The sequence below is a fragment of the Rhinolophus sinicus genome, chromosome 14, assembly GCF_057876585.1.
Source record: "Rhinolophus sinicus isolate RSI-liver-muscle chromosome 14, RSI-T2T, whole genome shotgun sequence".
Lineage (NCBI taxonomy): Eukaryota > Metazoa > Chordata > Mammalia > Chiroptera > Rhinolophidae > Rhinolophus > Rhinolophus sinicus.
This window is the reverse complement of record NC_142514.1, coordinates 83,950,887-84,092,192: the sequence shown is the minus strand read 5'-3', so window position 1 is coordinate 84,092,192 and position 141,306 is coordinate 83,950,887. Positions and strand designations below refer to the sequence as shown.

At 40.6% G+C, this 141,306-nt stretch overlaps 1 protein-coding gene across 1 annotated transcript; it reads right to left on the bottom strand.

The window, feature by feature from the left end:
• Positions 1–38,552: 38,552 nt before the first annotated feature.
• ADTRP (androgen dependent TFPI regulating protein) lies at positions 38,553–98,380 on the bottom strand. The gene is made up of 6 exons (XM_019743014.3): positions 98,094–98,380; positions 87,527–87,661; positions 85,902–86,003; positions 58,327–58,442; positions 46,792–46,943; positions 38,553–39,796 (listed from the first exon to the last, which is right to left on the bottom strand). The coding sequence occupies exons 1-6, from the start codon at positions 98,244–98,246 to the stop codon at positions 39,762–39,764; spliced, it is 693 nt and encodes a 230-aa protein (XP_019598573.3). The 5' UTR covers positions 98,247–98,380; the 3' UTR covers positions 38,553–39,761.
• Positions 98,381–141,306: the final 42,926 nt, after the last annotated feature.

Here is a 141,306-nt window from a genome sequence, read left to right as displayed (position 1 = left end):
CTTTTGCTGCCTATTACACATAAGTTGAATAAGAATACTTTTACGGTTGTCATAAAATATTTTTATATCAATGTGTTTGCATCTGTATAACCCATATTACCAATTCAAATCTGGGAATAATGCTATCACTTCCATTCTAATTTGTGTGTTCTACATCATCCTACTGCATTATTTTGCATCTTCACCCCCCAAAAAAAAAAAACCCCACAAAGTTTGATGATACCAATTGAACTGACTCGACAGTTTAATGCCACGTGTCACTCCTATGACTTAGCCTTGCTTTTAGTTTGTACTACAGGGGTCAACATTGAAAATAAAAGCATCTATTCTATAGGGACACATAGATAAAGAACTTACAACTGCATTTAGAGGGTTCTATATAACAGCACCTGCAATATAATGATAAAGTAACATTAATTACTTCAGGTAATTATTTGCTATGTTTTTTAAATAAACTTAATTTAGAACAGTTTTAGAATTACAGGGAAATTGTGAAGACAAAGCAGAGTGCTCATGTATTCTATACCTAGTTTCTCCTATTGTTAACATCTGACATTATTAATAGTATGGTATAAGCATAGTATTAGTATTATATGCTAAAATTAACGAATCAGTATTGATACATTATTATCAACTAAGATCCATACTTTATTTAGATTGCCTTACTTTTTACCGAATATCCCTTTCTGTGCCAGGATACTACATTGCATTTAGTAATCATGTCTCTTTAGGCGCCTTTTAGCTATGACAGTTTCTCAGACTTTTCTTGTTTTGATGACTTTCACAGTTTTAAGGTTTGCTTGTCAGGTCTTTTGTAGATGGTACCTTAATTGAGATTTGTCTGATTTTTTTTTTTTTCATGATTAGACTGGGGTTATCTGTTTGTGGGAGGAAAATCAGAGATAAAAGTGCCATTCTCATCACCTCAAGGACACGTGCTATCAACATGACTTATCATAGCTGATGCTGACCTTGGTCACCTGAGTTAGATGTGCTCTGTAATGTGTGCTGTTTATGTTGTAGCCACTCAGCACAATTATTTTTTCATTTCCCCCCCATATTTTATTATGAGAATTTAAAAACACACAGTAAATTTGAAATTTAAATTTTGATAATAATATTTTATATATACCTCAACATAGACACTACAATTGGTGTTTTACTACTCTCACTTTATCACATACTGTCTTTCTATCCATTTTGCCATTCATCACATCAATCCATGTTTTCCTTTCTTTCTTTTTTTATTCTGTCATTTATTTTAGATTCTGCCAATTTTGTCCCCACATATATGAGAAAATAGAAATGGATTTGCTGCAATGAAACAAGGAAGAGAATCATACTGGATTGTAAAATCCGAGTTTTATAGATGTGGGGGAAGGGGCACATTTAAGATTATAGTGGAGGGTAAAAATTAGCCTGCAATTTAGGAACTGGTGGAAGTCCTTTAACATTATGAAGTGAGTCAAAAATATCACTGCAACACCAAAGATTTCCAAACAATTGCATGGAAAAAAAGCTAAAGAAAACTATGGACTGGGCCATGCATACTCGTACACGACTTCAGGGCATTTGAAAAGAACAGAAGAATGTTTGCCAATTTTGGATACCAGGAAAATGTCTCCAAAGGGATTATGTCAGAAAGATCTGGAACCCATAGCCAGCACTAAACAGGGAATGCTGGGATACTACATTTTAATTAATTACTCTAATGTTAGGAACAAGGCAATGAATGTCCTTTTCTTTCTTGTCTACAAGTGTGAGAGTTTCTTCAGGAGAACGGTCTTTGTGTTAGTTTGCTAGGACTGCCGTAAGAAACTACCAAAGGCTGGTGGCTTAAACACCAGAAATTTATTTCTCACAGTTCTGGAGGCTGGGGGTCTGAGAACAAGGTGTTAGGAGGGATGGTTCCTTTTGAGGCTGTGAGGCAGAATCCCTGCCAACTCTCTCTTTTGTGGCTGGTAGATGGCCGTCTTCTCCCTATATCTCTTCATATTGTCTTTTCTCTGTCTGTCTCTGTGTCCAAATTTCCCTTTTTATAAGGACACCAATCATACTGCATTAAGGCACACCCTAATGACCTCATTTTAATTTGATGACCTCTGTAAATGCACTATCACTAAATAAGGTCACATCCTGAGGTGCTGGGATTAGGACTTTAACACATGAATTTTGGGGACACACAATTCAACCTGTAAATCATCAGCTTTATTTCTTGTGTAATCCTTAATAGAATTTGAAAAAATCTGTGTCCCCTTCACACAGTTTAACCTTAACATTTAACAATTTAAATCATAAATTAAAACAGTTATAAAACATAAGATTTCTGGTGTTTTATAAATACTGACACTTTAAAATAAAATGGTTACTCTTTTAAGTGTATCCAAAGGAATCTAAATACCATAAAAATTTGATTCAGTAATCATAATCCATTAGAAAATGCATACATAATTTCCCATGGAAATTTTATATCTTTCCTTTTTCTCCTTTCCATTTCAATTCTCCCACAGAATTTTATCTTCATATAATATAGTTTTATGCCAGAAAGTTCGTATTTTGAACACCCTGTTATACTTTTCTTTGGCAAATTGTGGATGAATTTTAAATTTTAAAATATGTTTTCTCTCCTGGGATCATAGGGCTATGAGTATTTAAACTTTCTTTTACACTGAGTTGTTGCAACTGTTATTGTTACACAATTGATCAAGACAATAAAACTATAAATTTATTAAACAGGAAAATAAAATTTCATTGAAAATGCTTCTCTTTAAATGATATAAATAGTGCTTCTCCCTCCAATTAGTTCATGTTATCCATTGATGAATGGCTGAATGCTAGAACAATACAGATCCCTGCATTGATTTTATTCCTGTTTCCCACCTTTAGGTAGAAGTAACTGCTGAGAAAACTTATTTATGGTAATAAATAAATAGGAATTAAAGGTATTTGTTATAACAGTTTCACTCAATTTTTTAAATTGCATTCAAAATATATGCCAAATACCACCTAGTTTATCATCAAAAATTACTTTTAGCTCTCTCGCTGCTAAAATTTTTATAAAAGTCTTCAAATTGGTGAACATTGAAAACCACCTGACGTGCAAAAAAGTCTATTAACCAAATATGAGAGTTTTTCACAGTCTCAAGTTCGAGAGGTATCCCTAGACTTACCAAATAACTCTTTCACTTAAGCACCTTGGGTAGATCAGATTGGTGTCTTAGTTTGGGTTCTCCCAACAGCAAACTCTAAGATGAGGTGGGTCTTAGGTTCAAGGAGTTTATCTGAGAGTTGAACCCAGAAACTGTCTCCCAATGGGAACTTTCTGAGCATAATATAGAATGCACCTCAGAACTATCCCACCAAAGGACAAGGAAGCTGGGAATTTATACACTTTCATTGCCTGCCCCTGTACATGGCCGAGCACCAGAGAGAGAGCCCTCTTTAGGCAGAGAAGCACAAAGAAAGACTTGGGCCCTTAAGACTGAAAGGTGCCATGAACTCAGAGGTCGGCCATTTAGGTTATGCAGTGGGACATCAATAGTGTTTGTGATAGCTGAAAAAGAGAAACGTTGTTAATTTTATTACAGATAAAAAATATTTATCTTATGATGTTTTAAAATATATTTTTACCAAAACCTTGAAGCTGCAGATTTATTTCATTTAGTTTATAAAATTGTCCTCCCCATATTGACAAAACGAATACCCTTTGTTAAACCTATCAGCAAAATAAGACTTATTTTCTGACATAAATAGTTTAACTTCATTTTTAATTAAAATGAATGGTAAAAAAAAAAAAAAAAAGAGTGGGAAGGCAGTCTTTGTGACAGGGAATCCACTGTCTTCCCTTAATGCTGGCATTTTGGAATAAACCAGCTTTTCTTTTCACCAAAAAATGAATGAATAAATAAATAAATAAATAAATAAATAAATAAAATGGTAATATAGGAGTAAAAAAATCTCATTAAGTATTCCTTGAATTCAATCTGAATTTGAAATTGGATAAATATTAAATACTATTAAAACTGACAAGTAAATTTCAGAATGCATATTATAAAGACATTTAAATGATGTAGATATAATTTATTCACTTTATAATAAATTATACAAGCAAGAAAATGAATTGAGATGTTGCTCATTATTTAATTTATAATAATATAGTGCACTACTTAGCTAAAATTGTAAATGATCTTTGAAGGGAGTGAGATATGTGATAAAAGCATGGTATTTCTTTGGCACATGTGTTTGTGTGCATATATTAATTGTCGCTTTACTGCTACAGGGAATAATTAAATTAGAACCAAGTAGAAATATCATAAATAATGCCATTAGTTTCTAGACCTGGGGATAAAATTTTCCTAGTATTTAAAATATTTACCTACTGCTAAAACTCATTGGTCTAGAAACAAGCATATAATTTTTATTGTTTTTAACATGAATAGAAAGCATTAAGTGTTTCATAAATAAAATTAGATGAGAAATTAATTTCAACTGGAATAGATTTTTAATAATAGGATTTTATAATGTGCATTTTAACTGCTTTATTGAAAAGCACACCTCAAATCAGAAAGAAATAATGAACAGATTTTATTTGTGGATTTTATCCAACTTACTTTGGGCAGGTTGGTAGTTCCAGAAAAACATTTCAAGTGCATTTAAAAAACTCAAGCGTCACTAACACATACTCCTCTATATTCAAAGGTGCTTTTCTTTGCTGCTAATGATACATTTTAAGCATAAATATTGAGGATAGCCTGATAGAATTGCCTATACCTACATACATGAAAAACATTTTTTAGCCTCATAGAGGCTAAAAAAATATTTTACCTACTATTGTTTTCATGAACTCCTCCCCGACCACCACCAATAACAACAGAGTTGCAGTTTTTAACATTAGTCTGGAAATAATAGAGGCAAAACGGTTAAATGAACGTTGTTTTCACTTCCACTCTGCTCTACCATGTAACTGAATATTCTATTTTAACACAAAGCTTCATTCTTAACAGAAACGTGTGTAATACAGGAAAGATTAGAAAGTTAAAGGCTTTATGACGCCCTAAGTAATCACGAAAGGAGGCTTCCATTTTTTTGGTTGCCAAAGGTTTTGAACTCAGGAGCAACGCCCCTAAGTAAGATCTGGAATGGATGTGAAAAGGGCTTTCAGGAACACAAGCACGAGCTTAGGTCAGTCTGCTAAAACTCTCTATGCTTTTGAACCCCTTGAACAACCCTGGTGTGAAAACCACCAGGGTCTTGGATAGGCACATATTTAATTTAATCAATATTGTCAAATTGCCCCCCAAGGTATTTGTGCCAATTTACATTTCCACTACCTGTGTGTGAGGGTTCTCATCATTCTAGATACTCGATAATATTGGATACCATCAGACTGAAATTTCTGCCAACTTGGTAGGGAAGAAACGTTATTTCATCAATTTTATTTTGTATTTTCCAAATTATTAATGAGTTTGGGCTTGTGTGTTGGTTAGCTAAGTTTCTACTACAGTGAATTGCCTTTTGTTTCTTTTCCTCGTTTTAGTGTTATTTTCTGAAATGGAATTTTGAAGTTTTTTATATATTTCGTATGCTAATTATTTGTCTATTTCATATGCTACAAATATTGTATTTTAGTCCGTGGTCACTGTCTTATAAGTTGAATTACAGTCGTTGTCATCATCATTACGTCATTTTAATACTGCTACGAATAACAATATAATTAAAATATGTTGAGTGCTTGCCCTTGTGCCAGACCTATTTAAATACCTTGTGTGTATTACCTCATTTAATTCTCACAATAGCCCTATGAAGTAGATGCTTTTTATAGATACGGAAATTGAGGTAGAGAAAGGCCTAAGGAAACTAATCAAGACCATTCACCCAGTGGCACTGAGGCCGGCTGCTTCTGGAGCCCTCATCCTTAATCACTGCACCATCTCACATAACTTTATCTTAACACAATGCAAATACTATTGCAGTCTTCAAATAAGTTCATTTCGGCATAATATAAATGGTATTTAGTTTTATAGTTAAAAGCTATACTCCCTTCCTTTTGATGGTTGACGTTAAGTTCCCACAATAGGTTATATATCGTGTTTGAATTATGGATTAAGAGAGAGAGAGAGACAAAGACAGACTGACAAGGGAGACAATCTCTGCCCTCAGAGAGCTTACGATGCAGTAGGGACGATGAATAGGCCCAGTAGTGTGTGATGAGCATTGTAACAGGGTTCAGCAAAGGTGCTAAAGGAACATACAGCAGGGTCCCTACCATGCAATCATGTGTGATCACGTAAATAACCGTGTCGTAGGAATGATTTGTACTGAATCTTCAATCCATAAAACCGCTTCATCTGTAGCACTTGTGCCAACCTTCGCTTTCCTTAGACGTTAGTTTGGAGCTAAATGTCCTGACTCCCCTCATTGGTCTGCTTGTTGAGATCGTTTTGGACTCTGATTTGCCCACGGGAAGTTTTAGCTAGCACTCCTCCCAACATGCCGTTTGCAGTTTGCTTAGAACATTACTTACATCCTTATCGAAGTCACTTACCCTTAAAAAAATTGGTGAGAGCCCTCAGATAGGTCTTGCCAGCAACTCTCGGAGTCATAGCAGCCTGAAGGTTGTGCATGCAGTTCCCGTCTTCTTCTAGAGCATAGAAGGATGGGGCGGGGGGGGGGGGGGGGGGGGGGCGGGCGGGGGGCAGTGCAACGCAGAACGGGAGCCGGGGGCGGGGGTAAGCCGCTCTGGCGACCGAGGTGGGGGTGCAGCAGCGGCACTTTCTGTGGCTGCTGTTCCTTTCCTTTTTCACCCTCCCTTCCCCACTAAAAGCTGCATCATCTCTTCAAGAAGTTAATGAAGCTTTAACTTTTCAGTTGAGCTGAAAATTGTGAAATATTACTAAAACTGCTGGCACCTCAGTTTATTCCTCTTTAAAATGGAAAAACTAATACCGGACACGAAATGAAAAAAATTAATTCTTTAGTATGTTTTGAAGGGAAGAAAGATTAAGGAATGCAGGAGATTATTTTTGCTTTTAAACATTTGTGGTACCAAAGGGAAAAAGTACATCAAACAGTAAAGCCATTTGTGACTTCATACCAGGGCAAATGTTGGTTTATCTGGGCTTTTCTTATTATGTCATTCCAGATTGGTTATTTTTAAGCATGTAAGCACAAATATTTATTTCTTGGCTGCTCGTATTCGGTTCTCACCTCTATTGCTATTTTAGCAATTGTCCTATAAACGGACAGTGCTGTGATCTCACAGGGTGCTGTAAAAGAGAGAATGAAGGGGAAAGGCAAGCACGATGACACGACTAGAAGGAAGGCAGAGAGTCTGCCATGGGCACTGTTAGCGAGCAGAAGTGAGAGAGAAAGAGAGCAGAAACAAACTCGATGAAAATGCTGCCCCACAGACATGGCCTCTTTGCTGTTTATGGGAGAAGAGTGAGGTTGTTTAAAATTATCAAGACGTGAAGCTGGGTGACGCTGACAACAATGGCAAGTAACAAGGAGCAAGTCCATTCTTCCCCCATAACCCCCTTTTGATAGAGCCGAACATGGAGGGAACTGGCAAAGCAGAAATGGAGTTTGCAGATTCCGTGCCAGAATTACAAAGCTGACTATGGAAGGATGAGCTTGGAGCTGAGACCAAGAGAATAACTTAATATCTGGCTCACTAATAAAGTGCACTAGTGTAAGGTCGTAGCCACTTTATCATTTAGTACACTTATGAGATGTGGCCAGAATCAGGACAGGAGAGGAATACACTTACCCTAGGAAAGAAAATATTATTAGTTTCCCCATGAAAATGTTTTTTTTTTTTAATGTAACCTCTGTAGGGTTATTCATTTATATTATGAGCATTATATATTAGTACATGCATTTAACACCTGCCAGGATGTATCTTCTAGGTGCACGGTGTTTGCCGCCTGGGAGATTCTGTAGATGGAAAAGAGGGCTTATTTAAAGCTGATCTTTCCGCTGTGGCAGTAGCAAATTTAAGTCAGCCAGGGCCTTAGGCCCCATGTTTTCCCGAATAAGACCTAGCCGGACAATCAGCTCTAATACGTCTTTTGGAGCAAAAATTACTATAAGACCCGGTATTATATTATATTATATTATATTATATTATATTATATTATATTATATTATATTATACCCGGTCTTATATTATAATAAAATAAGAGAGGGTCTTATATTAAGTTTTGCTCCAAAAGACTCGCTAGAGCTGATTGTCTAGCCTGGTCTTATTTTTGGGGAAACATGGCGATTTTCTTTTCGTGGCCCATTTTTTATCACCAGGAGGGCTGTGTGTGTGTGTGTGTGTGTGTGTGTGTGTGTGTGTGTGTGTGAGAAAGAGAGAGAGACAGAGAGAGACAGAGAGAGACAGAGAGAGAGAGAGAGAGACAGGTTTGTAAATTTTTAAATATTAAAAGAATATAATAAATACCACCTCATCTCTGCTACTTAATCCATTTTTGCTATTTCTTAAGATATTTAGGAGAAGGAAGGAAATTTAGTTTCTCTCTTTAGGCACTGATTATATAAGGTAAGATTAATTTTCCTGTGTGATGCATGGAATCCATCTCACTGCTTTGCAGTCATACTTCTGCCTCACTTAAGTCTATTTGCATCTAGCTAAGCACACAGAATAGGGTGTAGCTTAGAACAGAAAAAAGAGATGGGAAGGTAACAAAGAGAAACAAAATGTAGAGGGCAAAGAGGGAGACAAGATAATTTATTTCTAAGCTCATTCTTCGGAAGGATTCAAACCTATTAGGGTCTAGTCATTCATTCAGTGATGTAACATTTATTGAACATTTCCCTGTGAAGTGTTGCAGGATACAAAGTTTCTAGGAACCAGGCATACAAAAACTAATAAAACATGATCCTTACCTTCAAGAAGCTTTCAGTGGAGAAGCTGCAAGAGGGAAATCGGCCACACTGTCAGGAGCCCTACCGAAGTGCCCAGGGTGCTATGGGGAAAGAAACGGAGGGCATCAAAGTCACCCTAGTGATCTGAAAGGTTTCCTGGAAGAGATAGTGCTTGCAGCTGGTTGAAAACAAAGGAAATAAGATTTTGGGAAGAGAGACGAGCATCTTTAAAGGCACAGGGGTGGGAAACAGTTCAGTACTACAAGAGCATTGATAAGAGATAGAACAAGAGATAGGAGGAGATGGGGCTACCAAAAACTATGAAGGGTATGGAATTATCTCCTATTTGTAAGCTAATGAGTTACTGTGGCACTGTTTCATGGATGCTGGCAGATGACATGAGACTCCTGGGTCAGAGACAAAGGACTGTATTATCAATGGAATAGCAAGCAGCATGAACATCAGCATATTTACATTGGTTCCCTTTTCCCCCAAGTCCCACGTGGGTGATGTAATGGACCCAGTTGGATGCTACACAGTCAGTGGATTTGCATCGCAGCTAAGGAACCCAGAGCCAAGGATACAGTACTTTTTAAGCAAGCAGCCAACTATCAGTCCGCCTCTCCAAGGGACCAAGTAGTTACACAGCAGTCATGCGGCGGTCACCTTGATCTATTTAGGTATCTATGTAAGTATCTAAAAGAACTGTTCAGTATCAGGCGATGAATGAGTCTTGCAGTCTGGCACACTCAGGAAGAAAAGTGCAGAGATACCTAGCACCCATGGTGAACTGCCTCTCCCAACAGGGGCTAGAGTATTCAGCAGGGGCTCTACCACGAAAGGCATTTTAGGCAATGCTAAGGGATTTGAACATTGTCTGAAAGCAGGAGGGGCCACTGAAAACTTTTGACCAGAGAAATGTGATGATGACAACTAGAAAAGATCACTCACATACCTGTGTGGAAAGGATTCGACAGATGGCTGAGAGAATGCAGAAAAACTAGTTAGGGGGCAGTTCCAATATTGTATGCCTAACTGGGAACTGGGAGGCTACTGTCGAGGTCCTCTGCATCTGTTGTCTCATCTGTAAATAAGAATATTAATAGTATCTACAGAGATGAGATTGAATGAGTTAATACATGTAAAATGCTACAGGACACAAAGTAAGTTATTGGTAATATTACCCATTAAATTTTTTCTTTTTAATAACTGCACAAAAATCTCTTAGATCCACCTTAAATAGTATCCTTGGACTTGCCAATGTTTTACACCCTATCTCTACTTCACACATTATCTAATTTTCAGGTGTACAAGATATAATTTGTCATCTGTGTACTTAGTTGCATGCTTCCCACCCAAAGTCTAGTTTCGTTTTATTACCATATTAAATTTCTGTTTTTTAGCCAACCATTCTGCGTCTTTTGTTATGGAAGACCAAGCCCAGTTGAGGGTGACATATCTGGGGAACATCTATCTTACTGGTGTTTCTAGTAGGTATTTCAGTACATAAATTTGGACTCCAGAAGGGAGGTCTTTGCTGGAGAAATAAATTTGGGAGTTGTCATTGAGTGGGTGGTGAGTGAATCCATGAACTTGGATGAAATCATTCTGAAAACTATAAAAAATGAAAGGAGTGAAGCACTGTGGGATGAAGCTATGAAGAACACCTATATTTTAGGGGCAGGTAGAGGAGGAGAGCCCTGGAGGGGACAGAAAAGGGGTGATCAGAGTGGTAGGATGGAGACAAGGGAAGAAGGCACAGAAGCCAAAGAAGGAGCAGATTTCACCAAGGAAGGAGTGTTTAACAATAAATAACCTGACCTCCAATAGATTGAGTAATAAAAGCACCATGCCCACTGAATAAGGCAATTTGTAGTAATTTCTGAGTGTAAAGAGAATAGTTTAAGTAGAAGGTAGTGGACAAGTAGGGAATCACTTAAGTTTGAATTATGGATGACGAAGTTGAGATACTATGTGTGAAGTGAGGAAGTACCTCTATGATAAAGTCTTTATAGGATGTTCAGTCTGTGTTGATTGAAGGAGTATGTGAAGCAGAAATGAAGTGGAAAGTCTTTTTTTCATTTCCTAAAAAAAAAAAGTGATTCCATATCTCTCTGGAAGAGACTATAGTTGGCTTTTAAAGTCATAGCAAGAATACGCTTTCTTCTTGTATATTGGAAAAGTGAAACGGGCATGTGGCCCAGATATTTCACTTGCATTTCAGGTAAGGTCTGGACTCTGTTCTAGCCTTCCCATGTCTTGCTCTTCTGCAATAAAAATTGAAAACAACAGGTGAAGAGAAGAGAAGAGAGCTGGCTATCTTAGTGGTCATGGCAAAATGTACTGCTGTTTTTAAAAGTGTTGGGAGTATTTTAAAATAGTCAGGAGCAGGGGCAGGCCATAAAGACCACATAACGGAGACCTCTCTTATCTTTCACTGTGTACTAACAACTTGGGAGAAAATTATTGAAAAAATAAATACTAAAAAAATTGATAAAACATGGGTATAGGGTAAAGCAGTGTGCTCATTGTAGAAGATGATTATTATAATTAATATGGATGATGTCAAGTTGTGAAAGCTATGAGAGTCTATTTCTTCTCTCCTACTACAGGCTGATCCTTTCTTCCTTTCTGTTAACCTTGTCACTATGTTTGGCTTTCTGGGGTGTGTGTGTGTGTAATTCTAGACAGCTAGATATATGGCTATGGTAAGCAGTTCCATAATAGACAAATATCCCAAAATAATATTCTTAGTTGAACGTAATCCAAAATGTAAGTAAAATTATGGTCGCCTGTGATTAACGTGAACTAACACCCTCCCACTTAAAGATGAGAGAGAATGGTCTTGCCTTAATGTTGACTGTTGCACATTATCTAGCCTGTTGAAGAATTACTGAATTTTCAAGTTGGAAGGGCTTTTATAGATCAACTTTTATAGATCAAGTTATTTTTACCAATGAGAAAATTGAGGCCTAGATAGGCTGAGTGATATCTCTAAGGTGACATAATTGGATGGTGGCAGGGCCAAGGTCAGCACAAAGGTTTTCCAGTAACTTCATTGTTACTTGTTACATGTGGCATGCATGTGAGGAAGAGGTTAAAGACATTATTATGTTTGAATATATTTTGTAAAACTCTGCTCTCTCTATTGCACACTTATGTTTTTCGTGCACAGACATGGGTTCAAAGACCTATTAAGTGTTTACTTATATATTCTTAGACAAAATTTTGTTATTTGTAGAATATCAAACTGTATCGTTGAGAACCGTGCCCCTTTACTCTTTCTATATTCTGCCTTTCAGAAACTTCTTTGAGAACATTTCAAGATGATGATGAAGGAAATAATAAACTCAAGTTCTCTATGATAACGCTACTGAAGGAAAGATTCCTTGGGAGGTAGGGTGGTGTCTGAACTGTGAAGGGGAGAACAGGATGCAACAAACACACAGAAGGGGGTAGATAGAGAAAACTGCAGGGACTTGGTGGCAACTCTCTAGCTCCTTCTTGGTCTTTTCTAGAGACTTTTGTCACCTTGAATATTCACCTTTGGAACTTGCTCTGAATTGCTCATTTTAAAAATAGCAGTCATGTCACAGATGTGCGTCCTTCCCTCTAACATCAGACAGCAGGTGTTCTTTGTTGGCTTTGTTTTCTGTGGCTCATGAACGGCCTCTAGTACAGGCTGTGGGCTCGTTAGTCATCATTCCCCATCTTTCCTTTTCCTGTCTTCTTTCCATCAGAACCTGTAGCATAGATTGTCAAATCATTTATTTTCATGAATGTTTACATTTACTACTATATATTTCCATTTGCCTTTGGAAAGAGCACTGTTAAAAGTTCTGATGTCGTTTCAACTCAGCCACTTCTTAGCCCTGTGGCTGACTTTTCAGAGATGTATCTTTTTCCTCTATAAAGCTGGAAAATTTATACCTGGTCTGCCACTCAAATGAGATAAAGTGGGAAGTGCTTGTCATTCTCTGGTAAGTGTAATAAGCAGAATTCAAAGGTGGGCCCCAAGATGCCCATTGCCTGCTATACTCACCCGGTGTGATTCCCTCTCCTTGATGTAGGTGTGACCTATGATTGTGATGGGAGTTCATGCTTATGATTGGATTACTGTGACAATTGACTATGAGTTAATTAAAAGGGGGGATTTCCCGGGGTGGGCCTGAACTAATCAAGTGAGCCCTTAAAAGAGAAACCAGAGCCTTCCTGACGGGAGATAAGAAGCTGCAGAGCTTCTCCTGCTGACTCTGAAGAAGCCAACAGCCTTGTTACCAATAGCCAATGGAGGGGTGGGCCCATGGACGTGACAAGGACTCGAGTGTGGCCTCTGGGAGCTGTGAATGGTTCCCAGCTGACCGCTAGCAAGAGTGGGGACCTCAGACATACAGCTATATATGAGTAAATTCTGCCACCATCTGAGGGAACTTGGAAACAGAGTCTTCCCCAGATGCGCTTCCAGATGAAAATGCAGCCAGTCACCACCTTGATCTCAGCCTTGTGAGACCCTGAGCAGAAAGCCCAGCTGAGGCTGTGTTGGAATTCTGGCCCACAGAAACTGTGAGATAACATAGTTGTATCATTTTAAACTGCTAAGTCTGTGGTCATTTATTATGCAGCAGTAGAAACGAATATAGTTACTCAGTAACGAACACCAAGAGGTGAGGGGTGACAGAAGTGATTATTGTCTCTTATTACCCCCACCCCCAACACTAGGGCATAGGCATTGCCGGTCAGATGTGCCCACCTGGAACTTTGGATCTCCAGGGAGGAACACAAAGACTCAGGGACTATTAGAGGTCAACCTCAGAAGACAGTGGTAACGGTGGCAGATTCCCAGTGGTGGCAGAGCCTGGCACTGCTTTCAGAGCAGATGTGGCTCTGTGGCATGACTGGTTGTGTCACATGGAACCAGGTACCCTTAGCGTCTGACTATTTTCCATGCTTTTGTGTTTATAGAAGTTATGTGAACTATCCATTGTCCTTCTAATACACTTACACGTATTTCTTTGCTTCCGTTATTTGCCACTAAGAACTTGGATTATTATAGATCATATATATTAAAGTGCCTTATAAACTGTGAGAAATACTATAAGTTTAATATACTATTTTAATTGTTTCTCTGCTTTCACTTCAGGCTCATTATGTATGACCTTAGGTCCTCTCTGTGCTGTTATAATTCTTGGTATCATTCTGCATGCTGATATTCCAATAAATAAACGTACCTTTATTTGAATAAATAAATGGGAATAATATGTAAGTTTGTGAAAATGAAAAGACTGTTATCAAAAAAACAAACAAACTGAGTGAGAACATGTAGGGACTCAGAGAAGGACCATTTCCTGGGAGTATGAAGGGCTTTAAAGGACTTGCTTTCAGTCGAACTCAAATGTCGAACAGCAATCTCTGCCTGTCTTAAAACACTTAGAAAATAAGTGTCTGTTTCTGTGAGGGTCTCCAGGGAAGCTGTTTCCTTGTCCATTCTTCAGAATGGGCTCAAGTCTTGGAAACATATGTTCCAGTTGGTTTAAATTCACATCTAGTGTTCACATTTTCCCATACAGTGAACCAGAAGTCTGTACATATCCTTCACAGACTCCCAGCTTTCCTGTCACTGTCAGAATGGGAAATAAGTAAAATGAGAAGCACCATCTTTGAAAATAAATGATTGAAAAGCACAGATTAAACACACACACACACACACACACACACACACACACACACACACACACCGCTGCATTATCAGAGCTATCTCAGGGGCCTTGGAGTTCAGGTGGGAAAGAAGGGTAGAGTTTGGACAGCTAAACATACTCAGCTCTTGCAGTTATGCTCTTAGAATTACATGTTGGGGTTTTGAGACTATAAAAAGATTGAGAACACCTGATAGCAGATCTGTTTGTTTTGATTATCTAAACCCAAGACCATTGGGTCAATTTACATATGGCCAATGGGGCTCCGGGGACCCTTGTGCAGAACGAACTTTTAAGAGAACAGTCTATGACCATGAATTTCTCCACTCACCACATTTGCATCTAGTCTCCAGCAAGGGGAAGTGAAGTTCTTTTCTGTGCTCCTTGGCAAGAGAGCTCTGGTGAAGCAGAAAGCTAACTTGGGGGTGGAAGCAGTTAGAGAACAAGTGTTCTCTTTAGAGCGCAGAGAAGATGGTAGGAGGAAAAGGACTTGGGCTGCTGTGTGGTGATTTGCTGAATAGCTTTCCCAGTATAACCATCTGAGGACTTCATTTGAAGTTTCCAAATAGAGGAAAAGCTGCCACCACGACCTCAATAGAGAAAGCTGTAAAAGTGAATAAATATAGGAAGTGGATCCAAGATGGTGGCATAGGAGGATGCTGAGCTGGCCCCTCCCAAGAACACACTGAATGTACGCCTATATTTAGAGCCATTCTTTCTGAGAAACATCTGAGAACCAACTGAACAGGTTCTGCACAACGGACAGTAGACAGAGATTGCATCAAGACAGTTGGGAACCACGAGGGCTCTCCCAGAGCTGAGGGAACTATCCAGGACTAAAGGGATTGGTGAGAGCCATTGTTTATGTTTCTCCTCCACTTGGATAGCAGGTGGGAGCTCTATTCAGGTTCTGTGGCCAACCTACAGAGATGCTGTAGCATATCCCCAACCACCCCTCCCAGAGCTAGCTCCAACAAGAACAAGAGGGCACCACAGTGAACAAGAGTCTCCTCCAGCCAGAGATTGATCCAGTGGGTATGGCAGGGTACTGCTGCATGCACACATGGGGCTGTGTGCACATGTAGTATGTGCACATGTAGGGCTCTCCTACCTGGAGATTGTACAGAGTTAGCCAAGTGTCATGTTATACACATGCAGGTCTGCCTTGTGCAGTTAGTGAGGCACTACTATGTGCATGCAGGACTGCCCCATCCAAAAATGTGTGGAACTAACACAGTGTTGAGGTGCCTGCACACAAGGCTGCCCCATGTGGAGATAGTGGGGTGCTACTAGCATGCACAAGGATGGGACTGCCCACCAGGAGAGGGTGTGGAGCTAGCAAAGTACAGCAGTGTGTGCACAGAGGGCTGTCCTGTGGGGAGAATTTTGTAGAACTAGTAGGTTATGGTGACACACACACTTAGAGCAGCCCCACCCAAGCCCTGCTCAAGCTATAGATAAAGCAACAGGGCACTCCATGCACATATTGGGCAGCCCCCCACACACTAGATAGCCCTGCAGGGATCAGAAGGTCAAGGAAGTTCACCCACAGCAGGCTGCCTTACCCAGAACCCAGTCCTTCTGGCCAGGCTGCACATCAGACACAGCATGCGCAAGTACCCTAACTACAACCCAACTGCAAAAACCATCTGGCACACAGTCTACGCAGAGGACTTTTTCAAGATTGGGAGATAGAGTTACTTCATCTAAGTCATAGGAACAAACACAGAAAGTCAAACAAAATGGGAAGACAGAAAAATATGCCACAAATGAAGAAGCAAGAAAAAAAATCCTCAAAAGGACTTTAATTTGCTTGATAAAGAATTCAAAGAAACTGTCATAAGGATGCATTTGGTCAATACACATGAGAGTAGAATAGATGAACTCAGAGAGCACTTCAACAAAAAGCTAGAAAATGTGATTAAAGAACCAATCAGAGATGAAGAATACTTTAGAAGGAATCAACAGCAGATTAGTTCATATAGACTGAATTAACGACATGGAAGACAGAATAGTGGAAATCAACAGATCAGAGCAGCAAAATGAGAAAAGAATTTTTAAAATGAGGGTAGTATAAGGGAGCTCTGAGATAACATCAAGTACTCTACCATTCACATTATAGGGATTCCAGAAGGAGGAGAGAGAAAGAGAGGGGCAGAAGGTGCATTTGAAGAAATAACGGCTGAAAATATTCCTAATGTGGGAAGGGAAACAGACATCCAGTTCTAGGAAGCAGAGCTTTCCAAATAAGTTAAACCTAAAGAGGCCCACACCAAAACGTATCATAATTAAAATTGCAAAAATTAAGGTTAAAGAAAGAAGTTAAAGGTAGCAAGAAAAAATTCACATGTAAGGACAACCTCATAGGCTCTCAGCTGATTTCTCAGCAGCAAATTTACAGGCCAGAAGGGAGTGGCAGTACACATTTAAAGCAATGAAAGAAAGGAGCCTACAACCTAGAATACTCTATCTAGCAAGGTTATCGTTCAGACTTGAAGGAGAAAGAAAGAGCTTGAAAAAGTTCAACACCACTAAACTGGTTTTACAGGAATGTTAAAGGGCCTTCTTTATGCAGAAAAGAAAAGTCAATGACCAGAAATAAGAAAATCAGGAAAGAAAAAAATCTCACTGGTAAAGACAAATATATAATAAACATAGTAAATTAACTACTTAAGAAATTAATGTGAAGGTTGAAAGACAAAAGTAGCAAAATTAACTATAATTATAATAGACAGGGGATATGCAAAACAAAAAAGTATAAAACATGACATCAAAAATGTAGAGGGGGGAATAAAATATAGTGTTGTTAGAATGCATTTGAACTTATATGCCTATCAGCTTAAAATAGACTGCTGTAGATATAGATGGATATATGTAAACTTCATGGTAACCATAAACCAAAAGCCTAAAAAAAAAAAAAATACACAGAAAATAATGATAAAGGAACCCAATAAAAACACTAATGAAAACCAGCAATTCAAAAAGAAGAAGATCAAGAGAAGAAAGGAACACAGAAAAACAACAAAAACTACCCCAAAAAACAATTAACAAAATGGCAATAACCACATACCAACAGTAATTACTTTAAATGTAAATGGACTAAATGTTTTAATCAAAAGACATAGGATGGCAGAATGTATAGAAAACAAGACCCATCTATATGCTGCCTTTCAGAGATTCATTTTAGATTGAAAGACACACACAGATTGAAAGTGAAGGGATGGAAAAACATATTCCATGCAAATAGAAATAAAAGGAAAGCAGGGATAGCAATCTCATATCAGACAAAATAGATTTTAAAACACAGAATGTAAAAAAAAAAAAAGACAAAGAAGGACATGAAATAATGATAAAGGGTCAATCCAAGCAGAAGATAAAACAATTCTATATATCTACTCACCCAACATGGGAGCACCCAAGTATATAAAGCAAATATTAATGGACATAAATGCAGATATTAACAGTAATACAAGAATAGTTGGGGACTTTAATACCCCACTTACCTTAATGCATCATTGAGGCAGAAAATTAATAAGGAAATAATGGCCTTAAATGCCACATCAGACCAGATTAACTTAGACATTTATAGAACATTTCATCCCCATACTTCAGATTACACATTTTTCTCAAGTGCACATGGAACATTTTCCTGGATAGAACACATATTAGGCCACAAAACAAGCCTCAATAAATTCAAGAAGATTGAAATTATAGGAAGCATATTTTCTGACCATGATGACATAAAACTAAAAATCAACTACAGGAAGGAAACTGGAAAAAGAAAAAAAAAAGCTACAAATACATGATGATTAAACAGTATGCTTCTAAACAATCAATGAATCAAAGAGGAAATCAAAAATTATCTTGAGACAAATGAAAATGAAAACTCAACTTTACAAAATTAATGGGATGCAGCAAAAGTAGTTAAAAGAGGAAAGTCCATAGCTATACAGGCCTACCTCAAGAAGCAGAAAAAATCCCAACTAAATGATATAACTGTACACCTGAAGGAACTAGAAAAGGAAGAAGAAACAAAACCCAAAGTAAGTAGAAGGAAGGAAATAATAATGATCAGAGCAGAAATAAACAGAATAGAGACTAAAAAACAATAGAAAAGATCAAAGAAACTAAGAGCTGATTCTTTGAAAAGATAAATAAAATTGACAAATCTATAGTAAGACTCATCAAGAAAAAAAGAGAGCCCAAATAAATAAAATCATAAATGAAAGAGGAGAGATTACAATTGACACCACAGAAATAAAAGGGATCATTAAAGAATACTATGAACAATTATATGCCAGGAAATTGGACAATCTAGAAGAAATGGATAAATTTGTAGAATGATACATCCTTCTAAGAGTAAACCAGGAAGAAACAGAATCTGAACAGATCAATTACTAGCAATGAAATTGAAGCAGTAACAAAAACAAAACAAAACAAGACAAAACAATCTCCCGATAAACAAAAGCCCAGGGCCAGAAGGCTTCATAGGTGAATTCTATCGCAAACTTAATGAAGAATTAATACCTATCCTTCTCAAACTATTCCAAAAAGTTGAATAGGAAGGAACAGTTTCCACACTTATTCTATGAAGTCTGCATTACCCTGATACCAAAACCAGACAAAGACACTATAAAAAACAAAAACAAAAACGAAAAAGGAATTATAGGCCAATATCCCTGATGAACATAGATGCAAAAATTCTCAACAAAGTGCTAGCAAAATGAATTCAACAGCACATTAAAAGTATTATACACTATAATCAAGTGGGATTTATACCAGGGATACAAGTGTCAGTCAACATCTGCAAAACAATTAATGTGATTCATCACATCAACAAAACCAAGGATAAACATCATATGATCACCTCAATAGATTCAGAAAAAACATTTGACAAAATTCAACATTCATTTATGATAAAAACTCTTGACAAAGTGAGCTTAGAAGGAACTTATCTCAACATGATAAAGAGAAGCTATATATAACAAGTCCATAGCTAACAACATACTTAAGCTAAAACTTTTTCCTCTAAGATCAGGGATAAGACAAAGCTGCCTACTCTCACCACTGTTATTCACTATAGTATTGGAAGTTCTAGCCACAGCAATCAGACAAGAAAAAGAAATAAAAGGTATCCAAATTGGAAAAGAAGTGAAACTGTCACTATTTGCAGATGACATGATACTATATATATAAGAAAACCGTACAGAATCTACCAAAAAATTAATAGAATTAATAAATGAGTTCAGTAAAGTAACAAGATACAAAATTAATATACAGAAGTCTATTGCATTCCTATACACTAATAACAAATGATCAGAAGAAGTTAAGAAAACAATCCAATTTACAATTGTTCAAAAACAAAAATTCTTAGAAATAAATTTCACCAAGGAAATGAAAGACCTATACTCCTGAAAACTATAAGACATTGAAGAAAGAAATTGAAGAGGATACAGATAAATGGAAGGATATACCACACTCATGAACTGGAAGGATTAATGTAATTAAAATAACCATACTACCCAAAGCAATCTAAAGATTCAGTGCAATCCCTATCAAAATACTAATGACATTTTCCTCAGAACTAGAATAAATAATCCTAAAATTTATATGGAATCAAAAAAGACTACTAATAGCCAAAGCAGGCTTGAGACAAATACAAAATTAGAGGTATCATGCTCCCTGATTTCAAACTACACTACAAGGCTATACTAATCAAAACAGCGTGGTGTTGGCACAAAAACAGACACACAGATCAATGGAATAGAATAGAAATCTCAGAAATAAAACCCATGCTTATATGGTCAGTTAATCTATGACAAAGAAGGCAAGAATATATAATGAAGAAATGACAGTCTCTTCAAAAAGTGGCGTTGGGAAAACTGGGCAGATTCATGCAAAAAAAAAAAAAAAATGAAACTACCACTTTAGTACACCATATACAAAAATAAACTCACAATGAATTAAATACTTAAATGTAACACCTGAAACCATAAAAACTCCTAAAATAAAACATAGGTAGCAAACTATTTAACATCAATCTTAGTAATATCATTTGGGATGTATCCCATTTGCAAGAGAAACAAAAGCAAAAATAAACAAATGGGACTTCATCAAACTAAAAAGCTTATGCACAATGAAGGAAACCAGCAACAAAACAAAAAGACAACCCACTGAATGGGAGACTATATTTGCAAATGATATGTCTAATAAGGGGTCATATCCAAAACATATAAAAACTTGTACAATAAAATACCAAAAAAAATAAACTAGCTAATCATACAAAATGGGTAGAAAACATGAAAAGACATTTTTCTAAAGAAGACATACAGACATGAAAAGATGCTCAACATCACTAATCATCAGGGAAATGCAAATCAAAACCACAATGAGATAACACCTCACATCAGTGAAGATGGCTTTAATGAAAAAGTCAACAAACCAGTGTTGGCAAAGATGTGGAGAAAAGGGAACCCTCGCACACTGTTAGTAGGACCTCAAGTTGGTGCAACCACTATGGAAAACAGTATGGAGATTCCTCAAAAAAACTAAAAATAGACTGAACATACGACCCAGCAATTCCACTTCTAGGTATTTATCCAAAGAAAATGAAAACAATAATTCAAAAAGATTATGCACTCCTATGTTCATTGCAGCGTTATTTACAATAGCTAAGATATGGAAGCAATCTGGGTGTCCATGGACAGATGGATGGATAAAGAAAATGTGATACACACACACACACACACACACACACTGGAGTATTCCTAAGCAATAAAAAAGAATGAAATCTTACCATTTGTTACAACATGGATGGACCTAGGGGGTATTATGCTAAATGAAATAAGAAAAACTGAGAGACAAATATCATATGGTTTCACTTATGTATAGAAGCTAAGAAACCCAAACAACGAACAAACAAAACCAGATTCATAGAAACATAGATCAAACCGATGGTTGCCAGAAGGGAGAGGGTGGGGCCTGGGGGAAAAAGGTGAAGGGGAATATAGTCAATAATACTGTCAGTTTGCAAGGTGACAGATGATTACTGGACTTACTGAGGTAATCATATTGCAAGGTACAGAAGTGTTGAATCACTATATTGTACACCTGAAACTAATATAATATTGTATACCAACTATACTTAAATTTTGAAAAAGGGAAACTATATAGCAACCTCAGGTAGAAGTTTAGCTGTACACTTGGAACAGAAATGGTGAGCACACTAGAAAGCCAGTGGCCAAATGACAACAGGACAAGAAGAGTGCACTGGTGGTAAAAGCAGCCACCTCAGGAGAAGCAGCGCAATGACAGGAAGCAGGTCCCTGAGCTCACTGGCATCACCCAAACCGGGGTTTGGTACCTAGAGAGGATGAGTCTGGGGGCCACCCCAGGCCTGGCAGGGCCACATCTGTCCTGGAAGATCCTGTTGCCCTGAGGTTTGTTTTGTTGACTCAGTACATCCCTCAGCATAGAAGGCAGAGTGTGGCCAGGGAGCCCGGCAGTATTTGGAGGACCATGGCATTGCTGTGGTCACTTTCTTTCACAGGAATAGTCTTGGCTGGGAATAGGGGCTGTGTGCCATTTGATGCGGCAGAAGCAACCTGGCCGTCCACCCCTTTTGGTTGATATGATGTCAGAAGTGCTGTACCTCTGTGCCTTCAGTTTGATTTATGAGCACAGCCTGTAATTTAGTGAGGCCTTGCAGCTTTGAAATTACCTATGAACATGATGCTTTCACTTAAGGATAATATGATTTCAGTGTTTTAGGGCTCAGATGCATGAAAAGTAGCTAAACAAAGCTTAAATTGTACCCCCTGGCTTATAGAGAAATGACTATGGCTGTAAATGAGGCATTTTATGTTTAGAACCATTGATCGCTGATTTACACACATGGCTCACTTTGCTCACATTCCTGAAAAGTCAGACGCGCAGCTTAAACTAAAGACTTGAAAGGTTCCCTGAGAGAGCAAGGAATGCTCGGGTTTGCAACTACTTGGACTTATTGCTGGAATCTCTTGTGATTGACACCGGGCACTTCGCTAGTGCACATTGTGATTGGTTGTTTTGGTCATAGCTTTGGTATGGCTGAGACAGGGAGAATCATAAAGCCTGGTTAGGAGACCTCTTACCTACCAGGGAGAGACACGTGGGCCAGAAATAAGAAACCATGGTGTGAACATGCCAAGTGCAGTGGCAGCTGCAGCTCTGTGCTGGGCATATATTCAGTGCCGACTGGTGTGCTGGGCTTCATGTACATGGTACCTTCTAATCAGGTAGTGGGTATTATCCCCTTTTACAAATGAGCAGTGACGTATCTAAGGACGCACAGTACGTGGTCAAATTCTATGATGGTGACAATGAGGTGAGATCTTACCCACTTATCATGCTTTTCTGTTGATGGAATGAATTGTTCAATAAGTGATCTCATTTGATTCCTATAGTTTTATTATCATCATTTTTTTGTGTAGGAAAATTTGGACTGGAACTGCTTTTTCAAAAAAACAAAAATTGAAATAGATACTTATTTAAAAAATAAGCCAAATATTCCTCTTCATTACAGGTCCACCAATTTTTCACTGTGTGATATTAAGCAAATTGCTTAACTTCTGTCAGCCTTAGTTCCTTGCATGGACTTTTTGGAGTACAAAGAATGACGGTGAAGATCATTGTAAGTTGTTTAGTATTGTTAGGGTTCAATAAATATTAACCATTTAAAAATAGTTATCACTAGAGATTCAAACTTCCTTGGGTCTTTTTCATGCAATTTATTTTACAAAATTGTCAATTTATTAAGGTGTGTATAACATTGCAATGAAAACAGTACCAAGGTATAACAAACACAAGCTGAATGGAAGATATATTGTGTGCGTATATAATGTGTTTTTGATATTTTCTCCTCAATATATTGACTCAGTTAATACGTGGTTAATGCCTCCTGTGTGCCCTTTACTGTGCCAGGCACCTGAGATAAGCCAGTGAACCAACCTTGCCCTGCTTTCAAAGAGCTTACAGTCCAGTGGGTCAGCCATTTATGGGGATAACTCTAATACATAAGTGTATTTTGACTCAGCAGTCCCACTTCTAAGTGTTTCCCCAAGAGAAAAGAGGAAATATGTTCTACATTTGTTCATAAAAGTACTTGGACAGGACTGTTCATAGCAACCTTATTTATAATAGCTCAAACAGAAATTGACCCAAATGTCTAAATGTAGGAAAATGGATAAACAGACTGATATAGCCATATATAATAAAAGCAATAAAAGGGGTGAAACATTGATGCATAGGCATGGAAAACCTTAAGAATATGATACAACCTTAGATACAATGCTAAGGGAAAGAAGCCATACACAAAAGAGTATATCCTGTATGATACAATTTATATGGAATTCTATAATAGACAACAATGATGTATAGTAAAGGAATCAGAAAAGTGGCTGCCTGGGGTTGAAGGTGGAACAGGTATTGACTGGGAGCAGCATAAGGGAGCTTTCTGTAGTGATGAAAATGTTTTGTATCTTGATGAGGGGGAGGAGGCGTGGAATAGGATATACAGGTGTATGCATTTGTCAGAACTCATCAAACTGAACACATACGGTGTGTGCATTTCACTATTTATAAAGTTTCCCTTAATAAAAACCCCTAAATATTTTATGTTTTTATACTATTGATTATAAATGGTATTTTTGAAAATCTTATTTCCAAATGCTTGCTATTACATATAGCAAGGCAATTGATTTTTGTATATTGACTTTGTATCTTCTGACATTGATAAATTCAGTAATTAGTTCTGGTAGTTGGTTTTTAAATATAATTTTCTTTGGCGTCCTCATATGGCTTTCATTCAATCTTTCCCTTTCTTTTAACTACCCCCGTATGTTTCCCATTTTTGTCTCTTTATGTTACAGTTGGGATAATTTCTTTCGCTCTGTCTTCTCGTTCTCTCTAGCTTTGTTGACTCTTCTCTTAAACCCATCTACTGAGTTTTTAATTTACGTTTTTGTATTTTTTAATTTGTAGATGTTCCATTTGGTTCTTAAAGTCTGCTAGGTCACTTTCCCCCCAAGTTCCTATTTATTACAGATATTATAAATCTTTGTTTCTTTAAACATAGTTATTTTATAATTTGCCTCTGATTATTCCAGGACCTGAAGACTTTCAGGATCTGTTTACAGTGTTCTGTTTGTTTGTTTTGTTGTTGTTTTGCTGCTTTTTCCTTCTCATTATAACTTATGTCCTTGTGGCTAGGTGACCATTTACTTCAGTACTGTCATTGTCCAAGAGACATGGCTTTTGGTGATTCTTGTGACTTGGGTGAAGGAAGTTTTCTCTAGATAGTTTTGCATTGCCCCTGCCAGGCAGTTAGGAACACTATCTCTCTGTAACCAATTTAAACTAATGTCGTGGCTTGATGTTTTCTGAACCACTCCTGGGTTTTGAATTTAGGCTGTAATTTCTCATGGCGCTAATCTCTGGGTAGAACTACTCAGGGACAGATAACTTATGCGCTTTTCCTCCTTTGGTCTATTCAGGATTAAGACATCTCTATCTTGGGACTGTTTTTTTGAGGGGAAGGGCAGGTAGTTTTACTTCTCCTTTATCTTTATTCCTGAGGGTTCTTCCTTTGGGATTCTAAGTTAGCATAAGATGGGGTGACTAATATTAACCTTTCAACCTGGTGGACCCTGACCTTTGTCCTTATTCTATGAGGTCTCCAAAATAGTAACACACGTTCTCCCATCATATGTCCTCAGGGCAAAAGGCTTTGGTGGCCGTTCTTGTCTTTATGGGTTCTTAGAGACTTTTAGACCTTGGTCTGGTAACTTGTTATTATCTTGTCATTTCTTTGATGATTTTAAGAAGATTAGAAAATTATTTTGTCCATTATTTTTAGTTGATTTTAGTGGGATGGTTGGTTCAAAAGCCTAGCTTTATTATTGGAAATGGAGGAAAACAAAACATGAATAATGTTTAATACAGGAATACCTCAAAGATATTCTGGTTCAGTTACAGAACTGCAATAAACTGAATATTAAAGTGAGTCACGTGAATTTTTTGGCTTCTCAGTGCATATAAAAGTTACGTTTACACTATACTGTAGTCTATAAAGTGTGCAATAGCATTATGTCTAAAAAACAATGTACATACTTTAATTGAAAACACTTTATTGCTAAAAATTGTTAACCATCCACGGAGCCCTCAGTGAGTCGTAATCTTTTTGCTGGTGGAGGGTCTTGCCTCGAGGTTGATGAAAATGCAACACTGTAAAGTGCAATAAAATAAGGTATCATTTTTTTCATCATTTCTCTAGTCTCTTTTTCATCATTTCTAAGTAGTAAAAGTAATTCCCTAAATTGGTAGGTTTCATTATGTAAAAATTAAAAATTTTGTGTGGCAAGAAAGAAAGGAAATAATAAAGAAAAAAGTCATGAAGACCGATAGACATTCAACAAATAGAGTGAAGTATTTGAAACTCGTATAAAGAAGCTCAAACTCAAGAGGAAGAAGTTATTTTTTTAATGTATTTACAGCTCTATATTATTATTGATTGATGCATAATAAATTACTCCCAAATTTAGCAGCTTCGAATACAAACATTTACTATCTCTCTGTTTCAGAGGGTCAGGAATCTGGAAGTAGCGTTGTTGAGTGGTTTGGCTCAGAGTCTCTTGTGAGATTGTTGTTAAGATGCCGGCTCTCACTGCAGTCTCATCTGAAGGCTCACGTGGGGCTCGATGACCCACTTTGAAGGTCATTCATTTAACTCTTGGCAGGAAACCTCAGTTCCTCACTGGCATTTGCTGGAGGCCTCAGTTCCTCACCACATGGCCTTCCCCAGCAGCAGCTGGCTGACATGGCAACTGTTTTCCCCCAGAGCAAGTGACTCAAGAAAGAGAGCCACCAAGAGAGAAGTCAAATGTCTTTTACAAGCTACTCTTGAAAATGATGTACCAATACTTCTGCCATATAATGCTTGTTACTCAGACCAACCCTGGTACAATGTGGGAGTAGATTATGAAAGGGTGTTGTCCCAGGAGGTAAAGGCCATCTGGGGTGTCTTGAAGGCTGCCTGCTACTAGCTCCTGTAGTTCAATACAAAATAAAAATATAGAAAAATACAAAGAAACAACTCAAAACAAACAAACGAAAAAAAACAGTCAAAAGATATAAAAGCTTGTTCCTAGAAAAAAAATATATGTGATATATATATATTAAGATACATCTTATATGGTGATGGAAGGTGAACTGACTCTGGGTGGTGAACACACAATGGGATTTATAGATAATGTAATACAGAATTGTACACCTGAAATCTATGTAATTTTATTAACAATTGTCACCCCAATAAATTAAAAAAAAAGATACATCTTAAGCCAAAAAGATGTTAAATCTCACTCAGAATAAGGATAATGTAAATTAAAACTGTGTTGAGATACCATTTCTATTCAGAAGATTGTTCAACCCACTATATTTGGGGGATTTGGGGAAATATGGTCTCATATTTTATCAGTGAGGGTAGACATTGATAAACCCTTTATGGAGAGTAATTTGGCAATAACTATCAAAAGTAAAAATACACATTTCCTTTGATCCAACCATTCCACTTCTAGGAATTTATCCCAAGTATATTCTGGCACACATGCAAAATGATGTCTATATGATTATATTTATTGCAGCATCGACTTAAAATAGCAAAAGATTGGAAACCATCTGAATTTCCATCAATAGGGAACTGATTACATAAATTATGATAATATATATATAATAGAAATCTATGCATCTCTTAAAACAGAATGAGGCAGCCCTCTTTACACTGATTTAGTATTTTCTCCAACATGTACTGAAAGATATGAAGGCAAGGGGCAGAACAGCATGTCATCATTTGTGGAAAAAATATGTACATGCTTGTACATGAATACAGTACCTGTAAAAGCATATGCAAGAGATTGGAATTATAGTTGCTTTTGTAGAGGGGAGCTGGGTGGCTAGGGCATAGGGCATGAGAGAGACTTACTTTTTATGCAGTCACTATTGTGCACTCACTTTGGATATTATGGTTTGTGCATGTGTTAGCCACTCAAAAATAATTTAAACATATTTTAAAAGTATATTATAATAACCTGAAATGATGGTGCCTTAAGCTAAGCTGATGTCAGTAGAGACAAAAAGAAGAAGAATTGGCAGGACATAGTGAATAACTGGATTGGCGAGTGGGAGAAGGAACAGTCCAGAGTCGAGCTCAGATTCCTGCTACGCGCACCGGAGTGGATAGAAGATAGAGGACCTAAGAGCATATCTCTTCAAAGAAAATGTATGTATTTGATAAAGTGATTGTGTTTTATAGAAAAAAACACACTTAAAAATATTCAAAGCTGTTCTTTTCTGTACTGAACCATAAACTACTTGCAATCAGAGATTATATTTTAAATTTCCTTACATATCTTATAGTACCTAGTATGGTGTTTGACTTGTTATAGATGCCCAATAGATATTTGTTGGGTAAATGTCTGAAAATTAAATTTCTAAAAATTTCTTATCTTTTCAGAAGGTAGATTAAATATTTGCTCAGGTATTTGCTGAGTGTGAGCATCAAAGAGATTAAAAAATATATATATCTCATGATCTCTTTACCTGGGGGTGAAGTGGCACAGGTGGAGAAAACATGAAATTTATGCAGCAAGATGCTAATTGGGAAAAGGCATAAGACTTTCAAAACCCAAGATAATTTGTTTTAACATCTCTAAGTAAAGGGAAGAGTCAATTTAGCCACCAGAGGGCTCTCATCATTCCATTTAATTGTAGGCCTAGAATTATTCATGAGATAAAGAAAAATGCAGTTGAAGACCAGAAGAGAATATATATTCTCCCCCACCCCATTAAAGGTATACTACCATTGTAAGGACATCCTGCCAAGTCATCTTATTACAAGATGAGAGAATGGAAACTCAGCAAATGTGCTTTAAATCCTCCATTTCCAAATGTCAAGAATGGCCTCCTTGTCTCTTGTTAATTAAAACATGAATTGATCTCTAGTGCCTTGTAATACAAGGCCTGCTCGGGAGGTATTCCCATATGTTGGGTGGCAAGAAAGAGGAATTTGCAAGGGGCTGCTTCCCTTAGTGAAGTCTATGTGATATGGTGTTGCTTGTTGAAATTTACTGTTTTATGAAGACTAAGAGGGTTCTGAAAACTAGGATTACTGGAGTCTATGGCATTTGCAGTTTTTCATTGCCTTCTCCCCATTTTTATTCTGTGGGGTAATATGTAGTGGTCTCTAATTTGCACTTAAAGGCGGGGAATGATTGGGACCCTGTTGTTGATTTTGTGAAGTCACACAGGCGATAAGTTAGTGTCCCTCCCATTAAAATGTTCTGACTCCTTGTGTACCATCGGCTGCTTTGTCCATTGTGATTTACGCACTAGATTTATAAGGATCACAAATGATAACCTATAAACATCCCTCAGTGGATTAACAGAGCCTTTGAGTTAAGAGAGCGGAGAAGGAAATTGATGTTTTTTGACTGCCAGACCCTGGGCTGTGTTCTATATCCATTATGACATTCCATCCACACATTACAGTAACTGTAATACAAGGTATTTTGCCCCCAATTTATATATGAGGAAACCCAGCTCTGACAGGTTGAATGAGTCACCCAGTGCTGTGGAAATGGGACTAACTGAATTTTGCCTGCCTGTAAAGCTCGTGCTCTTTTTGGCATTGAAGTAGCCTCTATAATATGAGCTTATCCTTTGGGCTTTCTTTATCCTTTGGCTATCACCCTCTCCCCAGGCCAATCAAAGGTCTTTAGAGTTATAGCTTGTTGGTGGAGCTTTAAGGCAGTGTGTTCTATAGCCCATGCAATGTCTACTGGGAGTGTGCTTTAATGGTGGTTGCAGAAACAGCACTCGGCCGTTTCCTAGGTGCAGTAGGAAGGGAAGGGTAGTGTCCCCCCAATCCTACATCAACCAGAATTCAGGGGGTAGTGATGAGACCCTTGCAGTTCTTTCACAACTGCCATGGTTTGGCCCTGGCTTCTCTTCTCATAGCTGCTAAGGGCCTCTGACCCTGGGCGGGCCTGCAAGTAAACACGGCGGTGGGGGGATGGAGGAGGTAGTAGGCCACCAGATCAGTGACTGTGCTCCTTGCTGCGGACTTTATGTATCGATCATTTGCACTGAGCTTATATAATAATGGGCCTTGCTCCCAGGAGGAAGGCACAGTGACCCACAGTCAAAAGGACTTATGCTCATGGATTTGCCCTGTCTCCTTCATACCTTCTCACCCAATACACCAGGTAAGCAATGTTATCTGAGCTGTAAGGTGGGGTGAGGTTGGTTGTAACCATGGAGGGCAGTGGCCTTTAGCACCTTAATTAGGAAGCTGCCACACCCAAGGCCATGGCTGTGTGATCATCATTAGCACAATAGCCCAACAGGAATCTGTGTTGTACAGACCCAGCCCTGTGCAACCCAGTCTCTAAGGCAGAGCAGTTTGAAATGTCAGGTGCCCTTATGGCCACATGTGGAACAGTTTCAAAGCAATACTCATACATTAGGGTTTTCTTTCTGAAATCTGTTCACTGAATGGGCTCATCTGAGGGAGGACAGACTGTTGTTTCCTTGATTGGATGATGTGACATTTTGGGAGACTCTTGAATGAAAGGAAGAGAGAGACTTTGGCAAACGGAAGCTGAGGGCTTATTATAAGCCTGTGAGTCACAGAGACTGCAGGCAAATGATCTGGAGGGGGACAAGTGACTGAGGGAGGGCAAACCCAGAGAAAGGCACTCACTTCAGGGAAGAAGAAAGGTAGAGGAGTGTGCTAGTCAGTCAGGGTCTTTCAGAGAAACAGAACCACTATGGTGTGTGTGTGTGTGTGTGTGTGTGTGTGTGTGTGTGTGTGTGTGTAAAGATAAAGATTTATTTTAAGGAATTGGCTCATGCTATTAAGGAGGCTGACAAGTCCTGAGCTTGCAGGGTGGACAGGCAGGCCAGAGGTCCAGGAGAGTTAAAGGTGTAGTTCAAGTCCAAAGGCTGACTACTAGCAGAATTCCCACAAGGAGCATCCCTCACGTTCTAGCAGTCTGGGTTCTTTCACTGCTGGGGAAGTGAACTGAGCTATGTAGGTAGATGTGAGAACACCCAATCAGAAAGCTCTGTAGAGGCCTCTGAACCATTCCCACAGCCTTGCCCTGTACTCACCCTAAAGTCACCTCTGGTGTTGAATCCAAAGGGACCAGGCAGTCAGTCATGCCACTAAATTTGCCAGGATGGCTGGGCTCCAGAAGGCAGCTAGGAAAGAAGGTGGTAGCTCTCCCAGGTGATGTGTAAAACAACCTGAAACTTATTATGTTCAATCAGATCTCATCTGCTGCCATTTCAAAATAAAGTTCAGGGAGAATTCCCATACATCAGTGCTTCCAACATTGGTTGCACATTGGAATGAACTAGACGTCTTTTAAAAGTTCCAATGCCTAATCCATAGCTCAGACCAATGCAGAATGTCTGGAGGAGTGGTCTGGGCATAAGTATTTTTTTAAGCTCCCCAGGAGACTCCAAATACGCAGGCAAGACTGAATAACTTTGCCATATATTCCTTCAGCCACACTTTGTTTTCCTCCCTTAAGGCTCCCCTCAGTGTCCATTAACCCATGTTCCAGGGCACTTAGGCTGCTGGGGGTCAGGAAGGATGGTTTTCCACAATAACGCATTTTTTTTCCAGGGCCTGTAGCCTTCCACATTGCCTCAGAAGGCTTAAAATGAAAATGTATAACATTTTGACCTTGAAGAGACCAAAGGAAGGGTTGGTCTTCTGGATATCATGAAGGAAACAGAAACAGGATTTGGTAGAAATCCTGTGGCATAAAGGAAAGGGGGCAGGCATCCCAGTGGAACAAAATGGGCATGAGCTCCATTCTTCTTGGATAATTTTTCCTTGGGAAAAATCAATCAGCCTCACTGAGCCTCAGTTTCTTTATCCTTAACACTGGGATAATATGGGATAATAATGTTTACCTTTCAGGGATGTGGGGAGGACTAGAGATAATGAACAGCAAATGGACATTTATAGTAGGTGCTCAATAGATGGTATGAATTATTGGTGACGGTTTGAATTCAGACGGGAGAAGAATGAAAAGCTAGAATTTGATATCCAATGATCTCTGCTTCTCAATCCCCTCATTGGTAAAATAGGCATAATGTGCTGGATTGAATAGTGTTCCTCCAATATTTATGTCTACCTGGAATCTCAGAATGTGACCTTACTTACAAATAGGTTCTTTGCAGATGTAGTTAGTTAATCATCTTCACAGTAAGTTAAATGAGAAGTGATCACCTCTCCTAGTCTCATAAATCAAGGGGGATACAAAGAAAAAGGGACACCAAGAGACCCAGAAGCCTGAAAACAGATGGCCTTGTGTGGCCCCAACTTCCTGCCCTAGGATAGCTGGCAGGTTTCTGGGCTGACACAGTGTGCTGGGAACGAACCTTCTTTTCCTTCCTCCAGCTGGAGTCTGGTCCAGAAAGCCATTCCTCCTGCTGCTTCTACCATCATGAGTGAGAAGCTAGTGTCTCCATGGTGTGGGTGGATTTAAGTCTGGGGCCTTTTGTCCTTCTCCCATATGAAGATTGGAGTGGTGTAGCCACGTCCCAAGGATTGTCATGAGTCATCAGAAAGAAGGATTCTTTCCTAGAGTACTCAGAGGGAGCATGGTTTTGCTGACATCTTGATTTTATACAGCCAGCCTCCAGAACTGTGAGAGGATAAACCTGTTGTTTTTAAGCCACTGTGTGATCTTTGTTATGGTATCCCTAGAAAACCACTCCAGATTATAGCTGTACTACTTCTAGATTATTGCAACTATAAATGAATTTATATTGTAAATATAATTAAACTTAGTAATGGAAAAATTTAACCTAATGTTAATTGGAATTATTTAGGTATTGGTTGAACAGACTAGTCTAATGATACTCTGTAGTAGGCGCCAAGGCCACTGGTACTTGTAGAATGTTTCAAGGGTTACCGTGTAAGATAAAGTGCAATGACAAGTATTGAGTGTAGAAGGGCACAAGGTGAGCGTCATTAATGCAATAAGGCAAAAATCAAAGAACTGTCTTCTCTGGGCACCTCCACCCACCAACCAGGAGAAAAAAGGCTGGCTGCTCTTTGATCTCAGGTGCACAAGCACAACCCCTTGGAACACACAAACACATTCATGCACAAACAGCTTAGAGTGTTGCTGACTCTCACCCTTGGAGATACCTACCCCAATGCTCCCGAGGTGTAATTTCAATCTCTTTCCCAATAAGCAACGACAGAACCAAGATTCATGAGCACGTGGTGTTTTTATTAAATCAGAATGCACATAAAAATCTCCCTGTATCATTGTTCTTTCAGCTACTCAAGTAACCCCTGTATTCCATGCCCAGATTCTAAGATGGCTCCCAGGTGGTCCTGGGAGAAATTCACCTGTTGGAAGGATATTTGGCAACAGGTCTTTTCTTTCCCTTTATGTGAGGCTTACCCAGAAAGTCACATTGCTGATCAGGAAGCCTGACTGAATTGGTTGCAGATAGATCCCTTGGCCTTTTAATTTGGTGATATGTGAGGGCACTAAAAGCTCGTGATGGCAGGAAGTCTGGCAGAGGAAAATAAAAGCAGTGCCAATGCAATCTATTTTATAATAAAAAGATTACAATGCAATCTACTTTTACCAAAAAAAAAAATTATTTAATCACATGACTTTAAAAATTGGCAAAGTTGAGTTAATGCATGTACATAAAATGACAATGTGAGTACATTTTAGACTATAGGTAGAAAATTTTTCCAATGAAATAAAACACGCCTAGATTGAGAGTTTTCAGAATTGTGTGCCAGATTTCTGGCAAGGTGAAATCACACAGTACTTGTTTTCCTAACTCTATGTCATCTAACTTCATAGTTTGAATCTTAATAAAATTAAGTGTTGAGTGAAAACAAATCCCTAAAATGTAACCAAATCTATCTGCTCAGGCCAGACTTCAGCCTCAGCGGAAGGTTTTGTAATCTGTTGTCATGGAAGTGTTTTTTTCTCTTCTTCCTGTCAGCATCTCAAAGGAGCTCAGTCTAGCAGAGCAGCTGCTAACAGAGTGTGCTGGAAAAACAGGGTTTCGTTCTGCATTCCCAAAGGTGTTGCAGGATGAAAGAATGGAAACCTCTAACCCTAATGAAGATGGTCAGTATGATGACCACCGTGTCCCTATTCTCATGGCGCACATATGGCCAGGGCCATACACATAGTAGGCACTTGATAATTACTTGTTCAGTGTATTAATGAATCCTACACTATCGTGGAGTGCAGTGTTGTATAATTCATTGGTTGCACACCTATTGTTGGATTAAGAAATCAGTTTAATGGTCACAATAGATTTCAAATAATAGAAGATACTAGGATAGAAAATAAAGAGGTCTATCACACATATTAAAAGTACATGTGTGTGTTTCTACTGGGTCATAATATAAAATTTATTTCTGAAGACATCCATCAGGAAATATTAAAAGCCACAGTGGAATTGGAACTAGTGGGGTATTTGAGTCAGATAGATCTAGGTTTGAATTCTAATACCTCCATGAGACAGTTGAACCAGTTACTTAAATCTGAGTGTCAAGTATGTATTTAAAGTCTCCTGTATATTATGTACTGTACTCTGTGTGGAGAACGATAAGCTATAACCCTTGCCCTCCAGATAGCACATAGTGAGCCCTTAATAAGTGGCAGTCTCTCTTCAACACTTCAGGAGCTCTGGGACTGGTTGATGTTTACACAGAAGGAATCTCGGGGAAGTCCAACCCTGAGTAAATCTCTTCATGAACCAACGGAATCCAAAGTTTTTTCTTTGCTTTGTCACCTTCCTTAAAAATGATGACAACCGAACACTAACTTCTCTCCCCAGCCATGAAACAAGTTTAAATTCCTGTAGTGCCAGGCAGACAATCAAGACTGAAAACATAAAGAGTGACATGTCACAGCTGTGTCTCCTCTTTCTACTCCTCCAAAGGCATGTAGAATTTTGTTGACCCATCAGTGGGCAGGATCACTCTCTAACTCTATTCTGGGGTATGCTAACCATAGATTAGCGCTCCCAAGGAGGGGTAGAGAGCCAAGACAAACACCCAGTCTTCTCTTGGCAACTCGCATGGTAAAATGTTGCGAACTAGGAAAGGTTTGTCCTCAGAGTCTGCCGCTGACCCTTTCTGTAGCAGTTCCTTTCCTCACTGTGTACCCATTTTCACTCTGCCAAGAATGCCCCTTCCCATATTAATACTTGCTTTCCAATCATCAAATATCTTTCATTGATAACTGAACATGAATGAGTATAAGTCAATAGGTAACCTCTCTCCTAAGTATTTACATGTTAAATTTGTCTTTACATGTCAAATGGAAGGCTTTATCCCTGGTGAATAATTTTTTATATGTTAGCAAGATATACGCGGTGGCCGTAAGAGCAGAGGCCCTTTCCATGGTCCCTGAAGACTCACACCACGGGAGTGACTGAAGAAGTGTGGGTTACAATGAAGTAAGAGTCAGACTAAACCAGGCCTTCATGATACCTACTTTCTCTTTTAAAGATCAGTCTCCCTGACTTGGAATCTTGTTCCCATAGGCTCTACTAGGGATAATCAGGGTCATTCAGTTCTCTAATTCAGAGCTTCACCAGCACGCAATCTTCATTTTCCATGCCATTCCTCCATCCTTTTTCTCCTTATCACATTGTATTTGTCCTGTGTCCCATTTCATCAATGTGCTTTCCACGCTAGGTCATATGAAACTATAACTTGATCGTCACTGTTAATAGGATTCTGGGATTTAGGATGGAGTGGATCTTAAATGAAACAGGGAGTCTTATTTAGGGAATCTCAGCTTCTGGGAGAGGAGGAGGATATTTGGTGATGAAGCCTACAGGATTGATAAGATGTAAGTAATCCTTAAGTCAGTCTGTAAGTATTTTCAGTACATTCTCATGGTGCCGAGTTAGGCTTTATGGGGAATACTGACAACTAGACATGGCCCCATGGCCTCAAGGAGTTTGCAGTTAAGCATGATGGGATAAGCATTCTTGGGTGCCAAGCACTTGCATCCACCACTTTAGATAATCTTATTTTATTATGGAAGGTATTCACATATGACTTCAAGGGACCCAGGCTCAGGAAAGTAAACTAATTTCCCCAAGTTCTATATATGGAGGAGTTAGGATTTGAATTCAGAGCTGATCTGGTTCTGAATCTTAGGTTCTTTCCATAATGTTATGGAAGTGGAAGCCAAGAGACTAGATGGAGAAGAGAGTGACTGAATGCTGGGTGGGACTGGTGGGGCCTGCGATGAGGTTTCAAGAAGGGAATGAGTCCAGGGCCTGGAGAGCTAAAAGAAAACTTTTTAGGAGAACTGGGAAGTGGTGCTCTAGTAAGTTCTGAAACTATGAAGGACAATGTATTTGTTTGATAGTGGCTGGAAGAAGAGAGGTCTTTCCAGGTAGGGTGGCCAGTTTAAGAAAAGGCTGCGGAGTAGGAATAAAAATGTGCTGGGGGCCAAAGAGGGGAGACTTAAGGAAATGAAAATTATTCAATGTGGGCCACCTTCTCTTTTACCTCAACTTAATTCAGCTGAGGGAGGGAAAGCCAACGCAGGAGAGGGTTCTCCTCTCAGGGACAGGAACTCAGCAAACCCAGCCTTTCTTGCAGTCTTACCTGGAGCTAAGAGGACGATGTTCAGGGTCCCCAAGGTCAGAAGCCCCTGACCAGGCAGATTGTGAACTTCCGGGAGGAATGATGAGGGATCCAGGCAGTTCTCTCTTTCCTTTTCGGAATCCTGGCCAGTTTCAATTTACATAACCCAGCTTAATCCACAGAAACAGGAGCTGGGAGGCAGGTTTTTTTCTGTTTCTTTCCTCTCTACGACACAGAAACCTTTATTTTCTCCCTATACCGCAAACCAGTGCTGTTAAATAATATTGGATAATTGCACCTGTCGTACTCCCCATATTGTGCTGAGGAAAAATAATTGCTGGTTTTCTGCTTTGCAGTTTAGCTGTGACTCCGTCATTTGACTTGGAGCATGTCATTTTCTCCCATTTTAGACTGTGTACAGTCAAACTCCGTGAAAGGACTCACAGATAGCGGCCCTGCGTGTGTGAGTGGGCGCAGGCCTCATTCAGCAATGATTTCTAATTTATACAGCATTGAAAATCCACAGCTATAAATAAACAGTTCTGACTGGCTTTGCTGCCTACTCAAATGTTTTATAAAAAAAAAAAAAAAAAAAAAAAAAAGAGCTACCAACTGCATGAAAAAGGAAAACAATGTCTGGATATGGATTCTGGTTTCTGACACTTCCCCTGGGAGGTAGGCTGCTCAGATTTAGGATGGGTTCAGTGCTTAGCCAGGTGGCCTTCTGGGAGGCCTGTCCTCACCTCAGTCCTTCCTCAGCCTTCTCTCACTCCCCATGTGCAGACACAACGTGTTTGTGGATTATAATATGTGAAACTGACTTCCTGTTATGACAAGTATTGCGAGTAGGTGCAGAGGAGCTGGAAATAGCTTGAGAAATGTATGACTCTTTTGGGGGGCGGGTAGGGCTAATGCATTGTGTAGACAACCAAGATAAGTCTTTCCCTCAAATTCAGAATTGGTGTCGCATGTGAGATGGCACCTCCAGAACATAAGCACAGGTACAGACCCATCCATGAGGAGGTCGTGGCACTCTTCCCGCTGCCTGGACGGATAAGAGTTCCCAAGTTGGGGTCCCCTGACCACCTTCTTTTGTCAAGCCTTGCAGATATACATACACTTTTGTTGTTTTAAATAAAGGCTTCCAGATGACCAGTTATTTTTTTTTGCTCTGTCATAAAGAGGAAGGAAGGTAAGCCCAGGAATCAACCATCTCTGTGACTTTGGATCAGTCCTTCCCTCCTCTGAACCCGGTGCTGGGCTGAAGCCAGCTTGTACAGGCTCGCGAGAACTGAGGGGCTGTTCACATCTTCCCAACTCTGCATTCAGTGACTTGTTGGTAGCTTGAAAAAGGCCACGACAGAGTGTTTACACCATGGAAATCAGGGGCTTAAAATTTTCTTTTTCCAGAGAGTTGGTTTTTAATCATTTACCGGCACACTAATATCAGAAACTCAGGTTGCTCATTTGTAAAATGAGCACACAATACATTTTCTACTGATAAGATTTTTGTAATAGGGCAAAATGAGATCATGGATGTGAGTGTGGTTGCAAATTACATGACGCTATACAAATATCATTGCTGGTTATCTCATCATTTGGTTTGTGTTGTTGTTTTCTAACCATTAATGGCCTAACACAGCCTATCTAGGCATTACATACCTTTTAATGAATGTTTAATCAGTGTTCTTTATAGGTGTTTTGCTGTTTTTCCTTTCTTAAGCCACAGCATCACCAAGGAAGCACTTGTGTGCTCAATGGGAAATGGTTCTGAGGTATTTCTGGTGCTGGAATAGATACTGCCCAGTGGCCAGTCATGCAGCAATACAGGTTTAATTTGGTCCTGGGGACAGTGGAGCCACAAATAGAAATCTGCAGGCTCATCCTAGCCAAGAGCTTCCTAGGACTCTGAGACCTATGCAGCCCGAGTCATCTTTGGGGTGTGGAAAATTTGGGTGATCCTCTGTGGGCTTCCTATTTGGGGAATTTCCACTGTGACAACTGCTTCTGGGCCCCTGCTGAGACCAGGTGCTTGGGGCAGTCAAGAAGCAGAAGGTATAGGAAAAGAGTGGGTGTTCCCAGCTCAATCCAAAAAGACTTGAGGCTCAGATTACATGATAGTAGAGGAGTAGGGGTCACGCGGGTTTCTCGGTGCCTCGCCTCGTCTTCCCTTGCACTGCCTCCCCTGCAGGTTTAGCCTGTCTCTTCCCTAACCCTTCAGGACTGCTCTAGGTATTTTTGAGGCATTTCTGGTGTTGGAAGAGATATTGCACAATAGTCAGTCATGCAGCAATCAAGGTTTAATTTGGTCCCAGGAACAGTTTTTACCACATTGTATCCATTTTTACCAAATTTCTCCTGTATAATGTTAGGTTGGGAAGCCCAAGTACAATTTACTCTGGTGCCCACACCCCCACTCACCTGGGCCTGAGGACACACCCATGGATTTGAATATGTTTACCTACCACTAGACATCTGTCATTTGTGTTCTTTACAAAATATGTCTGGAAATAAAGACCTGGAAAATTCCACTAGGAAAATCAAAGCAGGGTTCATGAATGTGCTTGCTAATCACCTGACAGTCAATTTTGTTAAACTACAAACTAACTCAGCAAAGCACTTTGTACCAAAGCACGCTCAGCACTCCTCATAATCATATCACTTCCCATTTAAACTGTTCCCAAGTCAAAAGTACAGCATTTATTTGATGAGTTAATCAAAACTCAAGTGGAAGAGATTTTGACAATGTCACCATGTTCAGTGTTTATACCTGCCCTGAATGCTTGCTCACAAGAGAGACGGACAGATTTCCTAATATTTTTTGTAACTTACTTTGTCGTTGCCCCAAATAACTTGCGATCATACCTTACTAGGTAGACAGACAACTAGGTAGAAGCCATCTCCCTACACGTCTATCTAGATTGAGGGGAAAAACACTAGTTGAGCGATGCATGAAATTAACTAGTTTACAAAAAGGCTTATTTTTAGGAAAGTTGGGGTTATTCAGAAATGGCACAGGATTGGGCGTTACAAGATCTGGGAGACTAAAGCTATTGTCTCGGTCTGACACTTGGCCTCATGCAGATAACTTCTCACCTAGGTCCTCAGCATCTTCTGTACAATGAGCAGCTTGAATGATCCTAAAGTCTTTATTCTGTCTAAATATTCTCTAACACCGAGTTTATGAGTTCTTCTGGCCTATGGCCAGATTTTGGGCACAGACAATCCTCCACAGAGGTCAGACAAAGGTCACAAATTCTGAGACAGCAATAGCTGATTTGGGCATGACCAGCAAGCCTTTCAAAAACCAGGAGTCCTCAAATTAAGCTAGTTTTATAACTCTCTTATTAAATTTAAATATGATTTCCTGTCCTTTCTACTTTCCTATGTTTCTCCACCACCTCTCCCTACCAAAAAAACAAAAAGAAAGACAAGAACAGAACAAAAAAGTCTCGTGTTTTCTTCCTCCTTAGTTCTTGGAAAATGGCATGTAATCACTTCCTCTTCTTTCTTGGCTGCTTCATGTCACCTGTGCAAACAAGAACAGAGACTTCAGACCTCAGGGTTTCCCTAACAGGTGTTCTTATACAGGTGGACATTCACCCTCACTTGGGGCAGTGGAAAGTCGAGAACACTTTTCCCAAGGCAGGAAGATGTACTTTAAGGACAGCAGAGTGCCACCACCATTATCACCAGGGCAAGAAGCCACTCTGTGGTCTCCCCTTGGTGCTCGGCTCATGGTGGCCCGTCTGCCGGTGGTGCCATTGGTCTTCATGTGGCTCTGCATGTCTAATATAAACCACCAATTGCTGTTGATTTTGGCCACATGTTTGCAGGCAGCGCACAATCCATCAACAAACTGAGACTTTGCATATGGAGACAAAGAGACCACATCAAATTAGAGAGGAAATAGAAGAGTGAATATTCACGTAATTAGAGGTCATTCCATGACCTCTCACCACATCAACTTATCAGCCTGGGTGGAAAAGTACTAGCATATTGATTAGTTTTTAGTAAGCTCTTTAAAAGATCTTTATTTGACTGAAATTATATCATCAGATTTCTAGAATGACTTCCATCCCGTCAACAACTTGTTATCCCATATTTAATGATCATAAATCTTTGCATGAGCTTTGAAATTTCTAAAATTCATTAATGCATTGTCCTATCTATTGGCAAATGCTATCAATCCCACTTTGAAAACTTTTGTCAACTCAGCATCTTCTTGATCATTCTGGCAGTTAGAGTTCTGTTAGTCCTGGCTCAGTATTTCCGCGGCAATCTCCTTCTCCTAATTTCAGGCTTCACCTTTTAAACCCTGACCCCCCAAATGCACACACACACTTAAATTATATCCTTAACAGTAAACATTAAATATTTTCCTAATTTTATTTTGCTTGCTCTCCCCTTCTCAGAGGCTTTAGTGACTGATAACTTGAAGTCCTGCTTGTGGCACCTCATCACACTGATTTTCTAGGAAAGACAGATCCTCACAGCCCTCATGGCCGTCCCCATAGTCATGTCTCTCAATATTTTTAAGAACAGTCCTGTCCCTTGTTCTTCTAAACCTCACCCGTTCAGACTACCACCCGTCACTCTAGCAAAGCCTTACTAATGTATCCAGCTTTACAGGCTTCAGGTTCTTTTCATTTATGCTTTCACTTATTTTTTGCTTTTGATGTGAATTTTCTCCTCCCCAGTTAGGTTTTCTTTACATTAGGCCTGTAAGTACAAACACAGTACCTTCTGTGAAGTATGTACTTTGGGTTTTTAATGAATTATTTTTTGACTAAGTCACACGTGAATTCCCTCATGTTCAAGAGCTTGGTCAATATAAACTTCTCAAATGTCTTCCCCTTGTAGTCATTCTGCGGGCTCTGAAAACTTCCTTTTTGCATGTTGTTTACCAACCCCAGTGCTTTGAATCAAATTGTCATCATAACCTCACTCTTTTGACCCCAGGTGCCAAGGATTAGAGACTCCGTCTCCGTATAAGAAACAGGGCAGAAGGTGCAGGCTTAGAGAGAAACAGCAGAAGCAGGAGTGGCAGTAGCAGCAGGAAGTCCCTTTGGATGAGGAGAACAGGGGGCTCATTCCACTGGGTCAGAGCCGCCCATATTGAACACCAAGCAGCTAGATGGAACACCACATGGTCACCAAAATGCTAGAGAAGGCGCTGTCCTCAAATGTGTCTCTGTGAGGAACTCTAGCAGTCATTGCATTCTGTAGAGACTTACATGGTGTGCATATAATTTTTTAGAAATGGTATTTGCCTTTCTGTTTCTAGCAGGTGGGGGTGGGGCCTTAGTCTTACATTCCGGGGCTCAGCAGTCTCTAGGCTTCTCTGAGTCCTCAGAATTTCTTTCCTACCACATTTTCATAGTGCATTGTTGGAGATAAGGGAACTGTTGACTTAGTCGTAGATTATATTATTCTACCCAAACAAAGTTCTCAAAATAGATTTCGAAGTCTGATTGGGAAATAATATTATCGCTCTTTTCATTGAAGGGAGTTTTTCCCAGTGGAACCCCTTCTAGTTGGCTGCTAGGGAATTAGGTACAGTCCTGACTTATTTTAGTCCTTTCTTCATCCTCTGTTAGATAGTACCAAGGAGTAGAGATATTTCAGGCCAAACATTTAATGTTCGTCTTGTGCAAGATCCAAACATTTTCTGCTGGCATGGTAAAGGAACTATTCTTGTAATCAATATCACTATGGATACTATATGTGATTATACCCCTTATTATTCCAATAGTCAGAACACAGGATAAGTAAAAACATATTATTCACAAAGATTTACATCTATGTATCTACAACCACAAAAGCTGCTGCTAGACTTTGAATTAAAAATTGGAAGAACATTTGCCTAGATTTAGCGGGTTGGCTTGGAAAAGGTGAGAAGGCAGATGGTTGGGGAGGGGGCGTGTGGTGTGAGGTGTTAGAGGAATGAGATGTGAGCACTGAGGAACACAATCGCAGTGCAGAAGTAGCAGGAAGGAGATGGCGCTGAGGCCTGGCTGGAGAAACCCTTATGGGGACAGAGGCTGAGGAAGAGGGAGATGTGATAATCCAGAGTGGACTGTCTTTGAGTTTAGGGAGACGAAATTAGGAAAAGAAACGCAGAAATGCTTTAGAAATACACGTGGCGTTATCTCATGATAAGATTCTTTTCGTATGAAATGATCGGGGACAACATGCAAGGCAGCTCGTATAACAAATTTCTTGCTGGATAAAACCAAGGCGATAGACTAGATGGCCTCTGAGCTGCGTTTACCAATAAAATCTCCTTTTCAAAAATTCTGCTCTAGAGCAACTAATATGAAAGGAAGGCTGGCCAGACAGGAAGTATCAGCTTATAAACTGTCATTTGGTGGAAAAGGATCTATGGTCTCAGGCCCCAGTACATATCCCTCAGGAATGTACTGAGAGAGGTCATGGGCCATCAGCTGACTGACTGCCTCTCTTGCCATAGCTACTAGTACATATAAGAGGCCCTCCATTTTGGCCTGGAGACAAGTCGCCTCATTCTGTGCCTGATATAGCTTGTGGATTGGCTTTGTCCTTGTGACGGACTTGTATCCTGCGGTCCGCATCCTTGTGTCTCATCAAGAAAATAGAAACAAAATTAAGTATTAAGTGACAGAGAAGGCAACCTATATTGAGACCCTCTCCCCCCAGCCCCCCCCCCCCCAACGATGGCCTCTTTCTCCCAGTCAGGGTGGAAAGAGTCTGTCTGGGTATCCCCAGGTCCTCAGGCATGGTGGACCAAGCTTGCAATGATCTGCAGAGACAGCTTCCTCCTGTCTGCTTCCATCATTGTTGGAAATCAGTGTTCTACTTAACTCTGCCCCAAAAGTAGACATTGAATCTTTGCTGGTGGGTATCTATCTGATCCCAATAAATGAGTCAGTTTTCTGTCCCATGACACACAAAAGCTATTATAGGGCAGGGAGTGAGATGGTGACAGGTCATGCAGGGTGGCCCTCTGGAACCACTTGAGAGCTTTTTGAACATCTTCTTAAAGGCCAGCAAGACCTTCCTGAGGGTCTGACAGCATCTGTCCCCTTAGTACACAGCTCCCTACATCTACGTGCCCCTGAAGAATGTCACATATTTTCCAAGTTGACAATTGATTCCTGGTACCATTCCTTATTACATTACTGCCCTTGTCACTCTCCTCCGCACTTTAACCCACTGACATAACACATGCAGAGATAGCAAATGAGTAGATATTCAGCAACTGTGGCCATCACTACCGGCACCCTTCTCAGCCCAGCAGCTGACTTGGGAGAACACCACATTGGATTAGGATGCTTGTAGACACAATTTCTAAGCTGAGAGGAGTCCAGCAGCATCTGTTTCTCTGGGGCACAGTAGGAGAACAGAATCCCAAGCTACACTCCAGATCTACTGAATGAGAGAATCTGCATTTTAACAAGATCCTTATTTTAAGAAGATTTGCAGGAAAATACAAATCTGAGAGGCACTGCTGTGACAGTGGCTCTTGACAGTGACTGCAAATTAAAATAACTAGGAAGCTTTTTAAAATACCCATGTCAAGTCCCCATTTCCAGAGATGGATTTAATAGATCTGGGGTGGACCTGGGAATTAGTATTTGTAAAATTTACCCAGTGATTTTATAATGTCCAGTCAAGGTCAAGAACTACTGCCAGAGAGACACCTGCATATCACATGAGTCTTGACTGATAATTCTTGACCACTTGGTACTTGGCTGGTGACTCCCAACAGACCACACTGTGTCTCAGGATTTCAGATGCAGAGATTCAAATTAATTCTAGCCTCAGTTAGCTTGACCTCCTATTTCACTCTATAAGTTCTTCAGGAACTGCACAATCTCTGTCAATTTGCATTTGGTTAGGTGGTTGTTACTTTTAATTGCCTTAGCTGAGGAAATTGGTAATTTATGCATAAAATCAAAGGGGAGGATTGGAATACCCACATACAAAAGAAGGTTGCTGATTTTTGCTGGAGAAAAATGAGATTAACAGCAATAGTGACTACCCCTATATTCCAGGCCCTGTTCTTGGCCCTTGACACTTCCCAAGTCATTTATTGTTCTCCAGGATTCCAGGAGGTGGGTACTAATATTGTCTCCATGATACACAAGAGAAAACTAAAACAGAAAGACACTGAGTTCCTTGCCCGGTGTCACAGGTCTATAAGAAGTAAGAACAAGGTAGGAACCCAGAAAGTCTGGCACAGAACTTTTCTTCTAACCACTGCTTCCCATGGCATCACCAGTGCACTCCTTTAAATTTCTGTTCTGATCCAAGGAAGCTCAGGCTGAACAAGGAGGTGAGAAAATAGGGTTAGCCCTGGATTTGGACAGAGTTGGTAGCTACTTACATGTTCCCCTGGATCCAGAACAGAAGGTTTGGAGAGGAACTCAGAGATAGAGGAATCATACAATTGATTGTCCAAGACTAAGTGATGCTAAATGATATGCACACTGGCACAGCAGGCATTAAACCAGAACCAAACTGAGATGTGCCATTGCCCTACTTAGAGGTCATCTTATCACTGGAGGTCAATGGATTTGACACAGGTTACACAGTTGGTTTTTGGACAGGTGAGGTACATACCCTAGTTTTCTTGATTTCTATTCCAGCGCTCTTCCCACTATCTTGTTCTTCTTGCCCTAACAATGTATTTTTTTTTTCAACAGCTCTCCAACCAGCATACCATACATCACCCTTCTATGCTCCTTAAACTCCCTGTCCAGTACTTTAGTCTGCAATCATTAGAGTCATTCCTTGACCACGGTCTCTAGAACATCTTTGCACAAAGTCCCATTTAATCCTAGAGAGAAGAGCCCTTGGATATCGTCTGTCTGCACTGGTTGATCCATTGGTTAAGCTAATGCAAATGCAGAGTTCAAAGATGGAGAAGACAAACTCCTAACACTTAAGAAACTCAGGGTCTAATGTAAAACAAATCTCTGGGCAGTCCAAAATAAGTATCTCAATAATATTAAATATGGTGAAATATTTGTTTTTTAATTCAATGGATGTTTAAAAATCACTGTTTAACAATTTAAAAATTAATCATTATGGAACTCAATACAATTGATTCAAAAAGTTGTTCTCTAAGCTCTGAGTAATCAATTTTTTTCCTCTGCACATCTTATATCTGCCAAATTTTAAATGGATTAGTTTCCTCCTTCCTTTCTATTTTCTTTTTTTTTAAAATATAGATTTGGGGAAGGCATCAAAAATCTTTACCCAGAATTTCAAGGAGCCAAAACTCGTTAGCATTAGATGTCGACACATCTGAAATGTCAACACATTTTTTTTTTCTGAATAGCTTCCTGTGATTTGGAGCCCTGATTTTGAGAATAATTTTCAGTATATCATTTCCAAGTGTTTGCTTTCAAGGAGGATATTACCTTTGAGACTTTCTTAATCAGTTAAATTCCCCAAAAGTAGAAAGCATGTGAAAAAGCCAAATTGCATGCTTATTTCTCCAGGGTCTCAGTCTCCTCTCAGAAATATACACTCTTGTACTGGACCTTCTGGAATTGTTGTGTTTTTGCACACACAGCTTATGTTTTCACACCAGCTCATAGATCGGGTGGAAGATGCCACTTCCGCCATTTCTATTTTGATAGAACAGAATGACATGTGGGCGTGTTATGTGGGAGACTATGTGACTCTTGCCTTCCTTATATACAAAGCAGGGTAGAGTTCCTGCACTTCTCCTTGGGTATGGGGAAAAAATGTGTACTTTGCCACCTGACTTCTTGGTGGTTAATTTTCAAACAAAATAATATTTTGGGGGTGGGAGTGTGGGGGAAACATGAAGGAGAATAAAACCTTTTATTTTAAAATCAACTAAGTTAAGATTAATTCTTCTTATGGAGAAGCAAGTGGTTCCACCCACCTATGATTAGAAAGCTTAGCTTACTGACATATTCACATTGCCCAAGGCCCTGTCCAAATGAGAATTTCAGTCTCAAGTACAGGATGTTATTTTTATCTGGTAAATGTTTGATGAAAAGTGGAGACGCCACCTAATGGGAGAGGGTTGGGAACTCACTTAGGCACTGCTAAGGTAGGAAGACCTAAAAGGATCATTGGGACCCATTTCCTTCAAACAAAACAAAGCAAAGCAAACAAACAGAAGCAAAAAATCTTCACATTTAAACATTTTGTGTCCATCAAGTTCTTACTTAAGGGAGGGAGACCCTGAGTCCATGTTTTCATGCTGGGGGTGTTGACACCTTGCTCTCTGGGTTCTAAGCTCTCTGAACAATATTACTTTTAGCTTTAAAGTTCAATGAGGTGCTGTTTGGCGGAGGAGGGGAGATAATTTGATGGGGACCTTTGAGAAAGTGCAAACTCCCCCAGGCTTTTCCTTTGCACACCTTGATAAAGACCTGTCTGAATCCTTGGACAAAGCCATCAAGCATCACTGCCTTCTGCTTTGGACTAGTTTCTCCTCTATTTCCAGGAGTGGAGAGATAGTAAGAAGTGTTTCTATAAGTAAAAGAGAAAAACACTGACCCCATATCCAGTGGTTAAGCTTCTCTCCAAATAGGTAGATGCTGGCAAGAAAGATGTAGCTGCCAGAGAAGAAGGCTGCCAGACCCACTGGGCTGAGTTCGGCAAACACAGGATACACCCACGTACCGGTCTCAGAGTAGATCCATAGGACCCTGCAGAAAATGACAAGTCACAATGATTAGGACAGTAGGTCAGGGGGAGCTCTTTTCTCCTCAAGATCAATGGATTTTAGAACCCAGGCAAACGAAAGGAATCAATGGGGACATTTGCCAACAGCTAAGGTGTTCCACAACACTACAGAAGTGAGTCTTTTCTGGATAGGCTTTATTCAGTAAGACATCTTATTTCATGGGCTGGGCTATTTTCCCTAATCTATTAAGTTCAATGTTGGTGAAAAAATATGGGAGGATACTGAACATATCATTAGCCAAAGAGTGTGTGGGAGAACATGAATTATTCCTTTCCTGAGAGGTATCACCTGCTGAGACATTGAACCTGCTAAGATGGCGCCCACTGGCTGGCTGTCAGCCAGACAAGTGGGGTTTGCATTTCTGTACTTTAGAGTCAGGTGTATCTTTAATTAGCTCTTCAAATCTGTTGGGATAGGAGGGGCAGAGATTGAGCATTATTGCTGTAACACAGTATGCCTGGGGTTTAATTATTGGTTCTGATTTTACCTCATGGATATAGCCATGGATAGAGTGTGAAGTAGGAATGGATGGAATTACAGGACGCTTAAATCTTTTTCATGTGAGAATAGAATATAAGTAATTTCTGTATAATATAAGGAAAGAAATGCTAGGAGAGGAGCCGCAGTGTCTAAGTGAAACCTAAAAATTCAATTTTCTGGAAACCAACTGCACTGGAAGATGTGCAAGTCTGAAATAATTTTAAAATTAAAAATGGGGAATATGATTTTTCAGCTATAGCTTATAATTGGTTAACAGTACAGACTCTGGAACCAGGTTTCTGTGCTTCAAATCCTAGTTCTGCCACCTATTAGTCATGTTGCCTTCAATAATTTATTCAACCTGTCCATGCCCAGCACTCACATGTAAAGTGGAGGTACAAACATCATGTACTTTATAAGACCATTGTAAGGACTGAAGGAGTTAAACACGTGTAAAATAGAACAGTTCCTGGCACGATGCAATCATTTAATGAGAGTTTAAAAGCTTCTCTCCTCTGAGGATGGCACAGTGGGAATCTTCTCAGCAACCTTTCTTTTGAGGCTGCTCATCTCTTGGAACAATTAGGACAAGTTAGATTATGCTTCATAAACAACATTGAAATTTGGATATCCCAGGTTATCAAAGGAATTTAGATGGAAGAACAAAATTCTGCACTTAACTAAATTTTCATAAACCCAAGTGTGATCTTGGTTGTTTCAAATACTTGTCAAATGCTTGTGGAAGAGACAAGGACTAATCTCAGAGCCAGGACGAGGGTGAGGCAAGGGAGGCAACTATGGTATGAAATATGAGGCCATCCCTGTGAATCAAAGGACACAATCAACAGAGTGAAAACACAATCTATGGAACAGAAAAAATATTGGCAAATCACATATCTAATAAGGGATTAATATCCAGAATATATAAAGAACTTCTACAACTTAACAAACAATCCAATTAAAAATGGACAAAAGACTTGAATAGACATTTGTCCAAAGATACATAAATGGCCAACAAACACATGAAAAGATACTTAATATCACTAATAATTAGGGAAATGCAAATCAAAACTATAATGAAATACCACTTAACACCCATTAAGAGGGTTACTATAAAAAAAACAGGAACTATCAAGTGTTGGAGAGAATTAGGAGAAATTGGAACACTTATGTACTATTGATAGGTGTGTAAAATGGTGTAAATTCTGTGGAAAACAGTACGGCAGTTACTCAAAAAATTAAACATTGAATTACCACATGATCCAGCAATTCTACTTCTGGGTATATACCCAAAAGAATTGAAAGCAAGAACTCAAAGAGACATTTGTACACCTATGTTCATAGCAGTATTATTCACAATAGTTAACACATGGAAGCAACCCAAGTGTCCATCTATAGATGAACAGATAAATAAAATGTGGTATATACACACAATGAATATTATTTGGCCTTGAAAGGGAAGGAGATTCTGACACATGCTACAACATGAATGAACCTTGAGGGTATTATGTTAAAATGAAATAAGCCAGTTACAGAAGGGCAAATATTGTATGATTCTGCTTATACGAGATACCAAGAATCATCAAATTCATAGACACACAAAGTGGAATGGTGGTTGCCAAGGGCTGAGCGGAATGGGGGAATGGGGAGTTACTGTTTAATGGGGACAGAATTTCAGTTGGGGAAGATGAAAAAGTTCTGGAGGTGGATGGTGGCGATCGCTGCACACAATGTGAATGTACTTAATGCCACTGAACTGTATACATTAAAATGGTAAACTTCATGTGTATCTTATGACAATAAAAAAAATTTCAGGCATCACTTTTAGGGTTGTGTGAGTGTAGGGTTGGCCCTTGCTTCCTAATCCCAGCCCTGTTAGTGTCACTCTGTCCCTAACTTGTCTAGATGCTCCTCTCATGTAATCAGAACTCCACTAGATTGAAAACAAATATTATTATTTGCAGTAGTGGAATTCTGTTAATGTGCATTCCACGGGCATGTGCATTTTAGAAGGATATCCACAGTACTTCTTTCCTGCATGGCTGCTTCTCATGACAGGCCAGAGAAAGTATAAGGGACAGAAGTAGCTAGGCCTCGCAGTTTGGGGTCAATGAGGAGATTTGAAGACATTCTAAATGAGTTGCATTAATTAATTCACTTTGTTTACTTTATGTATTTGAAATTAGGGCTTTTTAGTTCCCGTGCACATTAGTATATGATGGTCAACAGATAAGGACATTCTCCTAGCGGCCTAGGAAGTTTCTGTTTATTCATTTTTGTTTCTTTCACATAAGGTTCTGGCAAGGAAAGTTCTGGAAATAAGATAATGAAGTCTGCTTTCACAGAGAAAGCACAACAAAAGTTATAGGTGTGTTCACTGACAGTGAAAAAAGTAATGAAAATACAAATAGAGCATCAGGCAAGACCGCAATTATTTAAAGAAGGGCAGTCAGCAGAGAGGCCTGAGAGACGGGATAGTCACACTCAGTTGGTATCACTTCTTTAGGGCTGCCTGAATATATGTTAAAAGGAGAGAGAGAGAAGGAGAAAGAGAGGAGCGGGGAGAGAAGAGGAGGAGGGGGAGAATAAAAAGGAGGAGGGCATGAAAGAGGGATGGAGGGAGGGAGAGAAGGAAGGAAAGGAGGGAAGGAAGGAAGAAAGGAGGAAGGGAGGGAAGGAGGAAGGGGGGAAGGAAAGAAGGAAGGAAGGAAGGAAGGAAGGAAGGAAGGAAGGAAGGAAGGAAGGAAGGTAGGAAAGAGAAGGACTGACTTAGCAAATCCAAAAGTAAATTCATCACTGCCCTCCGTCTCAGTCAGTCTCAGCTTTTCCCTAGCCCCCAGGTAAGGTTCATAAACTCATATCTAAATGTTTCTCCAGGACACTCATTTCATCATCTCAGTCCTGGCTCCTTCATCTCACCTGGGTTTCTGTAATTGCCTACTCACTAGCTGTCCTGCTCCCTTCAATCCACTTTCCATGCCATAGACCACCAGTCATCCAATAATCTTTTCAAAAGAGAAATCTGTTTATGGTGCTCCCCTTCTTCCAGTGAATCCCTGTTACTTTAGAAAAATACCCAAGCTGCCTCACCCGGCCTCCCTGGCCTTGCCCTGCCCGGCCGTCCACCCTCAGATCTGCAGTCCACAGTATTGGACCCGCATCTGTGTCTTGATGAACCAAGCTCTGCAGCTTCTGGGCCTTCCCCACAGAGCTGTGTCTGCTTGGACCACCTCTGACCTTTTCACCTCCTGGGACACACTTCTACTTGCTCTCTGCCTGGCTGAATCATACTCTTGCTTCAAGTCCCAGCGTAAAAGTCAGTGTCTCCAAAAAAAGATTTCCTGAACATCCTCTCACCCCCATTCGGTTAGGTTCTTATGCATGTGCTTCCCGCACCATGAACTTACCCATGTTGCCTATTTGACTCACTTTCTCACTAGCTTGGCAGCTCTACAAGGACAGGGATCATATCTATCACGCGTATCAGTTTCCTAAATGCCAGAACACAGCAAGTTCTTTATATTTTTAAATGAATGGCTGTTTGGGTGGCTCTACTAGCACCTATGGTTCCCTTTAAGTGCTGTTCCCTGCAGCTGCAGACAGACAGCTCTCAGCTGCCCGAACCAACAAGAACACTGCAGCCTCTGGAAACTGGGAAATGTACCGAGTAGCCTCCCAAATTTTAGTTAGCCGGATGTTCACTGTATGACTGCTTTGAAGAGGTCAGTGAGTCTGACCCTCAGGGGAGAGGTCAATAATACGTGTCCTTTTGGAGCTGTCTGCCATGTGAATCTGTGAGTCAGGGCAGGCAGGCACAAACTGGTAGCCAAAAATTAATCTTATAGTCTCCTCTCCTAAATCTTGTAGCTTATCATGAAATCCATAGCTTATCAGTAGGGAAATAGTGGAAGTCTGTGGCTTAGAGATTAGTAGCAAGCGAGGGGGTTTGTGGGCTGTAAGCATAATTCTTAAAGCATTAACCCTTAGGTCATGTCTTTCTAGCCCAGTGGAATACATAGAAAAAAGGCTCCTCTGGTCCCATGTTTCATGCCAACTCCATACATAAACATGTGAGACGGTCAGCGTTTCGTTTAATGCCAGAAGGCAAGCACACCCTGCATTTACATTTGCAAATGAATTCAAGTTAGCAGAAGACTTCCTACAACGAAAATGTCCCTGACAATGTGTAACCTGGTGACTGATTCCTTAGCAGCCTGTGACTGCCCTTTGCAACCTATCTCCTGATCACACCTCAGTTCACCTACTTTCCCAGGCTCCCTACTCCTCCCATACAAAATGCTGCTAATGAAATATGAATAATGACATATTAAAAACAACCTCTAGCTTTAACAGCTAGAAAAATAAAATCTGAGTTTTAGCATTACGTTGTGAATTTCTACCATTGTCTTACAATGTAAATTCCTATCATGATTTACTTTACTTTCAAATAAATTTTAGGTCAAGCAAAAATAGACAGATAATAGATAGAGATAGACAGATAGATAGATAGATGATAGATAGATAGATAGATAGATAGATAGATAGATGATAGATAGATAGATAGATGATAGATAGATAGATAGATAGATAGATGATAGATGATAGATAGATAGATAGATAGATAGATAGATAGATAGATGATAGATAAATAGAATGAATAGAAACTGTGAAACTAAAGTGCTAGATACATAATTTACCTGAATGTTGAAAGTGTTGGCAGTAATGAGAGTTGGAGTGGCAATCTCTTCATGGCCTTTAAAACCACTGCCCACCCCTCCCTGGAATGCCTTCTTCTGGCATGAAGCTTCCTCTTCCCTTCAGGGACCATGAGTTTCTTGTACATTCCTGGTTTTCTACCATCTCATCATTCTTTGCTGCTTTGTTGCCCCTACCCATGCTGTCCCTTAGAGGGCGTTTCCCTAGCACTCACTTTCCTCTCCTCTCCTCGCCCCTCCTCGCCCCTCCTCTCCCCTCCGCTCCTCTCTCTCTCTCTCTCTCTCTCTCTCTCTCTCTCTCTCTCTCTCTCTCTTTCTCTCTCTCTCTCGCTCGCTCTCTCTCTCGCTCTCCCTCCCCCCAACAATCTTATCCCACCACCAGAAGGTTTCAACTCCCTGGATCTCCGCAGCCCAACCTCTCCTGAGAAGGCCAGGTCTAATTCTCCAGGCCTCTCCTGGAAGTTCCTCTAGGCAAGTGTTTCTCTTCCTTGGGTACTGATTAAAATGGCCTTGGGGGCTTTAAAACTTCTGATGCCTGGGACATATCCTGAACCAATTAAATCAGAATTTTTTGGAATGAGACCCAGATATAACATTTTTAAACTGAGGTTTTTTTCTTATACCCCACACTATTTCTTTCCTAACTTCTCTACATTAATGGAATCACTCTCTTCCCAGTCCACCAGCTGAAAATTCTCAGAATTAACCTTGATTTTTCCTTTTCATTTGCCTGCCGCATGCCAGTTAATCCACAGAAGCTATTCTGTTACTTCAACAATGTGTCTCAGGTATGTCCCTTATTTCTGATTGTACAGCTGTACCCCTCTTTGGGCTGCTCTTATTTCTAATTTCTAACAGGTATTTTGGGTGAGCAGGAGCTGAGGTTTAGACAGGAAGGATGTGAAGTGTAGATAACCGTTTCCTCTCCTCGCCCTCCACTTCCACCCTACTTCAGTACGCATGCTGGATGGCCTGGCCCCCAAATGCTGATAAATAAGGGGAGTTGTGTGGCATCTTTATATTTATTTTCATACATTAATTTACATGAGGGCTAAGGATTCCTTCTGTGGAAAATGGTGTTGGGATTTTGATCGCAAAGAAGACTGGAGATTATAAAACTCTGGTGCACCTAGGTGGTCCCAGAAGAAGGTCACGCTTCAGGAAAGGGTAACAGTGGCTCGGGAACAGGATACACACAATGCAAATGCACGATTGGGCGGAGAAGGGTATTACTGACGCGAGGTATGGCAAGATGGCTGATCCTAGAACTCAGCCCAGCCCTCTGGCAGTTTTTAAGGTACTCTGGGGGTATGATATCTATATGTGTAAGAGTGCATATGTAAATGAGTGCATAAATTTAGAGGATTGTTAAACCTGGGGGCCCCGGTGGCTCTGCTGTGCATGTCACCTGAGTGAGCATAGTATAGAAAAAAGGAATTATCTCTCGCCTCATACCAACTGCTACTGAGAAGTGACTTTGTCAATAATCTCCCGCAAAGCTGGGTTATAGCTGCATATCTGTGTGACACTTGCACTTGGAATGCAATACCTTATACACTAGCAGAGATACCTATGGCATCAGCAGATTTCTGATCTACTAAGAGCAAGGTGGGGATACGCTCCAGGCCAGCTGGGGCTGTTTCAGTGGCCGGTAGCACTGTTCTAGCTCCACAACGTAGAGGACTAATGGGCGCTGGCAGTGTTGGCATTATTAGCAGTGGGGGTGTGGGTGAGGGGCAGCATGCTGACCTTAAAAGCGGAGCTGGGTGGAGATGATGGGCCCAGAAAACTAGGTACTGTGGCTCTATAGTCTGGGGCAGAACGATGTTGAGGAGTGTGTACAACATGAGCACTCATTCAATTAGTAGGACTCTTTAGAGATGGAGGTCTTGGAGGACTGGACCCCTGCAGCCAGGTGAAAGGGGCTTGAGCACTCAGACGTGGGAAGACACTGGAACTATGAAATAACAGTGGATGAAGATAAGACATTATGATTACACTAGATGGAAAGAGTACTCTGGCTAACTTTTGTTTACATATTGTTTTATTCTATTTTGTGTCCCATATCTTACCATTTCAATCCGTTTTAAGCACCGAGGTCAACATAGGCTTTTGAAATTCTCTGGCCATGTTACTAATACTTCTCATTCCTACCTCCATAGCATAGAAACCAGCACACAACAGCAACAATCACATCTCCCATTGTCTATACTATGTCTAACCGCCTCTAGCATGACAGCCACAGCCTTAAGAGGGCAGCTCCAGGGTGGTTCCCTATTACTCTGTTTCACTAAGAGATCAGCAAGTGAATTGATGACCATTGTCCAAACGTGGTCCGTGCTCTCTTGGCCTTGGGACTGTGCTGTGTTGTTCACTTCCTCCCGTTTTTTGAAGTTCCAACCCAGCCAGTCCTTCAGGACTCAGATTGAATGCCCACCTTTCTCACACTGCACAGCAAGGCATAACCACTTCCTCCTACGTGTTCCTGTGGCTCCTTGCATTTGTACTGACATTTTATCACTTCCCATCCTGTGTTCTTATAATTTGTATGCATGGCTCATCTCCACTTATTAAGTACAAACTCCCTGCAGGCTGGGGTTGGCTTTATATAACTTTGCTTTTCCCAGCAAGACCAGCCCTGTGTTAGGGGAAATATTTATTCAATAAAAGAATGAATGAGAGCCAGCAGTAGGAACATTTCTATTTTCCTGCTCCTCACCACTGCCTCAGAAAGAGCTAGGTGAGGTGTTTTGGGATGAGAGAAGGGAGGAGTGAGTGAGCTACCATATTTATAGGTGACTAATGCTTTCCAAAGGAAGTGAAAGATTTGCAGTTATTACTACTTTATAAAGCTTTATTTTTCCACTTAAGGGCCAGCCCTCCAATTTCACAATCTGAAGCATAACAGAAATCAAGTGCCACATGTGAGGCAGTCCCCGTGGTCTCGGTAATTATTTTTAGGTTGTTGTGATGTGATTTCGGCAGTGAAATGCTTCCCCAGCTCAGAGTTATTGCCGTTTTTCTGACTCATGTTTGTTTCTCACGCTCTCTCTGGCCCGAGACCCTATTCCTGACCTCATTCCTGCTATAGTGTTTCCCTATTTGACCACCCAAACAGGCACGCCCAACAGCTGACCCACAGCCTCTTCCCTAAAACATCTCCATGGATATCCACAGTTTGTGGAACTTGTTGATAGTCATCTGTGGCCGTGAGGGCCCATGGGCCCCAGAGTGTTGCATGAGGGTGGAGACAGCAGGCAACAAAGAATCTGAGCTCCCCTAATCAGGGAATGAACAGGAGTCCGGAAGCTTCAATCAGTGGTGAGGCATAAAATGCCCACATGCAAGTGTATTTGATTTATTCTCGGAATAATGGGGCCTCATAGACCAAATGCTGATTTACAGCTTCATTAATGATAAGGAGGCCCCAATCCCAGCTCCCCAATGGGGTCCACCCAGTCATAGTTCTGCTGGTGACAGGTCTCCATCTTTTCCTTCCACTTGCTCCATTACCTCACTTTGACATCCAATCTAAGCACAGTGCTGGAAAGCTTTTAGACTCTAGAGACAGTGCTAAGTTTTCTTCACATACTCAACTCCTCCAGTACTTAGCAGAGCATGTTTTGCATGTACTGAGAACTGAACAAATACCTGGCCATATGAATACAGTTGAAAGATAACTGGATTTGGAAATAGAGCTGTGCGTAAGTCCCCGCTTTGATTTTCCCTGGCCATATGACCTTGGGACTATCATTTAACCCACTGACAGCGCTGGTCTCCAATGCTAGATGATCTCTAAGTCTCCTTCTACCACTCACCTTCTCTAATTCTATTTGCAGATTGATTGATAATGTCACACATTGGCTAACGTCAACTGTCCTGAGTTACCACAAATGCCACCAACTGGTCTCCCTATCTTGTTCCTTTTTAATTTCCACACTTCAGCCAAAAATCAGCTTTCTAATCATCTTTCTCACATAAACCACATCACTTTACTCCTCTGCTTAAAACTTTTCCACAGGAAATCCCTCAGTTTAAAAGTCCAAACTCATTGATGTGAATTCATGAGCTAGCTTTTCCCTGGCCTCCAATTCAGCCACAGCCGCAGCTCCTCCAGCCTTTCACAGATGCTGTTTCCCCTGCCTGAAGGTTTTTCCCATGTCTCTTTTGACTTATTCCTATTCATTCTTTGGGTCTCAGTTTCAACATCACTTTCCTTAGGAAGCCAGCCCTCAGCATCCTACGGCACCCTGTGTTTACCCCATTAGAGTCTTACCATCCTGTCTTCCCACTGTGTGTATACTTTCCTCTCTCCCATTCAGTCCCAGAAGGCAGCATGGTGTCTTGTACATTGCAGTATCATTGGTATCTTAGCACTGGCGAATAATTAAAAAGACAGATAATGCACTCACACCTGACTCCCATCTTGTTGCACCTCTTTGCCCCAACCACACAATTTCCTGCGTTGTTAGAATGTATGCCCCGGCACTGACAAATCACGCCCTCTTGATCACTACTTCTCATCTTTACAGCAACTGCAATTCCCCCCAAATACCAGTGGCCTTAGGTACTCTTGTACCTTCTTGGTTTCTGAGGAGGAATAGAGCAGGGGTCGGATTTGAGCATGAATGGTCAACTGCCAAGTCCTTACATAGAAAAAGTTAATAGAGCAAAAGTACTATCTTATATATGAGCTCCAAAAGTTACACTTGGCAAGAAAGAGTAAGTAAGATTAAAGTCCACCAAAGAAAGAGTATGGAAATTCATGTGCATCATTAGCAGCTATCACCTTTTTTCTCCTCAAAACATACAACAGAAAGAACTATCTTTATGGATATACTCTTACTCCATCCCAGATCCCAGGAATTCTATTTTTAGGAATTTACTCCTTTGGGTTAAGCCAGATTTGCCAAATACATGGCACATCTGCCACTTTCCATTCTCATGTTATTGGCAGACGTCAACTACCAGTAGGTCCCCATGTTAAACCTTATTCTCTAAAATGACTGTTGTTAACACGCAAAGACTCCAGGCTGGAAAAACAGTGTATATCACTGTACTCTTGGGGTAGATTTACTGGGCAAGTACTTTCTTCAAGAGCAGCAAGAAAGACTTTGGGCACTCAGGGAAAGAGGGGTGTGAAAGGGGAGGAGCAGACATCACAAAAGGGAAGGAAAGGCTAGGAAGCAACCATTACCTGAGTTCTGGCGCAAAGGTGATCTGCTCCAAGACAAAGCCTGGTGAAGCTCATGGAGCAGGTTCTGTGAGCCCAAGCCCTTTGGAAGGTGTTCTCTTTCTGGCTTCTGTCTGTGACACAGCACCATGCTGATTTAGGGGTTAGGGGATTACCCACATTGTCAGAAATGAAAAGTTTATGTGAGTCTAGACTAGAGAAGGAACATCATGATTAGCTTCTAAACTGGAGGCATTGTGCTTGGCACGGCCCTTTTCGTAGAGCAAAAGCCTGAGCGAGCTATAGAGTGGAAAGGGGTTTTCCAGTCACTGGGTGAAGGGTCGACTAAACACTTTCCCTTGATTAAGGATGATTGGGTAGTATTTCTGGGAATTAGTGTCGCCTGGTGGTTGAATGATGAAATCTAGGCCAGTTACTTAAATGATCTCCCATGCCTCCAGCCAGGTGGCTCTGCAGGCCCCTGGGCAATTGCCAAAATGCCCTCTAGGAGCTCTAGTGCCAGATGTTGACCCATCATGATATGGGCAACAGGAATGGACCAAGCCTAGCATGCTCAACCTGCCAATTGCCTTGTTAGATGGGATATATTTAGATGCCTTGGATCATTCAGCCATTCAAAGGTTCAGTTGCAAATGGAACCAAAGATCGACATTTTCTTGAGGAAAGCAACACGTGTAGTTTTGCAATCATTAATTTTTCATGAGAGGGAGAAACGAACTCATGATTTGCTGTGTGTGCGTGTGTGTGCACATCTGTGTATACTTGTGCATGTGAGGTTTCTATGAATATCAAAAGCAAACAATAAGAGTCCTTCTTACTTGAAAATTTAAAGATGGTTAAATCCCTATTATCTCAAGATAAAGGCACTCTTACAGAACAATATGCTTCTGGAATATCCCTCAGAGTCTCGAATGACAAGTCTACGAGTAAGTTGGTTTTCCCTCTGCAAGTCTTACCTGCTAATGTAAGCTAGGCTAGCAGCAGCCAGCAAGGTGAGTCCTTTCTTCTTCAGTGGGTAGCAGTGTGGCCTGAGGATGACTTCGACCAGGGAGGAGGGAAATATGAATGTGTGCTGTGGGAGAAAAGATGACAAGCCACAACGTCAGGGTGCCTTGGCTGTCTATGTGATTCTAATTCTCTTCCTTCTCCAATCTAACTTCCTACACAACTACCAGGTGAAACTTTCCCAAACTTGGCTTAGATTGTACTCCTTATGTGTCCAAGGATCTGCAGTGACTCCGTTACTTATTGCACTGGTCCAAAGTCCTTTATCTGGCTACCAAGGTTCTTTGTAATGTGTGTGTTGTCACCCTCTTTGATCCTGCTTATTGCCTGCTGCTCCCCTAACACACATGCACGTGCCTGCATTCACACACACACACACACACACACACACACACACACACACACTCCTCCACTGGAACAAGGCTGTTTCCTTCATTCTCCTTTGCACTCAGCATGCTTACTCCCACTTTTACCCTTCTGTTCATGCCTTGACTCTGTGTGAAATAAGTTTCTCTCCCTGTATTCACATTGTCCATGTTTTTCATATCCAATGCAATCTTCCATGATGCTGTCTCTGAATTTTCCTCTGGATAATTCCTTTCACTCACTTTTATTGCATTAATATCCTGGGCCATGCAGTCTTGCACTTATGATGTGTATTCATAAGATTTAGGGGTCCAGAGAACACGTCTTAGCCCATCTCTGCATTCCCCATTGTACCTGGCGCCGTGTCACTGTCCTTTCAATGGCTGGTGAGTGCTGGGAGGTATGTGAAAGCCTCCCTCTAAAACCCTCTATGCCTCCCACTCTTTCTCTGCTTCACCCTCTCCTTCATAACCATCTGTCTTTTCACATCTTTCAAACCCTTAACACTAGATTTTTAATGATGTAATCAAGGAAACAAGCCTTTAGGAACAGTGGTGTTTTCAGGTGGAAAAACTACTGCGGCCTGCTCCCCTATCAGCACGGAAACCAATCTGGGAAAGGTAGGTGACGTTAGTCTATGTACAATGTCCTTTCATTTATTAAACACATTTATTAAGCCCTTCTGCCATACTCTGTGCTCATCGGGAACATCTAATAGTGTGAGTATTATTTTACATGTTTTACACTTACAGTTATCATTCCTCTTCCATCCCTCTGGCATCCACAGCCTTTACATGCAAGCTCCAGCTCATTCCCATTCCTGAGCCGCAGGGCAGCTCTGTCAGCACCTCAGTTATTGTCATCACTGGGACATAGGAATGTCACAGTGCTGGTCTCATGATGCTCCCATGCCCAGCTATGCTGCTGAACCCTGGGCACTGGCTCGGGGTCGTCTTTGCTGTCAGTCACATCATTCTGTGCTCAGAGGCGTCCCCAGGTGACAGTAGCTCCCTCCTGCCCTACCTGAACTAGCTAAGGTTCAGTCAGACCCTCAGATGGCAGAAAATGCATAAAGTTTTGAGGGAACAGGGTCGGGCTGAGAAAGAATAAGTCTTAAGTTTAGGGTATTACTAGACAGAGACGGGCTCCTGTGGGCCCCTTATCAAGGGCGCTGTTGGGTGACACAGAGCAATTAGGCCTCTGAAAGGCCCTGGGTACCCACATTTTAGTAGCAAAGCCTAGAGGAACAGCATTTTGGACAAACCATAGCTTTTATATACTTTGTCCAAAGCTGGTCCTAATATACTGACTGGTCGGATATGCAAATGGAAAGACTTCCAGGCCCACTGTCATACCTTGCGTCTTTCTTTGGTCTGATTTAAGGTTACGACTTCTGTGTGTCTGTCTCTAATAAAAGAACATGGTGTTTAAGGGCACACACTTTCAAATCTGACCTTGGACTAGTTTCTGAATCTAGTTATCTTTGGTTATGAAATGGGATAATAAATAGTACACGTCTTAGGGGTGCTGCTCTGAGGATTGAGATAAGTGCATGTAAAGGGCTTAGTCCTTGGCCCAGGAGACTTTTAGGGAGCATCAGCCGTGATTGTCACTATTACTGTGATCGTCATCCTTCTCTCATTGCTGACCCAATGTGAGTGGGTGAGGCAAGTTCTGGGATGTCCACAGCACCAGGTGCTTGAATGCACCCTGGCCTGCGGCCTGCAGGAGGATATGGCATGCAAGCAGCTGGAGTGTGGTAACAGAGATGTCCCCATGGCCCCCCTGTGGCCCCTTCCTCGGCCCACAGCTCATACCTGGGCTCCCAGCCATGGCTGCCTCAGAGCCCAGGCAATGCTGGGTCTCACAGTGATGCTCTTGTCACCCTGAGGCCACCTCAGGAGGTGTGAGATGGGGCTGCCAGCCCAGCAAAACCACCTGCCTCTCCACCCGCCTTCATTCTGCCACAGCCAGGAAGATGCAACTTCTATTAGCAGCCATTAACAGTCCCATTATACTGGCCAATGATCTGACAGATTTTATTAACCCGGCCCACAGTCGGCAGCTTCCGCTCTCTACATTAACGATCATTTGGAACAGAATTCCTGTGGAAGAATGTAGTGAGTTTGCATTAGGAGCAAATGAGTTCACAGTGATTAATGTTTTTACAACAAATAACTCAGAAATGCATGACTGATCGCCTCTTCTAGGAGCCTGCCCTTTGTAAGTGACATTCAATTGGATTTCCAAATGAATTCTCCCTGATGACTTCTGGGAAGTTTATTTCAGTGATGTCATTAGTGATGGTCCATATACTGTGGCTTAATACAAGCGAAAAGTTTTTAGAAGAACCACAATTTTTGGTCAGGGCTGGGAGTAGAAATAAAGAAAGGAGGAAGACCCCATTCTGTGAGCTTTCTAAATATTTAGCTACTGTGAAGAGCCGAGCATGACACAATAAACCTCCTGGTATTTCAAATGTGCTGGTATTTCACCTCATGTTGACATAAATTATATAACCTTTGTCAGGCAGCACATATTTAAAAAAATAAAAAAAGAGGAAGAGAAAATTCAGTAAGAGAAAAATCAAATATGCTTTCTGCTTCCAAAATATCTAATAATTAAGCTGGGATTGACACAAATTAGAATGCTGCCAAAAATTGCTGAAAACAGTGACTCATTCTGTATTTCAATTAACAGTTTCTCAGTTTCCCTTATAAACAGTGAAGCTGACAAAAATTAATTATCTCAGAGGGGATAAAATATTTCCTTCCAAAGTAAACAAAACACCATGGGATAAAACAATAGTATGTGTAAACAGAGGGAATTAAATGAAGCTATCTTTCCTTGTCAATTAAGCCATCATTTTAGTAGATTTTTCTTTAAATAATTCATTCCAAAAGCACTGGTTAAAAGGACAGTGTTGTTCTTTTCCCATCCTTTTCTACTAAATTATGTCTTTGCCTCCTGTCCTTGCTTCCATCTGAATATCTTGGAGACAGAACTATAAGCATGAAATATTGATTTAAGTGTTAGCATAATAGTTGCCCTTTAGATTCCCTGTTTGCCAAAAAGCCTTGTGGATAAGTACTAAAATTTACTAGCCCATAGCGCATTCTTACAAGGTTACATGAGTGGCAACGTGGAAAATAATGAGCACTTACTGTTACTCACTATCACACCAGTAGGTAAGTAGCTGTTATAAACAGCTTCTTTGTGTATGAAGCTAAACTTACAATGGGATGCATTTGTCTGACTCATGTGAAACAGGCCAGCCTTGATCCCTGAGATTATCGCTGGAGCTGAGAATTTTGACAGTTCATCATTGTAATGCAGGCTCCAACAACTGAATCCTTAGGGCCAGGAAGGTCACAATCTTATCTCTAAGATTCTCGGGGGAACAAGAGCACTTTATTGTCTCCAGTGAAAGAAATTCAGGGAGCCTACATATTTTAAATATCAGATAATAACATTGTAAAATCTGATCTCTGCCTCTTCTATATCATTTCCTTGTTGGACTAGCTCTTGTGTTAAGCTGAGTTGACGAAGATAAACAAGCCAGCTTCTACTTTCTTGGACTGGTCATTGAGAGGCTTTCTCCTTCATATGCTGTTTCTGATAATGAACTTACATAATATTGCCCACTTCATGTTTGTCTCAATATTCCTTTTGCTGTCCAGGCAACACTTGGATCTGAGAATTAATTCCTTACGTTGGCTCTTCCCAAACTAGTGTCCTTTCCCCCAAGTCTCTAAGATAATGTCTTTGGTTTGTATATGGTACTAATGGATAGTTTTAAATCAAGTTTTACTCCACTGGCAAGATCTCATTTCTGGGTATATTAAGGAGGATATTTTGCTTACTACATATTAAATATGTCACTTTTTAATTTATTTAAAAAATGAAAGCTTTCACAAGATCTCCTCAGGGGCAAACACATGGTCAAAATATCAATTAAAACTTAAGCATAAATACAACCGACATGAAAATGGAGACAAAACAAAACTTAATAGAATGTCATTTTACCCAGGCTTGTTATTACACTGCTGGATCATATTCCTTAAGCTTGAAAACTACACACAGTGAAAACACACAGTAATAGCTGTTTTGTAAATCCTTGTAAGGCAATCTCTGGTTTTGATAATAGCATCCCTTTGCCAGCTGCAAATTTTTACCTCTCACCTTACCAATTCCCCTCACTGAAGTTTCTGCCTCTAACCGTCTATATTCTCTACAGCCCCTATATTGTTAAAGGTGAAAGTTTGCTTTACGTCAAACTGATATGTGGTAATCTGGAAATGTAGACATAAGCTAAATTGCTTATATCTCTAGGGGACAACTTTTTTTTTTCTTCTCTACTCTTCTACCTACACTACCTGCAAGGCCCTTTTCAGTCTCAAATGTTACAGTTTAGAAGAAAATTGGATTTTTAAAAATTTTCTTTTCCACTTTCTAGGAAAACTCAAGTACATAGGCTAGGCACTATGATAATTAAAGAGTCAATGTTGAAATGCCTGGGGAGGAGGGATTTGGAAGATAAACCACGCACAGAAGGAGCCACAGGCTTCTCTTTGATCTCCATAGTCTACCTGGGTGAGCTGACACAGTCCAGCCTGCTGAAAATTCAGAAAATAGAAGTCAAAAGCCAATAGTTTTATTTACTGCAGAGGAGTAGTAATGTTTGCAGTTTACTCTGAAATACACCAAAATAAGATGAGTTGATGCATAGATAGATGCATACATATGTGATAAAGCAAATACAGTAAACTATTAATAGAAGAATATAAGCAGTGGGTAATAGAGCGTTCACTGTAAAATTCTTTCAACTGTGTTTTATGTTTAAAAATTTTCATAATAAAATGTTGGCAGAAATGTGAATAGTCTTTACTGACCTGGAAAGAGAAACAAATGCTCCATTGGGCCAAGGAAGAAAAGCATGACATTATTTATGAACTCATAAGCGAATTCAACAGGTGGTTAAATGATAACTTTCTGAATCTTCTTGGAGAGTTTCTAAGTGATGTTTTTTACTTACTACATTGTTGTCCTTTGGGTTAATATGTAGTTTGGCCAACATCTGAAAGCAGCATTCTGCTGCTAGGAAGCTGGTTGGCTTTGACTGAATCCAGCCAGGTGAAGAAGTTGCCAATTAGAGCCTATCTAGTTAAGGGTAAGATAAAAGAAATATCTGACATCTTAGGACCCTACAATCAGAAGTATATCTGCCTCTTCCTGCTCTCCTCCTCTCTCTCCCTCCCTCTCCAGAGCACCCAAATCCCTTCCTCTAATTTAACTCTCTCTGGCTATAATAACACCCGTAGACACCTGCTGTAATCTCTGATTCATTCCTTTCCTTCTCATATCCAAATGTGATTCACTTTCCCCCTCAAATGCTTCTCGTAACTGCCTATTCTTTAATTTTTCTCCAGCATCACCTCCCTAGCTTTCCCTGATTTTGGTACATACTCAACATTGCAATTAGACCAACCTTCCTAAAACAAGTTTCATGTTTCTACTACCTGCTCAAACACCTTCTGTGGCTCCCTGTTGCCTGTCCTCTGCCTATACGCCTTCTCTAATCTCATCTAACTCTCATTTTCCACAGTAGCTCAACAGACTCCCTCCTTTTAAGCCAAACCAGTTTTCTCATTATGCTTGTGTTTATTCCATTTCCTCCCCTAGAAATCCTTTCTTTTCTCATTAATTCTTTTCTTCAATTCTTCTCTCCCAACCAGCTCCACCTTTGAGACTCCTTATAACCAAAACACACACATGAACATGAGAAGATATAAATGAAAATCAAGACCCAGGAGAACACTGAAACACCAGAGGCTTGCTTGTCTGCTATATTGAGATTCAAATTTAGCAATCCTTTCCCGACAGCCAAAGTAAAAAGAGAGTGATGGAATGTACACAGTTCTTTTATTTTTATTTTTTAAGGGAAACGAAGTGTTTCTACTAGTAATTAGGCCTCAAAGAAATTTCTACCATTGCATTTAGGGAACACTAAGTTATTGGAGGCCGTGATCTCAACTGTGTCCCCTCATAGCCAAAACAGAGATCTAGGTTCCATAAACTGATAAAATCTGAAGGCAAAATAATAAAACAAGATCTTTTGAAGGGGATTCTGTTAATAAGGAGTTAACGTTATTTAATTATGCAGCCCTTTTAATGGACTCCAGAAATACCATTTCCCCCATGAGTGTTTTTGTTTGTTTTTGTTCCAACAATGAGTCAGACAACAGACACTATTTTATTCTCTGTTTAGAACCTGGAGTGAAGGTATCATATACTGTTGATGACACAGAGATCTAAATGCTTGGAGGAATTCAGAGCCAATGGGAATGTTGACACCCTATTGTTGCAAATAAGGAGCCTCACCAAGGAAACCATCCTGCCTCTTGGAGCTGAGTGCCCCGCCCTTTCTGCTACCTCTGGTCACATCTTTGTCCACCCACATCACATCCTATCTTTGCATGAGATGCTCACACTCCTGTCCTTCCCTTAGCAATTTTGGTCTACACTAGACTCTTCAGTGCTCAATTATATTCAGTTTTATTTTTACACTGTCAGTTTCATGTGTTTGTTTCTTCTATTCTCAGCTATAAACAATTTGAGGTCAAAGCTCTCATCTCCTTTTTCAGGACTCCCCTCCACCATGATTCATAAATGCTTGTTGACTGATTTTCTTCATTTGAACCTCTATGTTGCAAAGTAGAGTTAAGCCCTTAGTATGGCCTAGAAAGCTCCTCGCGATCTAGTTACCTGTCCTGTCTTACTTTTATGCTCTGCTCCACCCACCTATAGCCCTCACCCACCCTTATCTCCTGGTTACTCTGCACTCTACCCACAGTTCCCTCTCTCACCACTGACACATCACACACTTATCCCTACCCCCTCTCAGCCCTCACAACCTTCTCACCATATAGGGCTCAGCATAGATATCATTGCCTCCAGGGCAGAATCTGAAACATCCAACAGGTGCCCTTCCTTGGCCTGGCTGGGCCTCCCTGTGCTCATCCCCATCACAGCCTCCTGTTATTGCATTCATTTAATACTGGCCAAACTGTCCTTAGCAATGGAAACAGTTCAAAGCTTAGAGGTGTCACCATTTCATCTCCAGTGCCTAGCATGGGGCTTAACCTACTCTGGCCACTTAATATCTGTGGCAGGAATGAATGAATCAATGAAACAACAAAGAGGAAGAAGAGTTCATCTGCATAGCCTGGGAAAACAATCCAACGTCCTGGTGGGAGAAAACAACAGCTGCAGGCCAGATTCAGCTGACATGGCAGCCACATATCAGGCTGTGTCCATGGTAGCAAGGTTAGAGGTAACCCCACTTCAGGCTGGTCACCTTTACCTTTTGTCATGGCTATAGATGGCACACCAAATCCTGAAAATGGGTGTTACGAGTCACAGGGAAATGTGTGAGAAAATATCACTCCTGGGAACAACCCCTGGGTGTCCACTTCATGGCAACTGAACTATAGACTCAATAAAGTATTGTCACCATCCAGGAGCTAGCAACCCTGTGGGAAGTTGGAAGATATCAGCCAGCAGAGGCTATTTTTTGTTCATCTTGGGACCCACTGGCCTGTGGCCCTCCACTCTGAAATTGGGCTAGGTGGAAACCCCCAGGTTTTGCTTGATATCTTCTTATACCCCCTCCTCCTCTGTATCAATCTATAATTCACCCTTCCTCCATGCTTTTTTGCCTGGCTCTGCATAGCGCACATGGAGACTTGTTTTTAAGGCAGACAGATGGGCAGCTCTCTAGAAAGCTGCTCCAAGTTGGAGGAAGGAGACTGTTCTTTTCAAGAAAGAAAGTTTTGGAACAATGGGGATCTGCTCTTGCTTTAGAGCCACCATCATTCAGGACACCATGCCTTCCTCTCAGATGTCACGATGTCAATAAAGGACTAAGAATGTGTAGGCCGCTTGTTTCCCTGGGAGATAACAGTATTTTAGGGAAGCATCCTGTAAGCACAAGAGCTGGGGCAAACTTCCAAATTCCCCACATGACCGATCCCGTGATGGACCAGTTTCTACACTTTCTCCTTCCTGCTTCCAGCTTTTCCTTGCTGACTTGTCAGGGTATTCCTAAAGGGACTCCCCACCATTCTGCTAGAATGACAGTTGCTCACTGGTGATTTTCCCAAATGTAAGCAACTGGTTGACTCAGAGTAAGTCTGTATGTTAGTCTGTATGTCAGTTTGCATGAAGGGCACATGAGCTAACTGTGGGGGTCTTACTAGAAGAAGAAGTGGGGCCTAGAGGTAAAGGAAAAAGAGAAGCTTGCTTGGGAAATGCCCTCATTCAATACTCATTAAATAGCTCATGAGAAGCAGCTGTGTTTCAGCACTCTAGGCAATCAAAAAGTATATAAGATATGGTCCTGGATCTCAAAAAAGAATGAATTTCAACTTACATATATTGTAGCCCCACAGTGTCACTAGGTCTAGGCTCGTCTGAAAATGATAGACAACAGTAGGTGGCACTGGGCTGAGCCCTTGGGAGTCCACAGTGAACGGGAACAAGTCCTTGTTTAATGCAAAGACCTACTTCTCTCTCACTCACTCAGTAAAACTCTTTCTGACCTAAAAGACTCAAGGGTTGCACTTCAAGAGCTTTTGTGGCATCTCAAACTGTGTCTTATTATCTTGTAAGTGTCACTAGGTTGTGTTTTGTTCTTTCAAAATAAAAGTAATTTTAATTCCCCTTTACTAAAAACAGATAACTATATATTACAGACTACTTTTCCAATTATGAGCATGTTTTATCTTGCTGATAATCACAGAACAAGACAAAAGGGCTGTCTGTAGGATATAAAACTGAAGATGTCAGGTAGGAGCATAGAGATGAGTTTGGTGCTCAGAAGAGAAATTTAGCTGGAGATAGAGATTTGGGGGCCAATAGAGTTAGATAATACTTTTTTTAGTGGAAGTAGAAGAGATGGCCCAAAGAGAGTATATGAGTTAGGAATAAATGGTCTAGGAGTAAATTATGTGATATAACAATAGTTCAGCCAGAGTTTCTCAACATTCACACCATTGACATTATAGAATAGAAAAGTCTTTGTTGTGGAGGCTGCCTGTGCATTGCAGGATGTTTAGCAGCATCCTTGGCTTTTTACTTACTAGATGCCAGGAGCACCCACCCATTCCCAGTTGTGACAATCAAAACTGTCTCCAGCTATTACCAGGTGTCCTCTGGAGAGCAAAATCAATCCCAGTTGAGAATCTCTGATTTCAGTGATGGACAAAAGAAGAGCATCTTGCAAAGATAATTGACAAGGAGCAATCAAAAAATCTGAAGGTAAGGAGGGAAAGGGAATATTTTGAGCAAGATGTTGTCAATGGGTCAAATGCAAGGAAAAGTATCAAAACACCAAACCCCTAGTCTTAGAGACAAGAACACTGTGGGAAGCAGGCAGGAGCTTGATCTTTTGGTCCCAAATTGCTTGTTCTTCCTCCCAGGGTGACAGTTAGTTATGTTCCTTGTCCAGTCCCCGGTATCATTGGGTTTCAACTTCCTGTTCAGAGTATTCTTAGACTTGGACTTCTTAGACTTGGACCTTGGAGCCCCTGAGCACGGGGAGAAGTTAGCATGGAGTTGTCCCCATGGCTGCCATTGCCGTCTGTTGCACAAAACCCAAGGGTAGGTGGAAATCTGGACAAGTTTGTCAGTGTAAAATATAGGAACCTACACGCAGGACAAGTTGATGACAAGTCGACTTGCTCAGAGCCCACTACACTTCTGGGAATGCAAGCTGTGTCACTGAGACAATCTTCCCAATGCCAAAAAATTTTGCTCACTTCCTTATTGTGGTCTTCTTAGAAAAAACAAAGCAAAATTTCTTCAAAGGTCACAAAATTTCTTCAAAGATCACAAAATTCCTTCTCACCACAGAATAGTAAAATGTGGCTTTTATGAGTTCTAGATATAAACACATCTAGAGAGACACCAAAATTACACAAGCTTTTATTCCCAACCAATTCATACTAGGAGAGCTTTCCAGAATACCTCTCTAAAATGGTCAAGCACTTTTTGGTTTCCAAGCTCAGATGGGAGAAAGGCATAAAGGTTTTTGTTATGTTTTGTTGTTAGCTTTCAAATCTGAATTTTCACTGGTAAAATCTGTTCCTGTGAAGAGAAGTGAAATGCTGAAATCCCCCCTGCCTTTATGAGGCTTTTTTATTCTGCCCTCAAAACAAGAAGACTCTTGATTACTGTTGAACTGTTAAAATGTTAGATTCCATGGCAGCCTTCAAAGAACGAGTTCTGTTTCTGTCGGTGAGGTTCCACATTCGTGGATTCACTTTTCACATACACACACTGATGCACACCATCACTAGCCTCTTTGCCCATCAATAGGAACCCTGGGTGGTATATTATCAAGCATCTCTCTTGGGGCCAGTGCTAGCCCACCAATGAAGAGCATGGGGGAAATTGGCTTTCTACATACTTCAGAGATAGAAAGGGTGTTTTTTCAACCGATTCTCCTTTTACCTTTGGTCACCTTTCTTTCATGTTACCTCTGTCATCATATCTTCATTCCTTCTTCATTTCAGCCTCTGCCACCCTTCTTTCTTGATTCAGTGGCTTTTTAAAACTCACTTTGGCTACATGAGTATCTAGTTACCTAATTAGCATCTAAGAATGGTGGTAACAGAGGAAAGTGTAAGCCTGGAAATGGTTCTGCCAAACAGCATCCATCTTTGAGCCACAGTCTAAGTCAGAGCAAACATCTCCATTTAACAAAATATATGAAATTGCTATGACCTTGTGCATCTCTTTCAACATAAATAAGTTACTAATATATCATACATCTTCAATATAACAGCCAAAAGTTCCATAGATATTTCTAACTACCAATACTATCTTTGAAATTTCCTCATATATATAACAACTTTCTACACAAAAGAATACCTCAAAATATCCACACACACGTCAGCCAGAGTCTAAAGGTATGGCTGCTAGCAGCTTTCTCTCTGCATTCAGTGCCTCCTGGCCCCAGCACATCCCACTCTACCCCTAAGGACGAACTCTGGGTTCAGTCAAGGGTGCAGAAAAACTACCCAAGTGGAGATAAAGACTTCATTCATAAAGCAGCAATCTTCATTAAGTACCTACCCGATGCCAGGTGCTGTGCAAAGAGCCAGGGATTCAATGGCAGACAAATATGGTCCCTGCCCTTGTAGACCTTATAGTTTAGTCAGCAAGATCTTCTATGAACAATTTCAAAACACATAGATACTGATTATGGTATGTGCTATGAAGGAAACAAACAGGGATCTGCATCAGAAGAAAAGAGGAAGGACATTAAGCAAGGCAGTCAGGGAAAGCCAGTATGAGAAGATCATTTTTAAGCTGGTGATTTTTAATATTGCAAAGTATTAGAAAGAGAAACACTATTTTTCTCTTTGCAGTTGACCGTTGAACAATGGGAGGGAGGGGGCGGGACATTGACACTCCCCCTCTCTCCCAGGGCGGTCAAAAATTGGCACATTACTTTTGACTCCCCAATAACTTAGTCATCCCTTGGTGTCTGTAGGGGACTGGTTGCAGAACCCCTGCAGATACCAAAATTCATGGAAGCTCAAGTCCCCTGTATAAAAAGTTATAGGTCAATGCATGCAGTTGGCACTCCACATACACGAATTCCAACCATGGATAGAAAACAGTACAGATATTGAAAAAAATCTGCATATAAGTGGCCTCGTGCAGTTCAAGACCATGTTGTGCAAGGGTCAGCTGTATTTTGCTGCTGTATGGAGAAGGCTGAGAATGGAAGCAGGAAGACCAGTTGGGAGGCGTTGTGTGGGAGAAGTGGAGGTGAGCACCAGGGTGTTGGCAGTGGAGCTAGCATCGAAACAGATTTACTACATATTTTGGAGGTAGAATGGATGATATTAGCTTATCGATTAGATATAAGGCTGGTGAGGTGAGGGAGGTGGCAAGTTCAATGCTGGTTTCTGTCTTGAGCAATTGGGAAGATGGTGGTTCCATTTCCTGAGGAGGAGAAGCCCAAGACAGGTTTGGCAGTGAGTATAACATGTCCACTGCTGGACAAGTTGACTCAGAGATGGGCCTATAACAGCCATGTCAGTTAGAGATACAACTCTGGAACTCAAAGGAAATCTGATCTGGAGACTCAGCACATGGATAGAATTAAATCAATGGGGATGGATGTGAGCTACGGGGAAAAGAGTACTGGAGTACTGGCACAGATGGTGGCTCAGGATAAGCCTGGAAGAACACCACCAATTAGAGGGCAGGTAGAGGACAAAGGCAGAGACTGAGGTAGGAAAACCAGCTAGTGTGCTACCAATAGAACCAAAAATGCAGTTTCGAGGAGGGAGAGGTCTACTATGCTGAATGCTGCTGAGAGTTAATAAGATGTGGTTGGGGGGAAGGAGCCCAGGATTTGGCAATGTGGAGCTAGTTGGTGACCAGAATAAGAGGAATGAGCAGAATAAGTATAGATAATACATACGGGTCTGGGGGAATGCTCTTGGGCTTTGATCCATTCAGAGATGCAGACCTGCTTCTTTCCCACGGGGCTTGAGTGGCAATGTCTGCCCTGAAGGAAACTAGCCAACCTCCCCGCCCCCATCACCAAATCCTGGTGGCAATCAGAGCTGGGCTCAGGAAAATGAAGTTATAACTTGAGGTTCACCTCTACTTCAGATGGTAGGAAGAAGTAATGTTCTTTTTCATGTCTTTCCTTTCATCCTCTCGTACAGTGGGCAGTTTGGAAGACTGGATGGATGCCAGAGAATTGGTCCTAGAAAAGTGATCTAGCAGCAAACTGCCACCCTGCTTCTAGTGAGGCCTGAAGTTAAAGGGACAAAATGGCTCAATCTAATGTACCAGAGCACAGGGTATTGAGAAATTGGGGAGTGGGGGAGATTAAAAAAAAAAAAAAAGGCAGCACCTCAGATGGCAAAATTTCCATCTGGGGACATTAGGCAGTTTGGGGGAGAGCTGAGAGTTTGATTTCTGGTTAAATCTCTCATTGGGGGAAATCCCAGTGAGATTTCACCCTTCCCCTCGAGAGTAGGCCCAGGTTATTCTGTAGGTTTGTGTGCAGAATTCTCACATTGACATTAGCCAGAAAGTAAATCAAGCAATCCTGGGGACATTAAAACCTAACCCTGAAACATTAATTACACACCAATAAACAGCATCTACCAGTACATAAAGAAATACAAACTTGTGCTTAATTGTTACCTTGCCTATCATGAAAGGCAGGCAATTCTATCACCTCGAGACTCCAGTTTATGATCAAGAGCCTTTCCTTAATTGCCAGAAAACTCGAAGGGCCTCCCCACCAAGGACAGGTGCCACGATTAGAAAAGAGAACACTCTACTAAATTCATCTATAATCACAATGTGGTATTAGTAACCAGCAGCCTGTGGAATCAACCTTAGGGAACAGGGCTCTTGTCCCTAGTAAAGGGATGAACAAACGATTACTTAATCATTAGTTCTCTTTCTTTGTTTTTACCTGCCGCTTTAAAATGAGTACTTTAAAAACTTTGTGTTCTCCTTTCAAATATTTTCTGACCTTACCATATGCCACTGTCTCCACCTATGTCTGACTACATTATTAATAAGAATAGGGTTACTGCATAATTTAGAGATTTATACCTTCAAGAACAGTCGAAATACTTCCTGAGGGAGGAAACTTAATCCTGCACAAAAAGCCTTTCCACCATAAGCAGCCTCCCATATTCATGGATATGAAACTACCCTACAACAGACCCTGTTCCCATGCCTTTCTCTACACCTCTGATCATGGGTTAAAATTCTATCAGTTTATTTTTTTTCCTATTCAGTTTTTCCTCTTCTAACGTGCAAGTCATACACTGCATTTCTATGAGGTTATTTTAGACATTATAACATACTTATTTAACTTGGTAATGGCTAATATAAGTCATTATCTCTAGTCTCGTCCCGCCAGCCATCCAAGAAGGCTTTAGAACGTCTTTATTTCAGTCATCTCTCTCCCAGCTCACATTCTATTTTCATCTGGTATTTTAATTCATTCTTTTTTAAAGTCACCATAAGTTGAACAAATTGCTTGCCACTGCTTTTGGTATTTTGGCCCTTCCCTTCTTTTTGAAGTATATTCTTCAGCAGTTCCCATTACGAAGGGTCTGTGGGTGATGATGTCTGTTTTAGTGTGTCTGAAAATGTCTTTATTTTGCCTCTGCTTCAAAAGATACTTTCGGTGAGTAAATAGGTGCAGTTTTTTCTTCAATACTCTGAAACTATTGTTCCACCATCTCCGGGCTTCGTTGCTGCTATTGAGAAATCAGCTATCAGTCTAACAGTAATTTCTTTGTTTGTTTGTTTGTTTGTTTGTTTGTTTGTTTGTTTTTGGGACATCCATCTTATTAATCTGGCTGCTTTTGGGATCTTCTATTTGTCTGCATGTCTGCAGTGTCATACAAGTGGCTAGCTGTCTACTCTTTGTCCAGTGTGGCGTTTTTGTTTTGTTTTGTTTTTTTGGTACTTCTTGAATCTGAGGATTAATTTTTCATAAATTCCAAAAAATAACCAGTGAATCTCTCTTCAGATATTGCCTATATCTCATTTTCTTTGTTAGAGCCTCTTCTGTTTTCTTTTAGCTTTGGGGAATTTCCATTACTTTCCTGTTAGTAAGTCAAACATTTAAAAATATTTTGAGAAATATTTTGTTCAACATTTTAGTTATCTTCTACTGTTTGTTTCAGGAGACTGTTCCACCTATAGCCAGAAACAAAGGTCACTCAGAGCCTTGTTTCCTTTGGATGAGTCGGTTTCTCTTTATGTTAAGGGTTGTGGGCATGATTTGGAAAGAAGCAGAAATTTTATGGTCAAGTATCAGTCATGTTCCCATCAGGGATACAGTAAGGCCATTGAGGCATCCCCAAGGAGGAAGGTTTCAGAGTTTAGGCAGCTGTTGGAAAGGGCAGAGCAGTAAAAGTCAGGAAACTTCCGATGGAAGAGAGTGATTTGAGGGAGCTGGCTAAGAAGTTGTGGCAAATCTCAAAAGTGGCTGGGAACTGCCACCATTGACCTCAGCTGCTTGTCGTATAAAGTGTGTGATTTCTAGGTGTTTGTCCCGCAGCCGATGCTAATCCTGTGTGGGCAATCTTCCACACAGCTCTTCTCAACTGCCACTAGAGAATAATACCTGCCTCTCTTCCACATCTCAGAAGAATGCCTCTCATCAGCTGATTCTCACCTGGAACCATATGCAGAGAGGAATTCCGGGAGCTGTGTGTAGTTCCAGGCTTATCCCCTGCTACACAGAGGAGAATGGGGAAGGGGTGATAGTGATTTCAAGTTGACAACAATCAGACATAAATCGTTATCTATCACTGATAGGGCTTTATGTCACACGCATATAATTTTGTTTGCTGATAATAATGTCACTGAGACTTAGGAATAGTAAAAACACCCATTTTGAGCAACCTAATACCCAGAGAGGTCTATTAACTTTTCCAAAATCACACAGCAAGACAATGGCAGAAATGGGGCCAGAATCGAGGTTTTCTGGTACTGAAGTCAATTCTTTTCATGAAATCAAAAATTAACTTGTAGAAAACATCTGAGATAGTCATTACTGTAATTTACACAAACAGCTAAGAAATTTTGCTTTCACTCACCGCAATCTGACTTTCAGGGACCAAGCCCCAGCACCTTTCTTCCTAATAATGTATCCCTTTCAACTTTTTAGCCCCCAAAGAAACTTAACAGATGTGAAAGAACATTTATGAAGCTAGAATATGATTCACCTGATGGCTCACTTGCGGATGCCCTGTGCCTGGAGATGACTTGGATTATCGACACCATGCACTCAAAGTCACCCCCTCAAACAAAAGCCACCAAGATTGTCATTTCCAGTGGACATGCAACTCAGTGTTCTGACTTCATCAAATTTCATTCAACAAATATTTTTTAAGCCCCTTTTTTGCCTGCCTTACAATTTATGTCATCATCACGATGTTTTAGTACTTCTAACACTGACATTATTAGGCTGGCAAAGTATTTTAAAATATGTCAGTAAAAGTATGCATATTAATTAAAATGTTCCCACATGTGAGCCTCACACTAAACTCCCTGGGCTGATTGGAGACAAAAGACTTTTATTAAATACTATTTGAAAGGTTAAGGATTTTAGTATCTCTGCCAATCATCACTACAAAAGAATATTTATTGTCAAGCATGAAATAGGTTAAAAAAAAAAAAAAAAGGGAAATATCACCATTTTATTATTTGTTATGGTCACTTGTTCTTAAGACCACAGCAAAAACAGCACTTTCAAGCAATGACCAGGCCATCTTGCTCATTTGCAGGTCTGCTACCTAACATTAGGCTTTTCTTTGTTTTTTAATTAAAATGTATTGGGATGACAATGGTTAGTAAAATTACATAGGTTTCAAGTGTACAATTCTGTATTACATCATCTATATATCACATTTTGTATTCACCACCCAGAGTCACTTCTCCTTCCATCACCATATATTTGACCCTGTTTACCCTCATTTACCACCCCCTTCCCCCATACCCTCTGGTAACCACTAAACTATCCTGTGTCTATGAGTTTTTGTTTCTTTATGTTTGTCTTGTTCCTTTGTTGTTTTCAGTTTTATATCCTATATATCAGTGAAATCATATGGTTCTTGACTTTTTCTGCCTGACTTATTTCGCTTAACTCAAAATGGATCAAAGACCTAAGCATAAGACCTGAAACAAACTGCATAGAAGAAAACATAGGTACTAAACTTATGGACCTTGGGTTCAAAGAGAATTTTATGAATTTGATCTCAAAGGCCAGGGAAGTAAAAGCTAAAACAAATCAATGGAACTATATCAAACTAAAAAGTTTCTGCACAGCAAAAGAAACCATCGACAAAATAAAGAGGCAACCAACTGAATGGGAGAAGATTTTTGCAAACAGTGCCTCCGATAAGGGGCTAATATCCAAAATATACAAGGAACTCATGCAACTCAACAACCAAAAAATAAACAACCCAATTGAAAAATGGGCAGAGGACATGAATAGACATTTCTCCAAAGAGGACACACAGATGGCCAATAAACATGCGAAAGCATGCTCAACATCACTAATCATCAGAGAAGTGCAAATAAAAACCACAATGAGATATCACCTCACCCCAGTCAGAATGGCTATCATCAACAAGACAAATAGTAACAAGTGTTGGAGAGGCTGTGGAGAAAAAGGAACCCTCATACACTGTTGGTGGGAATGCAGACTGGTGCAGCCATTATGGAAGGCAGTGTGGAGGTTCCTCAAAAAATTACGAATAGAATTACCATATGACCCAGCAATCCCTCTCCTGCGTATCTACCAAAAAAATCTGAAAACATTTTTCTGTAAAGATACATGTGCTCTGATGTTCACTGCAGCTTTATTTACAGTGGCCAAGACAGAGAAACAACCAAAGTGTCCTTCGATAGATGATTGGATAAAGAAGGTGTGGCATATATACACAATGGAAAACTACTCTGCTATAAGAAAAGATGATATAGGAACATTTATGACAACATGGATGGATCTTGAGATTATTATGCTAACGTCAGATTTTTCATTCTGTTTTAAACATTCATAATTAGATGTCTGATTCTTTGAGTGGATAGATGGAGTGTGAACCAACATGCCTATAGATTATTGTGTAAATTGAAATGCTCTCCAGTGGCATCCAGGCTCTTACAGTTGTCAGCCCACTGTTAAAAGACTGCAGGTAGAACCACTGAGGATAAAAACAGGATCCCCATGTTGAGCAAACCTTTTACTTGCATTTCCATGGACTCTGACAGTCACTCTGCCTCACACGGTTCAACATGCATGAGCTCCCTGGACGAAGAGCTCTTCCTTGTCTCCATGTTCTCACTTCTTTTCAGCTTTGTTCGAGTGTAAATTTTTAGAGAAAATGGATGAATCTAGCAAATACATGAAGGCGATAGAAAGAGGATGACGCTGGTAAGTAAGTAAGGCTGATGATAGGTTGGAAGAGTTGGTGAGATTTAGGAAGGAGTTGGCAAAGCAAGTACCTATATGTAAATGAACATGCCATTGGATTGGGAGAGGGGAATGAAGGGCAGGGCTGAGATTTCAAAATGCCGGACATAACGCATCCAAGAGCTAGGCATTTATGTGTGTGATATGTGGGCAAGTGGAGTCACTATCCAGAAGACTAGATAATACCCTGCTGGCAAGCAACCCAGGGACCTGGAGTAGAGAGGGAGAGAGGATATGGACAAACTCGAATTCCCAATTAAGCACAAGTGACTGCTCTGTGGGCAGAGAAGATGAAGGGCCCAGGTAATATGATGTGGGGGCTGGCTGGAAGCCTGTCAGCAGCTCCCTGTTCAAGGCAAGGACAGGACGCTGCAGCTGTCAGAGTATCTGTCTGTGGAGTTACGAGGCAACTAGAAGCAGGACTGGGGTTCTTCTGTGCTGGCTATCCAATCAGGAAGGGATAGCCATTCAGATCTGATCTGACAGAGCAGCCTCTCCCACCCACCACCCACTGGACTGCTCTTGGGCATTTTCACTTTTGTTCTGAGATCATGGGACTTTAGCTCTTTCCTACCCACTTAGATTTGATTTCTCTTAGTATTTCAGAGAAGTTTAGGATCTTCTGTTATGAGTTTCTCCATCCTGGTTATTCTCCAGTATAAAAGTCATTTTTTCCCTGCGGTTGTATTACACATGGTTGCCATGGAAATAAGGATTAATTACATCACACAGGAGAGGAGGACACTGAATGATCTCAACTATTTAAATTCCTAGTAACTTCTTAGAAGACAAGTATATATATGTGTGTGTGTATATATATATATATATATATATATATATATATATATATATATATTTATCATTTAAAACCTTTGATCTTGATTTTGAAATTGGGGTGTGTTTTCTACCAGTATTCTTCTATTTAAAAAGCAGCCTATTGATAGGGAATCACTGAATAATAGAACTGTAAAAGCAAGCTGTTCATCAGCACACACTGAAAGTTCTCTGCATTGAACTTTTTAAAGAAAGAAGATACACTTTTGCCATTTTGGTTCCTGTTCTCAAGAGATGAAGAAAGCTGGCACCATGTATGCTTGGTTTTAGTTATATAAAACCTTAAGTGAACTGGTAGTCCTTTGGCTGTTCATTATCAGAATCTCCTCTGTTTACCTTAAGACTTCCTGAGTTGCAGAATGGCTTTATTGCCTTTACTCAGCTGAGTAATTCTGCTTCCTAATCCCTGTTGAGCTTCTCATTTCACTGATGAGCTTTAAGCATTCGTTTAACTTCTCAGTGTTTCCCAGTGAATGCTGCTGGAGTAAGAACTGAATGGAATAAAGAAAGTGATGGCTACAAAGTGTTTTAACCAAGAGGACAATCCATAAATAACCCTGTAGTGATCAAACCTGAAAAAATATCCAAATAATTATCAGGGTGTGGCGAATGATTCCATTTCCATTCTTGTTCAGGAGCTTCAGAAGAGTGCTCTGAAAAAGGATCTTTCCAGTGGTACACCATTGAAGTATCCGTTCATTGGCTTAACTAGTATATGTCGCTACTCTTCCTAGAGTCACATGAGACATTATTCACCAATACCGTTTCCTGGTCATTCTTGGCAGCCATATTTTCTCTTTCTAATGTGGACCTGTTCTAGACCAGAAAATTGCCAGAGAAGAATTTAAAATTTAATGGAACAACAGATTTGAAGGAGGAAGAGGCCATGAACCAAGAAATGTAGGCAGATGAGATGGAAAAAGCAAGGAAGCTGATTCTCTTCTAGAGCTTCTAGAAGAAAAGCAGCTCTGCTGAGATCTTGATTTTATCCCATAGATGCATTTGAACTTCTTACCTCAAGAACTATAAGATGATAAATTAGTGTTGTTTTAAGCCATTAAGGTTGTGTTAATCTGTTACAGCAACAACAGGAAACTAATATAGCATTACGAAGGCTCTACCTCTCCCCACCACACCATCCAATTGCTCACAGACCAGAGAGTTCAATGTTGCCAAATCCAATGGAAAATTCTAATTCAAGTCATCTTACAATGTCATCCTACTTGATCTCTCAGCAGCTGTTGACATAAAATACTTCCTCTTTCTTGAAACATTTTTATGCTTGACTTCCAGGAGACTACACTGCACTGAGTTTCCTTTTAACTCATTGGCACCTCTATCTCAGTCTCCTTTGTTGAGTTCTCCTGCTTTTCCTCCCAAGCGCTGAAAGTTGGAGTGTTCCAAAGGTTTAGTCCTGGGGTATACTCTCTAACCATTTTTGCTCCGTAGGTGATTTTATTTAACTTTAAAAGCAACCTTTATGATGAAGACAACCATATTTATGTCACCAGCCTTGTAATCTCCCCTGGGTTTCTATGTTCAATTCCCAATTCTGCATGTAGATTTGGTGTCTAATAGGCATCTCAGAAACAATTTCTTCCTCCATACTCCTTTTACCTCCCCTAGCATGTCTATTCATACCCCTTCCCTGCATCTTAGGCTACAAATCTTATTTCCTCTTTTTTGTTGCCACAATTCAGTGACTCTTGATGGCTCTGCAGTCAAGGTCTACACTGAACACAAGCACATCACGCCACTGCCGAGTCCCTAGCACAAGCCTCCACCATCTCCTGCTGCACTTGGCAGACGCCTCCTAACTGGTCTTCACTCCTCCCCTCCCTCATCACAACTCCACTGTGCCTACCCTTAGAGCTCATTTTCTGCACAACAGTGAATGGGATGCTCTCGAAATGCGAACAAGATAAATAAGTAAAATGCAATGTAGATAGATGATAGATGATAGATAGATAGATAGATAGATAGATAGATAGATAGATAGATAGATAATAGATAAGTGCTGAGGAAGAACAGGGATTTATTTTTGGAAAAATCATTGTATTTTTTTGTTTAATGGTATGTGTGCTTTTCTTCTATAAATAGACAACAAATTCTTGCAGATAGTCTCGATGTGTTATCTTTATTTTGTATTTCACTATGTAAAACCAGTGAATATAGCTAAAGTTAGTGGACTGGACACACACAAAAAAAAACAATCTGGTTATTATGCAAGAACAGGAGTTGTAGTTACCCATGGTTATTTTTAGCCATGCAGACTAATACATTCTGCAGGTTTATAGCTCAGCACCTTCACTTTTATTCACTGGCATTTCATGGAAGGCATCAACCCCTGTAACTTTTGCTGATGCTGAAGCCTGTCCTTGGATATATACATCCTTCAGCACTGTTTTGTATATATTATATGTAATGTGTTGGGAAGGGACAGGTAAGGCTTATCCCTCAGCCTTCATATAGTTTATATAGTTTAAACATTGAAAGTGCTCCCTCAGCAGTAAGACCTCCCTGGAAATATGCCCTGCCCCATCACACTCAGAATAAAACCCTAACTCCTTATAAGTCATGTCAGGCATGATCCAAACCCTGGCTACAGCACTATCATTTACATCTTATTCAGTCTGAACCAGCATACTGGCCTGTTTGCTCTTTCCTAAATATGCTAGTATTTCCTCTCAAGGTTTTTGTGCTTGCTCTCCTGTCTTTCGGAACCTTTCTGCTGCCAGAGCTGCCTGGGGCTGCCTCCCTCACTTTATCCAAATTTCTGTTTAAATATCAGTTCATCATGGAGGGACTCACTGACCACCCTGATTGCCCTACACTCTATTAAACCTACTGTCTTAGCAGGTGCACACACACACACACACACACACACACACACACACACACACACGCCACTCTGTCCCCGTACCTGGCTTTATTTTTAGTTTAAGCACTTTCACTACATGTATTTAGTATTCATTCATTGTTTACACGTTTATTGATAACTTTTCCACTAGGATGTATGTTTTCTCTATAAGGACAAACTTTTTGGTTTTTTGGTGGTCTTGTTTATTTCTGCATCCTCAACTCCCAGAATAGGGTCTGGTATGTAGTAGGCATTCTATACATACGATTATATATTATATAAATACATAATATTTTATATATGAGTATATGTATATAGATATATATATTAAACAGACTCCCTGTAGTGAAATAATATTTTATAGAAAATGGTATCAATAAAGGTGTGGCTTGCAATGAGGGGGGTTACTTTCCAGGTCCCTCACTGTACCAAGAGCTGCATGGTTTCCATTAACTTTGGACCATGCTTCAAGTAGTCTCCAAAGGATCTGTTACCACCCTGTGAGTGACATGGACTGGGGCACTATATCCACAGGACATAATCTGGCTAATGTCTTATATCATGTGGAAACAGAAGTGGATGGGAGGTTGAGCCCCCGTGGGAACCCTAACCAGGTACCTCTTTCTTTGCAGACATGGACTTTCAGGGGAATAATACTAGGGGATTTTGTTTTTGCTTTTTAACTGTCCAAATATTCTCCTGAAGATTCTGCAGAGCACAGCCTCTGCTTTTAGCAAATTAAAAGCTGGTTGGGAAATATATATATATATATATATATATATATATATATATATATATATATATATATATATTATATATAATAAAAAGCTGGTTGGGGAATGTATATACAAATGATTATATAATGTCTATAATTTAAGCCTTTTGAAGTTAGGAACCATATCTCATATTTCTCTTGCCACCCCATAGAAATGAAAACAGCACTAAGCACATAATAATGACTGAAAAATGAATAGTCTTGATTTTGTCTTTTTTATTTGAACTCAGCATTAGAAATCATCTGGGGGCCCTCTTTTCAAGTATAGGCTCAGTTATATCAGGCTCAGATCTCAACCTGAGGCCCATAAGTGGATTTTTGAGGGTCCATAAACCTTCTAAAATAGTACACAAAGTGTTATGAGCATTTGTGTTTTCTTTGGGAAAGGGTCTGTAGATTTCCTTAGATTCACAACGGGGTCTATTCCCTAAAGGTTGACTAGCACTGAGCTATCCAGAGATATCTAGATTATGGATCGCTGCCTAGAGGAAGGACTAGGGTGAAAAACTGGGAAGTTGGCAGTGGTGATGGTGGTGGTGGGGGGGGTGCTTTGTACTGTTGGTAGACAAAGCGTGGCCATTTGGTGCTGACATGCCTGCAATTGACCTTGACTCATCAGCACTCACCTACCTCTACTGAGCAGCCCAACAATCTCACACCAGGCTTACGCATGAGAGAACAATCTGAGGTTTGGTCTGAATTTAATGATAGACATCATCTTACATGCAAAGAGTGAGGAAGAAACTGGAAGGTTTAGAGCTTCACTCCCTTGACATTTTAACTCTACACTACACCCTGGAGAGGGCTCAAACTCACAACTAACATGTCAATCACAGCCACACCAGAACACAAGGGGCATGAAGCCTTCCTATGCACGTTGCTCATTGGGCAGGAATCACATACAACTGCGTGACACCATCTACATCAATGTATTGTGTTAGCATTGTTATTTCATTACTTCAACTTTGTATGTGTATACTAGGCTCAACCGGATTTATAATGCTAGAAGTCAAAACCCTTGTCGACTATTGATCATGGTGCTACACACATAATAGGTATTGAATAGTTATTTTTTCAAGTGAATAAATAACAGCACATTAAATAACTAAGTAGCTGTATTTAGTACTTACTCCACTTTAAAGAGCCAAAGTAAGGCCTGACTCTTAAGAGCAGATTGTTTGTAAACTGCTATTAATATCAATGAAGTCTTTTAGTTCTAAAACTCTGTGATCATGGATTGAGAGTTTTACATAATAATATACTCGTATTTATGCAGTCCTTGATAGTTTATAAAGTGCTTGCACATATATTCTCAGCAATCCTGTACTATTTTCAAATGTAGAAGTGCTCCGAGGGGGTTCTCTGATCTATTTCACCCCTTTTTTTGGGGCAACCTGAACAATTTAGGTTATTTCCAGAGAAATAAATTCCCTAACTCCCTTCAGGTAAGCATCTGATAGTTTCCTAGTTACTGAGTCCTCTTCTTGCTATTTAAATCTGTCTGCTCTGGTTCTATCTTTAGCAGTCATTTAGATAAGACCTCAGGAGTTAATGTTTCCCTGGCAAAACCTGGAGGAATACTTTGCTGTTCTTTCCCTTCTTTCATGAAGACTGGAGAACTGCTTAGCAATAAAACAGTCAGGTTGATCTCCTTTCAATAAGGCAGCTGGACTCCAATGGGAGTTCTTAGGGCACTAGTGAATGGCAGCCCGTTCATGGTTGATGTAAATATTTCACTGATGTTACTATTTGATTTGAACACAAAACAAGGGTAGGAAAATGTCCATTGGAGAAGATCGTCAGCTTTGAATGGTCCTACTGCAATAACAAGTCTCCATTGAGCTAGAAGCCTTGTGCTGGAAGGATTCCAAAGACTTGATAAAGCATGAAAGTTGTAGAACCACATTGTGTCAAAGGGGAGAGTGGTATTTCTTAATTTGACAAATATTACGCACAGAACCCAGAGCGGCAGGGAAAATATTTCAAAACTAAAGCTAGAATAGCAAACATAAAAGCTGTTGTGACATGAGAGAAGCTTTCAGGAAAGTATGACACAGGCTATATATACCAATAACTTGTATATAGTGGAAGAGAAAAAGGAACAAAACAAGAAGTGTTTCCCTTTAAGAGCAGGGCCAGCCCCACGAGTAGGTATCTAGTACCAAATATCCAGCCTGACTGCCTATCATTACTCTGGCTGCCACAGTGGTGGTTTCTGGGTATTCACTCCTTTGGGTTGTTATGGAAAGACATTGTTAAAATGTACAAACTGTTACTAAATTGATCCAGTAACAGCCATTTCCATATTTGTTCATACTAGTATTTACAAGTTAGCAGAAAGCATTCCTTGACACAATAGACCAGGAGGATTGAATAGTGGGGACCGAAAATGTCCGCAATAAGGGACACACATAGTCTGGGAGAGATGGATGAGGGGACATTGGACTTGGAACAGACACCAAAGGGAAGCATGGATGTTTGGGGATGACCACATTAGGTTTTGCGGATGCCAACATTTTCCCCTGGAAATGGCTCTGCTGGGAGTTTCTCCAGTTAAATTAACAATCACAGAGTCTATGCCTGACCGAAGGCAGGTTGCCGCCTCCTATTTTCTCTGTCACCATTGTTCCACCTCCTTTGACCCTAGTCATTTCTCTCTAAGAGATTCGGGTTACTTGGTTGACCAAAGGACTAGGAACAAACAGAATCTCCCAGGTTGTGAAGGCACGAAAATATGTTAGGATCTCTGTTGTACAGTATCTGCCTTGCTCTTGGATGTACGGTGTCCTTCTGTCTGCTTTTAAATTACTAAAAATCCATATGGCTGTTTAGCAAGGTCACCAATGCTGGGCATCACCACCACAACTATTTGGAAGAAATCCAACCTTATTTCCATGTGGAAAACGGAACCCTAAAGAGCTAGCAAGCTTGTATTTGTTGCAGGAAAACTGCTGGATAAGCTCCCAAAGCCTGGAAAAGGTATTTGATATATGTGTTTGGCCCCAAATAAAAGACACTGTCAAGATTCTGACTTTTTTTAGTTTAGTAACATCTAGCGCAGTCAGTTGTCCCAAATCACTTCGTTTTCTTTGACTTAAATTTTGGCTTACTAGCATACAGATGTGGATTCTGAACTTTTTCTTAAGTGAGAATCGCTCTTTGCTATCTTAATCAAGCAAAGTGACATTCTTTTAATTGCCTGGTAATTAATTATGAAACCAGATCAAACCACAAGTTCTGCATTTACTGTAGCAAGGGACCAGGAAGAGTGAATTAGCATTGAATTTAAATTCTAGCTGTCCCACTTGTCGGTTCTGTGGCCTCAGGCAAATCACTTAACCTCTCTGAGCTTTTTGTCCCCTAATTTGTAAAAAATCAGGATTACGGCTGTAATCTAAAGGTTTTGTGTGAATTGAATGAGCTCATATTTGAGAAACATGCTTAATACGGTGGTAAAATGCCACAAAAGAGTAGGAATGTTCCCTACATAGGTGTCTCAGCAGATTAATTGTTAATGGGAATTGGAAAAGTCGTCAGACCTTCCCAGAGGGAGGTGATCAGACAAAAAGAAGGTGGTAGGAGGGCGTCCCTGAGAGGTGGGACTTATTTAATACAGTTTTTGGTCCTGAACTTTACATTGGATTAGAACTTGGCTGTCTTTGTCAGTAATCAGTCCCTCACTGAGCACATATTTGAAGGGAAGGTACATTTTCACTGGGGGACGGGGTGTGTGGAGGGGCAGAGTCAGTGGACTGAGCTGCTTTTCCATATTGGTAATCATGTGCATTTTAAGACAATGGAAGGGTTGTAGGTAGAAGAAGGTTTGTAATCTTGAGGAGACTTGATAATGCTACTCCCTGGTTTTTAAATATTTGCTTCACAGATTCTGAAACCTCCTTCTGAACTCCTGACTAATGTGTAAATACATTTGTAAGTATTGAGCAGCTAAGCTAGATCATCAAACAATTATTTCACGCCTGTCGGGCAGAGACTCAGGCCCCTCCTTCATCTAAGACCTGGACAGCCCTGCTCCAGTTCTGCTTGTCCGGGCTCCTGTTACTGGTATTTAGATACTAGGGACCTGAATATCTCTGAACAGGTTCTGTTTACTACACAGCCCTTGGAAAGTAAATATATGAATAAAAAAACTAAATGGGAATGTAGCCATACAAATAAGTAAGTAATTCCATTTGCAATGAATAGTCCCAATCGCGTATTAGGAAAGAAGCTGCTGAGGAGCGCTGATACATTCTGTGGATGTGGGGGTGAATTTTTTAAAAGTTTGCTCGCCTCCATTGCTAACCCAGAACTTTCATGACGGGCTATTTGCTGGTCACTTCTCGTTCAGGGCTGCAGCCGCCAAGGAGTCGCCTCCTCTTCTGGCTGCATGTCTTTTCAATGACTTCATAAGCAACTTGGCAGTCTTGCCTGGACATCCCCTCTGCTCTCAGTGACTGCTATTACAGTCCCAGTTTTTGTTCATTTCGTGTCCTCAATGAGCTCTTTAAATAAATAGTGACAGGATGGAGAGGGAGGAGTGAACAGGATGTTGGAGGTTGAGGAGACGTTTGGAAACATAAATCAGGCACTTGGGAGTTCTTAGTACAGAGGCTATTGCCTTCCTATATTCACTCAGTTTTTCCTCACTCACCATGGCATGATTCAACCACACTGGAAAGATAGCATCTAAGGCCTCCGGGTAAATAAGTTCTCGGTTGTAGAGAAAGAGCATCCAGAATGACAAAAATACAAACTGGAAAATAAAACACAAAAATAGCATTAGGTTTGTTTTCAATCAGAGCTTTCTAAAATAACCAAGGAAACAAAGCACAATAAAAGTAGATACCAGTTTTGAAGACGTTATAAAACTATAACATTGAGGAGAAAAAATCCCTCATTGTAGAATTGCTCTACCTACTACTCTCTGGGGGTTCCACAGCTAGGGGTCAATTATTTGTCACTGTGGCGGGCGGAGAAGATATAGAGAAACAGGATTTGCAGACCATTAAGTCACGTCAGTTTAGCTTCTCTCTTCTCTAAGCTCTCACTGGGAGAGCTGAGAGCAGCCACCTGATGTGCCTTGAGTCTTACACTTCCTTTGCCCACCCTGGACGTAGGCATGGCGTAGGCATGGCAAGGGGAAGCAGGAAGGCTGGGAGAAGAGACAAGGGCCCAACTGCCAGGATCATTCACAAGTTAGTTAAGTGAAAGTTGGATTTCTCATTGCTCAGAGCTTTGAGTCGATCCCTGTCCTCTTGTATCCCTTGGTTGTCTTTTCAGGGTCTGTCCTCTATATCAAAGTCAATGTAGAGATGGAAAAAAATATATATTAATCTTCCAATCTTCCTATCTTCTTAAATTCCAAAGACTCAACTTCTAAACCTTAAAAAAAATGAATAAATTCCATTGTTATAAAAAACATTATGGGGGTGGAGGAGGAGGTGTCCTGCAAAGTGAGGCTGTAATGCCAGTTCTCGCTGTTTTCTGAGAACGCATTAGTGTTTGGACAGTTTCATTGTGATTTTAAGTTTGAAGTCTCAATACTTCAAGAAGCAAGATAATGACAGGTGGAAGGAGGTCGTCATTTCTAATTATAGGCCGTGCTGGGCAGCTGGTGTGCTTGATCTCAGTTTGTTTCCATTCTAACGAATGAAAACATAAGCAATGTCATAAAAATGTGGACAGTGTCAGCAAACAAGTGTATTGTCCCGTGCATGTCTTATTTCTTCCTAGTGTCCATTCATTCAACAAAGTGAATGAGGCACCCACTCTGCCCACAACAGGTATTTCAGACAGATTAATTTTTCCATGTGCCAACTATGTAGGTTCGCATACCTTTTCTTTTCTTTCTTTTTTTTTTTAATGGTTTCCACTTGCGGAAGTAGCTTATGCTTATGGTAGCAAGTAAAAAAAGATGTATAAAAGGAAAAATTAGTCATTCTCCCTTCCTAGCATCTTCTATTCCCATCACCCTGATGGAACCAAGGTTATCTCAGTTATATTTTAAGAAACATCCTTCAAGCTTCCCTGTTACACAGCAATAAGTAACTTGTATCAAACATTCACAAAGACACAAAAACTAATGGTAAATCTGTCAATGATGTGCCCTATTTCCTAAAGACACTGCACAAAGTGGTCCAGTACTCAGACAGGACATTTATTCAAATACAGTTACTCTGGTTTACAATAATCAATCCCAAACAGCCCCACCCCCAGGAGATGTATTTGTCCACATGTGCATGTATATTATAATGCGTACACATCCTTGGAACTTACTGTGGATACAGGAAAAGCCAAAGTGGTGAAAAGCAGGTCTCTGAAGGCTGTTAGGAACTTAATGTCTTTTTTCCCTTTAATTCTTCTCAGCACATCTTCCAGGCAGGCGACCCCGTAGAAAATGGCCTGCAAGAGCTAAATTCATTACAACAAATGAGGGCATTTTCATTTGCTTTAATTAATACATTCTTCACTGACGTAAAGCCCTCTCCCTCTGGGAGCAATGTTGATTTGAGAAGGAGGGGGTGGTTGGCTGTCTTGGTGGAAAGCCAGTCTGAGGGCTGGTCTTCCAGCTCACTGGGCCCTGACCTTGCTCACTAAAACTGATTGAGTAAAGTCATTTAGGGGATAATAATGTGTACAGTATTTAGTGTAATGGACTTGAGCTAAAATGGAAACAAAATAAAGCGTCAGCTTAAAAGGAAAATGTAATGAGCTAGATACCTGCACAGAGGTGGGAAAAAACAAATAAACAGCACAAGGGCAGAGAGCCAAAGTCAGTGGTGGACATGTTCTTCCCTCTTCCTAGGAAGAAAACATAAGAGAAATGCCTAATGCTGCAATCTAATTAGAGAAGCCAGAATCAGGGTCCAGAATGCCATGAAGGGGCTCCATGCTCTCCGGAGGGAGATGCACAGAATGGCATCTTGCTGATCGGAGGGAGAAGCCAGTGCACTCACTGCATTAAAGGGAGGGTCCCTGAAGGCCTCACAGAGAAAATTTGGCTCAGAGAGTTGTTTAAATCCACAAAGATACAGCAAGCCATGGGCTCTGGTGTAGCACTAAATACTGTGAGGTCCTTGAGGTCAGGCAAAAGAGAAGCAGCGCCCTTTTCAAGGAAGTAAGATCACATAAAGGCACATTTTACCCACTCTTAATATTTTGCACAAAGTCATGTCTTCTCATTTAAAGCCTACTGGGTCACAGCAATTCAGAATTGGGATTGGTTTGGAGTTATGCTTGCATCCGAAACCACCTTATTCCTTGAAAGCTCTGGATTGGTAGAAAAGGGGCAGGACTCTCCTCTGAGAGTATGAGTCAGGCAAGTTCTGGAAACTGGGGAGCTTGATTGATCAATTTGGCTAGTGGGGAACGACCTCTGAGGACTGAACTCTAGGAAAACTCTAGCAGAGTTGGCCTCCTGCCACTCTTTGGGCCGAAGGTGTGGGTGGAAAAGAACATGGAGGTGGTTTCGGCCAAGAATACTCCAGTGAGTTTCTCAGACCAGCAGCACCAGCGTCACCCAAAAATGTGTTAGAAATGCAGGACCTGGGCCCCTCCACAGACAGTAGAATCAGAATCTTTGGGACTGGGGCCCAGGAAGTTGATTTTGAACAAAATCTTCAGGTGATCCTTGTATACATTAAGTTCTAGAACTTAACGTACTGGGTTACACATAAATTTATCACTTAAAAATCCTACTGACTACTCAAAGGTATAATAGCTGACTTTTATTATCTCTTGTTATATGCCCAACCGATCTAGACTTTTAATTTCTCATAACAACCTTATGAGGTAAGTCCTATTATTATGCTCTCACACAACCCATTTTACAGAATGAGGAAACTGAGACACAGACAGATGAACAACCTTGCCTAAAGTCTCATACCGTGTTTCCTCGAAAATAAGACCTAGCCAGACCACCAGCTCTAATGTGTCTTTTGGAGCAAAAATTAATATAAGTCTGGGTCTTATGTAATATAAGTCCGGGTCTTATCATTAGAGCTGATGGTCCGGCTAGATCTAGATCTTATTTTTGGGGAAACACGGTAGTTGGTAAATGTCAAGGCCAGGATTTGAAATTCAGTGTCTGTTTTTTGAGCCAGACTTAAAAACAAAAAAATGGAGAGGCTGTGGAGAAAAAGGAACCTTCTTACGCTGTTGGTGGGAATGCAGACTGGTGCAGCCATTATGGAAGGCAGTGTGGAGGTTCCTCAAAAAATTACGAACAGAATTGCCATATGACCCAGCAATCCCTCTCCTGGGTATCTACCCAAAAAATCTGAAAACATTTATTCATAAAGACACGTGTGCTCCAATGTTCATTGTAGCTTTGTTTATGGTGGCCAAGACATGGAAACAACCAAAATGTCCTTCGATAGATGAATGGATAAAGAAGTTGTGGTATATATACACAATGGAATACTATTCGGCGATAAGAAAAGATGATATAGGGACATTTGTGACAACATGGATGGATCTTGAGAGTGTAATGCTGAGTGAAATAAGTCAGACAGAAAAAGCAGAGAACCATGTGATTTCACTGATATGTGGTATATATACCAAAAGCAACAAAAGAACAAGACAAACAAATGGGAAACAGAAACTCATAGACACAGACAGTGGTTTGGTGGTTGCCAGAGGGTAAGGGGGGTGGGGGGTGGGGGGTGAGAGATGAGGGTAAGGGGGATCGAATATATGGTGATGGAAGGAGAACTGACTCTGGGTGATGAACACACAATGGGATTTATAGATGATGTAATACAGAATTGTACACCTGAAATCTATGTAATTTTACTAACAACTGTCACCCCAATAAATTTAATAAAATAAAATTTAAAAAAAAGTATCAGGTTTCTAAGGACAGTTCAGATAAAGCACTCTGAGAGAGAGAGAGACAGAGAGACAGAGAGAGAGAGAGAGACAGAGAGAGAGAGAGAGGTGAGACAGTTCTCTCCAGGTGAGAGAATTAAAAATGACTTCAAAAAATACTGATGCCTGATACTCACCCAAAGATTCTAATTTAATGGGTCTTGGGGTGTGTCCTAGGCTTCAGGATTGTAAAAGAATTCTCTCAGGTAATTCTAATCAGGGCAGCTAAGGCTGAAAACTACTTGCCTAGAGGAGTTTCCATTTGGAAAGTTAATCCTGGCCTTCTTAGGGGAAGTGGGGCTGTGGAGACCTACGGAGCTGAATCCTCCTGGTGAGATGAGATTGCTGGAAAGAGGGAAGAGGAGACAAGTTGGAAGGGAATGCTGAGGAAATGCCCTCAGCTAAGAAACAGCAGGGGGTAAGCGGACAACAAAGTAGCAAACAATGATCAGATGGTAGAAAACCAGGAATGTACTCTGTCATGGTCTTTGAAGGAGAAAGCTTCAAGCTAGAAAGGGGTATTGGTGTGTGTGTGGGGGGGGGGGCGGGGCGGGGGGCAACAGTTTTAAATGTTATGAAGAGGTTGCTAACCCAATACTTGTCATCTACTTTTGACATTTGGCCCCCAGGGCTGAAGAATCTGGAGTGCAGTCTTTTGCACGTGGATGTTAGAAGTAGCCTCCTCCACCCTTCCCCCCACCCCAGCAGCTCTCACCTTACCCCTGGTTTCACTTCCAGCTGTTCAGGCCACAGCAGTAGCTGCTTTAGTTAGGAAAGGCAGGCATGGGGGCTGGGCCTCGGGGGAGGTAGGGTGAGGAGGCCTGCACTGGTCTATCAACAGAGCAATTCATCATGTACTGAGCTCTGAGTGTCTGCCAGGTTTTCCTTCTTTGGGGAAAGGCTGCCTCCACCCAGCATGTGAAATCCATGTGACCACTTTCCTTAGCAAGAGCCTCATAGAGTCATCATGAGTCAAGATCATACTGACTTTCTCTTGCCTTTCCCATTCACAGAATGTGGAAATCGGATTGGGGAAAAAAACGCTTTACTCAGAGCTTCCATGGCTTTTCCTTCATCAATAAAAATCTGCTCCACACCTTAAACTTGCCAATCACTTCTTCCCCTCCACCCCCCAGCGCACATGTTATTTCACAGGCATAGGCCACTTTGTAAAGGTGCCAACTGTGTGTGTGTGACATAGCCTTGTCCCCATTAATGAAGCCTCCACATAGGAGCTCAGGACGGAGGTGCTAGGGTATAGGCAAGAGCTATAAAGAAGCAAGAACCTGGACATAGAGGAGCCACACAGTGGAGCTAAACGGCAAGGAGAGGGAGCTGTCAAGCAATCACTCAATGGGGAGGCTGCCTGCCTGGGGAGCCTCAAGGACAGGCTTGGATCAGCTCACTGAATGGGACAATGGCCTTCTCATTCTCTAGGGACAATACAACGAAATGTTTATAAGACATGCATAGACAGAACAGTCAGGGAGAAAATGGTAGCTGTTATGGGGTGAATTGTGCCCCCTGCCTCAAAATTCATACCTCAGCATGGGGCTGTATTTGGAAATACCTCTTTAAAGAGCTGATTAAGTTAAAATGAAGTCAGTGGAGTGGGCCCTAACCCAATGTGACTGGTGTCTTTATAAGACTAGGACACAGGCACACAGAGGGAGGACCTTGTGAGGACACAGAAGGAGGATGGCCATCTGCGAGCCAAGGGGAGAAGCCTCAGGAGAAACCTGCCCTGCCGGCACCTTGATCTTGGACTTCTACCCTCTAGAACTGTGAGAAATACATTTCTGCTGTTTAAGCCCTGCAGTCTGTTACAGTGGTGTGGTAGCTAGAGCAGGCTAGCACAACACCATTAAAATAAGATAGAAACAACTGGCCTCCTTTCACAAGTCTTGCAACAAAATTATTGTCATTTATATTTCTCAACTGTTTTGCCTGCCAAGGAAAGCAGAGCTAATGGTATCTTTCGATCAAGGCTCACTTCTGAGCGGCTGCTCTCTGATTTACCTTTCTACCAGTTCTTCTCTAATTCTGTTTGTTCTTTTGTGCCATTTTCTGAAATGCTTCTGGTCTAAGTTTGTTAGATGTCTTCCGTTTTTGTTGTGAGCTGACAAACTTCCCGCCTGGGAGAGCTGAATTTACATTTTTATAACTAGAGCAATTTAAGAAACCATAGCTAAAGGATATTTCATTTTTACATTCATGTGTCTTCCCCAAATTCACAAAAATCTTGAAATCATGGAAATTTAGTGTTTCTAAGTCATCAAGTTTATTTCTTTGCCTTTAAGCCAGAACCCTTTTAAACTATCCCAGGAAATGATATTTTTTCTGTTTAAAAAGTAATTCCAGAGAGGGAGATTCCACAAGTGTCTTGAGTAAGACATTACAACTTTTATTAGATGAGTCAGGTAATCCAGTGCCCAGCTCAGCAGTCCATGCCTGACTCAGCCAGGCCGGGGCTTTCTTAGGTCTCGCCTTAGAAATGATGCAATACTCGCAGTGGGAGACTATTCCAGAATCAAACAGCAAATAGGGACTAATTGTGATGAGTATTTTATATAACTGTAGTGGTGAGGGTTGTGGGTTTGGGGCAGGTAGAGGAAGCCTTTGCCAAATATATTTGTGTTATATGTATATACTGTTTCAATCGTCATCCATCATGCATTTAACATAAGTAAGAAACTGAGATAAAAGAATAAGAGAACATAGGAGAAGAAATGATATAAAGAACATAAGGTGGAATGATGAGAAAAAAAAAAAGATGAAAGCAAGAACGTTGAAGGACAGGTTGGAAAGAAGAATTACAAGAATGCTTGGCCAGAGTTGAGCAGCTGAGGACCGCTTGCTTCCGTGTAGCAGAACAGCTGTAGGGTAGACTGTCTTACAGGAGGGCTGGGGTCTCTAGAAGGTGGCTCTTACCTGTAAGAACCATGCTCTGGTCTTTTATTCATGGAACCAACATGCACAGAATGTCTGTTGGGTGCCAGAAATTGTATTAGACATACTACAGGCCAGGGCAGGCTCTATGTGAATATGTTTTTAGTAGTAGGAGGAGGAGGAACATTTTCTGTATGTTTACTATTTTACGTTATGTAGGTCAGGTTCCTTGGGAAACAGAATCTGAGATTCTGAGATCTGCCTGAGAAGCGTTCATGGAGGATGCACGCAGACCGTCTGTGAGAGGGAAGAAGGAAGTAAGGAACAGGACTGAGTGGCGGGAAAAGCCAAAAGGCAATGCAGCCACATGGAATCAGTGGGTCCATGAAGGAGCTCTGGAGCTGAGTGGGCCTCCCAAGTTGTCCTGGAGCCTGGACTTTGTACCCCAAATCAGCCAGTCATCGGCTATAGCAACCCCGGGGAGGGCCATATGCTTTGTCTAGGCAGCTCCCTTCTGCTGAGCCCAGTTCTGGGACAGAGCTCGGCTGTGCATCATCATCAGCTGACACTCCTCCCAGGAACTGGGGAATGCGTACCTCCGTGCTGGGGAGGTGGGTGGGGGATTCTGGGTACAACACCACAGAATCCACTACATTTGAGGAAACTGAGGCACAGAGAACGTAGGTAACTCACTCAAGGTCCTACAGCAAGTGAATAGCAGAGCCAGCATTCACACCTCAGGAGTCTGGCTCCAGAAGCTAAGTCTTTGATCACTAATCTCTACACTGTGTGTAAAGAAGCTACCATCATGTTGTCAGGATTGCTCAATAAAATATAGCTATCGTATTTTGGGCACTGGTGATGACTATTCCCTTCTATCAGTCCCCATCCTTTCAGCTCTCTGAGGGCTGAAACAGTAGCCTGAAGTACTTTTGTAAAATGGAAGGTTACATCTATTTCTAATCTGTTGAGTTTAAGAGTTCCACAGATTAATACATTAACCTGATTATGGAAATTGAATGTTGGCCCCGAGTATTGAAGTGGGGGCTATAATATAAATGGATTCTTGTCTTCTCACTGTTCATAGGCTGCCTTGGAGTTTGGACCCATGGAACATCCTCAAGAATCTCTCTTCCTCTGGTCCTGCTTTGCCACCCTTGAGTACCTACGTGATGAGGTCCCTGTTGTCATCGGGAAAGCTGGAGGATGATGAGGTGAGAGCTGCCTGAGGCTTGGGCACATTAAGGAAGAGGGAAGGGAAAGGTCATGACTCTGATAGTGAAGTAGGAGGTGTGTGAGCGGGGAGGGCCCCACCCAGAATCTCCCCTGGAGATCCCGGTTATGAGGCACCACCTCTAACAATGCTTCAGAAGTATGTTTATTTTTTAAAAGAGGAAAACCCAGCAAACTGTATGAACTCTGCAAGCCAAATTGTAGCAGAACGTCCTCTCTGCCCCCACACCCCAGCTTGCCTTCCCTGGGGTCAGAGACAGTCACTGCATCGATGGAGAGGAGGGGACACTGGAAGCCTGGGCCAACATGAGCATCCTGAAGATGTCCACACCCAGCTTTGGGGGATTCCCACTCGCTGCTCTCTGCTTGAGCCTGCAATCTCTACCTCTGGGACTGCCCCAGTACCAGGGGCATCCACCTGGGCAGCTATAGCAGCAAAAGCAGGGCTCCACAGTGGTCCTTCTCTAGCTGGGAAGCCAGAGCACACAGCCCGCAAAGGGAGATGTTTGAGCAATGAGGCAGGTGGGTGACCCCTGCCTGTATCCATGGTGCTCAGTGAGGACCCCCATGTCTCACTAAATCACCCTCCCTCTGTACCACCTCTATTCAAAGATGAGGTGACTAGAAGCTCAATACCCCCCTCCCATCTTCTCTTTCCTTAATCCACTGCTTATACCATCTAAGTGCTTCCCACATGTCAGATTATTTATCTCTCATGGCCACCCTGTGGTTATGAACTGTTTTTATTTCTATTTAATGGATTTGGGAATGAAAGACACAAAGACACACCTAGGTCAGGATCACAGAGCCAGTAGGAGGTGGTGGACCTGAAGTACCATCCCAGAGAGCTCATGCTTGTAATCACTAGGCAACATTGCCTCTCCCTTCCAATAGAACACTGGCTGCCTCTTCCCTGGGGTCAATTTACTCCCTCATTAGGCAAAGTCTCCCATCTCCCCTCTCCTTTTTTTACTCTCTTTAGGCACCAGGCATGAATTGGTCACCATGACCAATTCTCATGGCACTCCGTTTCACCCTACCCATCTGCCACCAATCCTATGTTTCTTCCCTTTAAATACCCTGGGATAGATTCAGGAGGCAATGAGGCATGCTCGGAATGCTGACTTCCACTAAGGTGGGCTTTGCTATTGAAAGGGGGCAAAACTGATATTCAGCCAACTAGAAAGTAAAGCTCTTTAAAGGGGAGGAATATAAATTTCCTGGAAAGCAGGATGAGGTACGGACTTCAACAAGCTTACATCAAACTTTTTTTTCAATGTTATAGCAGTTTATGAGGCCTGTATAACTTTATAAGCACAACCATTTACTAATTAATCATTTGTTAGCACTAATTCATCATGAGGAAACACAACCGTTAATCAGCCCACAAGACCTCAAGGACTAGAAATTTTAAGGCCCAGCATTTCACCTTAAGTAACATGTTTGAAATCTATCCTTAGATTGATCTTCTGAAACACATTCAACCCATCTTCACCAATTGAAAACTTTGCATCAAGTCACACTTTCAAGATGACACCTAACTGAGCTCAGAAAGGCAGTGGCCACAGGTAAGCCCCTCTCTGCTCATTTCAAGAGCCAGAAGATGTCAGAAGAAACTAATTGCTCAGGATTGCAGAAAAAGCTCAGGTCAAGTTCAGTCAACATACCAAGTCACCCAGCTTTTATTATGGGAGTACTCTGTGCCAGCCACTGTAGCAAATACAACTTAGATTCGTAGACTGTTAGGTCTGGTAAGGATGAAGGGGACAAAATTCCTGTTTTGGAGTCATTTACAATGTGATTAGAATGTTAAGACTCACGTATGGATGGAAATTAGAAAACAATACCATACATAAATAAGCAGACACTGAGAGATGGCATAAAAACTCTGAGAAAGGAAAAACAAATTGGGGCTGGAGTTGGTCAGCAAAGATTTTAAAGAGAATGTGGGATTTTGGATGGTCTATGAAGGTCACAATGGGGTGGGGAGGCACATCCTTTCACTCAAGGATGATGTGAACATGGAGACAGTAGTGACAGCAAGAAGCCTAGGAGACAAGACTGGAGAAGATACAGGCCTTCCTTGAGAAGAGACTAGTCTTCCTGGGGAGAGGGGTACCTGAAGCCTGGGTGGGCAAGCTCTTAAATCAGGAGTTTGAAATTGGTTCCATAAGGTAGGAGGGGGCCACGATAGTTTCTTGAGTTGCTGACCACTCTTCAAGCAGGCTTATGACGTTTAAAAGAAAACAAAACCAAAATCAGTGCTGTAGGAAATTAACCTGGAATCTGAGTGATGGATGGATGGATTGATAATTAAGAGATGGTCTGGTCATTCAGATATAAATTAATTAGAGCCTGTCATGAGAGGGACAGTAAGGGGTGAACCTAGCAAAAGGAAAATCGTAGGATTTGCTGACTAGCTAGGAAGCAAAAAGGGGATTAACACTAGCAAATAATAGTGTCTTTGACAAAATAAGAGTCTTTTTCCATTTTGGGAAATATGAGGGCTCTGGGGCATGCAATTGAGCTAGAATTAAGATGTAGAGAGCTGGTTTGTGGAAGTAGGTGATAAATCTATTCTTAGCCATGCTTAGTGTGAAATGTGACTCTGGAATTTGGGTTTGGTTAGGCCATTAACCTGGCTAAAGAAACCCCTCTCTTTCCATAGACCATTGTAATATAAAGCCAACAGACACACAAAGCTGAGGTTTTTACTCTATTGTTCTAGCTCCATATAAGCATTTCTTTTTGTTTGTTTGTTTTCTGTTTTGTTTTGTTTTTTTGTTTATCTGTTTGTTTCAACCCCATAAAATTCTGTGATTGAAATAAGTCACTGTCACCTTGGTACTTTCAAGCTCACGAGAGCTATGTTCAGGGCTCTGATCTTTCAGACCAAAATCAAAGGCCAGCAAATGATCAGAGAAGAAGAAGTAGAACCTCCAGGCCTTGATTTGAACTTTCTGAATTTCCCTTCGCATTTAGGAGTGTCACTTTTTCTGACATGCATAACCTCTGCTTAGGAGTATGATTCTAAAGGATTGGAATATTTTGTCCAGTTTCTGAAATCAGGTGTTTGTGTGGCACTCTACATTTCAGTTAAAAAATTTCAAATATTAATTAGCATCCCCAAAGGATGCACCATTTTTAGCTTTTAATGATAAAAATATTTGTACATGTTCCCAAAACATTGTTTAAAAATCCGGTTTCCTCCCATTCATTCATACTTCATTCATCAGAACGTAGTCACCTGGCCTAGAAGGACAGGAAGCCATCAAATCATATGATTGGTTTATAAATAGTTTAAAATCAGTATTTGCCATCTGTGATTTGTCCTTTAAGATGGGGCCTTGAGCCTATAAAAAATTGAAGTGGAATCTGAACATGGCAAAATGTATTTGCTTTTCTTAGATAAATCTGTTAGTCTCTGTGTGCTGTAAAATGGCATCATTCCTCCATTGGAAATTGCACTTCCTACGCAACATTCATCATTCTGCCTTCCTCACAGACTTCCCTAAGCAAAGTTCAAAATCCCTACTGCATTTGTAGTCAATCTCACGGTGAAACCATTAATTTAGTTCCCCACTTGGGATCATCTGAGATGAGCTCCAAGATAAGATTCTTTTAAAAAATGCATGTAACAATTAGCCAACACAAAATATAGCTATGGATAACTTCCGAATTGGGCTTCTCAGAGCAAATTGCCAAGTAAATGAGAAAGCCAAAACTCAAAAACAATGGAGAAGGAAGACAAAATAATGGAATTTTGTATTTAACAAAATTCAAAGGTGATCTATATAGAAGCACCGATATTACAGACAAATAGAGAGCTTCTGCGCTGCTCATATGGACTTACCAGGTTAAGGAGTGTCAAGTACTTCCAGCGTCCACCATTTAGAAAAATTTTGAATTTCTGTAGATCCCCTCTTTCTTGTGAGATGCAATAATTGATGAAAACATACCAGCACAAAACAAGGAAGTGGTATACGCATGTCGCAGTCCGTGTCATGGCTAGCTCTGATCAGGGAACTGTGAAATGTCTTAAGTAGCTTTCCTCTGGTGTCCTTTTGGGTCAGAGCTAAAGTCCCACAGCAGGCGGGAGAGCTGTAAAACACACTCCCCTGGGACTGAGAGTTGCAACGAAACAGTTTTGCTTCTCTCCTAGGCTCCCTTCCTGATCAACTTTGGTGATAGGATTATTGCTTGTTTTCAGATATCCAGTTTAGATAACAAGTAATCTGCAGATTTACATAAAGGCAGGGAGCAAAGCAAGAGATGCACTTTGTACTGTTTGACTGGAATGGGAGCATGGTTAAGTGACCTTATTACGAATACCAATGAACTCTGATGAAATACCATCTTGACGGTATTCTCTTTTCTTCCCTTTCCATTTGAGCAAAACAAGGAAGTCACCATAATGTCTCTTAAGAGAATGAGGAGCAGGTTGATAAACCAGGAGGGAGAGATTGTTGGCATGTTTAGGACACAGAGGGAGGTAAGTAGAAAGGGAAATTGTGTTACGATCTTGTTTCTGAGGTCCCAAAGGCCCTGTAAAATCTGAAACAACCTTTGATCCTCCAGGGAGCAGCCCCAAGGGTGTGTGTGTGGGTGTGTGTTTGCATCTATGCCATAGAGAACCAAAGGTTACCCAGGGCTGCTCCAGACACTTTATTTGCATACGTATTTCTATGCCCTGGGAGGGAAGAAGCACAGCAAGTGGTCTGTGGCCAAAGAAGCATAGGAAGAAGTGTGTGGTTGTGACCCCAACATACCTGAGTTTAGACATTGCTGGGAGAGAGTGAGGGTCTCTGCATTGCCTTGGAGAGAATGAGAATGTGTCGGCTAGGCAGAGTTTCAAGCTGGACAGAAGGGACCTGAGAGAGAGCTAAAGATGTGATACCTTGTGACATCACCAGCTTGTTTCCCGGGAAACTGATTCAGAGGGTTCTAAACAAACTCTTCAGGGAAATGCTCCCAACGCAGTTATGTAAGTTTGTAGTTGGTGCTGTCCGATGATTTAAGCAAGATTTACAAGTACTGGGGCGAAAGAACCGCAGGCTGTACATGGAATATAAAACAAAACAAACCCACCTCCTAAGAGTCGTCAGATCCCAAACCTTAGGAACTGCAGATGGAAGGAGGGCAAACCTGAACCAGCAATAAAGGGTCTGCACTGGAAACATTCCCCAAGGAGATGATGATCTGGGAAATGGGTGGGGTAAAACTCTGTACATGACCCCATGGTCTAGGTTAAACTTGCAAATAGCAAGAGCAGCCAATGCTTTTGCAGTATTTACTATATGACAAGCATTGTTCCAAATGCTTTACACATACTAACTCATTTACACGCTAAACACCACTATGAAGTGAGTACTATTAGACTCCTCATTTTCGGATGGGGAAATTGAATGCCAGGCTGCTTAAAAGAATGCATTCAAAGACTACTACTAAGGGGCAGAGTTGCAGTCTGTATTCTACCCAGTGTGCCTGCACGCAAACGAACAATGCTTGCTCTGCTCACCCTCAGACTGCCTTTGCACTTCTGCAATCCCTGCCAACACCTCTGAATTCCTCTTTCCCATCAGAACATTCTGTACCCACCAGTGTAAAAGAAGTCTGTATTTCTCCATTTTACTTTTTAACCATTCACAGAGATTTGTCTGCCTTGCTTTCTCCCACCTCAACCTACCACCAATTGATTTTATGTAATCTTCCTTACGTTCCCTCTTTTGATTCCAAATGCATAAAAAGAACTACAAACCTGCCATTCTCTGGATCATTTTCTCAATCCGTTGAGAGTTTGCTCCTAGGCATGTCCTCATTTTGTTTCAAATAAATGCATAAGATTTTTCTCCAGGTTTGGATGTTCTTACGTTGACAACTGAAACATCACTGCGCAGCACGTGATTGTTTATGTGGAGTCACATATAGAAAATATGTAATTTCTTAATTCAGTGTATTTTCTTATAAAGTTTTCTACAAAAGTATTGCTTAAAGGAAATTCTACACTGTGACCATATTCACATCATAATTTGTATCCCTGGTTGAATAACCAGATAAATTTTCATGAAGCACTTTGGCAATCGCCTCCCTGGAGTTTGGGGGAGTAGGTGGAGTGTTGGGGAACAATGACAACATCACCACTTAGTTACACAATATTACAAACTAATACATACGAAGGCTGCTATTAGCCTTCCGTTCTCCACTTGCCAAGTATTTGGAGGCCTAGTATCAGACCCAGAAGAAACGGGAGAGAATTGTTCTCTGACTTAAAAACTGACGGAGATTTAATTTTTTGAGATAGGAAATACTAAAAAGATACCAAAAGAATATTTTATGCTTGTACTCGAACATTATACAGATAACTTGATTATTAAAAGTGACATTCTTTGAAACTCTCTGCCCCCCGGGAGTTTGGGACCCCATTCTTGAATTTTGTAAATACTTACTGAACAACTACTAATTATCAGGCACTTGCTAGGTTCTGGGGATTCTCTGGAGAATAAGAAAGATCCACTCCCTGCTTTCCCGGAACTTACATTCTAGTGGGAGAGATGGACATTTAATAATAACACAACCAGGTGTTAATTTATAATTATAGTAGCTTCTGTGAAGGATGAACACAGAGGACTTATTAGAGGGTAATAGTACCAGACTTGGGGCATTCAGGGCAAGGCTGGCCCTAAGGAAGCCCTGTGTGTACAAGGCTGGTCCTCCCAACGCTCCCCACATGCTCTGATTGTCCTTTTCAGGGTTTGTTTTTTTGTTGTTGCTGTTGTTTTGTTTTGCGTGCGTGCGTGCGTGTGTGCGTGTGTGTGTGTGTGTGTGTGAGAGAGAGAGAGAGAGAGAGACAGAGACAGAGACAGAGACAGAGACAGAGACAGAGACAGAGAGAGAAAAGAGAGAGAACTTCTCTTCCTCTACCAGCTCCTAAGGTGTTGGTATTTCCCGGGGATCTGGCCCACCCACTGCCCATCTCACCTACATGCTTACCCTGGTGGTTTTGCCCTCTCTCATGGTTTCGACCACTATTTTCTAGCTTATGATGACAAATTTTATACCTCTTGTCCCGGCCCTCTCAGTCTCCATCAACCTTCAAGCACATCTTCAACTACTTGTTGGACACCTTCTGAATGAGTCACGTGCACCTCAAACTCAAAATGTCTAAAATGAACTCACTGCCTTCCCCGAAACCTGGCCTTTCTTCTCTGTTCTCTGTCTTCTGAGGATGGCCTCGTCAACCTCTTGTCTTTCTCATCTCCTCTCTCTACCTTACCCCCCAAACCCAATTAATCACCAAAGCTTGCCATGTGCATCTCCCAAATCAAGCTCCAATCAGTTCTTTTCTTTCCATCCCTTTGATAACTGTCCTAGCTCAAGTTTTCTTCATTTCTTTCCAGTGCCATGGCAACTGTCTTCTAACTGGTTTTCTTGATTCTAGTCTCATCCCCCAACTCTGTTCTTCACAAGGCCAGGGAGTGATTCTATCTGGAATGTCAATCTTACCACATCCCTCCCCAGCTGAAATCCCTTTACTGAATCAATATCACCTACCAGATAATATCCAAGTTCCATAACTTTCAATAAACTTCCCACTTCCATCTGGCGTTGGTACTTTCTCCAGCCTCATCTCTGGTCTCACACTTGATGTTCCCCCAATACCACAAATTGGCAGAGTTTTTCACCTCTGCCTGGTTATGTCCTATCCCATTGCCTTTACTCCTACTGTCTCCTCTTCCTGATGGCCTCTTCTCAACATGTGTTTGATTGATTATCTCATAACCATCCTCCAAAATGCAGCTCAGCAGGTTCCTTCCCTGAGCATCAACCAGGCCAAATTAAATAACCCTTCTGGTCCTCTTTAATACTCTGTGTATCTCTGCAAATTGCATGATGATTAATCAGTGTCTTAGTTCATTCAGTGTGTTGTAACCAAAATACTAGACTGGGTAACATATAAACAACAGAAACTCATTTCTCACAGTTCTGGAGGCTGCAGAGTCCAAGATCTAGGCACCAGCAGATTCAGTGTGTGGTGAGAGCTCCTTCTTAGACAGTTGTCTTATCACTGGATCCTCACATTTCATAAGGAGCGAGGGATCTCTCTGGGGCCTAATCCCATTCCTGGGGGCTCCACCCTCGTGATCTAATCATCTTCCAAAAGCCCCACCTCTTAATACCATCATTTTGGCAGTTAAAATTTCAACATATGAATGTTGGAGAAACAAAAACATGTAGTCTATAACAATTAGGAATTAATCTTTTTCTGTGCCATTATCTCCCAGGATTCAGAGGTGGGGTGCTTGGATTCCTAGAGCTTAGCATAGTGCTGGGCACACAGTAAGAACATAATAAATATGTGTCGAATAAATGAATATGTGAATCCCAGGTATGCTTGTCTACTGAGCCTTACTATAAAGTCTGCTCATTCATTTAAAACTTACTATGTTCAAAGTATTTCACTGCTGGGTTCTGGGGAGGAAGCAGACTCCTAAGATGAGTAAAATGTAGCCTAAGTCCTGGAGTGTAACTCAGTCAAGTGTCAGAGACAGATATGCAAACAAAAAATTACAGCACGATGGGATAAGTACTCTAATAGAGGTATGTATAACGTACTAATGGAGCCTAAATTATCCTGCACATTATTCTGTCATTCTAAATATTCAGAAGATTGAGTTAAAGATGAATGCTTTGAGTAAATCATGGGAAATTCCAGACACCACGTAAGAGAAGATAAGGATTAAAATAATATCACTGAGCGAAATAGTCAAAGCCACGAGCACAGATGACACGTTTGCCTGGTAGAGCTTATACCTCATTCCCAGGCCATTCAGAGCGATGAGGTACAGAGCAGGGGATCAAACCTGGGCTTGAGTTACTGCATGACTTTGGGCAGCCTCACTGGGGAGTTAGTTCCCTCAGTGTGAAATGGGGCTCAGGTAATCTGGAGTGCTAATTATCTTGTTTCCTAAAGCCAGGACATCTACTGGACTAAAGGAGCGATTAACCAGGGCTGGTCTCTGAAGAGCCTGGAGAGAAGCCCCAAGCCCACACAGCTACACACCCGCTCCCGTACATACCATGGAACCAGCCATAGTGGAAGAGTTGGAAGACCCTCCACAGTGATGGCTGCAGGTAGCACAGAAAAGAAAATAGAGATGGCAGAGCTCAGAATTCTTGAGGTTATGGTGAAAAGGTTTGAGGGAGTGTAGTTTTATTCGGACACAAGGGAGAGGCACCTCCAGCTGCTGGTGCTAAATGAACAACTAACCAATCAATCCCAATTATTTTAAGCTTCAAGACAAGACTTGTCAGCAGAACTTCCTTGTATTCCACTTACCCTCTTGACCTCCACAGGGCCATTGTGAGATGTCTCATTCCCTTTAAAGCTGATCTATACCACTATAGCCCTTATAAGCTCCCTTAGTTTTGCCCACCCTTTGGTGAATAGTCCCATCATTCAATTCTCATTTAAGCGGGCTCCCTATTCCTGCTGGAACTCTAATTGATGCGGCCAATCAGACTGAGCTTCTCCAGGGGTGTCTGGTACACCTCTGGGCCCTCAGCACTATTCGTTGTATCAGGTAACTAACTTCCAGATGCTCATAATGATTCGTTTGCATGGATCACTTCTGGTATTGTGATAGTCTTCCTATTTACCTGGGTGGGGGCTGGGGGGGGGTGTCTCTAACCCTTGGGTTTCCTGATCATCACCACCCTCATCACCCAGTTCTGTTTGTATTTCCCTGGAACCCCTACTGCCTCTGAACCAATATCACCCTCACTATCTTCTAAAAGCCTCTTCCCCATAAAAGGTAGGTGAGTCTAGAAATAATGAAATATGTGTGTGTTGGCCGGTTGAAGCCAAGGTGGAAGAAGACTAGGATCTTCCTTCCGGTGGACTTGGCATCCCTGGAAGCCCTAGTTCATTTGCTGTACCTGCAGCTGAGAATTGAGTTAGAATGAAGCTCACCCATTGGGTTATTTCTACCATATCTAAGAGTACTTGTCTTTCTCAGACGTCACTGTGACTGCCCTTCTTTATAAAACCGAGAACATTCATTCCGAACACTCCATCAGAAGTCTATTTGAGAACATGTGTAGGTCTTCAGCCACCAAACCAAGCCAATTCTGAAAGACATGGGAATTTCTCTCTTGAGACTATGAGAATTTTCCTGGCCCACCACTTTGCCTGTGGCACTGGGAAACCTGATTCAGAACTGTCTTACTCTTCAATCTGCGGCTTTGCTTTCACAGTGGGATGCAGTGTTCTGTGGTGATCTCAGATTCACTCAGAGGAACACAGTTCTCTGTTGATAGTTTTGAAGGTACATTTTCAGTTGGGAGGCCAAATAATGTTTCCTGTTTACAATTATTAAATTGACTCACATTGTTTGAAAAGTTTAGAGCAGGAAAGAACCATTTTATGTGAGTTGATTCATCCTTTTTATCTTTCAGGTGAGAAAATTAAACCTCAGAGAGATTAAGAGACTTGCCTAAAGCCACAGACCTATTAGTTGGGGAGCAATGACCAAAACACAGGTCTCTTAACAATCAGTCCAGTAAGTGTTCAGTGTTTCTTGAATTACTTTGTTTTGGACCCAAGTTCTAGAATTTTTCAAGTGAATTTCTCTTGCATGAATTAGTTTGCATACTTGATTATGAGAGATCTGATTAAGTTATTAAAGAGAAACTGTCTACTTAGGAACACCTTTTTTAGACCCTGTGTCAGATTTTGCATGTTTTGCAAATATCCTGTTAAGCAGAAATGTATATGTTTTCTCATAAGAAAACTCAGATATTTCATATAGATTATCTTGACTTAATCAACAAAGGTAAGAAACACATTCAATGCTTACCATACGCACATTCCAGTTTCAAGCTTTTGGGTGTCTCATGCAAATCCCTACTTTCCAGCGAAATTCACCACAAGAAGAACAGCAGTTAGGTTCTGGTTATCTTGTTTTAGCAGTCTGTAGAGACGTATGTATGGGTCATGGATATCCTTATACATGAACTGTACTCTGATTTGCTGATTTTCTATCTAACAATTTTAACATTTGCTGAAAGGGGTTTGCAGTCCCTAACAATAATTATGAATTTGTCTATTTGTCCTTTGAGCTCTAACAGGTTTTGCTTTATGTATTTGAGACTCTGCTGTTTGGTGCACATATGTCTAGGATTACTATGTCTTCCTGGCAATGGATCCTTTTATCGTTATGTAGTATCTCTAGTAAGTTTCTTTGCTCAGATGAAATCTGTTCTATCTGATATTTATATATCTATTCCTTCTTTTTTTTAAAATCAATACTTACATGGTATATATTTTTCAATCCTTTTACTGTCGATCTACCTATATTGTTGAAATTAAAGTGAGTGTCTTGTAAACTGTATAGTTAGGTTATGGGGTTTTTTTTAATGCACTGTACCAATATCTGCCTTTTAATTGGTATATTTAGATCATTTACATTTAAGGTAGTTGTTGATATGTTAGGGCTTAAGTCTTCCATTTGATTTATTTGTTTTCTCTGTTTCTTGTACTTCTGTACCTGCTTTCTTACTTTCCTGAGTGTTACACGAAGACATTCTGGGATTCCATGCTGATTTATTTATAGTGTTTTTGAGTGTATCTCTTTGTACAGTTTTGTTAGTAGTTGCCCTGTATATGACAACATACATGTGTGATTTTTTACAGTCTACTGGCATTAACATTTTACCACTTCAAATGAAACAACTTACTTACGTTTTAGCCCCTTCATATTTCCCGGTTTTAAATATCAGAGTCTCGAGCATCAGATGATGTTATAATTTTTGTTCTAATCATTAAATACGATTTATAAAATTCATGAGAAGTGTTCATATATTATATCTATTTCTATGTATTTCTATTTTTTACATTGTTCCTTTATCCTTTTCGACGCTTCAAGTTTTCTCCTTTAATCAATGTCTTTCAGTTGGAATTACTTCCTTTAGTCATTTTTTAAGGTCAAGTCTGCTAGCAACAACATTCTTTACGTTTTCCTTCAGCTGAAAATATCTTCATTTCCCCTTAGCTCCTGAACAATAGTTTTGTAAGATATAAAATTCACTGTTGACAATTGTTTTCTTCCAGCACTTCAAAAATATTGTGCAACTTCCAAATGTTCTGGCTTCCTTGGTTTTAGATGAGAAATATGCTTGTATTTGAATTTGTGTTCCCCTACGGTTAATGTGTCATTTCTCTCTGGTTGCTTTACAGACTGTTTGTCTTTAGTTTTCAGAAGTTTACTTATGATGTGTTGTGGCATGTATTTCCTTGATTTATCATATTTAGAGATTGTTCAATTTCTTAAATCTGTAGGCTTACATCTTTCACCAAATTCGAGAAATTGTCAGCCATTATTTTATTTTTTTAATATTCTTTCAATCCAACTCTTTTTCTATTCTCCTTCTGGGATTCCAATGATATGAATTTTGGATCTTTTATTATTGTCCCACAGTTCCCTGAGTCTCTGTTCATATTTTTTTCCATCTGTTTTCTCTCTGTTTTTCTAATTGAGTAAAAGTTATTGAGCTGTCCTGAAGTTCATTGAGTCTATCCTCTGTCATTTCCACTCTACTATTGAGCTCATCCAGTAAGATTTTCCTTTTAATTTCTGTTATTGTATCTTTCAGTTCTATAATTCTTTTATTCTTTTTTATAACTTCTATTTATATTTTCTATTTCTCATTTGTAATTGCTCATTGAAGCTCTTTTATAATAACTGCCTTAAAATCTTTGTCAGATAATTCTAATATCTGATTCATCTCTGCCTTGGTATTATTTGATTATCTTTTTTTCATGTAAGCTGGGTTTTTTCCTGGTTCTTTGTATCTTGGTATCTTGGCCAGTGATTTTCAGTTGTGTCCTAGATATTTCGATTATTATACTAAGAGTCTCTGAGTCCTGTTTAACGATCTTATTTTAGCAGTCAGCCACCAGGTTTTGGTTTAACACATGGGTCTCGGCCTGACTTTTGTAAGCTATGGTTCCAATAAAAGCTTAATTTTCTGAGCTTTTGTCATACTATTTTGATCTGCTTTGTTTATCTGGTGTCACTGGGGCTCCCAGTATGACAACAAAAATATCTCCAGACACTACCAAAAGTCCCCTGGGAAGAAAATCATCCCCAGTTAAGGACCATTGCTCTATAGAAACCAGAAGAATTCCATGTCCCCAATGTGGGACAGGTCATGATCCTTTAGGGACAGTGGAATGTATTCTCCCCCGAAGCCTTGTGGAAGCACTTTAGGATCCCAGTCTGTGTTTGCACACACTAACTCCTTTGGCCTGGGGAGAGGAAAAGGCTTTATTTGCCTCTTTGTACACCTGCTCACACTTGTACTCAGAGAGCATACTGATTATGGTTGCTATAATGGAACAGGGTTTGGTTTCCTGTATGACCCAGCTTAGAGATTAATCTAGCCCTTGACAAACAAGTGGTCTTTATTAAGGAATTATAGCTATCAAGTTTCAAGGTAAAATCCTCTTTGCATTACCTATATGTGCATGCATGTGTATATATTCTGCTTTAAGACATGCTGCCAAAGATAGTTATCAGATACCTTCTTTTTGCTTGTTAGTTGGTTTTCTTCTTATTTCTACATTGTTGAAATGATATCACATGACCTTTTGAAAGTTTTTGCTTTTCTGCCTGGAAACATAGGGCAGTGTTTCATAAAAGCAAGGAAAAGGTTTCTGTGCTAAAAAAAAAAAAAAAAATCCCCTTTGAAAAAAAGAAGCAGAAGCTGCATGATTGTTCATTGCAGAGTTGACTCATTTGATGAAAAGGAGTTGTTTTGGTTAATTGTTTACTCTACTACCCTCTGAATAAAACTGTCATTCTCAAACTGCATGAAAATGAAATAAACCTTTATATAACGCTTGTTTATAAAATGGCTAAAGTTAAAAGTCAAACATGTTGGTTTCCTTGGCATTTTCTATCACCAAGCAAATCTACATTAGTACATATTAATTATTCATCTGGAATTGCTTCACATTATCTGGTTGGTTGAGGTGCATCAAGGGTCCCTAAACATGCCTCACCAATCTCCTCTAGAAGATTTATGGTGTGGGGGCTACTCAAAATGATTCCAGTTTTTGTTGTTGCCTAAAATAAATCTCATGCCAATGCAAAATAAAGTCAGCCTCTCTCTCTTACCTTCAATAAATTAGATTTCTTTAAAGCTTGACCTGCTTGAGATAAGAACACTTTATAGATTGTGAGTTCCTGGAGACAGAAGAAGTGCAGCGGATTTTTAGGTGGACAGAGGAAATGTCTACTCCTGACCCTCTACTCCAGTCCCAACCCTTTGTATACTTGTCATCAAAGATGTCAAAACTTTGTCCATGGTATTCTGACTTGTCCTCTTCTATGTCTGCCTTTCAAGATTCAGAGGGAGTCATGCTGAAATGGCTTAGAAAAAGCCTGTATAACGAGTATATGAAACATAGCTACTTGCCTTGAAGGTTGTTTTCAAACCATGAGGCCTCTTTGCCAGTGAATTTACTTGAAGTGCTGGGAAACTGACTTTTTTTCTGTTCTGGGAAACAGTGATTACTCCACTGCAGTCCTAACAACAACCTCCCCCACAGTGGTAGTAACACAAAACAATTTTTATGTAGTTTTTCACTTTTTAGTGGCGTTAGTGTAAGCATCCCTATTTCCATCAGTCTGGTTTTAACTTTCAAAGTAACCAGAGGAGCTAAAAGAGAACACACTGGACCTAGAAGCCACTGGGCTAAGTGGCCAAAAAGGAAAATACAGTCGCCAGCAATACCGTTGCTTTACCATTAGTGACATTAGTATAGGGCTTCTGAGAGTAAGAGGATGATAAAAGGAAAGGTTTGCAAATTGCTGGATGATTTGAATGGCTCTCAGTTTGCTTCGTGTTATTTTGGTAAGGCTGCCAGCATGTAGTTGAATGTTGGCTTCTAAAGAAACATGGACTCCAAAGTGACATAAGGCAAAACATTTTCACACAGTGACCAAGAGTGTGGGCTCCAAGGTCAGCGTGTCCCACTTCTAGTCTGGTTTCACTTCTTCCCACCTGCGTGTCCGTAGGCAAGTTCACAAAACTCTCTGTGTCTCAGCTTCTTCAAATGTAAAATGGGGAAAAAACAGTGCCTGACACATAACATTGCTGTGCGGGTTGGATGAGACAGCACATGTGGAATGCTAAGGATAGAGCCTTTAAGATAGCAAATGCTCAGTAATCATTAGGTTTTGTGCTAGAGGAAGTACTCCAAGAATGTCTGTCCTCACAGCTACCCCCTGATCAGAATGTCCATCTGGCCCACAACAAGTATTTCACTACTAGGGAGTGTGTTTGCAGGAGCAACTTTTGCAGTGTGTCTTCAGTGAATGGCATGGTGGAGGTGTTAGACCTGTCAATGGGCTCCCCATTGCGAGTAGCCTGAATTCTTCCCAGAAAACATTTGATGGGAACAATTTTCAAACATATGACAGGTTGTCTTAAGGTCAGAATTAGCTTTTAAACTCAAAAATGTCATAACTTTTGACCTGGGGCTTTCCATTAAGACTATAATGACCCAGAATTCCCCAATGCCCTTGCTAAGTTTCTTAAGAATTGAAGAGAACAACAGAAATTGAGCTAAGGTTCAAGGTTTGTGAATTATTATCACCTCTCTCTGAGGGGGAGAGAGAAGGAGAGAAAGAGGGAGGGAGGGAGAGAGAGAGAGAGAATTGTACATGTACGTGTGTGTGCGTGTGTGTGTGTGTGTGTGTGTGTGTGTACTAGGGGTAGGTTCATGTAGGAAAGGGAGATTAGGAAAAAAGAAAGCACTCAATATTGAGTTTGTGTTTTTGTTTTGATCAAGGGGGATGCTAAGTGATAATCAGAAGTGTCTTCTAGGTAGCAGGGAGAAATATGAAAAATTTTAAGTGTGTTAGACTGAATACCAAATTATGAAGCCTCAGAAAACTGATTTTGAATGTATATCACAAATATTGTCTAGTTATAAGTATTTCCTTCTAAAGAAATCAGATAGTAAGAGTGACCGTTAGTCAGTGATGGAGGTACATGTGCAGGACCCTAATGGACCTCACGGAGACTGGGAATCCTGAGAGTTCTCTGTGTTTGAGAAGGAGAAAGCAGTCCTCAGTACTTCAGAGATCATAGAGAGGGAAGAAAAGGGAAGAAGTTGCTTGTCCCCCAGTTACCCTGTGCTTCCAATCCCTTCCACAGCCCAGCAGAGAAACAATGGGAAGCTGAGGTGTGGAGTATTCACCAGCTCCACAGAAGAGGGAGTCCCGATATTACGGCTTGAGCTCCTGAGGGGGTGCCCTAGGATACCTCTCAGTGAACCCACATTTAACACACCAGAGCAGAATATTTCAGCTTCCCATCCTGTATGGGTGTTATGGACTGAATATTTGTTCCTCTCAAAATTCACCTATGGAAACCTTAATCCCCAACTTAATGGTATTTGGATATGGAGGCTTTGGGGAGATCATTAGGTCATGAGGGTGAAGCCCTCATGATGGGATTAGTGTTCTTACATGAAGCTATAGGAGAGATTTTACTTCCTCTCTCTGCTCTTCATCATGTGCGTATGCAAATCGGGAAGCAGACCCTCACCAAACTCTGGTCTGCTGGCACCTTGATCTTGGACTTCCAGCCTCCAGACCTGTGAGAAATACATGTCTGTTGTTTAAGCTACTCAGTCTATGACATTTGTATTGCAGCAGCCTGAACTGTCTAAGACAATGGGTATACCCACTCCATCTTCCCTTCATTTGTTTAGTTGGGGAGAGACTTGTTGACAATGTGAGACAAAAAGATGGTGGATCCATTTGGCTTGGTGTGGACTGAGCTTGGGTGGATGTTAGAACAAAGCTTCTTCCACTGCCTGAGAAAAGCAGCAGGATAAGGAAGGAAAAGGAGCTTGTCCTTTGAAGAGCTAAAACTGTAATTATTAGACATTGGCCACTCAAAACTGTTATAACATATATCATCATTAATTTGATAAAACAAGTCATCCATATAAATAATAATAATAAGTGCTAATATTTATTACGCACATCAATGACCCAAGCATGGACAAAGCACTTTACACATATTCTCTTATTGTTTTCTTTCTACAACCCTCTAAAGCAAGTATTATTGCCCCATTTTTCAGTTAAGAAAGCCACATCTTCCTTAACTAGGATATGAGTGGTTAAATAATTAGTCTAAGCACACAGTGATAAATAGCAGAACTGGGACTTCAAGCCACTGTTCTTTGACTTAGAAACCTATTATATGGGGACTCTATGTGCTTTCTTTGCAAGTATTCCATAAATCTAAAATTACTCCAAAATAAAAAAAAGTTATAAAAAAAATAAAAACCATTATCTAAATTGCTCTACTATGTTATCTTTCCAAATAACTTCTCGGGGTTTTGTTTTGTGGATATGATAAATTTCCTAGAAATTTTGAAAACTAGTGTGTTATATTTTCACCCGAGGTTCCTTCTAGCATCTCTATTCCCAGAGTATTGTCTTGTATTTGTTAATGTAAAGCACTTAGAAATAGAGCTTGCCACCTGGAAAGCTCCCCATCAATGTGAGGCGTCATCCCCGTCATCTTCACCATCAGCACTGTCTTCACCAATAATCATTTGTTACATTATATTAGGTTGGTGCAAAAGTACATAATTGCAGTTTAAAAGGTTAAAAATAATTGCAAAAACTGCAATTACTTTTGTACCAACCTAATACTTTTAAAACCAGTGAACATGCTCATCTCCCCCGTTGGACTGTGAGTGACTCGAGTAGGGCCTAGAGTAGGTGCTTGGTAATATTCTATAACACAAACACAGGCCTGCCTCGGATTATTGTGCTTTGCTTTACTATGCTCCACAGATACTGCGTGTTCATCAACATTGAGGCAAGACCCTCCGCCAACAAAAAGATTAGGACTCTCTGAAGCCTTATATGATAGTCAGCATTTTTTAGCAATAAAGTATTTTTTAACTAAGGTATGTGCATTTTTAGATCTAGTGCTATTGCACATTTAACAGACTACAGTATAATTAAACATACCTTTGACATGCACTGGGAAACCAAAAGCATTCTTTCACTGGCTGTATTGCGGTGGTCGGAATGGAGCCCGCAATATCTCTGAGGTACGCCTGTAAATTCCTATGCTTACAATTAGATATTTCAGCAGTGCATCTTAAAACCTACAAGCAGTTTGTTTCTGTTGTTAATTCTCCTCTTCCCTGAGGGAAGAGGGCTGTTGCCAAAGCAGCGTCTTCTCCTTGACACTTGGTTACTTTGTAAGAGGAGAAGCCCCATTGCTCCATCCAACTGATTCTTGGGGTGGGGATGTGATCGACTATAATCCACCCGTTCCAAAGGTGGTTTTCTTCATGCACGACCTCCTGGTTCAGCTCTAACTCAACTAGATCCAGCTATCCTCTCTTCTGTGCTGTGCATCAGGGGGAAATTTCCAAATGGGAACAAAATTTGAGTGACCCTCAGGCCTATGAACACAGTTTAAAAGGGGTCAAATCCTCTTTTCTGGCTGCCATGTTAAATGTTTCTTATGGAACGTTCCCATTTCCACTAAAGGCCAACAACTGTTTATAAACTCCTGGGATCTAGGAAGGTTGAGGGCATAGTTTCAGAAGCCTGATGCATGAGGAAATGTGAACTCTGAAAAACAAAAGTTTTCACTGCGGCTTTGCTGAGCTAGCACACTCTGTGTGTTCACTGAGATAGCAGGTCCCATCACATGAGTTTGCTCAACCAAATAGTGACACTCGACTAGGGTGTTGTTTTAAAAGATGTTAGTTCTAGGTAATTACAGGAAATACCCTCTAGCTCAGCACTATCCAGCAGAATTTTCTGCAGTGTTAGAGATTTTTATATCTGCACTGTCCGCTACGGTAGCCACCAGCCACATGGCATTACTAAGCCCTTGAAATACGCTGGTGCAACTGAGGAACTGAATTCTTTTTATTCTATTTAAATTGATTGATATCTAACTAGTCCCATGTAGCTGACTAATGGCTACTATATTGGGCAGAGCAGCTCTTGGGTGACCAACTGTCCCAGTTTACCCAGGACTGAGGGCCTTCCCGGGATGCAGGACTTTCCGTGCTAAAACCAGGACAGCACCAGGCAAACTAGGACACTTGGTCACCTTAAATCAGATCCCATTGTAAAATATGCTTGGCAGTTTTAGAAGTGAGAATTGGACATGTTTCAGCTACAGTGTAGAGTAAAAGGGAGAAAAATGTAGAGACAAAAGAAGAACTGAGAGTTTTCCTTCCCAAGCAAAACACAAATACATGTTTCTCTTAAAAACAAATTAATGCATTGATGAGACCATGGTGTTGATCCTTTAACTGAAGTAGTCTATGTAAGACTGCAATAAAAATATGAATGTAGGAAACAGACACGACACTCATCCTCAAACTACCTGCAGAACTCACCAGGAACCTCTTTGACTATATTTTGAATCCCATTGGAAAGTGGAAGGCGATGGGTGAGTTCACTGAAATATCAGAACTGCCTTGAATTCCTGGTCCCACCCCAACAGGTGGTTAAGAACCCCTAGAAGTTTGTTGCCAAATATACTTCTCCGGAAAAAGTCTTCTCTACCCCAACTCTCATCTACTCACCAAGCAGAGAACCCGAAGCTCACCACTAGAGATGGATTCCACCAGGTTAAGCACTGTCCTCTATTAAAATACAGGTATCTTCTAAGAAGGCTCACATATGACCATAAATTAGTATTATATTGTAATTTTTTAATCTGTCAAATTGATCTCAACTGTCAAAGTCCTGTAGGAATGAAATAGTTAGAGCTGTGGTCTCCAAACACTTTAGATTATGCGTCCTTATAGTAAAAAATTTTGAGCTATGTCCCTAATATATGTATATTTATTGGTAATTACTGTCAATCCAAATATTTTAATAAAAAAAGTATACACACACACAGATATATATATATATATATATATATAGAGAGAGAGAGAGAGAGAGAGAGAGAGAGAGACAGAGAGACAGAGAGAGAGACAGAGAGAGAGACAGAGAGAGAGACAGAGAAAGAGAGAGACAGAGAGAGAGAGATCCACTGTTCCCTTGACTTAAACCAGCACCCATATTAAAATGTATATGTAATTCAGTAGCATCAGTTACCTGAGCCAGTGGCTCTATTAATATAAGTAATGATGTCTTGGATGTCTCTGCATCATTAAGGAGAGTTAAAAATCAATCTATTTCAGCATCCTAACATTATAACTTAGATTTTTATTTCTTGTATTTTGTTCCTCTACACATAATTCCTTCTTGTGCATTTCCTTTTCTTGTCATTGGGTCACTGGAGGATACTGATAAGGACGAGAGCTACAGTTGCTGAGATAATATGAGGATGAAGTCAAGGCCTTTGTTCTGGTTCTTTTATGAAGCAATTTATTTGCAATCTTTCTGGCAGTGGTTATCAAACTTTATCATGCATAAGAATTACTTGGGGCCCTTTTTTTAAAAAAACAATTCCTGATTCTTCCCCCAAGAGATTCTGCTTCAGTAGTTTTGGGGAAGGGTCAAGAATCAGCTTTACAATAAGACATTCTCCTACCCCCACACAAGCAGTCCAAGATTGGGCTGTGCTCATACCCCGAGGAATTTTGGAGGAGAGTGAGAGTGGATGATCACTAATGCAACCTCATATTGGGTACAACAATCTCCACTGTATTACATGGTGACCACTGCTCAGAAGCATGATTGCAAAATTGCTAGGAATGGGGGAGTGGAGGGAAGACGTATGAGGGTGTGGGTGTAGATGTGTGCAGCTGGAACACCGGGTTTCTATCTACGAAGCTAAACACTCAGAACTGGTTTTCCTCTTGTCTCTCAAAGAGGAAGCTTGTATTGAATGTATCTATTTTCAATAAACTAAACAGTCTTTTAGAAATTAACCCCTTTTAAATCTTATACCTTTAAGGTATTATTTGCCAATTCCTGTCTCATTAACAGCTGTGCCGTTTTCTCACTCAAAACCCAATTGTTGAAATGGACGTCTTTTTTCATGGTTAACAGTGAGACTTGGCTCAGGTGTGAATCTTGGTGCTAGAGTAAACTTGTTGTCGGGATACCAAAAGAACAAAAACATCATATGACATCCAACTGTACATTTTGCTATTTGCCACCAATGAGTTATATAATTGGGTGAGAGAGGTAGATTTAGAAGTTATTTCCTAGAAACCTCTTAAACCCCTACAAATAGAACCTACATTGGTGAGCCTGCTCCTCAGATCCGAAACATATCAAGACTTGTCTGTTTCCAAGCATGAAAACAGGGCACTGTTCTTAAAGACTAGCTATATTCATTTATAAAGAGAACGATAGGTATTACAAAATAAAAACCAAACTTTACTACTGTACTACTGCAATTTTTAAACCTTCACCATTTTCATTTCTTTGTTTTGAGTCATGACGTTGAAAAATCAATAAGCATCACTAGTCCTATTGAATTGAATTTCCTTCTCTTTGCTTATAGGAACTAATTTGGCAAGCCATGGTTAATTTAGCGAGCATGTTTGCACTAACCATAGTTTGTATATCAGACCTATTGTATAGAATTGTGCACTGTGATCCCTTTGAAGCACTCCCTACAGCTCATGAAAGTTCAGAGGAGCAGGAGGGCTTTAGGGAGACCCTTAGGGTGTGAAAAAGGAGGATTTCTTGTTTCTTGATTTCACATAAGGCATATCCTCAAGCATAAATCTATTATTTGCTGTTCATTGAAACCTTGCCAGTTTTGAGGGAGAAGTATTCTGAAGATCATTTTAAATCAAATCCAAGGTATTTCTGACCCAGGATCCCTGACATTTGCTAGTTGAGTTCAATAGGAAAATCTAACAGCAAAAGCACCCCTAAATGGTAAGGACACACCATTCTATAGATGGTTTACATTCAGTGCCTCATTCTACTGCTTTCCTTCCAGTCCTATCATGCTTCCCCACTAAACCTCATCTCCCCTCTCTCATATGCCTTCAGGAGGGTTTTCAGTGTATCCCAAGTACCTATCAACTAATTACATCTCGGTAAATGGAGAGACTAAGGAACTGTGATGGGGGGTAGCAGATATCTATCAAGCTTGGCTGAATGGCACGACACACTGGCCAGTGATTTCCCCATCAGCGTGTAGTGTGTGTAGTGTGTATGTGTGTGCAGGGTGTGGGGCTAGGGCATTGTTTTTTCCCCTGCCTCTCCCAGCTGGAAATTTCTCCACCAATATGTATAGATATCTGAGACATTGGCAAGTAATACAGGCTGGGCTGTACTAAACTCCTCCTAGTTTTATTCTTTCTCAGGGCATAGGGAAAACTTCTCCTGATTGTATAAAAGAAAGTAAATGACAGGTAGACTCCTGGGTTTTGAAAGGAAGAAGTCTGGGGGAAAGGGCATTTTCTTAACTTTAAGGTATCGAATGTTCCACAGCTGATTCACTGTGTGTTCCAACAGCTGGTGGCTGGAGACCAGCTGCTGCTTATCTGGATAGGTGAGTTGGGCAGTGTGGGTGTGCCCATGTCACGAGCTACTGCTAGGCCCACAGTTCATGCTGCAGTCTCTTCCTGCAAGTCAGGGGGACTAACCCCCAGGAGACTCTCAAACCCCCACGATCTACCTGGCACTGACTGAGGCCTCCGTGGTAGCCATGGCATGAGCGAAGCACAGAGCACGCAAGATCTTAAATGCCTTTCAGTCATCAACACATCACACAGTAAAGCACAGAGAAATACAGTAATTGGATAAAACAGAGTAACGAAGCAGTGTCAAAGTCAATCAGAGTCCTGATGGAGCGAGGAAGGGTGGCTGGTCTGGGAGGTTGGTCCGGCATAGGCTGGGTCTGAGTGGAGAGTTCTTGGAACAGAGTGGCAGCATGGTCACCTCTCAGTGGAGACCAGCTTTCTGAGATGCAAAAGTCCTCAGTTCTTATGTTGTTCTGAGGGCCTTCCTGACATCACCTTATCTTCAGTAGCAGACCTTTGTGGTGTAGCTGGTTATACCCAGTTATCAGGACAACAGGGCAGCTCCCTGGGCATTGTCTGCTAAGTTCTTTGTGCATGTCCAAAATGGAGTTACTCTTGCTCATTCAATATGGAGTCGCTCTTGCTCACACAAAACTCATTCTAACAGCTTTCAGGAGCACTCTACACAGCCCACCTAAGCAGCAAGTGGTAGGACACACCTGGGCTTGCTCTTATCTCTCTCTCCTTGGATTTGTGTGGTCTTGGTCTTCCAGAGGGGGTCACTCAGCAGCTGAGCTGACAGTGCCACATGTACTTTACCAGGGGCCTTCTGGCAGCAAGAGCCCCATATTTGTTGGCTAACCTACTAGTGACTTCAACAGTTTAAAGTTTAGGAAAGTTTTGGCTAGATTAGAGGTGGGAAATGGTACCTGAGCAAGTCATTGAGGAGGGTTTGGAGGTGAGGAAGGCCTTGCTTTAGAAAACACAGCCTGCTGAAACCTGCCTGCTATGCAGTTTCTATCTGCGGGTTGTCTTACCAAACCATCAGTGAGTGCCCAGTGGGGCAAGGAAGCACGTTCGCCCTGTAGGAGTTTGATAATAAGTACCCACCGTGAGCTGAGTATTTTTTGAGAACAAAAGAAAACAAGATACCCTATGTAATCTTTAAGTCGGAGAAAACTAGAATTGGAGGATAAAAGGCATCGTGCTCTGGGATCCCGTTTTATCTAGTAGGCAGGAATGTTCCCCATCACCCCTTCCTTATCTCTGACCAAAGCAATAAATGGCATTAAACCTCTTCTTGTGATTTCACACTACAATTATAATTGAGCGAACATCTGGAACAGGATAATTTTTCAGAAACTCAAGTAGTAGCTCTTAGAAGCTGCACAAATCCATGTTCCTGCCCACCCACTATAAGACCCACCTTCACACCGTGAATAACCTCAGATTCAGACTCTAACGTGTGGAACTCACCCTGGGCTAATAGAGTCTCCTAAGAAGGGAAATGTAGTGAGCTCGAGACCAAGCCCAGCTTCCTGTGCACAGGGGATTTCTGGGCCCAGAGTACCACCTGCTGAGACCTGCTCTGTCTAGAAAATTGGACAAGTTATGTGGAAGTAGCAATCTCATTGCCCTCTCACCTCATGACCTCTCAGCTGGCCATGCAGCCACCTCCCCTTCCAATTGATTGTCAGGCCAGGCAGACACCTGAAAGCTGTTGTTTTTTTAGATTTGGCTTCACCTTCTGTGGTTTCCAAAAAAATGGCTCTCTTTCTGAATACCGTCATTGCGACTGAGGGTGACAAAGAGCCTAGGTCTTCCTCTTTGGTTGGTGGTAACTCATTTTGCTAATTGAAAAATAAAAGAACAAGAAAGGTGGCTCTGGTCAGAGGACTCCCTGAGGCTGGTAGACTGTGAGAATGCTATCAAAGGTGAGCAGATGGCATGCCTGACTGATGAATGGTGGCAGTTGTGACTGCCAAAAAGTGTGGGCTCGGAAGCTGGCAAGAGCCACTTATTTATTTATTTATTTATTTATTTATTTATTTATTTATTTATTTTGGTGAGTGGGAGTTCAGAGACAACTCCCTCCCAAGCTTGTATAGTCCACCTGGAGTAGGAATATGCAAGAATAGGGTGATGGGGAAGTGTGTGGGAGTGTGTGGTGGTGGGTGTGTGCAAACGCAACACATTGGGTTTCTATCAATGAAGCTAAGAACTAGTTTTCTCTTTCTTTGTTTAAATAGCTTTATTGAGGTATAATTGGTATACAAATAATGTATTTAATGTATACAATACAATTTGATGAGTTTGGACATATGCAAACACTTGTGATGCCATCATCACACTCAAGGTAATAGACATATGCAATACCTCCCAGTTTCCTTCTGTCCCTTCGGCTTGTGTGTGTGTGTGTGTGTGTGTGTGTGTGTGTGTGTGTGTTAAGAGCACAGCATGAGATCTACTCTCTTAACAAAATTTTAAGTTCCCAGTACCATATTGTTAACTATAGGTACTATTTGTACAGCAGATCTCTAGAACTTATTGAACAACCCCCCCTCCCCCATTTAGAACCAATTTGCCTTTAACTAGTTTTCCTTTAACCAATTTTCCTCTATTTTGCAAGAAGTTATAAGAGCTTTGGGATTTTCTTCCATGGAGCAGCATGATTTAACAGTGGGTTTCAAAAATTTTTTAAAGCACTGGAAGCCTCTGTTTTCTAAGCAAAGTCCTATGCCTGAGCCCCCAATTATAAAAGACATCAAAGCAGAGCAGCTTTAGTTGGAGTGGGTGCTAGACCCAGGGACCCACACCCTCTACTGATCTTCTCTCTATGGCCAGGAAGGCCCCATAGGCACCCACTGGGAGGCTGCAAAGCTCCCCAGAACAAAATTGAACTAACCTGTGGATGAGTATAAAGAGGTTTGGCACATGGAGTCTTTATACAACTTATTCTTGCTGTAATTAATACTTTGGGATGTGGGCTACCTAATGGAGGCCACAGGAGAGAAGAAGAAGAACAAATAAAAGATAACAAAGAGACTGCCCTTAGCTCGGAACTGTTATAGCTGTTATTGTCCTCTTTGGCACTCCTTTCCCAAAAGCATCAGAATGCTTTGTTTGGTATCTGCCCTTTAAAAACAGGACTGTTAAGAGAGTAAATAGATAACTCACCAAATGCAAGAAAAAAACCCAACTTAAAAATAGGCAAAGGTCTTGGATAGTTATTTCTCTAAAGAAGATATACAAATGGCCAACAAGCACATGAAAACATGCTCAACATCCTTTGTCATTAGGAAAATGCAAATCAAAACCACAATGAGGTAAAACTTCATATCCACTAGGATGGCAATAATAATACAGAAAATAACAAGTGTTGGTGAGAATGAGGAGACATTGGAGCCCTCATACAATGATGGTGGAAATGTAAAATGGCATAGCCTCCATGGAAAGCAGTTTATCAGTCATTTCGTAAGTTAAGCATAGAATTGTCATATGGACCTAGCAATTCCACTCCTAGGCATATACTCAAAGGAAATGAAAACGAATGTTCAAACAAAAACCTGTACACAAATATTTTTAGCAATACTATTCAGAATGTGCAAAAGATGGAAACACTTAGCATAATAATCTCAAGATCTATTCATGTTGACGCAAATGGCATTATTTCATCTTTTCTTATGGCAGAATAGTATTACATTGTTTATATAACCACATCTTCTTTATCCAATCGTCTATCAAAGGACACTTTGGTTGTTTCCATGTCTTGGCCATCATAAATAAAGTAGAGAACCATATGATTTCACTGACATACCATATATAAAACTGAAAACAACAAAGGAACAAGACAAACAAATAAAGAAACAAAAACTCATAGAGACAGACAATAGTTTAGTGGTAACCAGAGGGTAAGGGGGGGAGGGGGGCAGTAGATGAGTATAAAGGGGGTCAAATATATATGGCGACGGAAGAAGAATTGACTGGGTGGTGAACACACAATGTGATATATATATATGATGCATTACAGAATTTTACGCCTGAAACCTATGTAACTTTACTAACCATTGTCACCCCAATAAACTTTAATTAAAAAAAAGAGAGATAAACCAAATGTGGTATATCCATACAATGGAATATCATTCATCCATAAAAAGAATGAAATACTGATACACACTACAACACAGGTGAACTTTGAAACATTATATGAAATGAAAGAAACCAGACACAAAGGGCCACATATTGTATCATTCCATTATACGAAATACCAAGAAGAGGCAAATCCATAGAGACAAAAAGCAGATTAGTGGTTGCCAGCTGCTGGGGGAGATGAGAATGGAAGAAGGACTGCTAAGGGGTACAAGTTTGCTTTTAGGATGATGAAAAAATTCTGGAATTTAGGGTGATGAAAAAATTCTGGATGGTGGTGATGGTGGCACAACATTATGAATGTCCTTGATGCCACTTACTTGTAAAATAAAATGATTTAAATGTAAGCTGTCTGTTATGTTTATTTTACAAAAAAGAAAAAGACGGGACAAGTGTCCACTCAGCCAAAATACAGCCTGTGCATTTTTTAAGTAATTTGGAAGGCGTGGTGTTCCTTGTGTCTTTGACCTTCTTGCGTGGACACAGCAAAACAGAGGCCTGAAGTGACAGGCCATTTGTGCTAAAGAAGGCTCACTCTTGTTTCAGGGGCTCATCTCCCTCCAGAGGGCCAAGGAAAATTGGCCTAGAGAATATGTGTTCCCACACCTCTCTCAAAGGACAACCTAAAAAAGAGACTTTCGAGGAGCCTAGCCGAGAGCCTACTGGGGTATGACAAAGCACCCAGCTCAATGGCTTGGACAGGGCTACTCTCAGCTTAGTGGGAGCTGCCACAGTTCAGGTCTTGTTGGCTTGTCATGTTGCCCTGTTAATCCCAGAACCCTGTCCCGTGGCTTCTACCCTAGAAAGGGGACATGTCAGGAGCTGTAGTCTCAGGGATATTCCTTGGGATTTCGAGTGAGACCCAGCTCTCGGGCAAGTTTTGGAATCCCGTGGGCTGTGTTTGGCCCAGATACCACCCCTTTGGCCACTTTTGCTGTTGCCATTATTTTTAATTGGTGGGGCAATTATTGTATCTCTTTGCATAGACTTCATATGAAGAATCTTAAAGATCTTTACATCCCTTCCATTCCGTCACACATCCCTTGTACCTCCCTTTTAGCAATGATTATTCTCTTGCATTCCAAACTAAAAAAAGAAAACTCTTGGTGAGGCAAGCAAACTGCCTTCAACCAAGTAAAGAACACCCCTTGGGGAACCAACACCTGCCTGCTCACCTGGGGTGACCTTAACTCACATCTGCCCATCATACACATACACACACACACACACACACTTGTCCTGTTCTGAGCCAACCCCCGAGGTCACCAGCAATTTTCTTAAAAAGAGAGTTGGAGTTGATTTTGTTTTCTGTCTTTAGTTACTTCCTGCTTTATTGTACTATTCAAGAGCCTAAATTTAGTTCCATAATTCATCTTTATAGTCTAGATTTCCAATGTGCCATGAGAAGTAGAAGTAGCTATGAGTGGAAGGCAGTGGAGAGAGATGGGGAGAGGGGAGGCACACGAGGGCCAGTAGGGAGCAGTAGGGGCCATCATATTAGCAGACCTGGATCCTAACATTCCCCGAGACTGCCCTGAAACACATAGCAGGCCCTAGTACCACACGATCCCTTGAATTCAACTGAAGGGAGGTACAGAGCTCCCTGCAATGAAATAAGTAATCGGTTCCTTCCTTCCTATATCCATTCAGCTGTATGGTGTGTTGGCACAATGCACAGTACTTGTTAACCACTCCAGGAAAAGAAACAGCCACTCACTCTGATTAGCTGTCAGAACTAATTTGCAGCCATTTTATTATATGGTAAAGAGGAAAGAGGAAATCCAAGGAAACTGTGCTTACGGCCAGTGCCTAATCAGGTTTTCCCCCTTCATCTGTTTCATACAAAAGCTGCCTGGAATCACTGGTGTGAGCCATTAGGTTCCTCTCTTCAAGTGTTAATTAAATGTGATATTTTAAAATATACACTCTCTTTCCAGGTAGAACAATCTGAGCTCTTTGTAAATTGCTCAGTGCTGTTGCCCCTCCCTCGCTGCTCTACTTCATTGCCGTGTGCCTTCTATTCCCCTGTTGGGCCACAACTCCAGCAGCAATAAGTATAGAGTAATGATTTCTGCCAGAAATGTTCCCCCGAAAGGGGCTTGCCTTATTTTCGTTCTGTGTATGTGTGTGTTTGAAAGAACGGCATATTATAATATCAGGCCTCTTTGTTTTCCCTCTTTTAATACCCACTGGCTCTCCAAGATGTCATTGGCAAACACAACACCATATGCTTTTGTTCCCTTGACAAATATTTCCCACTTGAGCCCTATTTCTTACAACTGCTGAGTGTCTTGCTATGGAAAGCAACTGTTTCAAAGTAGTAGACCAAATGAACACAGACTGTGCGGTTTGGATTTCAGAAATATTTACTAAGCGTTTGGTCTGAAATGCCCTGGAATCTGGAACAGTTTATAGTCTCTTGGGTTCTTGAGGGCAACTCAAATGGTAGGTATGTATATATAAGGTGGGAGCTGGGGGCAGATGGGAAAACTTGCAAAATCCAATTAATTTGTATGTCATGTCTATTGCAATCGTGCAGTTGTCTACTGAACAACAATTGCTAAATGCCTACTATGTGTTCGATACTCTCGGGCAAGTTGGACCCTGCTTCCCCCCACTCTCCTGCCACGCACCCGCAAAGGTGACCATTCAATCCAAGTAGAAAGCCTATGTTGGACACCCTATGTCAGGAAGGTCAAGAGACCCGATCTCATCTTTGTCACAATCTATGTCAGATGTAAGCCCTACCCAGAAATCTGGAGACGTTGAAGATTTCCCTATCTTGGAAAAGAGCTTGCCATAAGATGCTTCAATAATTAAGTACTTTTTTATTTTAAAAAATGAATAAGTTTTACATTATATAAACAGACAAATCAAATTATTGTCTCCTACTCCAATAAAGCCTCCATACTGTTTTACCCAGCTCTTCTCTTGCCAGAGTTCATTGTAATAAGGTGTTTGAAAAGGTTCTTTCTGTCCAGGTTCAGGTCCAACAAATCTAATCCTACACTAAGCTGTGACCATAAAAGGCTGAGCAATTGGGTGTCACATGCCTGGATAACATCCTCAAAATTCTGCCTTTTCCCTCTGAGGAGTGTGCCCCCCAACCCCAGCTAGACTCCAGTTTTAATGTGATTATGCCACTATGACTCATTCACCCAGAAGGGTGGTCTGTACCTCACCCTAGACCAGGTTCTACCAACCATTCCTTTTTAAAGCATTGTGGAAAGTCAAGCAATCATTCCTTTGTTTGTTCCCATTAAGTAAGCACTTGATAGGTCAGGCAAACTTCCCAGGACTCTTAGAAATATGTGACTATTTAGACTTTTGGGAGCTCTATACTAATGGGATTCTGATTTCAAGCATACATCTAAGAATGCAAGACGTAGGGGCAAGTGCTAGAGGGCAAAGCCTGGCTCTTCTCTGCCTGTGAAGCCCATCATACCTAGTCCAGTGTTAACTGTAGGGAGGACACATGATGTATTGCCATAGGGTTACTCCATTAGTAACCCTACAGCAATACTTGGGATGCTCAATTTGTTGGCAGTGGCAACAGATATTTTCACTTATGTAGTGAAAACAAACTCTGGCCTTTCTCTACCCTGTATACTGATTAGGATTGTGTTGGATCCATCGAATGGAAATGTACCTCTATTATAGGAGAGCTATCAAAATCTCAGGCATCCCACCCTCTAGATTCTTAAAATGATATTGTAATATTTTGCCTGACATTTAAAATAGTTCAAGTACCATGCAAGAGAACTTTTAAAAGGCCCTGTGGTAGATTATGTTCTTGAGATGTCTACAACAATATCTTTCATTCTACAGGTCTTTTACACTATGATTTTGCCGCTCTTCCCTTAAACAGGTGAAGCCTGTTACCCTCTCTACTTTCCTTGGGTCTGGGCTAGCCCGGTGACCTCTTTTGACTAATATAATTTTGCCTAATTACACAGTGAACCTTCAAGGCAAGGTCTTAAATGATCTACAATTCTTTTTTTTTTTTTTTTTTTTTTAAAGGAGACGGGTGGGTGGGATGGGAAGTATGCTTCATCTCTTTTTTTTTTTTTTTAATTGGGGAAGGGGAATAGGACTTTATTGGGGAACAGTGTGTACTTCCAGGCCTTTTTTCCAAGTCAAGTTGTTGTCCTTTCAATCTCAGTTGTGGCGGGTGCTGTTCAGCTTTAAGTTGTTGTTCTTTCAGTCTTAGTTGTGGAGGGCACAGCTCAGTTCCAGGTCCAGTTGCCGTTTTCTAGTTGCAGGGAGCACAGCCCATCATCCCTTGCGGGAGTTGAACCGGCAACCTTGTGGTTGAGAGGACGCGCTCCAACCAACTGAACCATCTGGGAGCTCAGCGGCAGCTCTGCTCAAGGTGCCGTGTTCAATCTTAGTTGCAGGGGGCAGAGCCCACCATCCCTTGCGGGACTCGAGGAGTTGAACTGGCAATCTTGTGGTTGAGAGCCCACTGGCCCATGTGGGAATCGAACCAGCGGCCTTCGGAGTTAGGAGCGTGGAGTTCTAACTGCCTGAGCCACTGGGCCGGCCCTGATCTACAATTCTTGCCTTTACTTTTTGGAAGGCTCCTTCTTAGAATCCACACACCATACTATTAGGAAACCCAAACACATAGGTCCATATGAAAGAGAACTGAAGCTCCCAGCTGATAGCCCAGCTGAGTTCCCAGACAGCCACAAGCACCAACTAGCAGCCGTGTGACTGGGGCCATTTTGAATCTCCCAACTGTTTCAGCATCCCAGCCAACATCATGCAAAAGAGAACTGCCCAAAATGTAAGAAATAATAAATTACTTTATCTTTACAAATGACTAAGTAGTGAGGTGATTTATTACACAGCAGTAGATAACCAAAATAGGCCTTTTTTTAAAGACCCATTTTCTCCCCAGATTATGTGTGTGTGTGTGTGTGTGTGTGTGTGACTATGGTCTGGTGTCTTCAAAAAACTATTCTTATGTACCGCATTAATCTAATCCTTTATGTTTACTATTGACTTGATAAGTTCTACTAAATGTCACAGCTTAGATTGGGGGAGACGTGCATCCTTCATCCTGAGACTGAACCCTGCTTCCTTAAATCATCTCTTCTGCTCTTTTCTTCACACTGCTTCAAGAGTGATCTTTCTAAAACACAGATCAAATCAGTCTCTTGTTCTAAAACCACCAATTGTTCCACATTGATTACATATAAGCTCCTTACCTCTAAAAGAATGCTTTTTGTTGTTGTTGAATGTCAGTTGTCTAACACAAAGATATTGTTTGGAGTAGACGTTTGCTAGAACAAAATGATCATCACTGTGGAAATGCTGGGCCACCAGTCCCAAAAACAGAACTAGAAATCAAAAGCCAGAAGAGAGAGTTAATCTTCAGATCAATACAGAAGATTTGGAATATCTACAGATTCATAATGGGGAACCCACAGGGCAGACTGAGTTCTGAACACTGCAATAGGGCACATTGGATTTGGATTCTTAGAGACCAAGTTAGACTAGAGTCTGGACAGAGTATTCTTAAAGGTACGATTTGTTATAGAACAGAAAATGTGAAATAATGCATGTGGGACTCAAACTCATGTACAACTGATCACATTAAACAAAGATGAGAAAGCTAATACTAAAACTTATCACAGATTTGTCTTCTAACAATAAAGAACTATAGAAGAGGTCTGAATCATGCCATGAATCCCAGGTGTGGAAACCTGTGCAAAAAGAGAAGAATCACATCTGTGTACAAGGCCGGATTTCACTTAGAACCAGGGCATTCAACGTGGGAGAGAGAAACAGCAATCATTTTGTCATGAAGAGTCAGAATTACTGAGTCCCAATGCTCAAACAAAACAAGGTAAGTGTGAGGACTAAAATCTATATGCAGTAGGACCTGTGGCTCTTAATCAACTACCTCATGTTTTCTAGAATATGAGTGAGCATTCCTCGAGCTGAAACAGTGCTTAATGGAATTCTTGGCGTTGGGCAGATAGTGGCAAGGGTATGGGGTGCATTTTGGATAACTGGACTTTCTCAATCTCTGAAATCATGCCATTTGGTTTCCTGACAACTCCTATAGGAATTTGGGAAGGATGGGAGGTGAAAATAATCCAGAAATATTTCTATTTGAATAATGACATCTTTTAAAAAAAAAAGATTTTTATTAAAATATAACTAACATACAATTTTACATTAGTTTCAGGTGTACATCATAGTTATTCAACAGTACCCACCTGGCACTATACGCAGTTATTACCATATTATTAATTATATTCCCTATACTTTACATTCCCATGATTATTTTATAACTGCCAATTTGTACTTCTTAATTCCTTCACTTTTTTCACCCTGCCCTCCAACCCCCTCCCATTTATCACCCTGATAAATCTAGCATCCATCTGACACCATACATAATTATTACAATATTATTGACTATATTCCTTATGCTATACCCTACATCCTCATGACTATTTTGTAACAACCAATTTATACTTCTTAATCCCTACCTCTTTTCTCACCCACTCATCCAATCCCCTCCCCATCTGGCAACCAACCATCAAAATGGTCTCTGTATCTATGAGTTTGCTTGTTTATGTTGTTCTTTAGATTCCACTTATAAGTGAAATTGCATTTGTCTTTCGCTGTCTGACTTACTACACTCAGCACAATACCGCTTAGGTCAATCCATGTTGTTGCAGATGGCAAGATTTCATTCTTTTTTATGACTGAGTAATATTCCATTGCATATATATATATATATATATATATATATATATATATATATATATATATCACTTCTTCTTTATCCATTTATCCATTCAGGGACACCCAGGTTGCCTTCATATCTTGGCAGTTGTAAACAATGCTGCGATGAACATATGGATGAGCTCGTCCTCTTGAAGTAGTATTTTGTGTTTTTTCAGATAGATACCCAGAAGAGGGATTCCTAGGTCCTTCTTTGTCTCTTGTTATAGCTTTTGCTTCAAAGTCTATTTTGTCTGGTATAAGTATTGCTACCCCAGCTTACTTTTGTTTTGTTGTTTCCATTTTCATGAGATATCTTTTTTCATCCCTTTACTTTCTGTCAGTGTGTGTCTTTCAATCTGAACTACGTTTCTCATAGGCAGCATGTGTAAGAGTCTTATTTTCTTATCCATTCAGCAACCCTCCCCATCTTTTGATTGGAGCATTTAATCCACTTACATTGAAAGTAATTGTTGACATTTTATAATTCATATTTTTAACTTTTTTTTTTTTTTTCATCTTAAAGAAGTCCCTCTAAGATTCTTTGTAATACTGGTTTAGTGGTGATGAACTCCTTCAGCTTTTTCTTGTCTGGGAAGTTCTTTATCTGTCCTTTGATTCTAAATGATAGCCTTGCTGGGTAGAGAAAACTTGGTTGTAGGTCCTAGCTTTTCATCACTTTGAATATTTCCTGCCAATCCCTTCAGGCCTGCAAAATTTGTGCTGAAAAATCATCTGACAGTCTTATGAGAGCTCCCTTGTAGGTAACTAACTGCTTTTCTCTTGCTGCTTTTAAGATTTTCTCTTTGTCTTTAACATTTGGCAGTTTAATTAGGATGTGTCTTGGTGTTGGCCTCTTTGGGCTTATCTTGTTTAGAAGTTTCTATGCTTCCTGGGCTTGTATATCTATTTCTTTTGCCAGGTTCAGGCAGTTTTCAGTCATTATTTCTTCAGATAGGTTTTTGATTCCTTGCTTTCTCTCCTTCTTCTGGTACCCCTATAATGTGAATGTTGGTATGTTTGATGTTATCCCAGAGGTTCCTTAAACTCTCTTCATTTTATTTCGATTCTTTTTTCTTTTTGCTGTTCTGACTGGGTGCTTTCTGCTACCTTATCTTCTAAATCACTGGTTTGATCCTCTGCTTTGTCTAATGTACTGTTGATTCCCTCTAATGTATTCTTCATTTTAGTTATTGTATTCTATATTTTTGACTGGTTCTTTTTTATGTTTTCTATCTCTTTGTCGAAGTTCTCTCTGAGACCATTGAGTATCCTTATAACCACTCTTTGGAACTCTGCAACTGGTAGAATGCTTGTCTCCATTTTGTTTAGTTCTTTTTCTGGAGCTTTGTTCTGTTCTTTTATTTGGGAAATGTTTCTTTGTCTCCCCATTTTGGCTGCCTCCCTGTGTTTGTTTCTAAGTATTAGGTAGGGCTGCTATGTCTTCTGGTCTTAGTAGAGTGGCCTTATGTAGTAGGTGTGCTGTGGGGCTCAGTAGCTCAGTCTTCCTAGTCACCTAAGCCACACATTCTGGATGTGTCCTTTGTGTGGGTTGTGTGTGCCTTCCTCTTATAGTTGAGCCTTGGTTGCTGTTTGCACATGAGTGGGGAGGATTGACCCTGGGAATCATTCGTTGTGAGGACTGGCCATGACTACAGTGGAGAAATTGTGGTATACGGGCTGACCCTACAGAGTAGGATCTGCCTCAGCAGGGCTCTAGTGCCTGCCCAATCCACCCCTTGGGTGTGTGTCATCCTTGGAGGAGGCTGGATGATGCTCCAGCTCATTTCAAAGCCGGCCAGTGGGCATGCCAGACTTCAGGTCACCTGGGAAGGGACCTGCTGAAGGTCCCATTCAGTCTTCAGGTGACTTCTTCTGTATTTCCTGAGTTATTGAGCTTTGGTTCAGCAAGATTTCAGGTGATTCTCAATGATGGTTGTTTGGTAGTTTAGTTGTAATTTTGATGTGGTTGTGAGAGAAGGCAAGCACAGCATTTATCTACTCAGCCATCTTGACCATAATCCCTTGAATAATGATATCCTAAAGACAGGTTCTAAATGGCCTATTCAGCCCTGTTTTATAGGTGATACTTCATGGACAAGGTACTAAAGTCAGAGGCGTCTTTCCTCCCTGTTCTCCTCGGGATCTTTACAGCTCTCTCCTTCCCAACCTTTACCTATCCCCTGCAACCACCAGTTAACTTTTGTTCAAGCAAAAATCAATATTGCTTATCTATGAGTATCTCCAATAGCAGTCAAGCTAAATGGGCTTTCTCACAAAGCCACATCAGCTAGAACTCCAACATTAATAGGAGTGATGACCCTGTTTTCATGAGGAATAGTGCTTGCCCCCCACACACACCCCAGAGGCATTGAGTTGATGTCCATCTGGCCATTGAGGCTGAGATTCTGTTTCACTAGATTTCAAAAAGCTGGAGGGATTTAAATTTTGGAGTTAACTGCAGATGAATAATACAAAATTAGAGTGAGCGTGCCATAATGTTTCTCCTAGGGACACATCCATCTCATTTGGTCACTCTGCATTTGGGGCCTCAACTAAACTTCCCCTTGGTTGGTGATAGTTATGTTGTAGGTCAGTACTTCTCATACTTTAAGATGCACACAAACTACTTGACAGCTGGATAAAATGCAAATTCGGTAGGTCTGGGGAGCCTAAGATTCTGCATTTCTAACCAACTCCCCGGTGAAGCTGATGCTGCTGGTCCATAGAACATGCTTTGAATAACAATAATGTGGTGAATTTTTTCCATTGTCTATGAATCAAGAGATGGGTTCAATTCAAGTTCCACCTGACTTTGTGCAATTTCTTTAATCTCATTAAAATGTTGATGTTTTCATCTATAAAATTACAAGTAATAATATTCACCCCCAAGTATTATTTTAAGTGTTCAGTGGGATAACCAGTAACGCACTTTGTAAGTCTACATTGATTGGTGATCTTGAGTCCTGCTTGGATTCTCCACCAACCATGTATTGAACAGCTGTAGGCTTTTCAGAGCAGAACTGAGAAGAGAAAGGTGGGACCCCAGTGTCTCAGTGACTGATATTCCCTGTGGCTGCTCCTTGAGTCTGAGTGGAAGGGTAAGCAAAGGCTGACACTGATCATGGTGATACTACCAGGCCAGTGCAGACCTCAGCCCCCTACAGCATGCAGCAGCTAGCTGGGTCCCCTCTTCATTTCTGAAGGAAAGTCAGTGATACCTATTTCCCTTTTGATTCTATTTATTATTAAAGAGAAAGGATGGAAAATGGGGGGGGGGGAATGCAGAAGTATTAGAATCAATTAATTTATTGGACAGATGGTTCAGTTCTCTTCTAAAATTAAAAGTGATAAAAGGCCTTTGAACTCTCTCATGCTTATACAGTTCTAAGGCCCTATTTTATGGAATTTCATTGTTGAAAAATACCTGCTAGGCCACATACTGATCATGTTGAATTGGAAAAATTCTTTCAAGTAAAAGTGGCTTGCCTGGATTCTCTCTAGTTAAGCTAGGTCATAGCTAAGTGTGAGTGTTATTATGGTAGAAACTGCTTGGATAAAGGTCAACAAAAATCACATTCCCTTGAACAATCATTAAACTCCTAAAGCAAATTTATATCAAGCTCCTTATGATGTTCTGTAAAGTTACTCCAAATCCTTTTTTACTTTGGTTTTCTGCCAGAAATGGATGCAGACGCATCAGCTACCTCACAAGGAAAACCTGTTCTCACAAGTTTTATCGTACCACTTGGCAGGGGAAAAGGCTTGGGTAGAAGCTGAGAACTTTCACATAGATCCAGAAAGCTTGGGAATTCAGCCATCTTGACTTACCGCCCACTACTGAAAAGAAACTTAGGCAAACTCTATGAGCCAGGGTCTATGATTCCCTTAATCAGAAAAGGAAAAAATTCTACAGGATCCAACTTTCTCTTAGGGACAAATTCCACAGATTGCGGCAAAGACAGGCCATTTCAGAACTTTTCAGGATAGTGAGAAAGCTCAAAGTTGCCATGGCTTCCTACCCTCACATCCCCTCGCTCCTCTCCTCCCAACCTTCAGTGGCCTAGGGCAAGTTCCCTCAGAGGACTGTAACCCCAGGAAAATTCCAAATTGGAGTGGGAAGGGATGAGGGGTAGTTCAGAAAGGAAAGGAGGAAGAAGAATTATTTTTCTTGGGCTATTTTATGTATTTGGTAGTCCACAAGAAATATGAGACAGGCTCATTCTAATTAAAGAGCAAACGGTACAGACCATGGCAACGTTAACTGGGAATCTACTGAGAATGTCTTCACATTACTCACAAGTTAATAATTTCCCCAGTAGTGGGAGTTTCTTGAGGGTGTTTGCAATTTATTTTTAAGCCTTTTAGAGCTTTAGAATAACACAGTTTCTCTTTTACTATTTTCATGGTTTTCAAAAGTTGCAAACCCAGGCATTTTAGAGCCCACTCACTTTCATAGATATCGACAAATTAGTGGGAAATACACAGGGATCTCTCAAAATCATGACCACCTTAGAGCTTATGTGGAACATGTGAAATTTATGATCATGGGACACTGTATGTTAATTCCATTGCAAATTTGAAATGGTATGTTCACTGTATATAAACATGTATTGATGTCCCCAAGCTATCATCATTATTTGTGCTAAGGCACTTTTCATAATTGGTGCTATGGAATATATAAAATTTGAGAGACATTTTCTGAGAACCTATTAGGTAGATAAATTCCACTGCAAGGGACTACAAGGGAAGTATGCCCTCAGAGGATGTGACCTCCCTGCTGGTAAAAGAAGCTTCTGAAAAATTATGAAGGGAGAGAAAAACCAGTCATTAGATCTCGATCTGCCCATGTTCCCATGTTACTCAAGGGAAAAAGAAACCCTTGAACTTGCTGACCATTTGTTGATTTCACAGATAATTTTATTCCAAGTGCTATTAGACCTAACGAACATACAAAGATAAATATGCAATTTGGTTAAATGAATCTAAATCAATGAAGCCCAGTAAAGCAAGGCACATAGTAAGAGCATAATATGTGTTAGCTCTTACTACATCATTATCATTATTTCTGTCATGAGTTAAGGACCCCTAAACCTAGATAGGATAAATGACATGCACATATTAGTAATAGAAAGTAGAAAGTATACAGATTATATTGTCGGTACAGATAAAATTCTGTAGGAATCCAAGGAAAGGAAAAATAATTTCAGACTGGAAGTAAGAATTTATGACATATAATAATAGGAAAGCCCACTGCCCTCATCCCCTCAGTAGCGTGTCTGACAAGGCCACGAAGTAAGATTTTTGCAAGAGTGCATGGTAATTTGCCCTTCAGCACAAGAACCCCAATGTTCCTGATTTCCTTAATAATGTATTGTGGTTCTGTGCACCATTAATTGATTCCAATCCTTCTAAGAGCTATTTATATCTTTAATCATATGATCACTAAGCGAGGAGCTCTGCAAGCCTGTTGTTTGCCAAGAGTCTTTAGGTGGTAGAATTATAGGCTTTAGTAGGTAATTCTGTGGTCACTCAAATCTTGATAATTTCATAAACTTTTATTGTATTTCTTATTAGCCTTTCTATAGTCTGAATAAGTAATTTGAGTACATGAATTGATTTTCTTAAAATGCATCCAATCACTTTACTCTGAAATGTCTTCCCACAGATCTCTGCAGCTCTCAGTTACCGCTTTTAAAGTATGACAACAGAATGACACACAGAATTACTCATGTAGACGTATCTTGGTTAGGCTCAAGCATGTGATGCTGTGTCAATCCTATTACCAAAAACCATCCTCGTGTTAGCATGAGCTATGAGACTAGCTTCCGGTTGACAGGGAACAGTATGTGCCATTGGTCAATGGAGCCTTGTTTGTTATATAGTTACAAAAAGAAATAATGTTCACTTATAAATTGGTGATGGCTTCTTATGAACTTGCCTTAAAAAAAGATGACATAATATGATTCATCTTCTCTCACACATCACTTTCACGCTGTGTGTTTGGAAATATATGGATCAATTTATTTATTGAGCATAAATTTATGTTCTCAGCATTGTACTAGGCATATTAGGGATTACCAGAGTGATTTTCTTAATAATATATTGTGGCTCTGTGCACCATTAATTGATTCCAATCCTTCTAAGAGCTATTTATATCTTCAATCATACGATCACTAAATGAGGAGCTCTCCAAGCCTATTGTTTGCTAAGTGTCTTTAGGTGGTAGAAGCATATGGTAGGGTCCCTGTCCTTCAGAAGTTTTAAATCTACCTGAAACAATATGAAATACAAGAGAAGAGCACATGACACAGTATAATCTATAATAAATGTTCTGCAGTAAGCTTCAGGCAGAAAGAGCTTTCAAGAGTTCAGAGAGTAGAGAGATGAATATCGACAAAAGTAGTTAGGTTAGGGGCAGGTTTGGGAGGGGAGGGGCTGAGAAGAGCTCTTTTGGTCTGCATTATAGAGCAGAAATGGCCTCTTGTCATAGCTCCTAGTACTCAAGAGCCTTTAGAAATAAAAATCACAAGTGGGCTCCTTGTGTAATAAAGAACATCCTGTGTGTTCTCATATGTTTTCAAAGGAGGCGGCTATAAAGAATGAAGCCCCGTGAATGCTTTTATACACTCCAAGCTATTCTTGAGCAAAACCAAATGATCAATAGCCTTCCCCTGAGGAAAATGTTTGAGTTATCCTGTCAGGAAAGATGAAAGTTTGCCGTCATCCTCATATTTCCCACAAAGGTGAAGGGAGTATTTTTCAGCTGAAAGGGATCATGTCGATCACATCCTCAACATTACCAAGCTTTAACAAAAACGTTCCATCTGCCCCCCTTTGAGAACATGCCTTGATGAAACGCACACAAGCACCAGTTTCACAAAATCATCAACTGTGTGTTTTCTCTTTTCGTAAAGTAGCCTGCCCTACAAGACAAATTAATCAGAACAGAACCAGGGCGTAAGTGGGTCAGGCTGATCCAAAGGCAAGCATCTCGGATTCAAACCTCTCAGTCCCTTTCAGAGGACAATCTCCTGGGGCCTTCCCTGGTCACAGACACACCACCCCAGTTTACTGCCACCTGCGGAGAATGGTTTTGTGGCTGAAAAGACGTAACCTGTACACCACTAAGTATTCATAGCAAACTTCTCCTCTGTTTGCTGTGGCAGACCCAGGGCCATGGAACCCTCTGTAACCAAAATGAACACCCCAGCAAAGAGGCCTGGATCAAAGCCTCGTGACAAGGGGAAGGCTCTCTATCATTTGCTCTGTAGGATCTCATCCACCACCATTTGCTGAACATCTATGACCTACTGGCCACCTCTCCAAGGGCCATTCATGCAAGACAAATAAAGCCTTTCTTCTGAGCCCTCTCGAAATCTGGCAAGAGCTAGACATGGAACTATATAGTCAGAATATAGTATGGGAAGGGCTGTGGTAGAGTTATAAACAAAGTGTCATTGATCTCAGCGGAAGGTGTAACTAATTCTGGATGAGGTGTGATGGTCAAGACAACTTGAGCTGCCATATCTTGAAGGATAAGCTGGAGTTCCAGTGGAGAATTGGAGGAGGGCCTGAAGTATCAAAGGAATTGCACACCATCTTGGGGGGTTGGGGGTGGTAATAGTGTCTAGGAGGTTGGGTTGGGTAGCTGGTGGTAAATGATGAAAAGAAAGCTGAAATGATGGGCTAAAAACAGATGCTCAAAGGGGCCTTAGATGTTATGCTAAACTTGGAGTCAAGTGAAGGATCTTTGGAGGTTTGTCGTTGGGAGACTGACATGAGGAATGAGGCGTCTATTTTAGACACTTAACTTTGTGGCAAAGGATTAGTGGAAAGTGAGACTGAGGCTGAAAGAATTATTAGGCTATTTGCACTCAAACTGGAGAGTGTGTGAGGGACAGCTTGTGCAGCAGGTTTAAAGGACTAGTCTGATCAGCAAGAGAAACCCAGCCTTAGGTAACTCTTACTGCCACTATAGAAGTAAATTCTTCTCATTCTATCAGCCAGTCACTGAGTCTCTCCAACACTTACTCATCAAATCTTTATTGAGCACTTACTATGTGCTAGACATTGGAGATACAAAACAGACATAGTTCTACCTTCTTGGAGTTTATACTGTAATGGAGAAGAGGATGATTAAAACAGCAATTGTAATTGAGTTTAATTCACCTGGAACCAAGTTAAATACAACATCTAAAGATCCCCAGTTAAAGGCATGCTAAAAATAGCATCCTTCAAATCTCTGAATTGCCTAGCTTCTAGATTCTAGTTGTTTGTTGAATGCAGGAGTAAATGAATGAATGCAAAGAGATTTCAGCCCCTCAGAACTGTGTGCCCCCTGGACCTTCTCTGCCTGTGATTTGGTTCACAGGGAGAGACAGTCTAACACAGTGAAAGTATTTGGATGCTGGAATTGCAGGAAAACATACTTAGATACCAAGTCCTACACCTTCTTAACGGGGGAAAGTTGAGCAAGTTCCTTAATCTCTCTGAGTCTCAGTATCCTTATCATAAAAATAGGGATGTTAAAATCTACCTTGCAAGGATAATATATAAAGGATTAGTAGGATTTAAGTATAAAGATTAAGCAAAAGGATATATTTCAGTAGCAGGCACAAAGGCACACTGTTAAGGGGTAAGTGTTATGACTCTGTTTTGTCCACCTGTAACCTTCCTACCTACAGAAAACTTGAAAGAGCTTCAGAGTAAATCTCCGATCACGCCACTCTTCTACCTAAAACCGTAACTGACTCCCTATCGCCTTCTTTCTTGGTATAGCATTTAAGGCCCGCCACAATTGAGTCCTACTATCTCTCTCCAATCTCATTACCCTTTGCCAACTTGGCATCACTACCACCTCTTCTAGGGCCTCAGCACTGCCGAGAAGCCAGGAATTACATTTCCCCAATTCCTTATTCCTTATTGCTCAAGGTTAGAATTTGCCAATGTGAGCTATTTGCACAAGATTTGGAAGAGAGAAGAAAAAGTCATTATTTTGTGGAGGCGGCTGCTGTCTGACTGGTTGTAATGTGGTTTCCATGGTCAAATATTTATTCTCTACCAGCAGCAAGCCAGGAGCTGATTTTCACAAGGAGAATAGTAGTTTGTTTGCAGAAGAGAGAACAGCCATGTATCCAAATCGTAAAGGTCTGCATAGTGATTCTCCTACTGAGGCTTTCAGAGGCTTCGTCTGGCATTTCAGGTACCCATTCACTCCCTGATCTGCTAGATCAAAGCACCCAGTTTGTAGAGCAGTTTATGTGGTAGGCTGGGCCTGTGGCAGATGCTCTCTTGCTCTTGCCCCCTCACAGCACTACCTAGCTTACACAACTTGGTAAACCAAATAGAACAGCATACTTAACTGAGACATGGCTGCCCCAGAATCCAGAGTCCCAGCAGCCCTTGGGCCTCTTTCTTAGTGGTAGGAGGCATGAGATGATGCAACTTTGGATTTATCTCAGAAGGCATACATTCACATTCTCCAGATCACTGGGCTTCTAGGAACTTCACCATAGGTGTGGGTTTCTGTTCTCTGCTACGAGAGGAGCATATCCCAGATAGGGGCTGCTCCTCCATCCTGGTGCCCCAGAACAAGAAGACACTTAGAATAGGGCCAAACGGAGCTGCTGACAACTGGCAGAACTTAGAGTAGGACAAAAATAGTTGTGGTTACAGTAGTTCCGCTTATCTGCAGGGCATACTTTCCAAGACCCTCAGTGGAGGCAAAACTGTGGATAGTACCAAACCCTACATATGCTATGTTTTTCCTATTCATACATACCTGTGATAAAGTTTAACTTATAAATTAGGTACAGTAAGGATTAACAACAATAAATAATAAGAAAATAGAACAATTATAACAATATGTTATAATAAAAGCTTATGTGAATGTGTTCTCTCTGTCTCTCAAAACACCTTATTGCAATCATCCCTTGCTTGAGTAAATGGTTTTGTCACTCATTTCAGGGGATCTTCATACAGGCTCAGTGTTTCCTGCAGCAGCACATTGCCATCAATCTGAACACGCTTTCTGTTCATGTCTCCCACCCGTAAATTTAATGCCTTTTTCATCTTAGCTAAACTCTATCGTAACTGTGGCCATAACTTTTGCAGTTGGATGGGCAACGTGACAAAACTAGACCAAATTTCTTTTTACTTCTTCACAAGGTCACAGATAGAAGATTTGTTCTCACCATAGAACTTAGCAACCGCAGCATGTACTTTTTTATTTCCTTATGAAGTTAAGGACTTTCACCTTTTCACTTAAAGAAAGCACTTTATAGCTTTTCTTTGGCATATCTGAGTTGCCCACATCACTCTTCCGGTGCTTTGGGGCCATTATTAAGCAAATCGAGGATTCCTTGAACACAAGCACTGCGATACCAGGTCAGTCCTTCTGATCCCCTAGGTGGCCATGGAGTGACTCACAGGTGGGGAGCATAGAGTGTGGGGCACTGGCTAAAGGGGTGATACCTGTCTCAGGGGGGATGGAGCATGACTGCACGAGATTTCATCATGCCACTCAAAACAGCATGCTATTTAAAATGTATGAATTATTTATTTCTAGACTTTTCAATTTAATATTTTTTGGACCATGATTGACAGTGGGTAACTGAAACTTTGAAAAATGAAACCATGGATAAGAGGGAACTATTGTAAACCTCTGAGATTAGGGTTATTGTTATGGCAAAAGCTATCCAGTATACCCTCATATATCTTTATCTCAGCCAAATGTAACTCGTAACTTTATATATGTCCCATTCTTTTTCATTGCCATTTCTTGACTTGTGAATTAAAACGCTCTGTTTCATCTTCTTGTGCATAATTCCAGTCTTCAATTCAGAAGTCAGTTCTGTCTTAATCCCAGCTGGAAATACGTTCTTCAGGTTTAACACCCCAAACATTTATAGTTACGTCTCTTTAATGGTTTGTACTTTATGATTTTTATACATGCCTGCTATAGCTTTTCCAATATCTACATCTGAAATAGTCTAAACCAAACATAGTAATCCCATCCTTTTATTACTGATAGTTTTAACAATGGTTTTAGAGCCAAATCCAGGCTAGTGAATAAATAGGGGAAAGCTCTGGAGGATTTCTAGGGAAAATGTACTTGTTAAAAAAAAAAAAAAAAAAGCAAAGAGAAAGAGGGCTGAAGAAAGTGGCAGTGGCAGCCCTCTCTTCATCCTTTTTCTCTCTGCTTTGCTAACAACGTGAGGATTAGGCAAACATAAGAGAGGAAGCCAAGCTGAAACAAGCAAAGAGAAGGGTCCTACATAGCTTGGGGCCATGGGCCACTGCCCTGGGAGACTCCGGATCTGTGTCAATTGCAGGCCTTCTCCACAGCTCTCAGTATAGGCCCAAATAATTTACTTCATGAATAAATAAAAAGAAACACTTTCCAGTTATTTAAGTCTGGGATATAAAATCTTTGAGTAAAACATAAGACAACTATGATTTTTGCAGCCTGGAAAGTTGACGGAGGAGCTACTCAAAGTGCTCATGTATATTGTTTAAAAAGCAGAGCAAACAAACAAAATCATTTAAGGGAATAAGAATCACAGAAAAGAAGAAAGAATAGGGAAAGAACTTTCTGGGACAAAACTTGCATAAACTCTTTTCCTGAGGTCTTTGTAAACTGGACCAAAGACTATATAGATTTCCATGTATACAGGAAGTCTAGGTTCAACACTGCCCATAGGATCCCAGTAAGTGTGGCCAAACCTAATAAGGGTGGGAACCGGAATTCACTAGTGTTACTCACCAAGACCACATTACAAAAAATAGTAATTTAGTATATGAAATAAAATCAACAGACATTTCCAGGATTCACATTAGGTATATCAAGTCTTTTAAAGAACATAGTATTACATCAAATCACCACAATTTAGAGTAGCCATTTTCCCCTTGCTAGGAAGTCTGCACATAAAGGTCTGTTGCTATCTTCAAGCTGAAATTTGGCCATTTCTGTATTGAACAAAATAGTAGGTGATACATCTTAGGGACCTTCCTAGGACTCCAGCCTCTATGACCTTGAGGCTCTAAAATAGGAATGGTCTTTTGGAGACCTGAGAAAATTGTTTTAACTCCTCTGAAGTGCTCAACTTCTTCGCATGGAATAATTAAAGCTCCCCGTAAATGAATGCCTTAAGTAAGGTGAATGAGGTTCTATAGAGATTTTGTTTTGTCTTTAGAAATAGTATATCTTGGTGTCAGTGCTACATAGATAAGGGCAGTTGAGCTCTCAATCCCTAGAAGAAAAAGGACTATTACAAAATCCATTACTATATATCCATTAATTCCTGTCTTCCTTCACCCTGGGAAAAAAGTTTTCCTCTCATCTGTGATCCACTTTCCCCACTACCACTTTAAATCCTAAATGCATAGACGTTACTGGGGAGAATGATAAAAGCAAGGGCTAGCATGGTTACTGGTAAATTAAAAACAGAAGTTCTCATTTAAGTAACTACTATAGTAGGAGGCAGGAAAATAGGTTCTGTAGGTGTTGTTTTCCTCTGCAACCCTGAAAAAAAAACCTGCTTGATTCAAGTGAAATGGTACGTCTAATATGACAAACCACTGAAGAACCAATATTTAGGTTCAAAAGCAGTTTTTTATCCTCTCCTACACACACAATGCATGATTCTCAGGAATGATGTGCTCAGCCTGTATAAGTAGCGCAATCTCTAGGTAGTGACTGAGTGTGGTGCAGGATTAGGACATTTAATATAAGATTTCTGACTTTGGTGTCAATTCACAAAGAAGAGTAAAAATAAAATTATTCTTTATCCTGTGACTCAGTTTACTTCTTTGGAAAATGAACATATTATATTACCAAAAAAATCTTAGTCCAAGTGTTAAGAAGAGCAAACCAGATATTCTTCTTCAGACTTTCCTATATTAAAAAATTATTACCTTTTGACTCACCCATCTTGCAAAAATATGTTCTGAGTACATGGCTGTCAAATCACATTTTTGTGAAAACACAAGGATACATTCATGGATGAAGGGTTCCTTTGAAAATTAGATTGAGAGCAAGTGGCTTTGTTTAACTTTCTGGGATAGATGCTAAGCAACAACCTAAAGAGTAACCTTGACAGGAAGTTTGTGGGGAGAGGACTAGAATGGAAGAGGAGGAGGCAAGCGGGGGCTGGGCTGATTCAAGGCTAGTCACTAACGGGATAAAGGGGAAGCAGAACAGAGAGAGTGTCTATTAAAAGACATGAGATATGAGATAGTGATAATGTGTTAGACATTTATGACAAAAGATTAATCTTCTACCAATTCTAAGTTGCCTGAACAATAGTTTGTTGCCATTGGTTGACTTACTTAACTAACTATTGTTATGGATATTCAGGTAGTGGACTAGAGACTCTGAAAAAGACAGTTTTTCAGATTTCCTTTGATACTTTTATTTACATTCACTCATTTATATAAAATATTGCGTAGAAAGCTACAAATAGGCATGAAAGATGAGGTGGCTATGGAAAGTGCCTCTCAGATCTCGGCTATAGGTTATATAAGTGAACAACAGCCCCAGCTATGACTCTCTGAGAAAAAATACCACCACATTGATGCCAAGGCCATGCTTCCTATGGACGCCCCCAGCCAGTGACTGAGTGTGGTAGGGTGATATGAGGCAAACCCTTTCCTGGAAGACGAGGATTCC

Excerpts from the sequence above, each read along its gene's own strand:
- ADTRP (XM_019743014.3), bottom strand. The coding sequence starts at position 98,246 with ATGACACGGACTGCGACATGCGTATACCACTTCCTTGTTTTGTGCTGG. Across the intron at positions 87,662-98,093 it reads ACTTGACACTCCTTAACCTG|CTCTTGCAGGCCATTTTCTA; the intron begins GTAAGTCCATAT and ends TAATGAATTTAG. Across the intron at positions 46,944-58,326 it reads AGCCTAGCTTACATTAGCAG|GGTCCTATGGATCTACTCTG; the intron begins GTAAGACTTGCA and ends CATTTTCTGCAG.